A 144,179-nucleotide genomic window follows, 5' to 3' on the forward strand; every position below is an offset into this window, starting at 1 on the left:
CCTGTAAGTCCCCTTACACAAGTCTCATCTGATTTGTGCATAAGAATTGGCAAGAGAATGTTGTGCAACTGGCTTCACCTCTTTCCCCAGCCTTCTGTGCAAAATTAGCACAGAGGGACTTTCATAAGCTGTGGCAATCGAAGTGGACAGCAAGTGAAACAACATCCTGAGCTCCAAAGCAGAGAGGCTGTTAAGACAGAAGTCTGTTGCCCTTGCTTTCGCTGAGAGCAGGTTGTTTCTCTTCCCCTTTCTCGTCCCACTTTGCTCAGCCTAAAAGCAGGCTCGTGGCTTAGAGATATTAATGCATGGGGAAATCCTTTTGGGTGAACAGTGTTATCAGCCAGGCTAATCCATTTTGGCCTGTGCACCTGCATCCCTTTTAAGCTTCGTCCTTGTCTCACCCCACACTGTCAATGGCTGTTTGGATGAGGAGCATTTCTAAGTCTGCCCAGGAGACCAGTAATAGTGCATGGCTATTGCCAAATAAAGGAGAGCCAAAAAAGCTACTGTATCATCCCGATCTTCTCTTCAACAAGCCTGCAATCCCACATAGAACCTGGGAGGTTATCGAAAGGCTTGATATCCTCCCTCCCGCCTTTGCTAAAATCAAGGTAGTTGTCTGTGTTTAATTTTATACTAGAGATTTGTAGGCCTTAACACCACCTCCTCACCAGCTGTTCAGTGCATCTGTTGTTGTAATGTGATCTCTGTTCCACTCTCTGACTAAGGCTGCAATCCTATACACACATATCTGGGAGTAAGCACCACTGAAAACAATGAGACTTACTTGGGAGTAAATTTGCATGGGATCACACTATTAAATCTATGGAAGGGTGTTGAAAATATTATAATTGTGAAATGTTTCATGTCCCATGAGCAGGGTAAACATTACGGGTGGCATTCAACTCCGTTTTACTCAGAGCAGATCCACTAAATTAATGAGCATAATTACCGGTAAATTAATTTCTACAGATCTACTCTGAGCAAAACTGAGTTGAATACCACCATAACTTCATCCTTTTTCAAGGACCATGATTTCTTTCTTATAAGCAACATTTGGCATATGACACTTTTCAAGTCTCAATGAGTTTTACATAGATGAGTCCTGTAAGGCAGTGAGGTATTATTAGTGCTGTATTGCAGCTTGGGCATTGAGGCTAATGATCTGGTGTGTACATGATGGTAAACTGGAGTACTGCTTAGCATGACCACATGAATGCACCAGCTCCCAGAAAGCAACTCTTACTTGTTTGCTCCTCCCTGAGATTTTTAGGTCAGCATAGCAGAAGAACATGCTTGCACAGCAACATGGAATATTGGTTTCCCACATGCTCCTGCGGGTATATGATGAAGGTAATTTTCCTCCATTGCTTTGCTGTCTCTACAAGGGCTAGACAGAAACATGTGTTATCAGTCATGAGCAGTGCTTCCCCCCCCCCCTAGAAAAATAGGTGCCGTTACTCCCCATAAAGTTGTTACAGTAAGTGCCACACTTTTTAACAACCAAAAAGAGGAGCCAGTACTGCATACGTGGTCATTGCCTAATATCCACCTAGTGTGATCAGAACTGAGACCTCTTCCTTTCTAGGCACCTCTTAGGAGAAAAGAAGGGGACAACTTGCAGCCTGTACCATCCCTAACTCACAACCCCGTTAAGAGAGAGCAGCACACCTTGCAGGTAGCAAAGAACAAAGAAACAGAATTTTGACATTTTCAATGGGCTTTCTGTGAGCATGAAAGGGAATGATAGTCAGAGGAATGATAGTCAGATACCCATAGAGGCTAGTGGTGCGGGGCACCAGGGCGCCAGGGCGCCAAGTTCTGGAGAGCACCAGGGAAGAGGTGGAGGCGGGACGTGGCACCTCCCAGCATCAGCTCGCCACCCTTGCGCACCTCCGCCATGCCCCGCTGAAGCAGCACCACGCCCGGAGCCTCCGTCTGCCATGGCCACCACGGCACGAAGTGTCCAGCTGAGCCGGGAGGTGCCGCATCCGGAGGAGCTGCCCTCCAGCCACTGCCTGCCTCCTCCAGCCCCACTAGTAGCACCATCCTCCCTAAAAAAGGTAAAAAGGTCAACAACTCTGGGAAATGGGGGGGAGGGGCACTAGAGGGAGCTTTGCACCACGGCGCTGGATATTCTTAAGACAGCCCTGATGATAGTACCTGTGACTTAGGGAAAAGAGGTGTGTGATCCAGGGAAGAGTTTTAAGATAATTGCTGTACTAGAGGAGTTAACACTAGCCAGTCACCATTGCTGTGAAATGAACGGGAATGATGAGTCTGGGAAACTGGAAATGTAGAACATTAAAACAAAGATTAGGGATGGAATATGAGTCTTCTCTTTTGTATGTGTGGTGTAGTGGTTAAGAGCAGTGGACTCGTAATCTGGTGAACTAGGTTCGCATCCCTGCTCCTCCACATGCAGCTGCTGGGTGACCTTGGGCTAGTTACACTTCTCCACTTCTCTGAAGTCTCTCAGCCTTACTCACCTCACAGAGTGTTTGTTGTGGGGGAGGAAGGGAAAGGAGATTGTTAGCCACATTGAGACTCCTTGTTGTTGTTGTTTAGTTGTTTAGTTGTGTCCGACTCTTCGTGACCCCATGGACCAGAGCACGCCAGGCACTCCGGTCTTCCACCACTACTTCTTCTTCTTCTTCTTCTTCTTCTTCTTCTTCTTCTTCTTCTGCTTCTGCTTCTGCTTCTGCTTCTTCCTGCTTCTTCCTGCTTCTACCTTCTGCAAACACTTGGTAGCTTGTACTTTTCTAATTCTTTTTACTATAATGTTATTTCTAAGTGAATTAGTTTAAAAACTGTTAAAACTAATTACTCCTTTTAAGAACCTTGTTTCCTCAAGTCAGCATTTTACTAAATAGCAAATAGATCCTAATGTTGTAGGGCTGTACCTGACATAGTCATATTCCAAACATGGCCACTGAAATCAAGTTAGTCATGACTCTTGACTAAATTAAGTTCACTGATTTCATTGGGCTGTGTCTGAGGTTAGCCAGATGCAGTCCACACTTTTTGCTCTAGGAGAAATCAAGGGCAGGTTTCTGGCAGTCAAAAGAGAAATGCTCAATGCTTTGAAGAAACTGAACGAGACACAGAACATGTGCAGCTTGCTTTTTCCAGTGTCTGAGTGCCCAGGGTACTCCTTAGTATGGAACCACTGGAAAGCTGCCACATAATTATTATATCTCAAAGCATGGTCTCCTCATCCTGCACCAACTGTCCTCAAGCATAACTAAAGATCAGTTTGTACTCTGTGGCTTTATTATCATTGGTTATAAAGCCTGAGGTTAAAAGGCCGTATTGCACTAAGTTTCAGGGTGTTTCACAATTTTGCTCTTGGCCAACCATAAAATCCAGTTAAAAGTGCACAAGCTGCAGCATTTCCTGGAGATGTCTGTTCTGGTGATATATGCCTTAGTTACATGCTATATGTGTAGCTGTCTTTGGAAAGTCTTCAGAAACTTTAGCAGGTCCAAGATGCTGTGGCCAGATTACTAAACTAGATGAACTAGTGGCCTTACTCAGTGTAAGGCAACTTCCCATATTGCAAATTAGCAGCTTTTTTTTTTTTAAGAACATTAACTTTCTCCAATATTAAAAAAGGATTTTTTGACAACTTTCAAGATGCAGAATGTGCATATGGTGGAAGTAATACTCACATACACTACAGAATCACTCTCCACTTTCATATGTGTGTCTCTCAATCAGATCCAATAATGATAATTTCCTTTTCGGTTCCTTTTAAGTGTCACATTTTGTTGTTGCACCAGAAATATGAATGAGACTGCACTGCTGGTTGCTTTACTTATATTGGGGCTGCAGGGAGAGAGAGAAGAACTGCAAAAGGAAAAGTTGGGCAATGAATTAGTCTAGAGACAGTGGCCACGAATATGCTTCGGCTAAATGCAGTAAGGCAGCTTGCGAATTTGTAAGAATGGATTTTGTGTCCGAAGAATGACAGTCCTGAGCTGCATGCCCTGAGCTCCGTGTCCTTGACTGGGAGTCCTCCAGATCTGGAAGTGGAGAAGGGGAAATCTCTCTGCTAGTGTCCCAAGTGGACTTCACTGCAATCTCTCCTGCCAGAGAGCGAAGGGGAAAGCATTGTCTTCATTTGCTGCTGTCATGTCATCCTGCGGTGGGGGGGGGGGGGTGCTGCCCAGAGGGATTTCTCAGACAACTCTGCTAATATTCTCTCTCAGTTTACAGGTGTAAGGTTACTGTACTCAGTAGACCATGCATCTGACTCACTGCAGCAATTCTTTCTCTATGTTCCTGGGCTGATAGCCAAGGCTTGATGTCGGTGGAACAAAAAAAAAAATATTACGCAGATTTAGCATCAAGAAAGACTAGAATATATGTGCCTAGAATATATTTTGAATTTTCTAAACAGCACCATCAAATACCTTCGTTAAATGTTATTCTCATTTTTATTTTGGCATACTAGTTAGACAGTTAAGAAAAAGAAGAGGAGGAGCATCAGGACAGAACAGAAGATGGTATCAGAGTGCATGGAAGAGGCACAATGGCCTTTGCTGTACAATCCTCTTTTCACAAAATGAATGCACATTTGTGGTGTTCGGTCTACGCATCTCCCTGCAAGGTAGTACTTTTGTTTTGATAGGATCATACTTCTTCAGCAAATATTCAAAGTGCAATTTCTCTAACCTGAGAAGATGAGTATCATTATTGTGATAGTTGGCATTAATGTATATGGCATAACATCATCCCCCACTCCATATTATTTTATGCTTTTTACATAGTAATTGGGGGGAGGTGTTAATCCTTTTGGGGCAATCCACTCTCCCACTCTAAAATCTGTATCGGGATATATTTAAGTGCAATAAGCCAACCAGCCCTAAAACCCGGACCTAAGAGTCCTCAGGTATCTGAGCTATCAAGTAGTTGGCCTATAGCTGACCTCAACTGTCATCTAGTATTCATTTTTAGAGCAGGGGGGCCATTTGAGAAGCTTTCTTACAAATGGAAAGCTTCCCTTTTCCAGACGATAAGTTTTACACATACACACACTCTCTCTCTTTTAAAAAGCTCTTTGAGGAATTAATGGCCAAACAGAGAATCATACAGAGCTTTGAAAACATTAAAAAAAAAAAAAAGCGAACAGCCCATGTTAAGTACTGTATGGGGAAAGGGAAAGGCCAGCAGTGGAAAGAACTTTAAATTATCTGGTATTTTCAGCAGTCCTTCAAATTGCAGAACTGGGATTCTGCAACAATAGCTCATGCCACAGCTTCTGAATCCATTGTGAGTTCTCAGAATATGGGAACAGCTCTCCAGGGTTTCAGGCAGAAATCCTTCCCAGTCCAATCTGGAGATGTTGAGAATTGAACTTGGGATCTTCAGTCTTGGGATCTGCTCTGCTTGCAAAGCTAATACACTATCGCTGAGCTACAACCCTTCCCCCTCTTTTTATATTCCATGTGCCTTCAGACCTTCACTGTGGTAGGTATCTGAATTCTTCCCCCACTCTTAAAATAAACATCTTACTAATATTGATCTACAGTGAGTTTAAAAAAGTTTAAAACAACAATCCCCTCAAAAAACCTGAGGCGTTTTTGTTAGGAATAGTTCAGTCTGAAGTTCCTAGCTGTTAGGAAAAATATATTTATGTACGCAACCACAGCAGCTCGAATTTTGATAGCCCAAAGATGGAAAGTGAGCAAGATCTCTAGTAAGGAAGATTGGCAACTTAAGATGATAGAATTTGTGGAAGCAGCAGGTTTAATTTATGGAATAAGAGAGCAAGAAGAATCTTTAATCAAAGAGCAGTAGATTTTTTTTGCTGAATATTTAGAAAATAACTGTACGGTTGAAAATGCTGGTAGCATTTAAATGAATTCAACAGTATAGCAAATATTTGAAGGATGTAAAATGGAGAAACGATTAGATTGGTTATAGTAAAATATGCAGGAATGATAGATAAGTAAAATGAGCCATGAAAGGGGAAGGAGGGAAGTCAATTGTTACACATGGTATTATGTAAAATGTTTATTTTGAGATGTATAAACTGAAAAATTAATTAAAATTGTTATTTTTAAAAATAAAATATATATTGAACAAAGCTATTAAACTAGTTTGCCCAGTACTCTGGATACAAATGAATATGCCAGCAGAGCTTAAAATAAGCTGCTTGAAGTGGATTAGAAAAAAGAGAACAATTTCTCAGTTCTCAGGATTGGCTAGAGAGGTAGGCATCAGGGAACAGAGGCTGCATTTGGAGACTGACTGATACCACTTTCAAAGTAGCAGCGCCTGCTTGTGGTTCACCTTTTCAATATATTTATCTGTAAGCAACTGTGTATCGCAGTTTCCGGTGTTCCCAAGGAAACCAGACCTGCTCTAAAATGTCCCACTGGTTGAGGGAATGTGGAGTGCAAAAGAACATGTAAAATAGTGTCAGGTTTTTATACTTTGCTAATTTAAAAGTATTAATATAAATCTATCTATAACTTGATTTCCCCTGTTGTGCAATGCTTTTGTTTTCTGGAGTTTGTTTATAAGGTTATCAATCCAAAAAGAGTTAAAATCTGATTTTGTCACAGCACGGCTCTTGGGTTTTAAAAGGACCAATCCCCCCGAAAGCTATTTTCTTCAGCTTGCAATGCATTACGAATTCTGAACAACCAGTGGTGTTGCCAAATTTTTTTTTTGGGGGGGGGGGCATGCAAGGTGTCCTTAGTGCCCCTGCATGGTATTTCCTCCCCTGCTGTTGCTGTGCATTATCTTGCTGTGGAAATTTCTCATCCCCTGCCATAACCTTTGAGTCAGACTCCCTGTTCTGCCAAGGACACTTGTTCTTTTGGATTCAGAGGCCTCCAAACATTGCCCATAAGGCAATGCGACCCTCAGGCTGAAAAACATTCCTCACCCCTAACATAATGCTCACATTATTTTCCCAGTTCTGGTCAGTACCATTTACAAATTGGGTGGCAGATAGCTGGTTGTCCAGGCTGCTGCTGCTGCCGAGATCTCAGTAAATCTCATCTGGAGCCATGCAGCTGGTTTTTAAAGTGCATCCCCACCCCCATTTGCACGGAGAGATCTAAGCAACAGTTCTGCTAGGAGATCAACTGCAGGAGCAGTCCAGGTGGCTGCCCTCAGCTTCCTTTGGCCCCTCCCTGAGAGCATGGGTTGTGGGTTCTGTATTTGCGTTCAGAGACCCACCCTTGGGGATGTCATTCTTTATTAATGGAATCATCTGGCAGCGCACGTCTGGGCAGGAGACAGTTGCACAATAAATACAAAATGCCTTCGCCCATCCTGGGTTGATTATGAGCAAAACAGTGACATAAAGATGAACGCTATTAAAGGAAATGCATTTCCCTCCAGGAGGAGGTGGGGAAACCCACCCTCCACTCTTAAAATAAATGTCTTATTGATTTTGATGATTTGCTCTGTCTTCAGGTTTCTAGTAAGCCTGGAAAAAGGCTCTAAGGCATTGCAAAGTGCCTCCATATTTAACCACATGATAATGCAGCTGCAGCACAAAGTTTCCTGTACGTATAGTGTCAATAACATTAATAACCACAAGCTAACAATTCCAACAGAAGTATATACTGCAATTGACTTCCCCCCCTCTTAGTGGTACACTGAAGTCATCAGGATACTTTTACATGGCCAAAACTGGCTGTGCCAGAATTGACAAATTTGACATAAATATAATATGTCATACAGATTCTATAAGTATGCAGCAAACATTATATGATGAGTGTAGAAGGGTGCTGGCAAGGTGCTGAAGGTTGATATGCAGGAATTTGGACCAATTGCTTCCACTGTCTTTTATCCTGTTGCCGTTGTGATGGGGAAAACCTTTTCCAGATACGTTTTTATGCACCAACTGTTTGCCAGAGGATAGTAATTGCATATGATGCAAAGCTTCCATGGAGCAAACTGAACTATGAAAATTATTGCAAATGAGGCTGTTGCTCTGGGGCAGTTAGTTTGGCTGTTCCTTTGCTAATGATGCTGCACAGAGCAACACATTGTAATGGAACTACAGCAGCATCCTGCATGTAGTCCCACCCGCACCCCCACCCTTATGTTGCAAAGTCACTTGCAACTTGCAGTCCCATAGTTAGTATAGGCAAACGCCTTCAGGATGCTGTGCAGGTGAAATACCCCTAGATTCATATTCATCTTGCCTATATGGTATGTTGCAAATGGCATGATGTCTTAGTGCAATGACTGTATTCTCTCAGAGCATTTGGTTTTAGGGCTGCACTTACCGTCAACCTTGTAGCAGAAAGCTGAGTTATTGAATACAATATAAGAACATAAGAGCCCTGCCCTCCTGGATCAGGCCAAAGGCTGATTGGTTGACTGTCCGAGATTGTGGGGAGCGGTGGTTATTGTTGTTGTTGTTGTTGTTTTGCACATGACAGTGTGTACATGATTCCACACATTTATTCTCCTTACAGATATACTGTCTCCTTGTAGGAGAAATATCATGTATAAAATGAAGCAGTCCAGAGCCCACAATTCAGTCAGGTAAGAATTTGTAGATTAATGACTAATTCTGCAAAACTAAATGGTCAGAGTGTTCTGCTGAGCCTGTGATAAATCCTTCTTCCATTCTTGGAATTCTAAGCACGCAGAAGCTGAAAGAACACTGGCCTAGGGTAAATAATGCCTCAGCAATTTTTTAAAAAAAAATAATCAAAAAAATCCCAGGGTCAACTGTCCACCTTGTGCAAACTGACATTTAGTTAGAATATGGACAGAATGGAGTCAATCCGCTACTCCAAACAACCCTCCATTTTACGGTGTGCCCAGGTTTATTTTACCATAGGCATATTACAATTTATAGCGAACCAATATACCGTAAATGCTAGTATTTTTGTTGTGGTAAGTTACCACCAAGTCCTATGCACATCTACTCGAAAGTAGGGTCTGTTGAGTTCAGTGCAACCTACTCCTAGGTAAATGTATGTAGGATTGCATCCTAAGAGAATAAACAATTGCAACTTTTTGTAGCTAATCTCACTTGTTTCAAAAAGATGTTCACCTCTTATCCAGGAAGCGGTGTATGTGTGTGTGGATTTTTAGCTGAAGAAAAGGAAGTAGCCCTACCCTCAACTTAGTCCTCCTTTCACAATTTTAAGCTCCCGTGGCTAATTTTCCTTTAAGACAAAAACAAAAAAACAAGACCTGTTGAAATGAAAAGTCACAGAACTGCAGTGTAGTTTGGCCCCTAACCAAAATGTTAATTCACGCTTTCTTTAGAAATTGAAAAGGCTCAGTTGTCCTAATACTATTCCAGTTAAAGGCAGCAGGAGACAGTGAAGACTTGCTGATTAGATCAATTAGGTATCAGCACTACTAATCATTTCCCTTATTTGCCTATGGGCTAGCAGTGAGTGACATCTGAGCTACACACAATTAATTAACGTGGCTCTGCAGCACAGAAGGTTTTGCAGATTTATTCAGCACGCCGGCTGTCCTTAAAAGCTGGCATAGACTTCTTTGGTTGTCTCTCCTTTTCCCTTTCTAGAGGCACTCTACAGGCAGGCTGCTTGGTAAAATTGCAGAACATAAAAGACACAACCTCAAAATATGTCCACTGAGCGTAAATTCCCAACTTTTTAAAAAAACAGTCCAAAAAAACCCTCAGGAAAACTATTTATTATTATAGAGAAAGTTTCATGAGAAGCTGGCAGTAGATATGCTTGTAAGAATCAGATTATCTGGATCCATTTCAATCTGGACTCAGGCCCAGTTTTGGCACTGACAAAGTCTTGGCTACCCTGGTTTATTGATTTTCTCAGGAGTAAGATAGAGGGAGTACAATCCTGTTGATTTGCCTTGATCACCTGAGGGTTTTGATACTATCAGCCATGGTATCTTCCTGGATCAGCTCTGTGGGTTCGGTGTCAGAAGCAGGATGATATGGTGGCTCTGTGCCAATCCACAGGACCATTTCCAGATAGCAGCACTGAGGAACTTCTGCTCAGCTGCATGGCTTGAAAGGTGTGGGGTTCTGCAAAGCTGCATGTTGTTCCTCTCACTCCTTAACATCTGATGATGCTGGAAGGGGTCATACGGGGTGTTATGCCATCAATATACAGATGACATGCAGCTCTGTTTCTCCTTGTCATCAGAATAAGGTGAGAACCATTATCTGAAGGCAGTAATGGGCTGGATGCAGGTCAATAAACTGAGGTTGAATCTGGACAAGGTGGAGGTGCTTGGGCTGGTAACTTTCAGGTCCAGGAACTGAGTATATGGATGGAGTTACACTCCCCTTGAAAGAACCAGTGAATAGTCTGGGAATACACCATGATTCAGCTTTCTCCTTCAAAGCCCAAGTGATGTCAGGGGTCCAGCTCTGTCTGGTCCACAGCTATTGCCATTATTGGATAGAAACATCAGCTATGGTAACCCACACTTTGGTAACCTCATGTTACTGTAAAGTACTCTGTGTGGTGCTCTCCTTAGAGACAGTTTGGAAACTGCAGCTAGCGGAGAATGTGGCTGCCAGAGCGTTAGACCAGTTCAACTAGTTGGAATCACATAATGTTGAATCTGAACTGCTTACCTGTATGCTACTGACTTCAGTTCAAGATGTCAATGCTAATTTATAAATCTCTAGAGAGCATAGGAGCCAAGAACCTGTACTAGCTTGCCTGTGCACTGTGCAATGGGCTTTTGTTGGGTGAGGTATACTATGCTGAGACATGGAGCAGGTTGTGTTGTGTTGTGGCTCCCCAATTATGGAACATACTCCCCTTGGGGATTTGACTGACATCTATGTTTTTCACCTTTCTATACCCATGTTATATCCCATAATAAAGTTACTGAGATTTAGGTACTTGCACCTCCAGTGCGGTCAGTTCTTGGAGATTGCCTTGCTCCCAGTTACACCAAGCCAGTCATGGCTGTTATCAGCATAGGGCCCAGTGGCGGCACCAGAAAAAAAATCATGGGGGGCACAGAAGGAGCAAAATAAGTTTCTAGGTGGGAGGACTGTGTCCTATATTATAAGATCTCTGAAAGAAAAATAACAGTATATTTCACACTAGAACTGCCATCTTAGGAAACTCCCCCCCCCAAAAAAGTTATATATTAGTTAATGTAGGTAATAATTTTTTATAGAGTATGTGTTAACCAAATTCAAATTACAGTAAGGAAAAGGCAAGTTAGACTCACTTTACAAGCATATGGGAATACCTGTATTCACAGGTGTGTTAATAATCTAAAATCCAAATTGCCCCATTGAAGTTAATGGAAGTTGCATCTTCATAATAGCCAGGATACAGTGACCCTGTTCATGCATGTGCAAGGGCTTCTGCATAGTCAGGAGGGTTTCTCCTATTTCGCCTCTGTTTCCCCCACCCTCGCTGCCCTGCACACACAAAATAGGTGCTTCTTTTACTGTAAGAAAGGATGTTGGTAAAGCTGGCTCAAACTTCTGGGAGCATTGTTGAATGATGCTGGTTTGTGGGGGTGTGTGTGTTTGTGTAAGTGTGTGTGTGTAAGTGTGGCTGTCAGAAAGAGAGGCCTTAAAGGGTCTACTTACTAGGTCAGGCATGGGGAACATTTGGCCCTCTGGATGTTGTTGAACTACAACTCCCATCAACCCAGGCAAGCATGGCTGATGGTCAGGGATAATGGGAGTTGTAGTTCAACAGCATTTGGTAGGCCACATCTGTGCTAGGCTGCAAGATTCTTTGGACGTCAGTCAATTTAGATAGAATTTTTCTGTAATGATTTCAAGGGAGAGACTGTAGCTCAGTAGCAGAGCTTCTTTTTCAAGATGGGGAACCTGTGCTGTCCAGATGTTGCTGAACTCCATCTCTCACCATCTTTGCCCGTTGACCACACTGGCTGGGAATGATGGGAGTTGGAGTCCAACAGCATCAGAAGGGCATCTTCTATTGGAAGGACCAGATCGCAAGCAATATGAAAGATCCTTGCCAGGGTAGACATGGTTTCCTATGATAGCTCCCTGAATATAAGAACGTTGAAATATTTTTAACCCCTCAGTTGACAGTTAGATTCCTTTAATGATAAACTCCTTGGCCTTCTGGGAATAAGGGTGTAAGAAGATGGACGATACTGCTTTTATTATTGTGAGTTCCATAAAACTCAGTGGATATTTTACCTTCTAGACCAGCCTTTTCTTCTTTCTTTATTTCAGCTGAGTGCAATGTTTTGCCATGTACGGTTATAGAACTTCACTTTCAAGGATTCTGCTCATGTTGAGAGTTTGTCCTTGAGATTTGGGCAAAAGCGACTCTCTTGCATGTATGTTTTTTAATTGCAGTTTTAATTGCAGGCAAACTTGTGCTGTTTCCCTTAAAATAATGACACTTCCAGGCAGATCAGATAAATTGCTGCATGCTTTTTATCCTGATGGGGCTAATGTCAGTAGCTATGTTCTAAATGCAATCGTTCAGCAATGCCCCCAGAAATCTGAACCAGGCAGCTTTAACCACATCCTTTATTACAGTAAAAGAAGCAGGGTGTGGGTGCAGGACAGAGGGCTGGAGAGGAAATATAAGGAGCTCCAGACCTTTTCTAGGTTTCCCATTTTCTATGTTTCCCAGTATAACTAATCAATCAATCTTGATCGATTAGATCAGGACGTTGAGTTAATGGTACAAACCATTAGCTACTGCGCTAGCTCGATAGAAGGAAAATGAAGACTAGGCAGGTCCAGGATTGGAGAAGTAAGCAAAAGAGAAGGATTGGCTGCATCAAAAATCATGTGGCCCAGCCAAAGCACCAGAGACTGGGAGCAAGCAGAGGCTGATCCTTTAGGGCAACCTCAATTTGTTGTCCCTATGCCCTTGCCTTCTTGCTTAACAAGTTCAGGGGGTGACTGGCTGTCAGCTTTCTCATCCTTAGTCTCAACTTTGAAGTTGAGAACTCTGCAGGGAGGGGGAGGGGGGCAAAACTAGAATTAGTGGGCTTTGCCTGTCATTGTCTCTGGCTCCACCTACTGTTGGCCTCCCTGCCTTCTACCCTACCGGTATCAAAGGGCACCAGCTACAACTTTTAGAAACCTTGCAATAGGCAGGGATCTAGGAGAAGGCTCTGCCAATTAGCCTTGGATGGAGCCTGAAGTGTTAATTTGAAGGGTGGACTCATATTTTAATTATCTTTTTTTGTTTTGTTTTTATGAAGTTTTCTATTGTATTGTCTATATTTTTATACACCACCATCTGATATTGTATAAGCTGGTAGTAAATATTTTATTAAATGAATGAATCAAAATAAATGTATGGCAGAGTCCAGCTACCTTCTTTGTACACTCACAGCCCAATTCCAGAAATCTAATTATGATCATTGTAAAGTTTGGGGAAATTTGTGTTTGTGCTTAGAATGCAAGCGTTCCAGTTCTTGCATGATAATTTATGGCATTGACTAGAAATGAACATCGGTCCTTTTAAAGGAAGGTATCCTTCTTTGGCCTCTTGAGTGAGATGGGCGCACAACCCTAGAGTCTGTCAAGACTGGCCCGTACGGGCAGGGGTACCTTTACCTTTACCTTTTTATCCTTCTTTGGTAGGCTCAGAACTTTTTTAAAATGGCTTTTTCAAGGATCTAGGAAACACAGAAGATCTCCCCTCAATCCATCTCCCTTCCCCCTCCCCCCGGATATGCATGAAGAAACAGCATTGGCCAAAGTTCCCACCAGTTATAAGGGTGGTGGTTGTTTTTGTACACATGGCAGGCATACAAGATACAGGAAAGTCTCTTATCCTTTAATGTGCATAAAATCTACCCAAAATCAGGTGCTGCTTTTCAGAAGCGTGGTGCTGTGCACTGGAATTAAGAAGGCAGGCAGGTTGTCAGGGGGCAGAAGATCCAACCGCCATGGCAGATTGCCAGGAATGGATAAGACAAAGAAAAGTTCTTACCAACTGCTTTTCATTCAATAGTCACAGAGAGAGGCTTGGGAATGCAGCCTTTTGGAATAAGGATGTTGCCCCGAGTGAGTCTCCACCCCACTTCTCTCCCTTCATGCGTCATCACTACAGGTGCTGAGAAGTACCCTCTGCCTTTGAGCTCTTTGCTCTCCTACTTTCAATGCTTGCCGGGTTCTGGGAAAGGCGGGTGGTGGTGGTCTGGAATGCTTTCTAAGGACACTGTGTCTATCAGCTGTCACCCTCCTGGTGCTTCCTCTTCCTCCTCTCCCTTTATTTCCTAGCTTTCCCCCTCATCTTCCTCTGAGCTGTGACCTCCCTGTTGTAATTCTGAACTGTCTTCTTCTTCTCTGGAAGGGTCAGGCTGGGGAGGCGGTCTCCACCATTCCTCCTCTGCCCAGTCCCTGACACAGGTCTGTCTGGACATGGCATAGCAGGGCAGAAACAAAAACCATGTACTTGGGTGTGGTGTGTGTGTAAGCAACAGTCTATCCAGGTGAGGCTCACTGCCTGTTATATGCAACTGTAAGAATATCTTATTTCAAGAAATAAACTGGAGCCCAGTAATTGGGGAGGGTGGGAGGAGGAGGTTAACTCTTTCCTTGCCTACACTTGGAGTTAGCTTCAAGTTGTTTTCCCATGTAGGGTTCAAAATATGCGTTTGCGAAAGCAGCCTTTGAACAGATGGTGCTTCTTTGCCCCTAAGCAAAGTGTTGCAATCTGTACAAAGTTAGGCTTCTTTTGTCAACAGTCCTTGCTGAGAATGAGACAGAACAGTGGGTGGGGGGGGGGGGGAGTATACAAATTCATATTTCTTAGCTGTGGTGTGAGACAGTGAAAGAGATGGGATATTTTTTTATTCAGAGCAGCTGTTTTTTTTTTTTAATCTGAGGAATTTGATCCCTATAGAATTCTAACTCTCATGGCCACTTAGTTAAATTACTTCAGAGTAGCCTAATTAATACTAGTGGCATGGCTCCTGAGTAAGTTTGTTTCCCTGCAGGCCCGCCAAATTATACCATGGCTACCTGCTATTAGAGTGGAGCAAAAAGAGATCTCCAGGCTGTTTTCCTATCTCTTCATTTAGCTAGAGTCAGCTGAGGTGAGTGCTGCAGATCAAGTACAATCACATTCCAGGATTCTTATCGGAGCTCTAAACAAGTGAACACTCTGACCTTGAGGGAAGAAAATCTCTATGCACATATTTAGCTTCATTCGGGAGTTGCAGTTACTTAAACCCTGTGCTAACACATGGTGCTGAAGTCCTGTGTGTCTCTGTGTACGAGGAAGGACAAAATAGAAAAAAAATGGAAGAAGGGGCACAAGGGTTATTTATTCTCATGCCTCCTCAACCTTGAAGATTCTTTCTGTATATTGCAAAGGGACAGTTTCTGGGTGCTTCCAGGTGGGGCTTCATTTGAAAACAGGGCATAGATAGCACAAAATGTGTCATTAGGTTGTTTTTAGTGATTGGATTCCTCCCAGAAAAAGTAAATCTGGATTAAATGGGAGGGTTATGGATTGGCATTTTGATGCCAATAACACACACAGGTGGGCATGCATGATGGTGGCCAATCCTGCAATAAACAGCCATCTGTAATCACCATTACTATGGATTATTTATTGTATTTATTGTATTTATATCCCACTTTTTTCTCCAGGGAACTGAAGGTGGCGTACATGGTTCTTCCTCTCCTCATTTAATTAACCCTGTGAGGTAGGTTAGGTCAAAGGGCAGTGACTGGTCCAAGGTCACCCAGTCAGCTTTAGGGCTAAGGGGGGATTTGAACCCTGGTCTCCCAGGTCCTTGGACGATACACTAACCACTGCACCAAACTAGCTCTCAGCTCTCTAGTTTTTTAAAGGTTCCCAGTACAAGTGGCCAAAGCTGTGCTTGTGTGGTGCCTTAATGAGTACTATTGATTTATTTTCATGTGCCCAATTTCAACAGAAGTCTTGTTTTCCGTGAAGTAGTTTGTGTTGCGTATCCGTTTTCACAGCTGAAAAATACAGGCACCCTTGTGTACTTATTAACAACCCTCTGTAACTCATGCCCATTGCTGAAAGCTTTTCTCTGCCTCCTGCCTTCTGTATTAATTTAGCCTGGCCTGACTTCATAAACAGTTTGTTTATTCACTTAGGCTTTGGTTCTACACACTCTTACTTGGGAGCAAGTTCCATTGGACTCATAGGGCTTACTTCTCAGTAGAGATGCCTAGGTTTCCATTGCAACAATACTGCAATCCCCTGCACACGTACCCAGAAATGAGTCCCATACTGAACACAATGGAGTTTCCTCCCAGGTAAACATGCACAGAATTGGCCGGAATGTTGGTTCTGAATGTTTCATAGAATAAATGCTTTATTATGCCATGCAAGTGTGTAGCTTTGGTACAAAGGTGTTGCAGCTCCCATTTAACTAGTCATGGCTGCAGTTCACACTTACTTTAGAGAAGAGTAAGGGCAAAAATAGATTTGATGTTAAATGTGTGAATGCAGTTTTCGATGCCGATAATACCATGTAGATGCAAACACACACAAACACACACACATGCACCCTGGCATGCATGATGCTGATCAATCCCACAATAAACACTCATCCCAGTTTTTATTTTCTTAAATAATAGCAATTGGAGTGGGAAATCAGGGGCACTGGACTTAGGGAACATGGATTTGCCCCTTTCCTACTCCTGCAATTCTGATGAACCAACTGTTTGACCATTTCCCACATGCATCTAGTTGGCCAATGTGAGAATAGGATGCTGGATGCCATTGGCCTGATCCAGCAGGCTTTTATGTTCACCACCCCTCCCAAAGCTGCTTTCATCCCTAGGAGGCATCAATGGAAGTTTTCCTCCTGGGCTTAACAGCAGCTGTCGGCAGGAGAGGGTGATTTTCACTGGGAGTGGGAATGGACCCACTTTCTCATATATCTGATGCCCCACCTGAGCTGTTATTTAGGGGTGGGGAGACAGGACAAAAATGCACCCACACATTTAATGTCCCCTCTAGTTAGGCACATAGTTTCAAGGTGCTTCTAGATGGCAATTTATTGGTGCTGCTCATACACATGTTTGTCACGGCATCCGCATGATAGCACCAGCATCCCAATGGTAGTCTGTACTTTCTGTCTTCTTGCATTCAATCTGGGTTTCTGCTTAATGCAGAAACATAACCTGTGATGCATCCACAGTCACTACTGGTGTGGCAGCTCCTTTGTTTGGTGGGAGGCTGGTCCCATGTGGGGGGTGACATTTCTTTCCCCACACGCCTGCTTCCCTTTGCTCCTCATCTGAGCACAAGCTAGCCAATTTGTTTCTGGAGGTGCAAGCAGTACAAGTGTGTCTGTTTGCACTGAAAGCGGCATGCTGAAGGCAGATTCAAAATATAAATGACCTCATATGGAGAGGATTACCTTGGAGACTGCAATCACAGAACAGACATAATTTATCATCCTTGTGGAAATCTTGCACAAGTCATCTTGCCTAAGACTAGGGATGGGGGAGACGCTTGATTCAGGTCTCGTTTGAAGCCGAATCCATCAAATTCGAACTTTCCAAAACAATATGCAAACCAAAATACAGCTATCCTTTGAAATTTGCACCTATCCAAATTTTGCTAAAGCAAACAATGTTTTCAAAACTTCATATATTGGGGGGAAGTGTTCAGTGTTTTATCTACAGTTTTACTATGTGCACAACTTGGACAGCTCTTTAATTAGGTGGTTTATAAGTCTAAACAAACAAACAAACAAACAAGCAAACAAACGAAAGAATGAGTAAATAATATACTATTAATTCTGTTTATGTGGTTCTTGTATTGTTTTTACTTTGATTGCAAATTATGTTAGGACTTTATTTTAGTGGGAACCCTAAGCTAGCCTCTATTTAAAACAAAATTTTTAAAACCTATAACTTCCTTTTGCACAATTAATTCTAGGAGATTACATTTCCTTTTTATTGCTTATTATTGTAATAATGACAGTTCAATACAATTATTTCATGGTTTCAATTCAAACGTTATACAAATGGTACAAAAATATACAACAAAGATGTGTCTATAGAAAAGGTTTTTATAAAGCTGATCCTTAGAGGAAATAGCCATTTTATACTTGTTGCCACAAGGTGGCAGTATTGGTCCACTTCATGCAAGTTAGAAATCTATGAAGGAGGAAAAATAAAACACCAAAAAGTTTTCTTACTAATGTTATGTTGCTTATAAGGTATCTGCAGCGTTTGTCCCAAGCCCTGCCCCACCATCCCTCTCTTACTCTATCTATTGAACCTTATTAACAAATATTTATGCCATGTATCTGTCTGTTTCCCATTTGGAATTATGTCACACAAGATTATATATAACAACGAGCCTAACCTGTATCTTCAATAAAATGATATTGTTCACTGATTAAAATGGAAAAGTGAGAAAATGATGAACTGGCACCTTGAATTAGACTGTGATTTATTTATTTTTTAAGGCAAAGGGAGGAACTCTTGTTGCATGTTGGACCTCTGTCAGTTCTCTGTAGGAATGGGGGCGGGGGCGGGGCGGAGAATTTTGGTTCAGTTTGCATCTTAATGGAAACATAGTGTTATGAGTTTTGCAGAGGGTAGGCTGTATTCCAAGACCCTTCTAATTCCTGAATCCAGCAAGTTTTAAAATCTAAGCAAGGATTCAAATTCCTAGAATAGCCAGACTAGCTTCCTGGTGAGGTAATGGCCCTCTAAGTATGGGCCATTAAGGTAACAAAGGAAGTGGCTCTGTGCCATATATCAAATGGGTGCTCCTCCCCCTCAACGGGCTGGTAGTTAGAGAGACAACGCCGAGAGCTGAGAGTTGAGTTATATGAGTTAGAAGCTGGAAGCAAGACAGCAGGCTGGGATCAGTATGTGCCAGGTGGCACAACCCAGGCTCACAATGACTGCTTTGCCCTGCAATGTCAAATTGATTGCATTCTTTTGAGTGACATGTGTTATTGCTGAGAACAGTTTACGCACTTCAAGGCCACAATCCTGGACAGATTGTTGGAGGAGAGGGTTCTTAATGGCTATTGATGGCTATTAGCCATGATAGTTATTCTCTGCCTCAACAGTTGGAGGCGGCAATGCTTTTGAATACCAGTTGCTAGAAACCACCGGACGAGAGAGGGTTCCTGTGCTCATATCCTGCTTGTGGCTTTCCCACAGGGACCTATTTGGCCACTGTGAGAACAGGATGCTGGACTAGATGGGCCATTGGCCTGATCCAGTAGACTCTTCTCATGTTCGTATGTTGGCCCTGTTGCAAGTTCTGCTTTTAACTGTTGCTCTTTCTCACACCATTCCCCTGAACTGGCTGCTAGGAGATATTTGACATTCACTTAGATGTTATTCAGAACTCTTTGGTTGAGCTCAAAGCCTGGGTTTTAGAAACATCAAACGAGAACTGTAATGGGGTTTATGTTTGCTGTACGTTCTTCATCAGCACCGTACTCTAATGTATCTTTGCATCTCAGCACCCAGCAGATGAAAGAAAGCTGAAGAAACTTAGTCCTCCTCCCAGTAATGTTAACATGTCATCTATAAACAAACTCCCTCCAGCTCAAGGCTCCCTTACTGGGGCAACTTTTCATTACAGATCTCTCAATAACCCCGCCGACAAAATTATTCTGACTTTAAAGGCTGAGCAGGTTATCCCTTTTTCATGCAGGGGGGACCACAAACCATCTGACGGTTTAGCATTTGGGAAGACTTCAGCCCATAGAGATTCAATTAATTTTTCATATGCCCAGAAACAGATTCAAGATGTTCTCTCTCAACTTGGACCAAAAGATCCCGGCCCCTATCTAAGTTCTAGATCAGCAAGCAGCTGACTTCAAATGTGCCAAAGCCGTAATTGCCATCATGTGTGCTCGCTCACGCAGGCGAATTGGAATCCAGCAAAAACAAGTCCTGGCACCGATTCGGCGCGCGAACTTCACGTCCATGTCGTCCGGCCGCTGGAAAGCATCTTCGAACAAGCCCACGCCCCAATTACAACGCACCTTATAAAATAAACAAGGTTGGACCCTGTCAATTTAAGTGTACGGCAATCTTCAAACTGCAAGCATACGTAAAACTTAGGTAAGCTTTGCCCATGGCAGCTTTTTAGTTTTACAGGCATTTTTGGCCGTGACCCACAGGGCTGTGCACAAGGGGACTTTTACACCCACCAAAGGGCCGCTTCTTACCAAACTATCCCTAAAACTCAGGAGTCCTTTCATTGAGAGCAGCCTTCAAGGTAGGACTGAGAGAAGCCTTGTGTGCACAGGTAGAAAATTGCTAGGCCAAAGGCTCCCGAGGCTTTTTGAAACCTAAAGGCAAAGGGACCCCTGACCATTAGGTCCAGTCGTGACCGACTCTGGGGTTGTGGCCCTCATCTCGCTTTATTGGCTAAGGGAGCCGACGTACAGCTTCCAGGTCATGTGGCCAGCATGACTAAGCCGCTTCTGGCGAACCAGAGCAGCACACGGAAATGCTGTTTACCTTCCCGCCGGAGCGGTACCTATTTATCTACTTGCACTTTGACGTGCTTTCGAACTGCTAGGTTGGCAGGAGCAGGGACTGAGCAACGGGAGCTCACCCTGTCGTGGGGATTCGAACCGCCGACCTTCTGATCAGCAAGCCCTAGGCTCTGTGGTTTAACCCACAGCGCAACCCGCACCCAATTTTTGAAATCTAGCATCATGTTAAAATCAAATGACACCCCTTTAATTGTTACATCCCACAACAAAGTGCTGCAGTGGGGGATGCTGCTGCTCAGTATTCCATTTCCTGCTTTTCCAGGCTCCGCTCCTTTCCCAAGAGTCAGCATTTCACCATCACTGAACACACTTGGTCCTTACTGGGCTATTTTGGAAGTTCTCCCCACCCCAGAACTTTAGGGCTTTCCCTCCTGACTAGTTTTGTATGTCTGCACATCTTGTGGTTCCCCAAGCCTGATACCCCTTCTTGCATGTGGATAGCAGTTCATAGGCTGCATAAGGAATGGCACTCACCTCTGGACATTGGGACAGAGCAAACACTGGGCTACAAATGATGGTTATTATACTACATACGTGCCCCAAGCCTTCTTTTAATATTGGAGGTAGTTAAAAAAATTTTTTTTTGCAGATTAACAGTTTTCTTTGACTTGCTCTTATCCCGGGGAACAAACACACCTTCGTTTCTCAATTCCATCATGGCAGGGGTGTGTTCTAAAAATTTCTATGCAGCCACTGCTAAACCTTTTATGAAAAATGCACCCACATGGGTAGTTAACAGTATCCTACTATGCTTGTTTACGGTTGGGAGTAGTTTCTCTGTTGTGTGCACAGCTAGGGTATTTTTGTTTTATGCCAGTCTCGGATCAGTTGACTTTTTTTTTTACTCCTGAGAGATGTTAGCTTATAAAAGCAAATTACACATACATACTTGTTGAATTCTTTGTTCCCCAGATGGAAGAAATTATATCTGGATGTGCTTAAGTTTATAAAATCCTGTTCTTTTCTTTTTGCAGTTTCTTTTTATATTTAAGAGATAAGAGATATGAACCACGTTATGGTTATTAGCCTTGCCTCCTACCAAATGAGGATCTTTTTCATATATTTTGGTTTTGTCTTTCTATTAAGTTGTATGTATCAAATTCTGTAAAGTGCATAAATAAAAAGGAAAAAAGAATAAGGCAAAAAAGAAAAGGAAAGGAAAGAAAAGAAAATGTAATGAAGCCGATTTGCAAGCAAAAAAAGAGTTTTTTTCTGGAACAAAAACTTTAGGATTAATTGAAAAAACATTGAAGCTCCCTGGGTGACCTTGGGCTAGTCACTTTCTTTCACCTTAGCCCTACCCCAGTCCCTACCCTACAGGGTTGTTGTCATAGTAAAATGAGGGGAGAATCATATATGCTGCCTTGAAGTCCCTGGAAGAAAGGTGGGATGGACTTGTAATAAATACATAGCAGGTTTTTAAAAAACACACACACACACACAAAAACCCCCCAAAAAACCCCAGCTCAGCCAAAAGTGGTCCTCTTGAGATTTTTTTTTTTTTTGTCACAGATCATGATTTGGAATTGATTACTTATTTATTTATTAACAACTGCAAAGAGAGAGAGAGAGAGAACAGGATTGCTTCATACTGGAACTCATAATAATAATAATAATAATAATAATAATAATAATAATAATAATGTTTCCATTATTATTCCAGTACGTTTCCGAGCACAATTCAAAGTGTTGGTACTGATCTTTAAAGTCCTAAACGGTCTCAGTCCAGTATACCTGAAGGAGCATCTCCACCCCCATCATTCTGCCCGGACACTGAGGACCAGTGCTGAGGGCCTTCTGGCAGTTCCCTCACTGTGAGAAGCCAAGTTACAGGGAACCAGGCAGAGGGCCTTCTCGGTAGTGGCACCCGCCCTGTGGAATGGCCTCCCACCAGATGTCAAAGAGAAGAACAACTACCAGACTTTTAGAAGACATCTAAAGGCAGCCCTGTTTAGGGAAGCTTTTAATGTTTAACAGACTACTGTAGTTTAATACTTTGTTGGAAGCTGCCCAGGGTGACTGGGGAGACCCAGCCAGATGGGCGGGGTATAAATTAAATAAATAAATAAATAAATAATAAAAACCAACTTTTATTTGTATCCCTCCCTCCCCGACCGAGACCGGGCTCAGGGCAGCTAACATCAAATATAAACATTGATATAAAATCAAACAATAATTAAATCACTTCTTAAAAACAAGTCAGGATAAAATTAAAATCTGAATTAGATGGCTTTCTTCAGGATTTGGGTTGGGAACAGTAAATGCTCATCAGGCCCAAGTGTGTACGCTGATCTTACTCTCCAGTAAAGAGGAGACTGAGTGGAGATATGATGGCCATCTTCAAATATCTCAAGGGTTGTCACATGGACAATGGAGCAAGCTTGTTTTCTCCGGCTCTGGAGGGTAGAGACTGAACCAATGGCTTCAAGTTATAAGAAAGGAGTTTCTGACTAAAAACCAGCAAGAAGTTTCTGAAAGTAAGGAGCTGTTCGGTGATGGAACAGTATCCCTTGGGAGGTTGTGGACTCTCCTTCCTTGGAGGTTTTTAAGCAGAGGTTGGATGGCTGTCCGTTGTGGATGCTTTAGGTGAGATTCCTGCATTGCAGGGGGTTGGACTAGATGACCCTTGGGCCCCATCCGACTCTATGATTCTGTGAAAACATCTACCATTAATAGACAGTAATAAACAATTTAGAACATGGCATATTTAACCTAATGTATGTATGAGAGAAGAACGCAGAAAGAAGGATTGTTTTCTCTTTTGGAAACGTTATCTACAATTGTACTCTTTTGTTTTGTCTTCTTTTTAGTGGTCATAATATGAAAGTCTGTAGTTCTCTATCTAGAGGGAAAGGGGGAGGGGTCAATGTTCTCAGCCAGCCCAAGCCTGCCTGTCTTCTTACTTACAGTCAATGATGTGCGGCTCTGCCTGTCATCAGCTCCTTGCCTTCCTCCCTACCTGTTCACTGATTGCCATTAGAACTGGTCCCCCCCCCCAAAACCCCCACCTGCAATCAGGAGCAAAGTAAAGAGAGAAGGGGTATTTAACCCCCCCCCCATGGATCCCAATAAAACCTAATATTTGGGGCTTGGGGAAAAGGTACTCCCCAACTGGCTGCAGAAGGCTAGACTTCTAGAAGGAAAGTTGCTATTCCACTTCCACCTTAAAGCCTCACAAGAATACTAGAGTGCTGTGAAATTGTCTACATCTGGAAGTACCTTCAGTTAGTAGGTGCACAGGGCAGAACCTTCTCCATTAAGGCACCCTAGCGAATGGATTTTCTAGTCCATAAGATAGGATGAACCCCATCACTAATGGTATGGTGATAGCTTTTTTATAATAATAATAAAAATGGATAAATAATAAAAATAATAAAAATAGGATGAACCCCATCACTAATGGTATGGCGATAGCTTTTTTATAATAATAATAAAAATAATAATTTATTAGTTATACCCCATCCATCTGGCTGGGTTTCCCCAGCCACTCTGGGCGGCTTCCAACAGAATATTAAAATAAAATAACCTATTAAACATTAAAAGCTTCCCTAAACAGGGAAGAAAGTTTTTTTCCGCCACGCCTGAAGAGCCGCCCACAATACCACTTAGACCTCTTACATGCCTCTTACATAACAAAAAGCAGCTGCAAGAGGCCCGATCGATGACGGCATTAGCCGCCATGCTGTTCTGCTGCCAAAAACTGCCTCTCTGGAGCTGCTATTTGGTGGCCAAAGGTACTCTGTGCAGTAATTGGCCTCGGTTGTGCTGCTATATCTAGCTTTGAAATAGCAGTCTGTGTGATATGCACATTGTTTCATTACTTTGTCTTCTCAGTTGTCAGTTTTTATTCTGATAATTCTATTGGTTAATCAATTAAGAATTCTTCTTTTTTTTTTACATCTACCTTTTTAAAACTGGTTCATCTCTTCATTACATCCAAATGCATTTGCAGGATAGCAGACCTTCATACTGAAAGATGGAAAAACTTACAGGTTAAGCAATGAAAGCGAGCTTCTTACTAGATGCACAACAGGCCATCTGTAACATTCTCTTTTTCATTCACTCCTTTGGTCCCCTGCTGATTAACTTTTTTTTTTGTCTTCTGCAAATTAAACCCATGCAGTCTTGCTGCCCTACTGGAGAGTAGTTTGACCATAGACTGGATGGAAATGTGGTCTGCTACTTAACGAGCAAAAATATGAAAATAAGCAAAATCTGCCAGCTCAGAAGAGGCCGCTCTAAATTTTACTTAATGTCTCTGCACTGTAAAAGTTAATGCAAACCAGTCTCGCTGATAAAATCTGGAACTATAATATTAAAGAGAAGGAATTTGGGGGGTTCTTGTGGTGGGAATAAAGAGTGGCATTTAAATTCTGGGGATTTCCCTCTTTGCTTATGAGCTTTTTGTGTTAGCAGCTACTGCAGAAGGAGGAGGAAAAATCCACATTTCAATGGAGCAGAAAACTGGAGACAAAACAGCATATTGAATTTGGATCAGAAAGGGAAAAGGCACAGAGCAAAACCAGAAGGCAAGTGGGACCCACAGAGAGAGAGGCCAAAGCGGCAGGCTTTAGGTTAAACAAAAATCCTCCATGCTATTTGCAGTTGAATACAGAACGGGGGAGGAAGGCAAAAAGAAAAGTTCAAAGCCAGATATAGTAGCCGAGAAGGAAAATAAAATTCAAGGGAGGAAGGAGGGAAAATAGAAGCAAGCCTAATAGGTGTTTGGCTACATTAGCAGCTAAGGGTGATTAATGATTCTCTGTGTTATATCCACTTCCGGGGAACAGCTCCATTAAATTCAATGGAACTTACCGCTGAGCAGACATGTATAGGAGTGTGCCTAAACATGTCTAAGGTTGTGCTGGATTTGACCCATAAGATTTTCAAACAAGCTTTTTTAAATAATCAGTTTCCTCCTTCTACAATTGCATACCCCCCTCCCCCTGTGGATTGACTAAACGCCAACAGAGAAATACAAGCACATATCCAGTATAAAGAGGCAAGGGAGAGAAGGGTTAGAGTTCTTTTGCTCACACCAAATCAGTTTAGCTTCAGCGATGTGTGTTCATGTCTTTCTTTGTTAATTTGCCCAATGATGTTGAAGGAAACGCATCCATCTTGCCCTAAATTAAAACCATAGTAAACTCTTTCCTATCCCAACCGCCTGCTGATTCGCCGAGGGTGAGATCATTGGAGATGGTTTAATCTGAAGAGGAAAATCCTCTTAGCTATTTTCCTAAAGACTTGCTGAGTGGGCTAAGTGTAGGCATTCATGCTGGAAGGGTTGGAGGGGAAGAGCCATGAGATTTTCCCAAGCAATAATTTGCCAGAGAACCACATTAAAAAAACACAAAAAACCCCTTTTTGATATAATAGAGGAGATGCCTTTTAGGGCAGATCCCAGACATCCTAATAATTTCAATTAGTGTTACTCATATAACCATCCTGTAGCCAACAGGCCTCCATGCTACCAAATACCAATCCTAACTTTAAATTTGCTTTGACATGGCAACTTCCACATGTTGGGTGTGTGGATCAGGAATACCACACAAGACTGAATCAACTCTTGCTGTAAATGTTCTGCAGGTCCAAATAAGCAGGGGGAAGAGACACTTAGTCTGGTTTCCACTTTCATGTGAATCTAATTCCTAACTTCCTTACATAATACGTAAACCAAAGTACAGCTGTCCTTTGAAATTTGCACTTCTCCAACCAAATCAATGTGCACAAAAGTGCAGCTATTAGGAGAAAGTGTACATCTACATGGAGGTGTAATTTGCTTTGCTTTGCATTTTAATGCAAACCTACCTGATTCACACTTCCCCAAACAATACTTGAACCAAAATGCAGTAGTCCTTTGGAAAACACACTTCTTTGAAATTCTGCAATGCAGATTGCAACCAAAAACTTTACTAGAATGCACCTACCAATATTTGTTAAATCATCATACAAAAATGGATCATATTACGGGTGCTGCTTGCAAAAATATGTATTTTTTAGGTAAAGTTGCATGCAAAAATGTTTCTTTTAGGAAAACTGCGCACTAAGATTCTGGTGAATTTTCATGGCGATTTTTTTTTTTAATTGCAAATTGATGCAGAAATATGGCAAACTGAACTTAAGACTGGATAGATTAGAAACTGAGTCAAACTGAAATTGTCCAAACTCAGCTGGCAGTGGAATCCCTTCTGTGGTTAAATTAGCCGGTGCACTCTTCCCCCAATGTGAATAGGGTTTCCATCTTGGCCCTTTCTCTAGTTTTTTCTTCAGCCTTGTGAGGAAGGTTAGCCTGAACACTGGTGTTTGGCTCAAGATCACCCAAGAAGCTTCATGGCCAAATGGGTACTTGAACCAGTCTCATACTCTAACCCCTACACCACCCTGGCCCTACAACAGCCCTGTGCAGAGCCAGGTTTTCCTAGACCTGAGCCTCCCTCCCTCACCTCCTTCCCTTATGCATTTCGCAGGGTGTGCTGTGGCTCTGAGTAGAATCCTGCTCTTTCTCTCACCCAAGAATGCAAGGCACCTAATTACGCAGCCTCTGTTCCCTGTAATTCATGTTTCCCCAAGAGCCCATTTCTCATTTTGTGTTATATTCCCCCTTCTGTCTCGCACACTCTTTTATGATGATGTTGTGTAAGGTCTCATTAGATTATCTGCCTAATTTGAATTGGAAGGTTCCTGAGAGTAGCAGCCTTGTGTTTGGCCTAATGCATAATACTCCTCATGCTGTTAGAAGTGTCTCCGGGGACTGTATTAAATAGGAGTGGTATATCATTAAGAGAAAGCATCTGGTGGCTTATGACACCTGAGGTCTGCTCTGTCCTGGCATCAACAAAGTACAGTAGAGTATCATGAGCCAGTTTGGCCTCTTTAATATGTGGCCATTTCCACCCTAACTGTTCATAGCTTCATCCACTTCCAGTAGTGGCCTTAAAAAGGAGGAAATGGGTGATAGGCGCCATGTTCCACTTTGCATGCATCTGCACAAATATACTACTTATTGATCACGGCGCTTGTGCTAATCGCTCCCACTTTCCAGGGATTATGCTGATAGGCTTTAAAACAGGGCTTGGGAACCTTTGGCCCAGAGGCCACATGAGGTCCTTCAGGGCTCTCCCCAGGCCACACACCCTCCTAAACCACACCCCTCTCTTAAGCCACACCCCTCACCAGCCCTACTTTATATCCTCCTTGAGTGTTTTTGCTTGCGTTGTTTCCATGGATAATGCCTCTGACTTGCCTGGATGGAGAGGGATGAGAGTGTGTAGGAAGTAGCCTACTCTACAAAGCTACATATTGCATTCCTTGCTTTGTCCTGCCTCTCACCAGCATGTGGCCCCCGGAAGTTTGCCCAGACCAGAATATGACTGGAAAAGGTTCCCTACCACCCCTGCTTTAAGGCCAACACCAAATGAAGAAACCTATAGCTCCAGTAATGCTACCAAGACAAAGGCCACAATTTCTCTGGTGAGCATATCTTGTCCAATTAAAGCAATAGTCCTATATATATGCTTACCTGTGAATCAGTTGGATCAAACTCAGCAAGACTTACTTCTGAGTCGACGTGCAGAGGGTTGTGCTGCTACTGTCTAAAACTCTACATGTTCTGCATCCATGGTGCAAACTTTTCTGCAATGTCTGGAGTTTTATGACATGAAGTTTATGTATAAGCCAATAACCAAGCATCACTTCCAGAGGCAACGGATTAAAAATATAGTGAGTTGGTTGTCCTGCCACTCCAGCAGTAAACTCTGTTGACTATTTCAGTGAAGAGCCAGAATGGCTGGTTTTCATTTTGTTGAGACGAAGCTAACAATAGAAACACAAGTGCTTCCTGCCATCTAAAAGAAGATGAAAGTCAGGAGTTTTGTGGTGGCATAAGAGTGATTTAAATGTGCAGTGTGGAAGTTGCCAAAGGCATCTGTAGAATGGGGTAGAAAAGCCCAGCTTGAACTATTCTGAGACATATTTCAATTGTGAATGTGCTCATTTCTTTTAGTCTTTCTGTGGTGGTCAGATTCTGCTCCAAGACATACACTGCCTGACTGCTCAGCACCTCTGAAAGTAAAGATTTAAAAGGGACCCTAATACAAAGAAAAGAAGTGCTTAGAAGAGCTCAGCATCAGAAAACTCTATTAAGGCTGGCCTGGCACCTAAAAAGAGAGATACATATAATCAAGGGGGATTTGTGAAAACAAGGTGCCTTGGGAGGATTGGGGGGGGGGGATGGACCCATTATTTATTTCACATTTCTACCCCTATTCTTTCTCAAAGTATCTCAAGCAGCTTACAGATGATTTCCAGGTGGTCTCCCACCCAGGCAGCTTGTGCAGCCAGTTCTGCTTCTCTTTGGTGGTGGAACTGCTCCACACGGCGTTCCTTGCCTTCCCATCATTCTCTGGCTATGAATCTGCTTGCAACTTCTTCTGCTCACACTAGATGGCAATATATGAACACAGAAGGATCAGCACATTGCTTGTGGGGGACTAGGAAACAAAAAAAGAAAGAAAGTCAATTTGGAATATGGAACACATTTGGAGTAGAGTAAGCATACTTGGGTCTGACAGGATAAAAGGAGGATGAATAGATAGGCTGATAAAACATATGAAATTACCAAACTACACAGCAACAGCCATATGGGCAAATAAACTAAGTATGCTTTCACAGTGCTGATCACAACCATGGGGAAGAAGACTAAGGGAGCCATAAGCTTATTTCTTTTATTCCTCTAGAGTAAGAGGGCAGGCAGACTTCAGGCTTGTGGGATCTACTTTAAAAGAAAGAGCGAGTGTGTGAGAGAGAGATCCCCGGGGTCTTCCCAGCAGGTCAGTTACAAAATGGCAGGGCAGGGTGGACCCAGCTACAAAATGGTGGTTTGGAGGGTAAACTCTGTCACCGAACGCCATTGTGGGGTGGCAAAAGCCATATGTTGGGCCTGCCTCCCAGTCCAAATCTGCACACAAGCCATTATAGATCAAGGATTCCAGCATCAGCCCCGCTAAAACGTACTATGGCAGAACCAACCTCCTGCAAAGCTTATCTTAAGCTGCAGAGCCCAACCTTCTGCAGGTTTCCTCAGAGGTAAAACCCAGCACAGCTACTTTTTCAGGCATTATCGGAACACCAGATTTGCTTTGCTCCGCTTGTAAATTCTAAACTTTAACTTGTTTTGTACAAAGGCAACCACTTGCAAAGCTTATTCTAAGCTGCAAGGTGGCATAGGACTGTAGCAGGCACAGACATTTTCTTTTCAACGGCCTTTAGCTGGGTTTAATGCCCAGCAGATAACACATTATTTTCATTCGGGCTCAGCCCTGGAACCTATGAATAGGGATCTCAATGTGTGTGTGTGTGTGTGTTTTCCTACAAAGGCTTCTGTGCCATTGTTGCAACTCAGAAAGAAATTTAGCAGGTAAAGCTTTTTTCAGAATGCAGATGAAGCGAAGGAGGAAAGCCTCACCTGCTAAATTTCTGTCTGCCCTGCAGCTGCCAATGGTTCCCTTTCACTGGATGTTCCACTGATATCAGTGGGTTGTATCCCCAGAGTAGACTCGCTGAAATTAATGGACAGAACAAACTATCAGTTGCTGATCCATTAGGGTGAATAGAACACTGCTTCACCCATCTTAGTCTTGCCTTCAGCCAGTGCCCCCTCCCTCTGTTGTTGTTGTTGTTAACCAGCCCAGCGGGTGGGTCTGGCTATCAGCTTCCTCCCTCGTAATCCCTGTAGAACTCAAAAGGTCTTCTATGGCCTGGTTTGCACATCATCATAGGCTACTGAATTATGGTTTATTAAGCCATGGCTATTTTATTAATATTATTATTATTTTATGACGTTTATATCCCACCTTTTTCTCCAAGGAGCTCAAGACAGTGTACATTGTTTTCCCTCTCTTCATTTAATCCCCACAACAACCCTGTGAGGTAGGTTAGATTGAGTCAGTGACTGGCTCAAGGTCACTCAGTGAGCTTCATGGCTGAATGGAGATTGGCACCCTGGTCTTCCAGGTCTCTGACCGATACACCACACTGCCTCTCACTGGCTTAGTGTCATGTGTGAACCCTGACACTCTTCCCCAAGGCAGTCAATTATGGTCAGCAGCAGTGGCGTAGCGTGGGTTGTCAGCACCCGGGGCAAGGCAAGTAATTTGCGCCCCCTAACCCGTGGATTTGCGCCCCCTAACCCATGGATTTGCCCTAACCCCAGATGTTGCGCCTGGTGTGGCTGGCCCCCCCTGCACCCCCCACGCTACGCCACTGGTCAGCAGAGAATGACTGAGGAGAGATTTGGGTGTTTGAAATCTTGGCCATTTTTTCTGTGGTTATGTGTTCTTCTCGTGTACCCCTCTTAATGAAACAAAGATTCTATCACAGAAGAAGGACACAGAAAATTTTAAATGTTGTCAACATCCTAAGAGAGAGTATCACATGTGCACTGTGAGGGATTTGGAGCCCTTAGAATATGTGGTAGCATTGAGTTCATCCAGGTGAACCATTATCCTACCACTTTTTTGATCACACATCAGGACCAAGCATATGGCCAAATCTTCCTTACCATTTGGCAGGGTGGTACAGAAAACCAACCTAATTCATGGCAAGACAGCTCAAGCCAGGATAGTTGGGGTCATTTGTGCAGGCTCCCTCCCCACCACACCCCCTCCATCTGCTAGCAGACATTATTTCTCACAATTTATCGTGAAGAATCTTGACAAATAATTAATCCTTAATAGTGCCACAAGGCACAAGTCCTCATTTCCTTTATGTCCTGAGACTAGATTTTCAACTGGCAGACTGTTATCTTCGAAGATTTGGCCAGATGCGTAAAGAAACTTATTATGAACTTATTAACTTTGAGAGAGCTGGGTCAGTTTACATTGGCTGAAAGCTGGGTTCCCTGCTTTCTGATAGACTTGATACTCCAACGATAATATTTTAGCTGTTGTATCTATGAAACCAGATGATCCCACAGATCCCAGGCATACTTTGTATGTATAAACAATAATAGACCGAGAGTTTTTTTGCCTTGTAAAAATACATCATTTGTACATTTCAACTTAATGAGCAAAAAAAGAGTTGCCAAGGTGCAATTATACAAAATATATACTGTGCTGATTAGGGATTCTGGTTCTTTAATGTTCTGAAGAAGGCTTTGAGTTCATACTAAATCTTTCTCTCTCCCTCTCTAATGAGATATGGCTTATCTGACTCAGGGCACTGAAAAGATGCAATTAGCTTGGGGAAAACCACAGTTTCATTGGTAAGGAATGAATTTATGTTGCAAAAAGTGTTAAGATGAAGGCTCGATTCTGTTAAAGCTCTCCCAAGAGAGTTATCTTATGGGGATGATGAACCTTGCAGTGAGCAATGTTAATCACTTGAAGATTCCTCAAGCGGGACTCTGAAGTGTATGGGTATGACTTGACACTACTCCCTAGTGCTGGGTTGAGAAACCTCTGGCTCTCCTGGTATTATTGGACTGCTATTTTTTAAAAATGTAAACATGCACAAATGCACCTCCACACTTAAGATGCTATCAAGAACTGTCCTTTGTGATACCAGAATTGCTTCCCAGGTTAGATTGGTTTAGGTGAGATCAGGTGTGTCAACTTGGCCCCAGGACCATGGGTGCCCGGGGGCGTGGTTGCCATGCATGGCCTTGGCACCAAAATTTGTGGGTGCCCAGCCCCTTCATGGGGAATTTTGTGGGTCCTTGGGCCCCCAGGGCCCCTGGGAGTTGGCACCTATGGGTGAGATTGATGGTTGGTGTGGTAGAAGCTTTTTCCTGAAAAGAAGCAGAATACATGCATTATGAGATGAGACTAACAACCCACTTTCTGGAATTTCATCAGCTTGACTGTTCCAGCTGATGCGACTCTATATTTATTCTATGGAGCACATTCTGTGGTTTGATATGTAAGCTGTTGCATTCTGGCTGCCTCCTAGAGATCTTTTTGGGTTCACAGAGCTCTGCTGCTCTCTAATCAACCCAGATCCGCCTTAATGTTGTTGGTGACATGCTTGGCCTGCTTAGCAAGTGTTCGGATTGGTAGGTTCATCAGCTAACACTAATAAGCAGAAGAGTTGCTTGCTATGGTATGAAAAACTAGAGTTAATAATCAGGGAAGTAGGGCGGGGGGGGGGAATTGCAACAGAGCCATTAAACGGAAAGGAAAGTCTATGGACTGAGTCAGTTTTTACAAACTCCTAGTGTTCATGGAAAACACTGGCTGGGCAGAACTATTTATTTAAGGCCCACCGCTAATGGCTTGATAATTTGGCAAGGAGAGTTCTTTTCTGCATATGACAAAACCCCTGACCTTTTTATGGATCACAGAGTGATTATAATGAAAGATTGTCTTCGACTCTGGAAAACCTGAGATTGATCGCTTTTAATATTCCAAAGTGGAGGCATTTTTAACAGCAGCCAAATGAGTTCCTGAATATGATCAGTATGTAGAAATGGTACATTAGGCATTTGCATACACAAGAAAAGGAGAACTTGTGGTTCTCTAGATGTTGCTGGACTCCAGTTCCCATAATCTCTGACCATTGGTCATGCTGGCTGGGGCTCACGTAGTTCAATAACATTTGGAGGGCCACAGGTTCTCCACACCAGATGTGCAACAAATTGATTTCATTAGGATTTACTTCTAAGTCTTCTTTTATGTCAAGGATTGTAGCCTTTTTCAGACTGAAACTATCTCTGTGCAAGATAGGAAAATAATTTTTAAAACAAAACAAAAAATCATTTTCATTTTCATTTAAGAGTAACGTGGGTCATAATTACAGATCATCGATGTGTCACTAAGGATCATGATATTAGCACTTATTTTAATTGGTTACTTTATTGATTAATCAGTTAAAATAAGACCTTTTGCTGATTAAAAGCCTTAAATTGGTTGAATGATGGGAAATGGTTCTGAGCATTTGGGAATATGGAAAATATTGCTCAGGAGGGTTCTTCCAAAGCCAGCTGCACCAACATGATAGTCCATTAGGGAATCCTAATGATATCATATACAGTGAACTGAGGCCACAACTCCTTCCATACTTTAATATTACATAATTGTTTCGGGGGAGGGAACTGGAGAAGACTTTAAAGTTTAGGGATTGGTTATATGCCAAGGGCTTGGAACATAAATTTGGTTCCTGGGATATCATTAAAAAAAGAAACTGAGCAAATGAAACACATTATATATGATGGAGTTGAAGGCAATTATGCACATATCTTAAGAGAACAAACTTTAGTGACCTCTTTTCTCCCTTTCCCATCTTTAGCCCATATACATGTGATGGATAAACCTGACAACTTCAGTTTCTCTGTTTCTCATTTTTCCCAAACTAAAGTTCGGTTGTCTACATTTCTACATCAGTTTTCAAACTTTTTTTTTTTTTAAAAAAGAATGTCCTTGTGAAAATTAGCCAGCAGTTTCACATGCATTTCTAATTATTGTATGCACTTTTGCTTAATATACTCGTTTTTGCAACCAATTTCAATAATGCATTTTTGCATGTTAACATATGCATTTTCACACACACTTTCCTCTGGTTCATGCATTTCTATACACAGTTTCTGGAGATCTGCAATGCAAAATTCAGAGTAGTGTGACTTTTTTGTCAAAGGATAGCTGTGTTTGTAGTAAAGAGATAGTGTTGCTATAAATTTTCTGCTTTCACAGCTCTAAAGTTCCAGGTGCCTTGACAATCTTCATAAAAGTTTCTCCCTCCTCTTGATTTGCTTCTTGTACTTAATCTCCTTTACATGATAGGAACTGTAGCCCCAAAACAGCTGGAGACCCAAGTTTGGGATCTAGATGAAGCGTGTAATCCTATTTCCATTTACTTGAGAGCAAGTTTCATTGAGATTAGTAAGACTTTTTTTCCATGTAGACATCAAAGTTGGATTGAACTTATGTCACATTGAAATCAATATGAACCATTACATCAAGGGGCTAAGTTTAGCCCCATTTATTTCAATGAGAACTCAGGCTGCAATCCTAACCCCACGTACCCGGGAGCAACTCCCAATGAATTCAATAGAATTCACTTCTGAATAGGGATAGGGGAGAAAAGTGATACACGGACTGGTATATAAATGTGGAGAGCTGAATTTAAGATTGGAAAAAAGAGAAACTGTAATGAACAAATATGTCTATCCCTACTTCTGAGCAGACATGGTTAGGCTTGCACTGCCCATGCAACTAATTTAGTCCAGGCCCAACCAGTTGTTTCATCTCCTAAGTTAAAATCCTCGGTGTCTTACTCAAGATTGATTCTTCTTTGACCCTTCATTGGTGATGCATCTATTTGCAATGAACAAGGCTTTGCCTCCATCCCATTATACACACTTCTGATAGTAGAAAGCACAATGACGTTTTTCTTTTCCTACTCGGGGGCGGGGGGGGGGTTCTTGCTTTAAAGAAATGCCTCCAAAGAACATAGGAATGGATGTGAATCCGTTAAAGGAAATTGTTTTGGGGATGTAAAGGCTGGAGTGGACAGCATGATTTTTACGGTCATTAGAAACAGTAATAAATATTCCAGATTGTATCCAAGAGAAGTGCAGAGGGACAAGTTCTCAGAAGCCCAACAGGATGACAGCCAAAGCTACAGTTGGGGAGGGAAGGGGAGTTGCGGGTGAAGACCCCCCAAAACCACCCCCAAAAGAAATATACAATAGACACAGAAGTTTAGTTTAACGTTTTTGGCATTAATTTGGCCACAACTTTATTGAATTACAGCATGTGATTGGTTGCCTAGGCATTGGTTCCTGACTACCTGACCCCGCACCGTAGCAGGACAGGACTGACAACTGGAGTCCACTAGAGGTCAGTTAGGGAAAACATACTGGGGGAGCACTGAGTTGAGTGTAGGTTCCAGTTCACCCCATATGCTCCCAGGGACTCTGGTGTGGCCCTAACCCCCGAAAGGGGATCGGACAAAAGCAAGGCGAGTGCCTGGATTCCTTTAACGGGATTCCCCAGCAGCAGCAATGGAGGGGCAGGCACCGCCAACCACTTACACTCCACAAAACATTGAACCAATGCCTAACCGCCAACCTTACAAAGTTGTGACGATTTGCTACACGGTAGGCAAAAACCAAATGGCAACAGCCAATCAGCCAAATGGCAAAATTCCTACCAGGCCCCTGCTCCAAGATAGACAACCCCTAGACAGGCATAGCAAGGCCAAAGAACAGCCCTAAATAGAGGGAGGGAGGAAGGGTGATCCGATGCACGTCGCAAGAAAGAGAAAGTTCCCAGTGACGTGCAGCAGCTTAAATAGCCCTTTGGTAGCCAATAGATGACCCAACAGGCCAAATTTCTGCCTCAGCAACCAAGAGGCAACCAATGGGGTGTTGTGGCTATCCAAATGGTCCCGCCCTACAACAGGGAGGTAGTTTAGGTGATCTCACCGCAACATGTGCTCTCCATGATTGAGGACACAATTTATCTATAAAGAACTAAGTAAAAATAGATTGTCAATGGGCCAAAGTGTAAAATTTAAGGTCAGATTGTGTTAAGATATATTATAGAACAAAAATTGAGAAAGATGGAAAGGATTTGCTGAAATAGCTAATTGAACTAGAATACAAAAAAGGGAGGTGTGAGGAGGTCGATGAAACAAGTAAATGAAAGGTAAAGATACGGAAATATTGGATCTGTTTTTAAGTGTTTTTGTTTTTCTTATTGTTTTGCTGTATTGTTTTCTGGTTTTATCTTTATTTTTGATGTATTGTAACTTTTTATTGTCTTTCTTTTTTTCCCTTTTTTGTAACTATTAAACTTCTAATAAATATCATTTAAAAAAAAAAAGAGGACACAATTTATCTGTACTATTCAGATAGCTGAGGGTGGAACAATTGGGCCTTATTTGCCTGGCTTTGTATCCATCCCAGTTCCAACTCATTACTTTTACATCTCTTACAGGATGATAAAGATCTTCTCAGAATATCCTGAATCTCGATCAGAGGTAGTATTCCCCCCCTCCCCAAATAAAACCAGATAGGTATTTCTTTCTTATGGCTTTGATCCGCAGAGATACTCAGCAAACTTCGTAATCAAATGTCAGATCTGAAGCACCAGGGCTGCTATTTTCTTTCATGTTCTCTGACTATAATTTCTGTCACAATCATTATTGCCTGTTATTAAGTTTGCAGAATACACAGTGCCTTACATTGCAAGGGTGGCCCATCCTGCTTTTCCATCTGAGGCAAAATGAGAAGGTGGCACTCCCCACTCCCTGCCCCCCGCCAAAGTCTCACTTACCCAGATTGTGTGGTGGTGGCATCAGCTTTCCAACAAGATCTCATGAGATTTCATGGAACTCTCATGAGATCCTGCAGAGAAGGAAGTTACGTGCTCCTAGGGCCTCACTCTGGTCAGCAATTGTGTTGCAGCATTCTGCACTACCTGCAGCTTCCGAGGAAAGTGCAAGGGAGTGTACTGCAGTAACCTAGTCTATATAAGGGAAAGTGTGCAGGCAGCATAAAAGGTAAAGGGACCCCTGACTGTTAAGTCCAGTTGTGGATGACTCTGGGGTTGTGGCGCTCATCTTGCTTTATTGGCCAAGGGAGCTGGCATACAGCTTCCAGGTTATGTGGCCAGCATGACTAAGCCTCTTCTGGGGAACCAGAGCAGCGCACGGAAACGCCGTTTACCTTCCCGCCGGAGTGGTACCTATTTATCTACTTGCACTTTGACGTGCTTTCGAACTGCTAGGTTGGCAGGAGAGGGACCGAGCAATGGGAGCTCACCCCGTCACGGGGATTCGAACCGCCAACCTTCTGATCGGCAAGCCCTAGGCTCTGTGGTTTAGACCACAGCTCCACCCACATCGCTATGCTTTCCATTTATTCCCTGATCAATTGAAACTGTAATACTATCTGCTCATAACTAGGAGTAATTCCTACTGAGCTCAGCTGAATTTACCTCTGAGAAGACATACACAGGATTACACTGTTGATATCTTTAAACATATCTTTTTACCTATATTGATGTTCTGATTGTTCTCCAATTGTTCCCTGCCCCTTTACACAGTTTCTGACAGTGGACCCTGCTTGTACATTCTACCACACGGGTTACTATTTGTAGCTTTTACTCTGGGAACTAAATGCAGTGTGACTATGTGGTGGGGCGGCGGGGAGAAAGAGGATCTTGGTTGGATGCTTTGCTTCTCCCTTCCTTCCTCTCCATAATTCATGTGCAAACTCAAGGGCATGGAAACATTGCCAATCATCAGAGTCTTAAGGAAAAGCCATAGAGAAGGCTTAACTAGCAGGCAAACCTTTTAAGGGAACAGGGCAAGATCTGATCTATCATCAACAGGAATTAATGTAGGAATAAGCTCCAGTTCTTCAGCTCAGTAAACATTAGAACATTTAAAAAGTGGGACTAATTTCTATCATTAACTGTTAGAATTCCTTGCCATGCGAAAAGGTCCCAGCTGCTCCCTCCAATCAGCAGAAGTGGACCAAAGCAAACATCTCCCATTTGTCGGCTCTCCAGTTGTCACTTTCTGCCTTCCAGCTGGAAGGAAAAGAGGCCCTTAATGGTCATTTCATGCCTGCCAAACAATTCTTGGGATTGTAGTTAAGCTTTACTCAGAGTAGACTCATTGAAAGTAATGGACCTATGCTTATTAATTTTGATGGGTCCACTCTAAGTGGGATTAGCATTGGATACAGCCCTTGATCCAGTTTTTAGATTCTTTCTTTTTTCTTTTTACCTTCCCTCCTGCAAAGTATTTCACTTTCATATTACTTGCCCTATTTGGGGCCAAAACACACAGGAATTGCTCCATCTCCATGATCATATAAATCACATATCTAGAAATCACAAATCAGGAGCCATAGATCAAGAAATCCATGATGGACTGCTGAATTCATAGCTACCACCCACAACGTGGAAACATAGAAAATATTAGATTATTTACTATTTTCATCTGCTAAATAAGATGATGCTACCTTTTACGGACAAATCCTCCTGAGAAATTAAAATTAATGTAACAAATACCAAAATGATATGCAAAACAGCACATATTAAAATGTAATGAGCCAACAATAAAATCATTGAAAGCACTGATGGAATAATAAAGAAATTCAGGATCCTAGAACTATGGTTTTCCTTCCTTCCAAGTTATACTCAGAGAAGACCTATCAAAGTGAATGCACCTAAGTTAGTCGTGTAACTTAGAATGTACCTAAGTTAGTCATTTCAATGGCTCAACCCTGAGAAGAACTAACACTGGATGCGACCCAGTTCTCTCAAACATACTCTTTTGAACTAGCTCAAGTATCCAGATTGCTAGGCTCTGTTTACACAATCAGAATCTCAGGTTGAACTTTCAGGCTAGTGCTCTTGGAGTGCTTTCTCAAAGCCACTTCATATAAATTAGTTAACCTGTAACACACATTTATAACAACTTTATGACACTTTCTCACTCTCTCCCTCCTCTGTGCACACGCATGCGCGTACACACACACACACACACACACACACACACACACACACACAGGGATCCTCAATTCCATGATGATCTGTGACTTTGAATCCTGACGAATTAACCGTCAAAGTCATCATAATCACTATTGGCTGAAACACATCACATCATTACAATGAGAATTCGGGGACAGGGGGAATAGGTTACACAGTGTATGGTTAGAAAATGATTCAACAGACTGATTGGAAGCTTTGCTGTAGAAAATTTAGGAGTAGAAAGGATAAGAAATGGAATATTTGGAATGAGTTGAATACTTAGCAGGAGACTCTGGCATGTTGACTTGTGGTGTGCATTTTTGTTCCATAGACTTTGATAGGTTGGCTTTGTGGAAAAGAGTTCTCCATTTGTACTGTGTCTTTTGGGAAACATTTTGTTGTGTTAGCTGAAGTGGAATGTCTAGTATGTGCTTTTTCTCTAATAGCAGTGTAACATGCTTGTAGTTTTTGATGAAAAAGGCGATTTTGTTGCCACTGCTGGTCAATGGGATTTCATAACAGTGTCCCTTGCACACATGCTCAGTACAATATGAACCTGTTGTGGGAGGTGGTTAAAGCGGGTGGGGGTTGAATGGAATATTGGATGGAGCTAGAATGACTCAAGCAGAGCAGGATAGTTGGAAATTAAAAGAGTAGCTGTGTAAGGAACAGAAAATGAGTGATGGATTGATATAAAAGCACTGACAAACCAGGCCTCAGCCTTAAAGAGTTTATACTTCAAGTAGGTCAAGTGTGAAAAGATACAGGAAGAAGAGATCACTGGAGTAAAAATCATTTGAGAGGCATGGGGTGGAAGAGATGAAAATATCTGTGAGGTGGGCAGCACCTGGATTTCTGATGGGCAACTTTTGAAGGAACAGGGAAGCCTTTAAGGGAAAAACAGGAGGGAGATTTAGGGAGCAACAGTGTGACGGTAAGTGCTTTTATCTTCTGAATTCCTCTTTTCCTATTTCAACTTTGAAAGGGCTCACCAGTTGACCTGAAAACTACCAGCTGGACCCATTCTGGTTCCCTTTAAAACCATACCATGTGCAGGATTCAGCTGGGGTGATGGTAGGGCATGGGAATCAACCCAAACCTTTGCTGATGTCACCCAAGTAACCAGCTGTTCCAGGCAAAAAAGAGGCAGTGGCAGCCAGTAGAAGTTAGCAACCCTGTTAAAGACACAGGAGCCTGGTGAAGCAAAAAGCAGTTGTTGGCCTTTATTTCTAATCTTGTTTCACTTAACAACATAGGGTGCACTGGTGGGGCTGTATGGAGTAACAGCTTCATCACCTTTGGAGCTGGATGGTTGTCAGTGGCGGGGTGGTTAACTGAATGGAATCAACTGTCTGGCTCAGATGGAAGAGCAAACCAGAGTTTCCTTCTGTAAAAATAAGTTGCACTGGATTTCAGGCTTGTGCTCCCACTCCTCTCCTCCTTCTCTGCAGTTGTGAGATCAGAACTTAAAAACAACAACAATAAATAGCACCTTGTAGGCAAAGCCACTTACTGTTTTTGCTTACAAGAAATCTTAGTCTAGGGAGTCATAGTGTTTTCAGGAAGGCTGCCGAATGCAGACCAGTGGAAAACAAATTTCATTGGCAACAAAAACTCTTGTAGCCCTCAAATTAGAATTTCATCACTCATTGGATCATTTTTGCATGCAGTTTTCCCCTCTCATAAATTGATAAAAGGATGGGTGTGTGTGTAGGGAATGCAGAATAACTTTTTTGGCACAGCACAAAACTGAGAGCAAACCAGAATCTAAGACCATAGTTTGATCCTGGCTCACTCTCATTATTCCACAGTTTAAAAATATTAAAGTTTCCAAGTGCAGGTGTCACAGGAAACTGTGGTTAGTTTGCATTTTCTTCTTCCTATTTTAATCTCCCTCTTGTGGGAGGAGAAAGAGTGCTAATCCCTACAGTTTGTTCACCTGAACCAGGTGATAAGAGTGGAAGTTGTTCTAGGGATTATTTTGTCTAATTTTGTGTGTTGCCAGAATTCCTTGGTGTTCATTATGCTTTCAGCATTTGAACAGAATCTGCTAAATTACATATTAAATCATTTATGCTTGAAAATGCATTCCTAAAAGGACAGATATATGCAGCTTCAAATTTTTGAACAATCAAATTCCTTAGTCTGCAATCCTGCCTTGCACACTTACCTTGGAGCAAGCTCCATTGAACATAATTAGGCTTACTTCTGAGGAGACGTGTATAGGCTTGTGTATAGGCTGCTACAACCCTCTGCCAATAATCCACTGTAAACATTACTCACCTAGCATAGTCTAGGTTATTTATTTTGTTGTCTGCCATGCTCAAGTGCAGAATGCAGTCAATGTAAATTTTTGAATGTGTTAATAATAGTAAGGAAGAGAGAGGGAGAGAGAAACTCTGCCACATAAATTGGATGCAGGAGGACAGCTGTAGACTGAACAGGAAGCGCTGGCCCAAGGCTAAATGAAACAGCTGTTGCCATTGTTCTGAATAGAAAGTGCCTTTGCAAATTCCACACAGCCCAGGATCAGAAAGCAGATGTTAGTAATTACAACACATGAAAAGAAGGGCACAGGATCAGGCAAGTGACGAAAAAGCAGCAGGACCAATAGATTTATAACTCACTGCTGCAGACCAGCAACTACCAAGGAGAGTGTAACAAGTGTCAGCATTTAGCTCTCCTTCTTCCTGTAAAGTTCACACTAGGGGTGTCATCACTCATTGTCTCCCCATGTTCAGCTTGCAAACAAATAACCAAATGAGCTGAGCACTGTAAGGTGAAGGTGAAAGAATTCTGTGATTTATCAAAACAAAACCTCCCTAATTCGACTGTGTTTAAACAAGGCTCCTTGGAACGCAGCAAGACCAGTACAAGATACTTTATAGTCAGTTAACTTTCATTTTTTGCTTTGTATTTATGTACATAAGCCTAGATTGGTGTTTTTTCTTCATAATTTTGAATTTATTCTGTGTTTGCTAAATTGTTGATTTTTGTTGTTTTGAATTTACTGGCATGTCCCATATATTTGCAGTTCTCTTTGGTAATGTTTTGAATGTTTGCTATAAGCCACATAGCTCATTGTGTAAAAGCAGCTTCTAGGCTTCCGGTCCTGCCTGCCTTAATGGAGGCAGCCCCCGCAACAGCGGGAGATTGTCTGTGAACAAAAAACAAGCATGGCGGAGGGTAAATCATCATTGCAAATTCCCCCCAGGGATGGGGGGGGAAATGGGCTTCACTCGCCGTTCGTCTCGGTACCTGGCTCTCACGCCGGCATGGAATATGGGAGGCAGGAAGGTGTGGAGTGCAAAAGCACTTCACCTGGCGAAAACCCTCCTACACTGCCATTAAGAAACAGAAGTTCTCCGTTTAATTGGATCTTTAATTGGCTTTAAAGTACTTGTATGTGATGGGCAAGGGATGCAACAACATACTGTGCAATATACCAGCTACATAGATCAAAGGTTTGAATTGAAATAAGATTTTATTTGGCGTGAGAGTCAGCTGGGGAGAGGGAAGCCCACAGTTTGTTTATTCTAAGCTGTTTTTATATATTTATGATTCGGCAACCCTCTCCAGAATATAAGATAAAAAGATATTTACAAGTGAGGAAGGGACATTGGAGTAATATTGATATTAATTAGCAAAAATGGAAACTGTGTGATCTAAAATAAAGAAAGGAGGGGGAGAGGAAGCTCAAGTATGACTATGTTGGAAAGTCAGAGTAATTCCCCTCACCTCTGTTTAAAAACAACAGACAAGGAAAAAGAGACTGAGATTTGTGTGTGCTACTGACGGAATGTAATCTAAGATAAAGTTTAATTAAGCCATAAATCTCTACTTGGAAGGAAAAGAATTTGGAGGCTGTGATAAGAAGGCTGCAGAGATTCTGGGAATTGGAAAGGAGTATTCAATCTTCAGTGCATTTGAAAACTTCCCACCTTTTTCTAAGCAGAGGGGGAAATGGCAAAGATCTGTGGTATGTTTTACTAGTGAGACAGAATGGTTTCTAGCAGACGGTCACCTGTTCCGAGACATTGAAGCAAGGGTTGGAGAGATAAGACCTCTGAGAAACTTCAAGATTCAGTTCCTCCACAAGCCACGATGGGAGAAAACAACAGCTGGGAAGTGAAAGAGGCAACACCATAAATGGACAGAAGGAATCTCCATAGACATAACAGTTTTCACATGCAGGGCAGAATAAAGGTAATAGTTTGAGTTCCTCACTTGAAGCTTTATACGTTCATATATTGCAGCATCACGAATGGAAATCATTAATTATGTAGATTATTATTAAAACTGAAAAGTGATTGACATTAAGATTATGGAATGTAGTGATAAAAGATCGGAAATGCACCCAAACCACCATGCGGGGAGCCACTTTAACTAAAATGTATTAATTAGAAGTTGATTGACATTTTGATAATTGTACAATTTGGGAATTAATTGCTATTGTTACAATTTGGCTATTATTGGGGGTATATTGGAAAGATAGATAGATGATGATAGATAGATAGATATAGATAGATAGATGATAGATAGATAGATAGATGATAGATAGATAGATGATAGATAGATAGATAGATAGATAGATAGATAGATAGATATAGATATCTCAGCATATAAGTGAAATCAATCAATCAGAAATAACATGAACACTATTTTGGGGTTCACTTCCCTTGCATAGTGACAATCATATGAGAGGGGGCAAGCCTGTTCCACCCAACACATTGCTTTCCTCACCCTTTACAGCTTTCCATGAGTTGAAGGGGCAGTTTTCTGAAGCAGGGACCTGCTGTACTCATGAAGGCTCCCTGTGTGACTGACAACCCTTGGTGTAATAGAATGTGGGACAGCATAAATGACTTCCTAAGTAGGGATGGGTGAATTCTATTGGTTCTGGAGTCTATAATGAATTTGAAGCTACTGGTTGATTTTTGCAGGTGCCTTCTGGACAACTGGTTTCTTATTTTGAAGTCTCTGTTATTCCCTTACTGATGCATATCCAGGCCCGGTGTGCCATTGTGTGCCAATGCCACTGACGCCAGCACAAGGCCAAACATGACAATTGACTCTTCTGGATCTCCAGCATATTTAAGGAATCTCATCCTCCTCCCAGAACAACTACTCCAGTTTTTCAGCAATTAATCCCAGGATGCAGCTCCCAAGTATTTTTGGCAAATCTGATCACAGATGACAAGGTAGGTTGAAATTTGACATAGTCAATGCTGTGGACATTCTGCAGCAGTGGTTAGGAAGACGTCTGAGTGACACATCTCCCTTACCCTTCCAACTTACTTCCAGCTACCAGGTGAATGTGCTGATCAGCTGAGCTATGTGGTTATTGCCCCTTCTCTACTAGTCAGCTTAGTGGAGTCTTGCAGGGGGGTGGGGAGCAGAAAAAAATTGCCTGGGGCCTAAATCAAGCCCCTTGGACAAAACAGTGGACCAGTAAGATGTCAGCATCGCTGCTACAACACCAATGTCAAATATGGCTGCTATGGCTGAGAGATTTTTATACCTTTTTCTTTAAAAACAGGGACTGTTTCCTGCACTTTTGGTTTGGGGGTAAATCATACAAACAGCAGCGTAATAAGCTTCCATCCAGATATATGGCTTAAATTTCAGCCATAAATAGGAAAGAAGGAAGAAGATGTGATGTTGTGAGCCTGATATTGATTTTGATAAAGCGTTTTTAGGCTTAACATCCTTTGGACGTCTTCTCTATTATTTAAAACCATGCACACATTTAATCAGAAAAAAGAACACACACCCCCACAGCCCATAGCAAGGAGCACAGACTGTAAGAAAGGTTAGTCAAAAGGTAAACCATGTGTTTGCCATCTTTGCTCCTGATATGGAAACCATATGCTTAAATACACCAGCAACCATACTTAATATAACACTTTTTTTTTATTAAACCTGGTTTTATAAAAAGCTATCCACCATTCTTTCTGTTAGTGACTTCCAGATAGGTCACATATTCCTCATAGCAACTATCATTACATATTTAGAGCAAATTAGACTGCCCAATATACTGGTTCTGATTATTACTGCATAGGAGCAAGGGGGCATCTTATTTTTCTCCCCTGCCCCTGATAAATTAAAGGGACTGTAATGGGCAATTTCTGCAACCTGCAAAAAGGCAAGCCCATCTGTGACTCATTTAGCACTTAAAAAAAAAGGAAAAGATTTATTTTATTAATTCGGGCAGAATTTAGAGAGAATATAGATGCCCCCCCCCCCCGCTTCTTTTTAGTTCTCCTGCTCACGACTGAGAGAAGAAAAGGAAAAACCCAACCTTGCACAGACATTTCAGGAATGAAAAACTGCCAGCATGTTGTTATTATAAGAGCAAAGTTTGCTGCCTTGGTGGTGAGATAGTGGATGGTTGCCTGGCCAACTGGAAGAACTCTGCTCAGGAATGGCTTTAATATCCTATAGGCCCTCTGCCACCATAAAGCACTATACAGAAATGAAGCACTGCAAAGAAAAACGGGCTGGAAGAACTGGCTGCTCAGCCTACCTTGGTAAAGCATCAAAGAGACAATTTGCAAAGGCCCATTATTATTATTTTCAAATTAAGTTCTTTGGAATTATTCCCATGGTATGATTTCAAAATCAGTGACAAGTCGTGGAAAAATCTGCCTTCCTGCCATTGGTAAACTGCAGAGTATATACGCTACATCAGTCTTCCCCAACCTGGTGCCCTCCAGATGTTTTGTACTTTGGTTTCCATCAACTCCAGCCATTTTGTTCAACACATCTGGAAGACACCAGGTTGGGGGAGGGCTGCTCAAGATAATGCAGGTATGTTAACCTTTCATGCCTACATGATTTGCTCTTTTCCTGAATGAGCAAGATGGTTACACTGTGATAAGATTCCTTCTTCCACCATTTTCCCTTGCATGTTGATGGAACCTTTCTCCATGGTTTGTCCATTTTGGATTAATCAACTTGAATTTGTCTTGCAATCATTAGCACAGTGTCACCACCCCACCACTTATATCAGGCACTGGAAATCTGTGGCTCTCGACATGTCAGACTACATCTCCCAACATCCTTGGCCATTGGCCATGCGGACTGAGGATTTTTGATGTTGGAGTGCCACAGATTCTCCATCCCTGTCTTAAATACTCACTTGAAAAGTGGGAAGTGCTTGCTATTATAATGCTCTTTCGTAAATGTTCTATATATTTCTGGACCCAAGAGCCGGCAAATGCTAGTGATAGTAACTGAAGAAACAGAAGTTTCATAAGCTGGAAAAATAGGGAGTTTGTGAGCCATCATTTGAGTAACAGAGCTACACAATACCCTATTGGCCAGATCGCTTAAAGGAGGAAGCCTTATGTGCCCCTCATCCACAAGTTTTAAGTGGGGAATTTTCTGGGCTTATGATTTTTCTGAACCTGATGACCACTAGGGTAAAAGTAAAAAGTAAGTAAAGGACCCCTGGATGGTTAAGTCCCGTCAAAGGGGACTATGGGGTGCAGTACTCATCTCGCTTCAGGATGAGGGAGCTGGCGTTTGTCCACAGACAGCTTTCCAGGTCATGTAGCCAGCATGACTAAGCTGTTTCTTGTGCAACGGAACACCGTGATGAGTGCCAGAATGCATGGAAACACTGTTTACCTTCCTGCCACAGTGGTACCTATTTATCTACTTGCACTGGTATTCTTTCGAACTGCTAGGTTGGCAGAAGGTGGGACAGAGCAACGGGAGCTCACCCGTTGCGTGGATTCAAACTCCTGAACTTCTGATCAGCAAGCCCAAGAGGCTCAGTGGTTTAGACCACAGCGTATCCTGACTCCTGGGTAATATGAAGGGTACAAGCAAGGGAGATAGAAGATTAACTGAGAACATGTCTGGTTCGTTCAGACCACATAGCAAGTCTGACTTGAAGCCTTTGATGGTGAAGTGAGGTGGAGTGGTGGTCAGGCCTACCAATGTTTCAACAGGATCTTATCATAGGTCATATCTGCATCATATATTTAAAACACATGACCTCCTAAAAATACAAAAAACAACAACAACCACCCCATGGGATATATAGTTTAAAGGTGGTGGGAATTGTAGCTCTTTGAAGGGTAAACTATGGTTCCCAGTGATCTTTGTGGTTTAATTGCATTGCGTGGATATTATCCTAGATAGCAAAAATAACTAGGGTGGCACATAGCCTGAATTTCTGAAAGCCACCACCGCTGAGAACTCTGTATGGGTGCAGGAAGGCTAGAGCTCTCTTCCTGAATGTGTATGGGGAATGGTCTGTATGCCTGGCATGGCAACCCATTGAAGGCCATGCCAGCAATTCTATTAAGGCCTATACAGGTCCTTCTGGTCAACATGCCATTCCTTCCATCAGCCTCTGATCTGTGTGTGGTACACAGGCTGGATCTCTGCTTGATGGCCCCCAGGCTCAGGATAGGCCTGGATCCTGACACACTGTGTGTTTCCTTATGGAACGGTATAAGGGAAATGGAGGCAACACCCCCTCTACCCCCGCCATTGCTTAAGAAGAGCTTTCCGTGCAGCAGTGTGTGGAGTTAGCCCCAAACTCCAGTCTCTTTATCTTTCCTGACAAGCAGGAAGAATGAGGAAGATCAAAAGCAAATGAAAATCGATAGGATTAAGGTACTGAAATTCTTCTGTTTTGCCACAGGCTGTCACTCTAACTCCACGTCCTTTGCAGCTGGGCAAGATTTCTCTTTAGAGGAAACCAGATGAGAGAGGAAAGGCAGCCAGACAAAGTAGTTCAGAAGTTTGCTCCTCCTTTTTTTGTTGCCTGTTTCTGAAATATAATCTCCCTGAAGATTTGTTTGGCAGTCGAAAGTCCCCCCCCCCCACTCTCTTCAGAAGAAGAGTAAGGAACATTCATCTTGATAACACACATGCTGAGCTATAGGGAAGTAGCTTGGTTGTCGGGCTGAGTACGGCCAAAAAAAATTAGAAGCAAATCTAACGACAGCTTTAATGTTGCTGGGCTTTGCATGTGCGGGCCATTTGTGCACCTGCACAAGTTTGGGGAGAGGGAGGGGAGTCTATTTGCACATGGAGAGTTGCTGAGTCCAGCTGGGCAAAAGCCAAACTCCACAGTGGACAAAGGATGAGGGTGCCTCAATCGAATCTTTCAGATGTTTCCATTGACACCAGCCAGAGATAAAAGCCCAGTACAAACACTCCCCCAGGCTTCAAGAGTCTTTGCATAGTCTGTTGATGCCTACGCTCTTCTCCCATGCAGATAATGTCTGCTAAGTTCCTGCCTGTGCGGCAAAAGCCTTCGCGTGTTGCAAGGAGTGGAGTCTCCAACCTCTCCTGCCGTGTGGAGGTACACCGCATGTGATTCCCACGGCTGTAAATATGCGGTTCACATGGTGGTTTTCTTTCAATAAAGCAGGGAGGTGGTGCAGATTGGACACAACACTATGTTCACATTGGAGAGAGGTACACAGAGCCCTCTCCCATGTGAAAATCCTGGCTGCTACCCGAGTGAGCATTTGAAGCAGCATAACCAACATTTTTGTGCTAGCGAGAGGCTATGGCATGGGTGGGATGGTTGGTCTTCTGCCAGCCTTTGAATAGTCAATGGGGATTGTTTTCTTGCTGTCCTTCCATTTCAAAAGCAGGCCAAGGCATACAGAGGGGGAAAGGAGGTGTGAATGGGAAGGCAAGAGATGAAAAGTGCCTTGTCAAAGGTCAGTGGGACAGATTCAGTGTCCTGGAAAGTGCGCATGCAGATGTCTTGGCCACTGCTGGACAAAGCTGGATTTTCAAAGGCCCAATGTTTGTGGGTCGGACAGACTTAAACTATGATAATCATAAGTATACTTAGTACAAAGTGAAAGCTATACATACCCCCTATTCTGTTTTTAGGGTTGTCTACTGGGATGCGGGTGGTGCTGTGGGTTAAACCACAGAGCCTAGGGCTTGCTGATCAGAAGGTCGGTGGTTCGAATCCCTGCGATGGGGTGAGCTCCCATTGCTCGGTCCCTGCTCCTGCAAACCTAGCAGTTCGAAAGCACGTCAAAGTGCAAGTAGATCAATAGGTACCGCTCCGGCGGGAAGGTAAACAGCGTTTCCGTGCGCTGCTCTGGTTCACCAGAAGTGGCTTAGTCATGCTGGCCACATGACCTGGAAGTTGTATGCCAGCTCCCTCGGCCAATAAATCGAGATGAGCGCCGCAACCCCAGAGTCGGTCACGACTGGACCTAATGGTCAGGGGTCCCTTTACCTTTACCTTACTGCTCCACCTGGTAAAGCTGTGGGCCACAGTCTAAGGCAAATAATCTCTAGGTTTTGTGGAGGGGCCATCTATATAGAGGAGCTTGTGTCTTGAATATTGAATGCCCCAGGTTCAATCCCTTGCATCTCCAGGTAGGGAGGAGAAAGGTTCCTGTCTAGCACCATGGAGAGAAACTACCACTCAGTGTAGACCAGGGATGGGGAAACCTGCCACTCTCCAGATGTTGTTGGACTCCAGGCCCCAGCCAGCATGGCCAATAATGAAAAAAAACCAACTATCCTGGAATGTGGCAAACAACTGATAATCTCCTAGAAAGGCACCCTCTGCCCTGCAGAAGCCCACCACCATTTTTTACATACACATGCTATTCCTAAATTTATTTGACCCTCCTAAAAACCCCCCAAAAGACTAGCGGGCAATCCTCCTGTAGCAAGGCTGTCTTACACAATGCATGGGGAGAGGTTATTGTGAAACACCTGGATCAGACTTAGCGCTGGGAATAAAATCTGAATTAAAATAAATAAATCTGGAGAGGAGTCTTCATCCAAGCCACATGGTCAGAAACTTATTAAGCTGCCTTTAAACTCACCTTTTTCTGGGAAGCCTTTGGATCCACTCCCTAATCCCTATTGTAACCAAGCCAAAGTACATCTAATGGAAGTCATCTTCTTGTCTATTCATGACTTCATTCCTCCCTTCCTCTGCTGTTTTCCCATGTCTTGGACTGTAAGCCCCCTGGGGCAGGGAGCTGTCATACCTGTGCTTTGCAAAGTGCAATGTACACAGATTAAGCATGGTGAGCATGGATGAAATGCAGCCTTTGAAGCTCTCCTGAGGCCACAACCCTCCCTGGCCCTGCTTTCTACCCTACTTCAATGGTTTTTGTCTGGCTGGAATCATGGAATTGTAGAGTAGGAATGTGTCCTTGTCCTCTGCTAATGCCTCTTGCTTGCTTGCATGAATGGAGGAAGTGGCAAACTGTACACAGCTGAATTTTGCATTTGTTGCTCCACCCACTTTTGCTTCTGGCCCCTTCCATGCTGGCAGGTGGCCCTAGAAGGTTTCCCAGGAGGGACTGTGGCCCTCTTGCTGAAAATGCTCCCCATTTGTGACATAGATGGTGCTACATAAATAACAGCAATATGATAAAGACGATGCTGTCAAAACATCCTATCTGTATTTTAATTATTATTTAATTGGTTACTCACCATTTCCAACAAATCCAAACACTTGTGTGAAAGAAGAGTAGAAGGCAAGGCAAATTTGTCTGCTTTATAAGACACTGTAAATACAGTTTGCAAGGGACACCGATGGGAAGATTTTTAGCAAACGAAATAAACTCACTTGAGTTCTGCAGCAAAAGGCCCATTTAGGTTTTCTTTCCAGATCACCTTAGGAGGGGGGGGGGGAGTACATTCACATGGTATGGGAAATGTTTGTTGTTTCTAACCAGCTTCATCTCAACCAATCCACCTCCGCAAGCTCCAGTGTTCCCACAGATGTTTCTTGCCGGTCAAGAGGAAGCCACCCTAATTATGATCACAGCATTCTGTCTTTGTAAAAAATAATTATGAATATGAAGTGCGAAATTAATTTGTGTGAAAATGCTCCCGTGTGCCATGCAAAGGAGAATATTTCTTCAAGCAAACCAAGCGGGAGGATTAAAAAGGAAAGGAAGAAGCAATAGAAATTCTCGAATTATTAGAATTATTGTGGTGTTGTGAAAGAAAACCAGAAGACTCGGCTCGCGTCCATCCATAATGCTGGCTAGGAGCAGGCGCAATTATCATTATCTATTGTGGATGCCCGCCAGATGCTGTTGACTCCAACTCCCATCATACCTGCTCATCAGCCATGTTGGCTGAGGGTGATGGCATCTGGAGTACATCAATACCTGGAGTGCACCACTTTGGTTAATCCTGATCTACTGCAGTGAAAGAAGCTCTATGTATACGCCTAGCAGAACAGAATGCTCATTACTGAGGTATCAACTGATGCAGGACAGAACCAAATGCTGGTTCCCTGCTCTGAGTATCAGTTTGTGTGCTCAGTGTCTCCCAGATCATAAGCAGCATCTGTTCTTGTGCTGTTTCTGGACCTCAGAGGTGTATCCCAGAACCCCTGTAATGCCACAAAGTAGTCTGATGAGTGCTTTGTTCTAGTGATGACCAAAGAAGTGCACAAAAAAGAAGGTCCATGCCAGAATCATTTTGAAGAGTTAAGGGGAGTGGGTTGTGTACTCTCAGTTTGTGCAAAAGTTGGGACACTGGGCTGAATGCAACAAACTTGTTCCACTAGCAGAAACCATTGCAAGGACTCTCACTAGTGCAATGGGGGGCATGCCTCCCCCAAATCTGCCATGGAGGGTCAGAAGAACTCCCAGAACAGTAAAGGTGGGAGGGTGATAGTATAATGTTCTGTTGGGCAAGCAGACAAGCTTGCACTGAGGGAACCATCTCCTTAGTTCCACACTGAATTCCACCCTCTAGAAGGCACAGGCAAGAGTCATTCATAGTTCCACGAGAACTGAGCCCCGGTGCAGAAATTCATAATATGTTGTGGCATTGCAATATTCTTTCCTCCAGGTTTCACCCATGAGGGCCATCTCATGTTGTGAGACAACAAGGGCCACTGCCTTTATGAGAAAAGAGCTATAGCTGAGTGGCAGAGCATGTGTTTTCCGTACCTAAGTTTCAGTTTTAAATCCCTGGCATCTCTAGTAAGGGATCTTAGGTAGCACACCTGGAGATGAAATCTGCCTAAGACTTTGAAGAACTCTTACCCATTGGGGACAATAATGGGCTAGAGTTGGGTAGCCAATGCGGTGCCCTCCCGTTGTTGCCAGATTACAGCTCTGAATATCAGCCATGCTGGTTGAAGCTGATGGGAGTTGTAGTCAAACAACATCTGGACATCATGACATATGTGCTCATACGATACATCTTTGGTTCACTTCAGCTGCAATCCTAGAATGGGGAGAGGCATGCAGGTGGGTCATTCATGTCTAACAACCTGCTGGGCTCTTGCCAGCAGGGTGGAAGTGAGGGTGGAGGAGTGCTTTGTGCTCTTCCATCCTTTTTTCCTGATGGGTTGGTTTGGAAACAACGAAAGGGAAATAAATGAGATTGTCTTCTGCCAGCGCCAGGGTGTATGGGTGTTGGGAAACTGGGAAGTTATTGGATCTGTCAGATCTAAGCTTGCCCTGATCCTCCACAGTATTGGCAACACACCCCTAACATTCCACCTTCTTGACTCTACTGACTTCAGAGCTTCAACATTGGTAGGGCGAGGGCTCTGGAAGTTGCTGTGGTGGCGGTAAGAGTTTATCTTACCTGATATCTCAATCTAACCTTGGAGAGGGAGAGCTAATGCATGCCATGGCTCCTTAGATGGCTTTCCAGGAACCATAAAATAGGATAAGTTCCCAAGCAAGAAGCAGTGTTCAAGATCTACATGCATGATAGATTCCCTTTCCTTGCAATACACACCCCTTGCTGACTTCTGTCATCAAGCATCAAGGTTTTAAGGTATTTTTAATCTCTGTTGGAAGCCTCCCAGAGTGGCTGGGGAAACCCAGCCAGATGGGCAGGGCACAAATAAATTATTATTATTATTATTATTATTATTATTATTTATTTTATATTTGCTGCTGAGATGTTTAGTTTGCTGGCTGACACTGTAGCTGAATCCCTTTGGGAGACTTTGTAGATTCTTCCCTCATTCCACAAACAGATTGATATCTGAATCATGCAGTTCAAAAAATTGCCCAAACCATTTAATTTAACCTGCTGCAGATTCCAGGGCTGGTTGGCAGGTGTCATTTAGAAAACTTTTCATGCATTGTGACAATCATTGACCACCTACCTTCTCATCCTTGCTTTATTTGACTTGTACATTGTAAATTCTGTCTGTGCTTTGTCAGTATGTAAACGATAGTATTATATTTCCGGCTGATTTTATTGTAAGGAGCGGCTCATAAAACAGTTTATTTGACTTGTTTAAATGAGATATCAAAGGGCTTCCCAGTTACACATATTGTGATGGAGAAGTATAAATGATCACATGCAGATAGTAGAATTCTGATGTGCTCAAGAGGGTGAATCTCCATCCATTGTTACACTCCCTTGCCAATTTGGATGATCTTTCTTTCGTTTTAAATTTTATTTTATTGAAGTAGGAGTACATACATTGCAAGATGAAAAAAGCCAAGAACAAAATACAAAGGTGGATACAAGAGCATATAGCACACATAAATAAAGCCATAATCCCATAAAACACGAAGCAGATTACAGCTACTATCATAAGGCAAGAAAAGCTGCCTTTCCAACAGGAAAACTGAGATGAAGGAGGATGAGGAACCTTTTGCCCTGTTGGACTACAATTTCCATCATCCCTGACCATTGGCTATGCTCTCTGGGGTGATGGGAGTTGGAATCCAACAACATCTGTAGGGCCACAGATATACCAACCTCTATGGAAAAGATTAACAGAACCCACATTTCAGAGATGGAATCTTGCCCTCCATACCTCTTGCCAGTTCACTCTGATGCATTAACTTTTTAGACAATGCCAGAAACAAAATCCTTGTGGATCAATTCTCGGGTTGACTGTACAGATTAACATGGTGATCAGTGTGTGATATAATCTCAAAAACTGGTTCCCAGGATGTCTTAACAAGTCCACCATGTGCATTTCAGAGACCGTCCTTCTTAGTATCTCCTCAAGCACAAGGAAGACACTCATTGGCTAATGTGATGAAGGCAGATGGTGGTAAGGTGCCATCTATGTATGAAGTTGACTTGAGCACGTCTTTGGCCTGTGGAACTCTGAAACAGGGATCCCAATGACCTTTTCACACATAGTTTTATTTTAAATCATCTATTGGAACTAAACCTTTAGTTTTGGGAGCTGAGGCAACAAGTACATTTTCAAACACTGTCAGATATCTTTTTTAAAAGAATGCCTTTTAATGAAAATCCATAAGATGCATCGGTTGGCCCAGGAGATGATCAAGATTAGCAGAAGACTAATGCTGCAGCCCTAGACAAAACAAGCGATCAAGCGTTGCGCACAACATTGCACAGCAATAGCGAGACCAGACAGTGGGAAAACCTTTTTCTCTATTTTCATAGTATCTCTCCAGCACAGACCAATTTGGGGTTATTTTATTCTATTGCTATTTAAAGCCAAATCCCACATTTTGAAAGATTCATTCATAAACATCTGTGTGGCACGAAGCCAGCAGAGCTCCTTCATCTGCCTAGGCTCACTGAAACATCCAGCTTGGAATGGTTCTCTCCCCCCACCACCACCCCTTGCGTATTGCTAGCCAGAACAAATGTGATCATCTTTTAAACCATTCTTGTGCTTTCATGTGGTGCTTTGGCATATTGGTGCCTGAAGTGTCCTTAATTGTTGCTGTAATAACAACATGGGCATCCTTTGGCTTGGAATGGCATTCTCTAGCTTACGCGCCTACAAGTCCCATTACTAGCAGGATAACTGAAATTCTTCAGCAATCCCATATTTGCAGCAATTTATTCTAAATCATGTTACTCAAGGGAGAAGTGTGCACAAGACTTTAGAATAATTATTATCTTGCTGGAAATGTGCAAAATTTAATTCCAAAATGGTTCTTAAAATGAAATCCTCAATGAAATATATAGTGTTGACATCCTGGACCATTATAGTTATTATTTTTTCAGAACATTCTGAGTCTTTAATCTTGAGGGAATTATTTGGCACATCTCTTCTCTGATGTCCCTGTTCAAGTAGCCAAGAATCTCGCTCTGTTTGATATATAGTGAGTCTTTAAATCTTGTCTTGGATAGGGTTCCAACATTCTAGACTGGTGAATACCAGGAGACAATGGGGATCAATGTAATTGCGATTTCCATCAAAACCCTGTGGGTTTCAGTGCAAATTAGCGGTCGAAGCAGTTCTTGGCTCCTGATGTTGGGGAATGCACGTGACCTTTCCTCCCTGTGATTTTCTCATCAGTAGAAATTTTAGTAAATAGGAGAATTTGCTTTTACTACATCAACTTAGGAATCTCTTTACATTTTAAATGATGTGTGTTTGTGTGCATTTAAGTGTGAGTGAATGTGGGGACAGGACCTTTTTTGTAGTGGCCCCACAGTTGTTCAACAAATTCCCAGCCCTGAGAGATACAATCAGCCTCCTTCTTGCTGTCATTTAAGCATGCTCTAAAAACATATTTATTCATGACTGCTTTTAGTGACATTGTGTAAGGGGGTAGGGGGCTCAATTTTTGTTGAGATGTCAGACATGGATTAGAATAAATGAAATGTTGTTTGATCTTTGATATGGGTTTGGGTTGTTTTTATTTGTTTTAAGATACCATGGGAAGATGACATATTTTAAATGTTGCATGTTAAATAAAACTAAATAAGTGGGTTCAGGGCCTTTTTTTCTAGAAAAAGATGCTGGAACTTGTTGACCCTTTTTTAGGGGGAACACCCACCCCAAGTTGTTGAGTGAGTTCCAGCTGAAAAAAGCAGTGATTGGATTCTTATTCACATGCCAATCTCCCAGCAGTGAGAAGCTTCAGAGGTGCCACCACATACCTTGGATTGGCTTTCTCATAATGAAGATCACAGAAGATGGTTGTGTCTTTGAGATATGTTGACTTTATTTATACATAAAAACAGGCTGAGCATAAAATGGAAGAGCTCACAGCATCAACACTCCAACAGATCTTCCTCCCATACTAGATTTCTAGGAGAGCACCCAAAGCATAGATTTGGACACAGCACAGAGAACAGGTCAAGCTGCTGTGCCTTCTGGTTCCAAACAAGACTGGTCTAAGTCTATTGCTCTCCTACATTTACTGATGCCATCGCCTCCAGCCAAACAAAGAGGAGCCTGCCCCTTTTAGCTCCTTCTGAAAGTATCTCCATCTCGTAGTTCCGTGGAAACCAGTCACCTGTGCTCTTCATTCATGCAAAGGGATAAATTAACAGAGTTAGCTAGAGTCATCAACTTAACAGAGGGACTGGTCTGACCACTTTAGCAGCCTCATTTTCTGTAGAATCTTACAGATATAAAATCACAGGCTTGGACCAACCCCACCATCCTATGACAATATGCATGCTTTGGCCTTGCCTGTTGCTGGTATGCATACTCTCACCACTTTCCCCCAAAGGAAGCAGACAACCAGGGGGAAAATATTCCCCACCTATGTTTCAGAATGTTTCGACAATCATCTCTGAATGGTACCACGTGGTATAACCTCAGTTTTATTTACATCTTGCTCAACTCCTTAATATATATTGCCAAGGATGCAGCTTATTCGTCCACTCCTGACTCTCTTTATTTAACATATTGGTCTGGATTTGAGAATGTTCCCTTCCCATATAAATTAGCTTACATTGATTCATTAATGTGTTTTTCTGTGTATCTATCTCACATGATCATATACTATATTTTTAGCAGGATCCCAGGCTCAGGAAGCTTTCAGGATCATCCAAGCTTAACAAAAGAGGCAGCTGTTCACTATTTATTTTTATTGTCTTTGTTCGATGTATGTCCACATACCCCTTACATTACATACCATCCATCCTCTGTAGTTAATCAGGCAGGGATCTTCAGTAACTATAATTCATTCATCCTGACTGTGTTGTGCTGCTTCTTTCATCAGACACATGTGAGCGCAAAATTAGATCCTGCACTGAACTGTCACCCGAACTTTATTGTTTTTAAACTTCGGTCAGTCCTCCATTTTACCAACATAATGTTTATGTGGAATAATTATTTAGCCTAGAAGCACAGAAGACAACTAGCACTAGCACTGCATGTTGTTCAGACTCAGTTCCCGGACTGCCAAGTCTCTTCTCTTTCACAGTCTTATGCAGATTCCTTTATGAGATCACCTCCAGGCAAGAATGGGAACAGTAGAGAAAGACATGTCCCAGGGGCAGACTTTGGTCTTTCAAGGCCAAAATTTGGATACACCCCCCAAAAAAAATCTCACCTTCCCTTCTGCTGAATTCACTATGTCAGAGATTCCTGAAAAGGTTACCTGAAATTATCATTCCAAATCATATCACAGGTCAGACAAATGGCTACATCCTTGAAAGATTGTGATACGATACGATAATCTTGTCATTGTCCCATACAGAACAACGAAATTGAAAAAAATCTACACCAGACATTCAAAAACCCACAAGCCTGCTATCCCAGCTATCCCAGACTGGTTAGCCCCTAAAAACTCTGATACCCCATAATTGAATACAATATACCCACATAAGGACTACCTTACACTGTGTTTAAAACCAAAATCACATTTGGATAGAAACTGTTTCTCAGGTGGCTAGTCCTAGTCTTTATAACCCTGTACCTTCTTCCAGAAGGCAGAAGCTGAAAGAGATCATTTCTGGGGTGCGCACTATCCTGCACTATCTCTGCAGCTTTCTTATGGCACCTGGAATGAATGGAATTAAATAGAAGAGAGAGGAAAGAAATGCTTTCTCCACCCTGTCCTTTACTGTCCTTTGTTCTTTACAACTCATACAGGCTGTGTGCACACCATACATTTAAAGCACCTCGCTCCCCTGAATCCTGGGAACTGTAGTTTGCTTCTCATAGTGCTACACTCTCAGCACCCTTAACCAACTTGAGAGGAAAAATGTGGTTGAAATATATGGTGTGTACTCAGCCACAGTGGTGATACAGTGCTAGGGATGCAGATGGCGCTGTGGTCTAAACCACTGAGTCTTGGGCTTGCCGGTCAGAAGGTCAGCGGTTCGAATCCCCATGATGGGATGAGTTCCCGTTGCTCTGTCCCAGCTCCAGCCAACCTAGCAGTTCGAAAGTATGCCAATGCAAGTAGATACATAAGTACTGCCGTGGTGGGAAGGCAAACGGCATTTCCATGCGTTCTGGTTTCCATCACAGTGTTCCATTGCACCAGAAGCAGTTTAGTCATGCTGGCCACATGACCTGGAAAGCTGTCTGTGGACAAACGCTGGCTCCCTCGGCCTGAAAGCGAGATGAGCGCCACAACCCCATAGTTCCCTTTGACTGGACTTAACTGTCCAGGGGTCCTTTACCTTTACCTTTTAGTGAAATTTATTCCTCCAAAGATTTGGCCTTCAGACTATGAAAATAAGGGGAGGGGTATCATATTCTAACAGGCCTTGAATTATATCTACTTTCTAACTCGGGACTCTAATAAAGTATAAGCAATCACTGTTGCCATTTTGGAAAGAATAATAACTATAGTGAAATCCTATATTAAGCTGCTTCGTTTAAGTATATGATGTATGCATTATAGACAACATAGATGAGATGTGTATACACATTCCAGAGCCTTCAATACTTACTCATGCAATGATTTATCACTTACCATGTGCTATAATGTTGCATAAGATATAGAACATAGAGGTTTTTTTGGTGGGGAGGCAATAAAAATGTTGTCAACACATGCTAAATGTATACAATTTTCAATTTTAGTTTTTCTGGGAATTGACAAAAAGGCCAGTATAGTTATACTATTACATGCAATTTCAGAAGGAGTAGATTAGCAACACAATCCAGTTTATAGCACCATTTGACATGAAACTCTCGCTAGCTGGCCACAAGAATTTAAAGACATTCAAGACAAAGATTTTGGGGAGATTAAAGAGATTTTGGACTACCATGAACACATTAGGACAAATTCCACCCTAACCATGTTATTCTGGGCAAGAGACTACCTCTTGGCTTCTTTGTGTCATGTGTAAAATGGGGAACACTGACCAAACTCATAGAGCTATTGTGAAGAAAATGAATAAAAAATTGCCCCAACGTACTTCGGCATTAAATGTGCCAAGTTTATGTCTGCTATTAAATATCGAAAAGCCTTTGGTTGGAATTCAGTGTGGCACTATTACAAATGTTTTGGCTGCACAAGTATATCAGTTTGCCAGACAGAACAATTCCCCTTAGCCTCCCCAATGAATTTTGGGGAGCTCAAGGGGAGGAGAGTAGAGAAAGCTCCATTGTGCTAGTGCAAGCCCTTGCATAGGGCTTCCACTGATGGGGTTCATTAGGTGAATCCCATCTTTTATGACTATCATAACTGGATAGCTGAGTTTGTTAGGGCATGGTGCTGATAACACCAAGGTTGCAGGTTCGATCCCAGCTGCAGATTCCTGCATTGCAGGGGATTGGACTACATGATCCTCAAGGTCCCTTCCAACTCTATGATCCTATGTTCATTAACTCCACATGTATGACCAGTTTCTTTCTTTACATGTCAGATATCTCAACGAGTAAAAACAGCAAATGTCAGTGATAACAACAAACGTATGTGAAAATGCTATTTCATCATGCTTGCTGTAGTGAAGTCTTTCGTACTAATTCCGTAAATTGGTAGGAAGGCAGGGGATAGTCACACAAAAAATCAAACTGCTAACTAAACAAACATAAGAATGTTTGCAGTTCAGCTTCTGTTAGAGAAGGGGAAATCAAATAGGAAGATAAATATGGCCTCATCACTGCTAGTCTTTGATTTATGAAGTGGATGATGTCTGTGGATCACTGCTAGTCATTGTCATCATCATCAACAACATACTGAAGACATATTTATACAAGTCTTGGTTTGGCTAAATTGTTGCAACTGAATTTTCATATATTTCAGAATCTTGCAAGCTACCTTATGAAGGCTGTGTGCCCTGAAAAGTGGGTCTGAAGTCTTTTAAATAAATAATAAGAGATGGAGCCAATTTTACTATGAATCCACCATGCCTCCAAATGCCAGCTGCTGGAGTAAAACAGAGCTGCCCAGGAGGACCCTCCTGTGTGAGTGTCTGAGGGCCCTTCTCCTTCCTGCCTCTCACCATCTGGCCTGGGGCGGGGCCTGAAGCCTCTCCATAAGGACTGCTGCGCTCTGCTGCCCAGGAGGACCCTCCTGTGTGAGTGTCTGAGGGCCCTGCTCCTTCCTGCCTCTCACCATCTGGCCTGGGGTGGGGCCTGAAGCCTCTCCATAAGGACTGCTGCGCTCTGCTGCCCAGGAGGACTCTCCTGTGTGAGTGTCTGAGGGCCCTGCTCCTTCCTGCCTCTCACCATCTGGCCTGGGGCGGGGCCTGAAGCCTCTCCATAAGGACTGCTGCGCTCTGCTGCCCAGGAGGACCCTCCTGTGTGAGTGTCTGAGGGCCCTGCTCCTTCCTGCCTCTCACCATCTGGCCTGGGGTGGGGCCTGAAGCCTCTCCATAAGGACTGCTGCGCTCTGCTGCCCAGGAGGACCCTCCTGTGTGAGTGTCTGAGGGCCCTGCTCCTTCCTGCCTCTCACCATCTGGCCTGGGGCGGGGCCTGAAGCCTCTCCATAAGGACTGCTGCGCTCTGCTGCCCAGGAGAACTCTCCTGTGTGAGTGTCTGAGGGCCCTGCTCCTTCCTGCCACTCACCATCTGGCCTGGGGCGGGGCCTGAAGCCTCCTCATAAGGACTGCTGCGCTCTGCTGCAGAGGGCCTGACGGGCATCACTAGAACAGTTGCTGTTACTGCTGGAGGGGTGCAGAGTGCTTTTAAAATGTTTTGTTTTGGTTTTTTTTTGTTGTTGTTGTTTTTAAATTCCTTTGAATTTTTTGTAAGTGGGGGGGTGGGGGTGGGATGGATGTTTACTGGGCCTGGGAATCTGTTTGATTTTATGTTTTTGTAATTTTTACTGTTTTTTGTTTGTATTGTTTTATTAGTTGTTTTTTTTAAGGTGTTATCTTGTTCTTAAGGGGAGGGGTCAGGGCTGCCGGGGAGTGGGCCCCAGCCCACAAAATGGCTGGGGCATGTTCCACAGGGGAGGATGCACTGGGACAACCGATCTCAGTGATCACGGGTAGGAGGAGGAGTTACGCTAAGACCAGACCATGTCATTACAGAGGAGGCAGGTTTAGTCGTTGTCTGAGGACTATCCCTGCCTCCGGGTCTGGTCCTGACCGGATGGATACTAGAATCAGCAAGGGATACCCACATGACCTGAAGGTGCTGCTGTGCAATGCCAGGTCAATGATTCATAAGACCACTGCCATCCATGACTTGATCATGGATGGAGGACTTGACCTGGCATGTGTGACAGAGACTTGGTTGGATGAAGCAGATGGGCCTGTCCTTGCCGCTGCTTGTCCACCAGGTTTCTCTTACGCACAGCAACCCAGGTCATGTGGGCGGGGAGGGGGGGTTGCAGTGATTTTTAGGAAGTCATTAGTTTGCACCAGGCGTCCTATTGGGAAGACCCAGTTCTCCGAGTGCATGTTCTGGAAGTTGGGCAATAGGGGCAGTACAGGATTCCTACTGGTGTACCGACCTCCCCGCTGCACCAAGGATTCCCTGCCCGAGCTGCTTCAGGTCGTGGCGGATGTCCTCCTGGAGACACCTAGCTTGGTTGTCCTAGGGGATTTTAACATCCATGCCGACACGACCTTACAAGGGGCTGCTCGGGACTTCGTGGAAAGCATGGCCTCCATGGGGCTGTCCCTGAATAAGTCTGGCCCAACCCATAGCCGCGGACATGCCTTGGACCTGGTGTTTACCTCTATGGATGTTGGTGATCTGACACTAAGTAAAAGCGAAACGAAAGAAGTGCCATGGTCAGATCACTTCCTGGTGCAACTGGACTTCTCTGCGACCCATCCCCTCTGCAGGGAGGTGGGACCAATTCGGATGGTCCGCCCCCGCCACTTAATGGATCCAAATGGTTTCCAGAGAGTGGTAGGGGATGCTTTATCCCATGTTGATGGCCTTTCAGCCGATTCCCTGGTGGCCCGCTGGAATGTGGAGTTAACCAGGGCTATTGACTGTTTGGCTCCAAAGCGCCCTCTCCGATTGCATGGAGCCCGGAGAGCCCCGTGGTTCTCCACGGATCTGAGGGCAATGAAACAATTGTTGAGACGGCTAGAGCGCCGGTGGCGGATAACCCATTCCGAATCTGACCGGACACAGGTTAGAGCTCAACGTCGAGCCTACCAAGTGGCGATAGCGACGGCGAAGAAGACCTTCTTTGCCGCCTCTATTGCATCTGCAGAAAACAGCAGCAGGAGACTTTTTCAGGTGGTTCACAATTTAGCGGAACCACCTGCGACATCTGGGCCCAGTATGGGCCACATGATCTCCTGCAATGATTTTGCAAAGTTTTTTGCAGATAAAATCGCTCAGATTTGGGAAGAAGTAGACTCCACCGTGGGAGCAGAGCCAGGGCGGGAGAGTGCTAGAGTCCTGTCTAGTCAAGTTGTGTGGGATCAATTCCAACCTGTTACCTCCGAGGATGTGGACAGGCTGCTTGGACGAGTGAAGCCAACCACCTGCCTCCTGGATCCTTGCCCATCCTGGCTTATAAAAGCTAGCCGGGAAGGACTGGGCGATGGGCTTCGTGGGGTGGTGAATGCTTCCCTCCGTGAGGGAGCCTTCCCAGACCCGCTGAAAGAGGCGGTTATTAAACCGCTTCTTAAAAAACCATCTTTAGATGCGGCCACGATGGCCAATTATCGCCCAGTCTCAAATCTTCCATTCTTGGGCAAGGTGATTGAGCGAGTGGTTGCTGAACAACTCCAGGCACGCCTGGAAGAAGCGGACCATTTGGATCCCTTCCAGTCGGGATTCAGGCCTCATCATGGGACTGAAACTGCCTTGGTCGCACTGGTTGATGATCTCCGGCGGGCTAGGGACAAAGGTGAGAGCTGTTTCCTAGTTCTGCTGGATCTCTCAGCGGCGTTTGATACCATCGACCATAACATCCTTCTGAACCGTCTTGAGGGGCTGGGAGCTGGGGGCACTGTCATACAGTGGTTCCGCTCCTTCCTCCTGGGTCGTGTTCAGAAAGTGGTGGTGGGGGATGAGTGTTCAGACCCCTGGGCCCTCACTTGTGGGGTGCCTCAGGGCTCTGTCCTCTCCCCCATGCTTTTCAACATTTACATGCAGCCACTGGGAGAGATCATCAGGAGGTTTGGGCTGGGTGTTCATCAGTATGCGGATGATACCCAGCTCTACCTCTCTTTTAAATCAGAACCAGTGAAGGCGGTGAATGTCCTGTGTGAGTGCCTGGAGGCGGTTGGAGGATGGATGGCGGCTAACAGATTGAGGTTGAATCCCGACAAGACAGAAGTACTGTTTTTGGGGGACAGGAGGCGGGCAGGTGTGGAGGATTCCCTGGTCCTGAATGGGGTAACTGTGCCCCTGAAGGACCAGGTGCGCAGCCTGGGAGTCATTTTGGACTCACAGCTGTCCATGGAGGCACAGGTCAAATCTGTATCCAGGGCAGCTGTTTACCAGCTCCATCTGGTACGTAGGCTGAGACCCTATCTGCCTGCGGACTGTCTCGCCAGAGTGGTACATGCTCTGGTTATCTCCCGCTTGGACTACTGCAATGCGCTCTACGTGGGGCTACCTTTGAAGGTGACCCGGAAACTACAACTAATCCAGAATGCGGCAGCTAGACTGGTGACTGGGTGTGGCCGCCTAGACCATATAACACCGGTCTTGAAAGACCTACATTGGCTCCCAGTAAGTTTCCGAGCACAATTCAAAGTGTTGGTGCTGACCTTTAAAGCCCTAAACGGCCTTGGTCCAGTATATCTGAAGGAGCGTCTCCACCCCCATCGTTCTGCCCGGACACTGAGGTCCAGCTCCGAGGGCCTTCTGGCGGTTCCCTCACTACGAGAGGTCAAGTTACAGGGAACCAGGCAGAGGGCCTTCTCGGTAGTGGCGCCCGTCCTGTGGAATGCCCTCCCATCAGATGTCAAAGCGATAAACAACTACCTGACATTCAGAAGACATCTGAAGGCAGCCCTGTTCAGGGAAGTTTTTAATATGTGACATTTTAGTGTATTTTTTATCTTTGTTGGAAGCCGCCCAGAGTGGCTGGGGAAACCCAGCCAGATGGGCGGGGTACAAATAATAAATTATTATTATTATTATTATTATTGCCCTCACATCCTGCTTGTGGGCTTCCCATATGCAACTGGTTGGTTGCTGGGAGAAACAGGTTGCTAGACTAGATAGGTTTTTGGTATGATCCAGTTCTTCTTATGACCACTCATGGGTATCAGCTGGTTCAGCAAAATATACTCCTGAACTATGGACAATAATCTGTAGAACAGCTTGGTCCCTGAGAATGCTGAATTGGGCTGTCCTGGAACATTCCACTATTCTGATGTAACAGCAGATATATTCGGAACAGCAGATATATTCGGAATTAATTTTTGCTTCTTGGATGCCCAGGAGCAGCTCTGAGTTCTAGCCATGATGCTCTTAAAAGTAGTAAATTACAGACTAGAGATGAAGTGTGTTAAAGTGCACTTAGGCATTGCAGAAAGTGATTCATAAACCAACATGAAATGCTCTTAATAAGAAACGGATTACAATGTGGTCCAGATTTACAAAGTAGGGCATTAGATTGCAGCGTATAACATGGTTATGGATTACTCAAGGCACAATTCACTGAGCTTAACTTCTGCACAAACTTTCATTCACTTTGTCATTACACTGTAATAAACTATTTTAACACCTGCACTTGACATCTGTGCAACCAATATTGTTGTCGGATTTTTTACTTCATGGGCACATTAGAGTCTGGGGAGGCTCGTACACAGGATCATTTTGTGAGAAATGAAAGCATAACTGAACCCATTTGATTATGCAAGAAGAGAGACAGATCCCAGGCTGCACTGCTGTTGCATGGAACTAAGCACAATTTGAGGGGTTGCTGGTTTAGATAGCTTTTTAGATAGCTCCACCATCACCAACAATATTGCTGTGTATAATGTGATTGTGTGATTAGCACAGGCACCATTTGGATAGTGACTAAGGTTTCATTCATGACAAGATACACCATCCCCACTACAAGTCCTTGTGATTCTAAACTATCATTCACAGCTACGTCTACAGGAATCTTCCTTTGAAGAATCCGAGACCAGGGAAAAGAGTCGGTGGAAGAAGACTGGAAAAAGTTTAAAGACTATTTACAGAAATATTGTAAAATTAATGAATGTTAGAAGAATGTTGGAATGAAGTTATATGGCTTTAGTAGAAATGTTATAAGGAATTAAGTATAAATAGATTAATAGAATATTAAAGGAAAAAATAAGGTTAGAATGTTAAGATAATTATAGGATAGAAAACAGAGGAAGATGGAAAGGAATTGCTGAAACAATTAATAGAAGTGGAATACAAAAAGGGAGGTGTGAGGAGGTCGTTGAAATAAGTGAATGAAAGATAAGATATTGAAATTATTTGATGTTTTTTAAATTGCTTTTGTTTTGTTTTGTTAGTTTAATGTGTTAGTGTTTTGTGTTAGTGTTAGTGTTAGTGTTATGTAGAGTTTTTGCATTGTATTGTATTGTCCATTCTTTTTCTTTTGTTGTTTTTTGTAGTGTTTAAATTGTTGGAAAAGCAATAAATATTATTTTTTTAAAAAAAGGAATCTTCCTTTGACTGTGGTGGCATATGCCTTGATTTCTCTTATCTTCTTTTCTTCTTCTTTTTTTAAGGGTGGGAGGACTTCTCATGGCATCAATAACTTGCAGATAACCCATTACTGTTGGCCTTGATTTTCTTTTCATGGATTCCAGTCTTCAAGAGGCTGCTAATCTTTCATTATGCTACCCAGGGAATTGCATCTACAAAGCTCACCTGTTGACTGATGCAGCTATACACTTGTCTAGAGCCTGAGGGTTTTGCTGGACTGGGATGCATGTGAATTGACCAGCATTCCCCCCCCCCCCCAATACCAGTGGCACATTTTACAGTCAACCAAGTGCCAAACAGTTTTGAGAGGCAATTGGCATTTGTAGTTGTGGTCTGGCAGAATCGCAACCAGCCAATAGGGTGTGTTTTCTATTGGACTAGCTTGCCAGGAAAGAGAAAATTGAATATTTAGAAAGGGTTCCAAAACCAATTTTATACAAGGAGAATTCTGCAAGCTTAAAATAGTAACAATGATAGTGCTGGTCAGTGGATAATGTTGAACTTAAGCTTCAGTCTCAATCAGTGCCAACCAGACCTAGGCTCACTAGGTGGTCTTGGGCAGACCACTTCTTCTCAGCCTCAAGAGCACATGAATGTGTCGTCACTTGACTCTGAGTGATTCTCACTGTTGGTTCAGTTTCTATATCAAACTTGTAGCTTCTCAACAAGATTTAAGTGAGGAGAAAACAACCACCACAAGCAATCAATAACACTGGACAATTCCACACTGCAGTTTATTGTGATCTAGTGCACTGCTCATTCATGAAAGGTTTTGTTTTGTTTCGTTTTCTGCAGCATCCACATACCATCCTCATCAAAATGCCATCCTGTCCTCCACCCCCCAATTTAATCTGAATTTACCTTTTGTGGATTTTTTTTGTTTTTCACTTATGGGATTTTCTGCAAAAACTGACTCGGAATTAAATGGGGAAATATGGGGTAACAGTTTGATGAGGATGACATGGTGTGGGAAGCACACAACGCCCATATGCAAGAGCAGCACACTAGTCTGCTGTGCAGAAGCACCGATGGCTTTAAAATTTTAGAAAACCTCAACCGTCTGCTGTATAGTTTGGAAATTGTCTCTTGTGTCTTCATCCACACTGCTGGATTCAGGGGTGCAAACTTGAATAAAATATGGGGGAGCAGGTAAGTCCCACCCTGCATAATTGATCACATGATGTGGTGCGCACACACCATTTCAATGCCAATGTCCACCAAGTTTGCAGAGGGACTCCTAAGATATTTTATTGGTGGGATGAAGGGACCTTGTTGGCAACAAACCACATAAAAGGCAAAGATGGGAGTCTGAAGGCAGGCTGAGCCCTCCATAGTACAGAACCCCCATTGCAATGAAGATACACACAATTCCTTGGAACTTTTATGTCTCCTTGAGTTAGTTAGGTATAAACAGAAGGAGTACAACAGATTCGCCCTGCCTCAACCATCCATTGATTGGGAATATAGGGAACTGCCATATACTTGGTCCATCTAGCTCAACATGGTCTACTCTGACTGGCAGCCACTCTTCAGGGCTTCAGACAAGGGACTCTCCCAGCTGTATCTGGAGATGCTGGAGATGGAACTTGGGATATTCTGCATGCAAAGAAATGATCTACCACTGAGCTACAACCCTTCCATGTAGATTCCCTAGTCTGTATTTCATAGGGCCAATTACAAAAGTGGGTTGGCTAGAAATTGTAAAAACAAAAGAAGTAAATTGTAAACATAATAAATTAAGTAAAAGATCAGTTCTCAGACACAAGTTGTCATTCATGGGTAGGATGCAGTGATGATGCCAAATTTCAGAATGGGGGGAGGGTCAAAACAGCCCCATCCTAGTAATGACGTATTAAGCTTATTTATGCTCTAAATTGGGCCAATTCTGTGCTCTTTCCCCTTTCCCCAAAAGGTGCCATCCAGTAGCAGCTGGAAGGGAGGCAACAGAGAAGGCTGCTTCTCAGGCACTCTCACCCACATGCAAAAATCCTGGGTACCTGGGGATTGTGGATGAGCCAGAAGCCTTGGCCAAGAAAAACACGCAGTGGACTTTGCACAGGGAACATCCTGCTAGTGAGGCTTTAGGGCCAAGATCCAAGAAGCAGCCCTCTCCTTTGCACACAACCCTGACTGCAACTGGAAGGTAGGCTTTCAGGAAAAGGAAGGAGCAGAGGGGCTCACAACAAGGTGGGGGAGCCCCCCCCCCCAGTTTCATCAGGGAAAGAGGAGTGGTAGGGGAAATTCTTGCTGTTGGTTTCCCTCCCTTGGATTCTTCATGGCTGGGGCCTTGCTAAACTTTTAAATAATTTTCTGAAACAGCTCAGAAAGGAAGAGATTGGGCCTTGTTTTGCTCATCTCTGTGGCAGGTCCCCTTACCTTCATTTAATTGCCTCTTTTTTGTACCATGCCTATTTGACTGTGATATGTATAATGCTTACAGAGGTTAGCATGAAGGGTGAAAGATGGTGGCTTTGTAGAATAAAATTAAGAAATAAATATTTGGGCCTGGATATGAAAATCAACTCACTACGTCAGGTAGAGGAAACCCCTTTGCTTACACACCAAAATAAATAAACTCCATTGTATCAAACAAAAAGGAGGCATTAAGGGTTTCATCAACTTATCAATTATATCATTAAAATCAGTCAGTTGCAGTTTATCATTTTCTGTGCAGAGAACACTTAGGTCAGGCAACCAATCTTGGGATATTGTTGACCATGGATCATCCTTTATCTTTTTTAGTGTAGAAAATTATCTTTTACCAGTACAGTTTGTAACCATTAAACACAGGCACAATTTGAAAATTGTTTCCACATTTGGAAAAGCTGTCTGAATTTTCTCCTGGAATATTATTTGATCAGCGGCATAGCTGGCCGCTTGGGTGCCCAGGGTTGTCCTTCAGTCTGCTTAGACTGATCAGGGTAGTCTGGTTGATTTTCTTCTGTTTGAAAACAAATGTTCTGTATCTGGGGGGTTCTGTAGGGCTGCTTCTGCCTGTTGTACAAAGCCATATAACATCAAAATTAAATATTATAGTGATTCACAGTCATATAAAAAGAATCCTCACTTGTTCTCAAAATGCACACTATAATGATACACAGTGATCTGAACACTTGTATTGCTTCACAGCTGACTTTACCATTTGATTCTTACTAAATGGTAAGTACGCATTTGTATAACTGTTATACAGTCATAGAGACTCATGCACCACGTTTGATGTTAATAAGCAATTGGGCCTAGATAGTAAAAGCTGCCTTTAAAAAAAATGGCAAGAGGCCAAGGTCATCCTAGGACCTAGATGGATGCCCTGGGCTGTAGCCCACTCATCCTGTATGTATATCTGGCACTACTTGGGCCCCACATACCTGAAGGGTGTAGCTGGGTGTTCACTGGTACTGTGCTTTGTAGCACATGCTGTCATTCTGTAAGCAAAGTTTATTTGAAAAGGGGGGGAGGGTCAGGAGGTACAGGGCCTCGCACAAAAGGCCAAACCACCCCCTAAGCAGACCCGTAGTGCATGGACTGGGCAAAAGGCAGGGAGTCCAACAGTAGGTGGCACCAGAGACAATGACAGGTGGCACCTATTCATTCTAGTTTTGAACCCACCCTTCTCCCTCCTGAGTTCTACAAGGGCAACACTGAGAAGGAAGAAGCTGACAGTTCCTGGGCTGGCTGCAAATAGGAAGGCAGGCAGGTGGGAGCTGGCTGAGAGCCTACTAATGTTGGTGGAGCACTGCTGCATTCACCATCATGGACCAGTTTCCACTGCCCTGGTGTGCCCCCCTCTTACTCCTGGCAGAACTGCTGTTGTTCTCCACTCCCCCCCCCCCATTTCACTCTGTGCTACAGTTCCCAAGAGCCACTGCAAAACCACACCACCCTCATGCAGGCCAGTTTAGAACTCTTGGGGGTAGGGATTTCCCAACAATGTTCACAATTGGTTGCTAAATTATAATTCAATATGATGAGAGTTCAACCATCACTACGCAGATGCCGGCGTCGGAAATGTGTTGCACTCATAGCTTTTTATGGAGGCTTCGGTGAATGGCTTTTGTGAGTAGCAAAAACAGATTTGCATCACCTGTTTATTGCAGACATGTTCCATTTAGGCTGATTGAGAAATAATTCCTTTAAGTGGTCATGCAAAGCAGGCTTGGCTAGCTGGGGAACCCTAGCACATGTGCAGTCAATCAGAGCTCCTTGTAGCTTAATAATTGCTACTGCTATTTGCTTTGCTCTCTGTATGGTAATGAGTTTCAAAACACATTTTTTTAAAAAAGTCTGAACAAGTTTCAGCAAGCACTTAGACCATCCTTTTCTTGCAAAAGAAAAAAAAAGCATTGTAGTGGCAAACAGATGTTAGTTTGTTGATGCAATTATCCGCAGATCACTTTTCTACAGTTATTGTCCACTTTTCTACAGTTCGTTTAGAAAGAGGAGTGGGGGAGAGAGAAAGGTTGAGCATAGCAAAGGTCTTTGTGCTCTGCAAAGATTTGGTTATTTAGCCTCTGTGATTCTGAGCGACACTAAAACTTCACTAGAAATGTTACAACGTTCTCTTACAGAAGACCCTTCCATGCAGCAATTAATGTGAAACCTACATGTGGATTATGACATGCCACAATCATCTCACATGTGGGATCTCATACTGCTTTCCAGCACAAATGCATGGCCCAGCCTTCCTCAGATGTACCATTTGAAATGCTAGCGGTAGTAGGAGGATACCTACATGTTCAGAGGCTTTTCACTCACGTGTGTACCCTACAGTTTTTTTCCAGGTGGCCAGTTAGGTAGAGCTAGATAATTTTAGGCTCTGAATTTAATCACCTTTCAAGGCCTCCCTCTTTAGATGGTAATGTGTATGACTTTACTTCCTTCAAAGTGGGAACCCTGTTTTGTTAGGGGCTTTCCTGCTCATTCTGCTGAGCCGGGTTGTGGACTCAAAGTCTCCTCTTGGTGGCACCACTGCTGACGGTCCTATCTACATCTTCCCTAATAATTCCATGGTTTCAATGAAGCGGTTCCCATGAGCCAGAGATAGCAAAATACAGAATTCTACTGAGCGCTGCTGACCCCTTGCCATCATCAGCTGAGTTGCAACCTAAGAAAGTACGTCCCAGATGAACTTTGAGAAACTGGAGTAATCCTTGAGAAATGGATTCCGATGACTGACCTTTTTGTGATGTGTGTGGGAATTGTTATTTTTGTGTCTGTATGGTTTGTGTACATAATACTGTTGCCATATGATATCATATCCTCACTTATCATTGCATCTATCAAATCTCTGCATAAATCCCCCCTCTGCTTTTAAATTATCTATTGGTTAGATCATTTTGGAATGGCTAAATATGTGTGTGTTGAACATTCTCTCCCAACTTCCCTCTTTGGCTCCCCCTCCCTCTTTCACCCACCCCCAGGAATTTTCTTGGAAGTAAACCCCACTTCTTGTAATGGAGTGTGCACACCTCAGTGGTTTAGCCTTGAGGTGTTACCTATTGTGCAACAGGCTGTTTTATCATACACTGTATCTTCACAAAGATCTTCTTTCGTTTGCATATCCTATTGAACATCTAACCATCTGTGCTGGCTTTAAGATCAATGCCCCACCCCACCCTGCATTCTATAGGAAAAACCTGTCGTTAAAACTTGACCAATTAAATCTCTACAGAACATATTTTTTCTTTCAGGTCTGTTGTCCGCTGTTCTTGCCTGATGTGAAGCCAATATTTCACGTTAATGGTTGTGAGATCATTCTCATTGCTCTCCATGGAAAAGGCTGGTGATCCCCCCCCCCCCATTTTATTTTGGATGCTTTATTTTAGTCTGGCTAGGGCTGAGAAAGGGATGAAAATGAACTCCCTGCCATGGTACAAGCAATAATGACCTCTGTAAGAATTTCAGATCTGTAATCTGACTACATTTTATGTAACGATCAGGGGGCAAATACAACTCCAAAGTCTTCCGCTGTTGAGTTAACTTAAGTTACTTGAAGGAGAGTGTAACAATGTGTATTTGGGCAACGACTGCTTCTCTTACCATTCCCAGAAATCACAGCATCAGCTCACAGTGGCTCTATGTCCCAGGCATTCGTTTCAAGTTATCTTTTATTTTAAAAGTTTACACACCCCAAAAAGGGGCCCGGAAAGAAATTAGAGTCAGACTTGAATATTTTTATTATCTTTATTAAAATATTTTATTTTCAATTTACTTTTTTCCAAAATGATTTTTAAAATGTGTTTCTAAAATCCTTAACCCACTGAATAAGTCCAACGCACAGTTTAAACGCACTGCATCTTTTCTCCCAATCCTTTCCAAAAGGATAATGATGTGCATCTTTGTAGCTAGAAAGGAGTTTTTGTAATATTAGGCCAGGGATATCCGATATACACAAACTCACACAGGCTCACAATGTATATCACCCCTTCGCCCAACTGCAAAACTAACCATTTTGAACAAACTTGAAATCGCTCCACTCTCTCACACACAACCAAGAAACGCAGCCTGGAGCAGCTGACCAATGAGCCATTAATACCACAGATCGCCGCTCTAAGTTCGCCATCGCAACGTCGCCTGCTTTCCATTGAGTCTGGTCAGCGAGGCAACCTGCGAAGGGATGGCGGGAGGCGGAGGGCGGTCCACTGCACTCCTGTTTTCCTGTCTGTGGAATGCAACAAGGGAGGAATGTTTCTCCTAGCTTTCAAGGACAGGGGAGAGGATTGAGGACGAGAACTTCCAGCTTGTACCCTGTGAAGCCGAAACATAGCATTCGCCCAGATCTTTACGCACACTTATGCGCAAGCAAATCCCAGCTGGAGCGTGGGGGCAGGCTGTGTATATTTCTCTCCCGCTCCCTTCCTCGGACGTAGGGCATCCAGGTTGGCATTCAGTGAGACGGAAGCCTTTCTGTTTGGGGAGGACAGGAGCCCTTTTAAAAGGACGTTTGCTCCGGAGAGGATCCCACTGCGCTCCAAGACTTGCTTAGACAAAAAGTACTCGCCTAGAAGTCAGTTTTAAAACGGTCGGACGTTCAGTCCGAGGAACCTGGCATTTTATCCCGGCTGCGGTGCCAAATACCCTAAACCCCGTTTGTCACTTAAAGAGGTGTCGGTCGGTTGGTTTGCTTGTGTCATTACAAGCAAGGATTTCATCGGAGCCTGTTTTACGAGCGGCTTGTTTCAGGCGCCTTTGGGCAGAGGCGTCTTGCAGACAAGAAGAACCAGGCGCCCCGTCGAAAACCAGCCGCAGCGCAGCTTCAGAAACGTGGCTTCGCACAACAGAAAATCCTCCCGCAGCCCCACCGCCTGCTCGCCACCAATGCTTAAGCTAAAAATGTCTCTGATTCCGTTTCGGAATCGAGCCAACAAAACAGGTTGCCCTGTGTGACGTTAAATTAAACAACAACCCACGAACCTCCGAGTGCGTAAACTATCACGAACAAGGCAGTCTGACACACGAGACCCAGTCCGCGCCGTCTATCTTCTCTCGGGTCCTCTGGTTTGGACTTCCCTCGAGTCGTTTTCGTGCCATGTGGGGCCACACAATTTAGGATACCTTTTCAGCTGGATGAAGGAATCCCGTAACCCTTGTGTTCAAATACCAGTTCAATGTCTTCTGACCTAAGCTAGCTCCCGTAGACTCTCTGGCTTGCATAGGTATGCAAGACTTGGTGTGTCCACGGGGGAGATAGTCGTAGATAAGCTTAGGAGTTCAGACGTTAGGTGCCCGAAGGAATATGAGAAGGTAGGACTTTTATGCTCAAGAAGTTACGATGCTGCGCACACACGGAGCTTGATCCACATTCCAGCGGACAGGGTTAAGCTGATCTTAAGGTCCCACTCAGTCAATGGAACTAGAAGCGTCCAGTCCTAAGCGCACATGGACTCAAGTGCCGCGGGCAAATCCTCAAGCGCACAGCTTCTGTACCTTGACTTGAATGAAAGTTTATGTAAGACAGGCTTGTTTTAAAAGCTACAACGGGAAGAGGAGAAAAAATGGGAAGGGGTTCCCGATACAATTACTCCGGAGCAAAAGCTCTTTGGAGTCAGCAAAAGTGACTGCAAATCTTTAGCAAAGTCGTCGCAGCTTCGGCTGCGCTAGATCCTAAGTCCTCTTACTTGGAGGATTAGCTCCGGGGGATTTACTTACTCTAGAGTCTAAGTAAACGTAACTCAGGCGTGCCAGGCATTCAAAAAGGGTTACAAAAAAGGAGAATCGTAGCTACGGATCAAAACGGATTAGGCCTAAGGGAACTTTTTGTTCAGTTTCAAAATGTTCCCAACTTCCTTTTCACGCTTCCATGAAAGCTTTACTTTCCTTCTATATCTGTCAAATACTTCACCCCAAACAAACCTATTTCTGTCATTAAAAACTAACAGAATTCTGAAGCTTATTTTTGTGACCTCTCTCATAGATGTCCGCTCTTCAAAACATTACCTGGCGAATTTAGGATATGGGCATTACTGCAACATTATTAAAAATCCACAATAATAAATAGGCTTTAAGGTTTAGATGCCAGACTGGCACCCTGGTTCTGCCCCACCCTTTTAAAACTTACTAAGAATTTCACTCAAAGAACTTCTCCCTTAATGGGCTTAGGGAAGAAGTGTGAAGTTAAGGCAGAGACTGGGAACCGCCCGGCCCATTCCTTTTGGGCTGAATTTACTCCCAAAGGCACACAGCTAAGGAGCCAATTCTAAACCCCTGAGCACTCCAGAGACAGGAGCCGTTTTCTCATGCGTAACCCTATTCAGAAGAGAAGGAGCAGCTCAAGAGGCTGGGGGATTGTGGATTGCAACTTGGACCTGTTTGTACAACTGCAGTTCCCTAACCAAGAAGCCGCCCTTCATTACTGGACACCGTCTTTTAAAAAATCCCAATATTGGAGATTTCTTGGGAAAGGAGACAAGGCTCCCAGTGCACCTGCGACCTCATTCTAGCCTGTTCAGAAGATCTCTTTGCGTTGGTTTAAACGTCACATTCGTATTAGGCCCAGCCAAACTCCGCGCACAGGAGAAACGCCAAGTTCTATCTCAGCGCGTCACGTCTCGGGAGCGAGCGTGGGATTGCCGAGCGTTGCTGTTTGGGAAATTCACAGTTGGGTGAGGGAGGGAGGGAATCAGCAAAGGTTTGTGTGTATGTGTGAGTCTCAATTCCGCATACTTATGTTCCTAGTCATAAGATGCCACTGCAAGCAAATTACGCTCTTGAAGCCCTTGAAAAAAGCATGATTTAAAACGAAATAAGTATTAATTAGTATCCTAAATGACACTTTAATGTGCTAATATTGAATCTGTGCTTTAGAAGCGGGGCTGACTTATTATTTGAATGTGTTCTGTCTCCTCGGTTAAATTCCTTCTGTCTGTCTCCTCTGTAATTCACGCTCCAGACTGCTGGAAATGGGGAGAGGGGGGGGGGGAGAGAGAGAGAGAGAGAGAGAGAGAGAGAGAGAGAGAGGCTGCAACTCAAAAAATGAAAGCGGGAGGGAAAGGAGAAGGTGGGTGCAAAACCAAGCTCATCCAGGAAGGCCTAAAGCTCGTCAAAGCCCAGAAGAAGCTGCGATCCGCAAACCGCTTCAGCAGGCGCTATGAGTTGGGGGTCCAGCTTGAATTCGCTCCAGGCCTGGGTGACGCCACTGAGTCGACTCAAGGTGGCGCTTTCTGCCTCACAGGTGGGAACTGAGGAGGAGAGCAACAAAAAATGAATAAACTACCAAACCCACCTTGGTCGGCCAGTTTCTTGAATGGGGAAATAAACAAAAAGTCTTGGAAACCGACCAGCGGAAAGAAGCCCGGCCGGCCTATCTGGTTGTGGATCAGTGGTAGCAGGAAGCGGCTCTGGCGGGAGCGCGTCCGGGAGCGCAGGACTAAATGGGTGTCATTGGATTGTGGATAAACTTCTCCACAGACGCATACACGAAATGTCCCGGATGTTTCTTCACCCCAGGGGTCGAAGTATTTCTCGTGCTTTCGTATGCAGCAACGAAAGTATCCAACGAACTAGTCACAACTGACTTCAAGTAGGAGCTCTCCATTTTAGCATGAGCTTGACTTGAGGGCCCCTCGCAGGACCCCGTGGAAACCGATAGAGGCGTTTGCCACTGACTTCAAGCGGGACACATGCACTGTGTGAAATCCTTGCCCGCGATAAATGGGTGCGCTACCTCGCCACCACTGGTCTAGAGGCTTCAGAGCACTTTGCAGTCCTGTGAACTCAGGAACTATTACAATAATCATATCTCTATCTCTGTCCACACCTACATACACATCCTTAATAACCGGTTATTACGCTTCATGCATCTGGCGATGTGGCCTGTACTATAAGAACGCTGGCTAACCTTTAAGGTCCTACAAGACCCTTCGGGTTGTATCCAGCTAAATTTCGCTTGGAGCAGACCCACTGAAAATAATCCACCCAAGTTAGTCGTGCCCCTTAATTCCAATGGGTCTACTCTGAGTACGAATATAGTTGGAGTCCCACCCTTAGTTGACGTTGCGCAGAGAATTGTCGTAAGGCAGACCAAGAGGACACAGTAATATCTTTCCCCATGCAGTATTACAGGAGAGAAAACGAGGAGGACAGTGAGTGAATGAATTGGCTTGGGGTTTGCGTTTATTCTAATCATTCTGGATTTCGCCACTGCTGGTACATCCCCCCCCCCAACCACGAGGACTAGAAACTTGTAAATACGAATCTAATCTGAAGTTTCCAAATGATTAATCCACGCAATCTACGCTTTTAAAGGTTCGAGCCAGACTCTGCTAGAAACCACAAGAAAGTTCCCTAATGATTTTAATTATTATAGCGAATGCCCATTTTAAAGATGCTAAGAGACGGAGGTGGTGGAATAATCACAGCTGCGTGGTAGAGGTTATTGCAGCACCGAAGGTACTGTGCCATGATCCTTGGAAAGGTCTTGCTTGGGAATTTCTATGGACGTTATCTGCGCGCTAGGAAGGACTAGCTGGGCCAGTTAGCCTGGCGAGGCTCCTGATCCTTGTCGACGCGACTTGCTCCGCCGAAGGCAAAACGAGAAGGGGCAGCTGGAGAGAGCGGTGGGATTTGGAGAGAGCAAGCGAAGAGGTCGCTGGATCGGGCTTAAGAGTTCCGGACGTCAGGCATGCATGAGGAAGTGGGGAGGGGGCTCCAGCGACGGGTCACAAGTCCAGCAGTTTGGAAAATTTTCGTGGAAGTCCCTGTCCAAACGGAGATCAAGGGAGCTCTTCCAGGGGGAACTGGCTGGCGCACTGCCTGGGGCAACGTGTCCAGGTTGCTGTCGCGCGTAAAAGGCAGCGCAGGACTTCGTGAGCGATCTGGTCCCAGCCAGCGCGGAGCGGGGCAGCGCTTCATAGCCCTTAGTTTATTATCTAGTCTAGTGGGTCTTGGGGTGGGGGTGGGGGTGTGTGAGAGGTTTATCTCCTCAAATCCCTAGGCTAGGAATCAGGCACATCCCGAGTACAGTATAGATCAGGTGGAAAGGAAAAGTCGCTTCCTCTCCTTACCTCAGGGTTTTGCCAGATGCAAAGAATGGGAGTTTGATTCCCACATCCAAAGGAGAAAATTGGGAAGATGTTCGCCTGAAAATACAGACTTCAACGGAAGTGATTTGCAAATGAGGGGTCCAAAATCCATTTTCAAATGCACGCAAAGGTTTAAATTCCAAGAAAAGGAGCGGGATGGATTTTGTTGCTGCAGCAGCAGCAAACTGGTATTTCAATAGAGCCCGGATTAAAACATTTCTGGAATGTAAGAAAAATGTGGAGAGTGGGGGGCGAAGAGCTATATTCCTCGCGTCTGATTTTTTAAAAAATAAAATTCTGGAGAAATCTATATATTCGGCACCTATAATTCGGAAATGCTAAAGACAGCAGCACCAAATATAATTTTCGCTAACCAGCATTTTGGCAACTAGCACAGGAAAGATGCGACGTTTCACTCTGTTTTTTGAGGAGTGCGTTTGCCATCCCAATTCCAAATATACTTTGATTTTTTTTTTAGACATGAAAACGACAGAGAGTCTCGTAGCACCTCTATGGTGGCGTAAGCTTTCCTGACCCACTGTCCACTTTATCGGGTGCAAATTAGTCCCCATTCCATTGCAAATTAGTCGCAAGTGCTCTTTAGGATGGGGTACTAAAGCGCATAATAAGATACAGTAGATGAGCCAGGTGTGTGTGTCTTTAAAGACACTTCCCGTGTAAAAATAATTTTATAATTTTCTTATGCGTATGATTTTTAAAAATAGCAAAATTATTATATCACGCCTTGGATATAATAACATCTCGAAAGTGTAAAACACCATGCATTTATAGCAGTGTTAATGATGAACGGGTAAATTACAAGAAACGTGTATGTGTGTGTAGAAAAAGATCTCTTCTTCTGCGATAGAAGATCTCTGTGTTCGAGTTTTCCAGACGTCATCCACTAGGCGGCGCTACATGCACATATATTTTGTTAAGGGATGAAAGAAGTATTGGTTAGAGAATACTTTTTTCAAAAACGTCTTTGCTGAACACTAGACTCTTAAAAATAAAACATTTGGTAATGAGCACACATTGTGGAAATAGCTTAAAGCCCAAGTTAATTTGCAAAAGCATCTGAATTAGGAAAGGCATAGAAATTATTTTAAAAATTATTCTTAATGTAATAATTTGTTTTCTAACAAAATTGGCATTTTCTCTGGCCTGTTAGAACTTGTTTATATTAATATTTAGGCCACGCTCTTTCAAAATAATGCGAATAAACAATTTCCATACAAAATTAGAGAGAGATGTTTCGTGGAAAGTTGCATCTATCCTTTGAACCACATTTTGCTTCTCTCTGAGTAAATGATACTATGAAAAAGAAGAAAGAGAGGGAGAGAACTCGAATTCGGAAAATAGTTTTAAACACATAAAATGTGCTGGGCAGAGTGCCGCCAAATTATGCTCGATGGCTGGAGCTCCAATCCGATTAAGGGTTTCAAAATTGCTAATTAAATCCTTAAAAGTTTCCGGCTTGGCTCGCTCGATTTTCTATTATCATTTAATTTCTGCTTCATATCAGTAATCTGATGCGATATGTAAAATAAGGCGAATTAATCAAGACCCTCACATCTTTTCTTTTCTTTTCAACCCTTCATCCTGCACATATATGCCCGAGATCTGGTATATATTTTGATACTGTTTGACTGCTGCTGGATTAAGCAAGACCAAGAGGGTTCAGCCACGCCAGGACTGCAACCCTGTACACACGCAATTACTTCGAGGTAAATTCCACTCTAACTGGAGGCGGCCTCTTCCAACGAAATGCGCTCTGGACAGGAAACCAACAGTTCATAAACAGAATAGGCAGGAAGATTTGTATCTGACAGAATTTGGTCCACTACAGCCAAATGGGACAACGATTTCAGTCCAGTATTGGGATCCAGGAATACAACTCCAAAACATCCGGGAGTGACCGCCGTCCCACCTACATTTGTTTACTAGTCTGTTCCTCCTGTTTCTCTGCTTCTTGTTTTAATGTTCTTAATTCACAGTTGGGCTACAGGGGGATCAGCCTCTGGTGGTTCGCTCAGATGATTATATTTGGACATCACGAACCACTTTATGACTCACGGAGTTTCATGGGAACCCATCTGACGCGTAAACGCCATTACTCCGGTTTAAGCGCCCACTGCGTCATTACAGAGCCTGGGTCCTATCCTGCAGGCTGTACCAAAACTGGACCTCCGAGAGATAGTCCAAAATTAGCACAGGGCAGACCTTTCAGTCTCTCTGCTGAGCAACCCAAACACGTCCCCAGATGGTCTGCAAGTCGGAAGACTCTTCCCCAGGCTGGCAAGTTGATATCGCTTTCCCCCTGCTCTGCTCGCTGTTATTGGGAGAGTCGGTGTGTGGACTCTCTCACTTTCTAAACTGGTGTGTGTGCAATATATTCGGGGGTGGGCTGAAAAGGGATTTCCCTGTTCCAAATAGACCGTCCAGACTTTTAATTCTGACTCTGTTAGTATTAATTTTGAACATTAATTGCCCAGTTACCCAATTCTAATTCTTGACGTCGTGTGGTTCTTAGGGGATATTAAGAGATTTGTGAATGTTAACTTGGATCTGGAAGAGAGAGGAGCAACTTGAGAAGTTTGCAGAGATGGGCAACTAGTAGATCGATTATCTCTCTCGCGCACAACCCCCCCCCCCCAATCCCGCGCATCTTCCCCCAGCAAACCCAGAGAGAAGGGCAGTACCAGGAGAAATAAGCCGTTACCCCCCATCCTAAAGAGGCTCAATGAAAAATGGGGTGGGGACGCTCCATTCTGTTCAAGGATGCATGGGGATCCTTCTGGGGATCTGGACCCGAGAGGATCCCAGGCTTCTTGGATCCCTCTGTGCCTGTTGAGGTTTGGGAACAGAGGAAGGTGGGGAATTGCAATTCACTTTGGCTGGAGGTCTCGCTCTCACCTCAGACAGCTAATCCACCTGCGCGCTGCGCAAAGCAGCTTGCGAGCCTCGGGCGGGGGCCGCCTGGCCTGACCCGCTGCCCACGAGCCTGGTGTCCGGCTTCCAGCCGCTCGCCTCTTTTATCCCGCCGGCCCGGCCCGACCTCGGCTCCCGTCTGATCTGCCTGCGCCAGCCGAGGAACGGCAGAAGGGCAAGGCCCGGGCCATCGCAATAGCTCCGGCTTATAGCGCTAAAGACGCTTTTAAAAGGGGGCTCGCAGCACGCCTAAATCTATTTGCGGAGATTTAGGAGCTGCCTTGTGCATTTAAGCCACGTAATTATCCCTCCAGTTCCCAGCCAACCAGAACCACCACCACCACCCCACCTCAGCCGCCACCCCGGCCCTGCTCAGCATTTTATTGTGGGCGCAATCCTGATCCATTCCAGTCAAGGGCGCCTGGGCCAGGGCAGCGTCTGAGCGACCTCGACGGCTCTGGGTTATTTCGTCAGGCTGGTCGAATTATTATTATTATTATTATTATTATTATTATTATTATTATTATTATTATTAGACTAAAAAGAAGTGGACAACTGTGCGATGAGAAGAAAGATCACTGGGGTTGTGGGGTGAAGGTGGAAAGACTCAGATCTGGAGCTAAAAGGGATCTCATCTTGGAGGGGGTCCCAGAAGTCTCAGAAAAGACGGGGAGGTAGCCAGAAACGCCAACACTAGGGCAAAGGTTGGGCTTTGGGAAATAATTTCTAACCCCACATGCAGCAGGGTCAAGTGAGCGCCCTATTTCCCCCTCGCCTTTTCTGGCTCAACTTCCCCCGCTCCTCGTTGTTGTCACAAATATGCCAACCCTCTCGCAAAAGATCCTCTTTCCTTTCTGGAATCCAGAGTTCAGATTCTGCATGGTAATTTTTTGCCGGTGCCTCCAGCAAAGGGCGCGCCAGGCACCGGCCTAGGAGAGAGATGTCGGGCTGCGATTATTAACTTCCACAGAGAAATGTCCTGGCAAGAGTTTCCTAAGGCGGCGAGCGACGCGTTTTCTAAAACCTAGCTCTGCCCGAGAAAAACTCGCGGGATGATGAGGGCACCGTCCGGCCGCCGCGTTGTCGGGAAACAGCGAGGGGAGATGGTGGGCTTCCCTCCCCACGTCCGAGTTCGGTCTCCGTTTTCCACTCGCCGTTGGTTTAAAAACGGGGTGGGGGGTGGGGTGAGCTGGATCGAGGCTTCCTGCTCCGGATCTTGTTAGAGGACGCGATACCCCTTTTACATAGAATCCCGCGGCAAAGCCAGCTCAAAGAGGGTATCTATAAAGAGCCACGATTCCGGGACTTTTCAGCCGCGCGCCAGGCGACCTAGGAGGCTTTGGAAAGACCAAAGGCTTCCACTCAGACCGGCCATTCATCCACAACGGGGATCTCTCTATACCTGCGCAGAGAAGCAACTTTTAAGGAACTCGTTTGAAGGCATCCCTCGCGTTCAAAACAGGCAGGCTGAAATCTCCTGGCTGGAGCTATTTAAATAGTCAGATTTCTTTCTATGGGATATGCTTGTTTTGGGAGGGTTTTTTTCTTCTGTTTTTAAGCTGGTTGCCTTTCTTCCTTTAGCCCCGGGCTAGATTTTCCTCGCCACTACTATACGATCCCTTTTGAACATTTCAGGCAATAGCAGGACTAAGGTTCTAACTTGGCACCTGGGTCATCCGAAGTATAATTATCTGGCATTCTTGGCCCCGCCATCCCGTTGATGGCATTAAAACACACACACACACACACACACACACACACACACACGGATAAATCGTGGTGAGATCTGGGGCCTGCCAATCTCTTTGCATTTGTAAATTCCCCTTATTTCAGCGAAACACCCTTTCATACTAGCGCACTGAGGATCGCAGACGGGCGCCCTTACCCAAAGGATTTAAGAAACACACGATTCCCCACCCCCTTCCCAATAACCTACACCGAAATTAATGAGCTCATTCCCACTTTCGTGATGTCAGAGTGTAAATATGGTGAAATACTTGCTGCGGATCCCACCGAAGTCACTTGAGTTTCAGTCCAGACACACACGCAGGATGACCTGAGTTCTGGATTGGACTATATGACATTTTAACGTTGTCCAATTTTCTCTTGAGATTGCCTGTAACCCCAACACCCATCTCAACCCCCCCCCGCCCCCCGCTTTGCTGGACTTTTTAAATTTACTTTCCATAACATTTGGGCGTGAAGGAAGGAGTCGAAATTGGTCGCTTTACGACGAGAGCTAATCCTTTAAAAGACAAGCGGGATTTTTTTTTAATTGAAAAAAAAAACTTCAAATGGGTCGGTGGGTGAAGGCAAGGCAAGGCGGCTTTGAAAAGAGTTGTCCATTGTCTTTACGCTGCCCGATTAGATTTTTAAAAAACCAATTAAAGGCACAATAAATAAATGACCACTTTATAGTTTAGCAGCCAGAATGTTATATTGTTTTGCAGGATGATGATGATAACCCCAAAACATCAAACGCAGGGAATAAAGGCAGATTAAAGAAAACACACACACACACACTCCTGTCTTCTTGGATGCATACAGCTGCCAGCGTTCCTAATCTGTCCACACACTTCCACCCACATGGGCTGCAGAGAGAAATAGGTGGGATTTTTGCATAATTAATAGGGCCTAATAATAATTTTAGCCATATGCAAGCTCCATCTACGAGTTTATATTTATACCCAATTTATTTCTAGCTTGTGTGGCATCTGGTCGTAAGCATAAAAGCAACGCACTTTATACTGTCTCAAGTGTGTGTGTGTGTGAGAGAGAGAGAGAGAGAGAGAGAGAGAGAGAGAGAGAGAATTAGAGAGAGAAATAGAGAGAGAAATAGTACACAAAATACGGGGAATGTATATGAATTCACCCCCTTAGTAACTCCAACTGAAGGAGAGAGTCCTCATCTAATTGCTCTAGTGACACAAAGTCTGGGTTTTTTGTTCTTGGTTTTTGTTGCTACCCGGACAAAGTGATTAAAATATAATTTTGTGTGTGTGTGTGTATGTGTGTGTTCCCGACAAGTTACAACGGAGAAGGCAGGATATATTTCGACTTATATTTAAATGAATGTGATAATCAGGGTTTTTAAAAATAAAAAATAAAAAATAAAAGTGTTCCATCAAATAGCTTTTATTAATAATATTAAAGGGATGCTGGAGAAACCATGAAAGGGAAAACTTAAAAGCTTTTGGAAACAAGCCTTCCCTTCCCGATTTCCATGTAGACTCCACTGTGCATCCTCTGTACCTTTCGAAATAAATCACACCGCAGCGTAATAGATTTAAAATACGCCAGATTTTTTTTTAATCATTAATTGAGAACGTGAAAAATACCTGCTGGTACTTCACTTTAGAAGAGTGTAATTGGTAAAAATAGGAGGTTGATGAATAGATAATAGATCCTTAACTACCAATAAACAGTAAGCAGCAGCCAGCAGTACTAGGATGTGATCATAATTATTCGACCGCAGCAGCCAATGGGAGCGGGAGGACTCGGCCCTAAAAATCGTCCCCAAACGCCGCGGTAATCTCGAAAATGCGGACAAGGCCGGATTCGCCGCCCGTCCCTCTGCCGGAGTCCCAGCTTTGTCTACAACACCTACCCTCCTCCCTCGTCATCATGCTGCCCTGGAGATCAGCAGAAGGCGGCGAGCCACACCCCCGCTCCCCCCCACCCCCGCCAAAAAGGTGTTTGGGGTTTCGCTTTTCTCTGGGCGCAGAAAACTCCTGGAGGTTTCCTGGGCGAAAACAGCTCCAGTAAGTCGACGGCTTCCTGCTCTGTAGGGCGGTTCTGAGGAAAGGGGGAAGCGAGCCACCCCATGGCTGAAGATCAGCTCGGGGCACCTAAACAGAACCGACAGAGAGGGCGGACTCGAAAGGCGCTGGGAGAAGGAGAGGACAGCAGGCGGTAGACATTTGCCACCACTTCCAGCACCGAGAGAAAATCCTCGCCACAATTCTTCAGTTGGGCTGTTTGGGGAAAGCCAGATTTCCTCGCCAGCTCAGGCGAGCGAGCTCGGTGTTGAACCCCAAGGAAGAGTCGTCGTCTTCCTCCTCCTCCTCCTCCTCCCCCCCGCTCCCTCCCCCCCGTCAAAGTTGTGAAACCTCCCACGCTCCTACCTGCATCCTGGAGGGATTTCGACTCCGCTCACACGGGTGGGACCTCTGGCAGGCTTCGTCTGCTACGTCTGCTGCGTCTCTCTCTCTCTCTCTCTCACTTTCCCCCCCTCTCTCTTCTCTCTTGTGACTTTCACCCCCCCCCCCTTTCCTTCCCGTTCTCGCCCGGCACAGAGCGGTGGAGTCCATTCCAGTCCGGGCCCGGATCCATCCCTCCAGGATCGCGCCGGCCACAAGTTCGCCTCTCCCCTCTGACGCACTTTAAAGAGTCTCCCCCTTCCACCTCCGGGCGAGTAATAGCGACCAATCATCAAGCCATTTACCAGGCTTCAGAGGAAGCTGTTTATGTGATCCTCGGCACTAATTAGGCTCATGAACTAACAAATCGTTTGCACCACTCTGGGCAAAGGGACCCGATCGCAAGCTCGCTCGCTCGCTCGCGCTCTCGCCTCGTTCTCGCTGGATTGCCGCTGGACCTCGCCGGGGCCGCCTTGGGCGCTGCACAAAAAAGGACAAGACGGAGGTGCGGGAGGGAAGGGAGGAGGAGGCGGAGGAGGAGAAGAAGGGGGCCAAAAGAAGAAAGGCAGAACTTCGCCCAGCAACTTTTTCTCTTCCCCACTTCGCTTTCCCGTCGGGCGGATGAAGTGAGCGCAGAGCTTTGCAGGGCGCTCGCCTCTCCATGTGGCCGCACGGCTCTCTTGCTGCTGCCGCTGCCACCGCGGGCGGCTGCCCGGCTGCCAGACTCTGGATCTAGGCGGGCCCGGCGCCCCGATCGTCTCTGCCGGACCTCGACGCCTCCGAGGAGGAGCCGCGGGCGCAGCGGAGGGCGCGCCCGCCGCCCGGAGGCCCCGGTGCCGGGCGCTTGGCCGCCAGGATGTTTCAACCGGCGCCGAAGCGCTGCTTCACCATCGAGTCTCTGGTGGCCAAAGACAGCCCTGCGTTGCCCGCCTCCCGCGCCGAGGATCCCATCCGGCCGGCGGCGCTGAGCTATGCCAACGCAAGCCCCATGAACCCTTTCCTCAACGGCTTCCACTCGGGCGGCCGCGGCGTCTACTCCAACCCGGACTTGGTCTTCGCAGAGGCCGTCTCGCACCCGCCCAATCCGGCCGCCGTCCCGGTGCACCCGGTGCCTCCGCCTCACGCCCTGGCCGCGCACCCGCTGCCGGCCTCGCACTCCCCGCACCCGCTCTTTGCGTCGCAGCAAAGGGACCCCTCTACTTTCTACCCCTGGCTAATACACCGATACAGATATCTGGGTCATCGGTTCCAAGGTAAGGGCCGGACGGAGGGGGTTGCCCCACCCCCTCAGCTGCTGGATTTCCTATTGCACATATTGGAGGGAGGGAAAAGGGTCGGGAAGACCCGGAAAAGTGCAGAAATCTCTCCGACCAAGGCAGAGAAAATGGGAAAGGAAATGTCTCTTTTTCCAAAGGCCGTTTGTCTAGGCGACGCAACGAAAAGAGAGTTGAGGATGGGCGTGGAGGGGTGTCTGTGTGGGGCTGGGGGAGGGGGCAGAAATTCTGAACCTCTTAGTTCCGTTGCAAAGGCGACTATTTGCAGAGGAAGCGAATTCGAGTTTGTGCTCTTTTTTAGAATGTTATTAACTTGAGCGATTGTCGGAAGGGTTGGGATCAAGGGGCAGGCAGTGTAACCCTCCCTCAGTTTGGTCTAATGGATTCCCTCCGCAGTCTCCCTGATCCCCTTCAGGAGGATCGTTATGGAACGAGGGGCTTCAGGAGTGAGTCGGTCTCTGCAGCCCGTTCCTTGAAACTTTTTTTAAAAATCAATCTTCCCTAAAGAGTGAGTTCAAGAGGACAACCCCCCTCCAGTGAATTAGCAACCGAAGGTCTTGTGAGAAAAATAAGAACCGAAAGGCAGGTAGAGAGACAACAGGGGGAAAGGGGGGTTGACAATACTAAAAGCAGGAGTTGGCGGGGCAGAAACGATTCTCTTTATGACTTTAAAATGATTTAAAGAAAAACCTCGCAGGTAAATTTCTCCTTTTAACCTCCCAACCAAAGTCGACTTCAGCGGAGAAATGTGGAGTCAAGTCAAAGAGCGAAGCTTTCTTTGAGAGGCTCCCAAGACAGCCCAAAACAAGGCTAAATTGCAGAGTTAATGGTGGTTTAATTTTTTTAAAAGAAAAATGGGCTCCCCTTTTATTTCTTGGGAACAAAACCGATCGCCGTTCCAAGGCACTTCCGAAGCTGCCATCTCATTCACGCTCCAGTGAAACTTTACTGGGAAAGAACGCTCAGTTTGAAGTCAATGACTCCTAAATTCTCAGTGGTTTTTGTTTTAAAAGGGATCGCACTGGAATATTTCCCCAATTTTTTATTTTATTTTTTGCCTCTCCCATAAGCCCACCCCGACCATCTTCCAGAAAAAAAGAATAACGAAAACAAGGCAAGAATTGGAAAAAGATTTTGTACAGAAATAACTTTCTTCCTTTCACTTTTCCATGGTTTACACGGACAAACTAACAGGAGAGAGAGCACAAACGGGCAGGGCTAGAATATTGCTTTCGTGTGTCCCCCCCCCCCCCATGCAGGAGAGAGAAAGAGAGGAGAGAGAGAGAGCGCAAGCCGTTTGTCTTCGGGAAGCCAAACGTTATAAAAACGAGTTTGAAGGGTGATAAGGAAGTGTGGCCCGCACTCAGTCAAAGGAGACCCTCCTACCTGCCTCTTACCCCACAGTTGTCCTGCTAAGACCTGGAGCTTCTGGGGACCCAGAAACCGAGTTTGTTTGTATCCCACTAGTCTTACTAACTTCCTTGCTAAGTCCCCCCCCAATCAATTAAATTTACAAAGTGCAATAAGGAGTAACCAAAGGGGTTGGGAATCCATGCAAGCACCTCTTTTGAAATGGAATGGTTTCCAAGAATAGGGGACGGAGAGGGGGGAGGGAAGGGAGGGAGAGAGTCGATTAGGGTTATTAGTATTATCGTTATAACCTCTCGGTGGGAAATGAGGGGTTTCGTTCACCCAGTCATTTCCCCCGCTGTCGTGAGCAGCTTTCTGAAGGAGGCTCCATCGCAAAGGAGGGATTTGCCTGCCTTGTTATTGTGGCCCCGCGTCGGATGAAACGACCGAGGCGCAAAAATAGGTAGAGCGATTGTGGGGATGGCGGGTGTCTCTGCAAAAAGCCTGGCGAGGAAACTCTTCCAGCAATTGACAGATGACAAACGCGGCGGCTCTGTGGGCATTGGAAAGAGAGCCCCCGCCCTCTTCTTCTCCCATTTTCAGCCCCCATTCCCATTTAAAAGGATGAGTCTGGATCTTTTTGCTTTGTCAGATGTTCGCCAAAGCAGCTCTTTCTGCTGGAACTTTTCAAGGCAGTTGAAGGTGGCGACTTTATACCTGGTGCAGGTCTTCGAAAAGATGGTTCTTGTGCGGATTTTTATTTTATTTTTAAGTAACTACCTGCATGTAAAAGGCGGTGTCAGAATAGGATGATAGGAAACTCCTTGGATGAAGAGGGGGGTGCCATTTTTCGAAATTGGGGTTTCCTAGAAGATGGTTGCGAATTCTCCTCCTTAGCTCGCTGAATGTTGGCGAGATTAATTTCTTGTGAAATAATTAGTTGCTTTCTTGTATTGAGGGGGCTCTTTCCCCCTTAATCGGAAGTCAGCTGTCCCCCCTCCCCCTTGCACACCTACCCCCCTCACGCGTTCATTCAAATACCCAGAGTTTTTGTTTTTTAAAAAAGATATATGAAGCCGACCAATTGGCATTTCCTCTCCGTCGCTTTCTTCCCTGGGAGACATTCTCTGAGTGAATGTTAGTTTCGTTCTGATCTTGCAGGGTCTGCACCTTTTGTCTCTCTCTCGCTCTCTTTCCCTCCCCCCCCCAAAAAAAGTCAGTCTGCTGGGTGAGAATTTAAGCACATGTTAAGTAGGGAAATCACTTCCAAGCAGAGGTGCCAAAGACAGAAAGGTTTAAAATAATGGGAAGACATTCCGCTTCAAGTTCCCCCCTCCCCTCCCCCCCTCCACCTTCGATTAGAGATGCACAATGCTAATAAGTAGGCTTGCTTGGCTCATGAATGTCTTTTTTTTTGTGTCTCGGAATCCAGGCAATGAAACCAGCCCGGAGAGTTTCCTCTTGCACAATGCACTAGCCAGGAAGCCCAAACGGATCCGCACCGCCTTTTCCCCTTCCCAGTTACTGAGACTGGAGCACGCTTTTGAGAAAAATCACTACGTCGTAGGGGCCGAGAGGAAGCAACTGGCGCACAGCCTCAGTCTCACAGAAACTCAGGTGAGGTGCAGGAGGAGCGAGCGAGCGTCTCTACCCGGCAGGCCGCTCCGGCGCGCGCTCAAAGACAAGGCCCGGGCCTCTGAACAAACCCCCACCGCCCTGGGTTGAGTCTGCAAGGGCTGCGGGGGGCGGGAGAAGCCAGGTTCACGTGTAAGAAGATAGAGGTGTAGGCTAACGTGGGAATTCTAAACTCTGTCCCTGTGTGTTGGCTGCCGCGATTCTTTCTTTCCTCCGCATCACAAAAGCATTCTGGATCTTTTCCCAAAGATTTGTCTTGTTTTGTTTCAGAAAGCTCGTGGAGTCTTATTGGTATTGTTACTGTATTAGAAAAATGTATGTTATGTCCATTATTATTATTATTGTAGATCTAGAGGCTACCTGTTTAAGCCAAAGTAACAGGATATTTCGCCCCAGCGGCATGAACAAGATTTTTATCAATCTTCTATCAAGGTAGTTTGGTTTAAATAGCTTCCGGATCGTACCGTTGGGATTATCCAGGGTCAAATTTAAAGGCGGAGAAATAAATTGCATTTCTAAATTGAACTCCATTTAATTAAAGAAAATGAGGAGTTTTGAAATATTTAATGTGTGTTTATCGCTGAGAACTATCCAATCGATTTTTGGTTTGGTTTGGTTTTATAGTTTGTGAAACTGCGCAGTGCAAAGGGAGCGTTTGCTTTGTTATTCGAGGAGCAGACTTGGTTTGGGAAATGGGTGCTGTTCGTTGTGTTTTTTTTCCTGAATGTAGGATTTAAACGATTTCAAACTATAGACAGAGAGACCTCAAGCGGAAAGTTGGGAGTTCTCCCCCCCCCCGCCTTGTTTACTTCTGAAATTGAAAGTAGGTTCCTCCATACAGTTAACTCCATATAGTTTAATCCATTCCCCCATTTACACCAAATTAACAATAATTAAACCCTTTCACAGTCCCAACCTGAATACATTCCGTTCCATTTCGGTAGAAGTAGACTCTGAGCGAAAGTGTTTCGAATACTTTCTAGTGACGTTCTATTGACCCAGCCCGACGTTAAATACTACGCATTTTAAATGTGTGATAAATATTTATCTACACACACTCACGTGTTCAGTTTGATGAAGCGGGCTTGAGTCCAGGAAAGCTTATGCCCCAACAACCGTGTTAGCCGCAAAGTTCTTTGCGTGTTAACTGGGCGCCCCCAAAAACCCCTGCATTTTTGCATCAGAGCAACAAAACCGCTTTAAAACCCCCGTCTTTAACTGTGCTGCGGACCGGGCGGTTTATTTCCCGGGGGCTGGCAATATTGGTCGTTGTCTCCCCCCTTTTCTTTTTTGAAGCCCTTCCCTGCCAACGGCGTATGTCCCGCTGAGCCTCCAGCAAATTGTGCCAGTGAAATAGAATGATAAGGTTTGGGGAGGGAGGGGGGAGGCCACATCAAAAAGCTGGTGCGGAGGGCGATCCGGCGATGGGAAGAATGGCGTTGTTTGACAGTCGCCCAGATGAGACTTGCGCTCGTTTCTTGGAGAGTGTGCCAGGCAGAAAGATCAATTGTGTGAACCTTGCAGTGTGTGCGCGCGCGAGATCAGATCAAATTAATCTGTTCGACTGCCCAGCTGCCTTGCTGTATATATGTGCGTACGTTTCAAACCAGATGGTTGGTTTGGCTGCTCGGGTTTTTTGTTTAGGATGCATGCCGTCGTTCTTCTTTTCTGTTTGTTTGTTTGCTTGAGGGGCTCCGTCTCTGGCCTCCCCCCCCCCCACTTTTCAAATATCTCGATTTTCAGAGGCTTTTGTTACTGCTCTCCTCCCTTAACAGAAGTTCGATGGCCTTTTCCAAACGCTTTTCTCTCTTTCCAAGACGCCGGGGCTATTTCGAAAGGAATGTTCTCTCCGGGGCTCTGCATTTCAAGGAAGCGAAGAGGGGGGAGCAAGGCAGAGAAGAAGGAAAAATAGGCGCAGCTTAGTTCAAAGTTCCCAGTAAACAGTAACGTTCTTTGGTCGGATTAAGTTGTAACACTTTCGGCCCCCCCTTCATTCTCTCTCTCTCTCCCCCCCCTGTCCCCTTTTCCTGCCTTTCTTTGGGGGCGCCTTAAAGAGGGCCGGGCCTTTTGTTTTAAAGATGTCTCCCCTAACAAAACCCCCAGTAAATGGGTCGCCCCTTTGATGAGGTTCGCCGAACAAGGGCCTGGTCACAGCCTGATTTCCACTGGCAAAGGCCGTATTTAAGGTGGTCTTTGTCCCGCTTGATTCCGAAGCTGGTCGGGGTCTATTGTGGCCGTGTCAGGCCTCCAGCCCCCGACAAAACGAGCGCCCCTTTGGAGACCAGGCGTGGAGAAATGAACCGTCGTCCCCTTCAATTAGCAAACTGAAAAGCGAATTAAACTCGCCCTTGTATATCCCCCCGCTCAGCTATTTTAAATGGGAGGCTTTTTTTTTTTTTAAGAATATGAAAATGCGGCCGAGATGTGGGGAGAGGGAAGGGTGGGGGGCGTCTGGCAGCGAAGGGCTTCTGAAGGGGCAGCGAAGCGGGTTAAAGGAGCTTATTAAAATGGTCCCGTTTTCGGATTTACGTCCTCCCCTCCCTTTACCGGCAGCGTCTTTATCAGGCATTTTCAGGCCGAATCAGAGCAGAAAGTGCTTAAAAAAAAAAAAAAAAAAAAAAAGCCGAACAGTGTTTACCTTTGGCCGCAACGAGGATCGTGTGTGTGTGTGTGTGTGTGTGTGTGTCCCTCTCTCTTTGGAGATAATTTCGGGATCAATAAGATCTGCAATTAAATGACTGACAGGGTCAGCTGGTTATGTTTAATTCAGATTTAGGCGAGCCAAAGCAAATTCGTAGGGGGCTTCCCTTCTCCCTTCTTCCCACCCCCTTCCCCGAGATACTTGAAGGACTTCCCCATATGGCTTGCAACCCGGGCCGCTGTCACCGAAGCATCACCGGGAAATATGTCCTTCTTGCCCCTTTGATGACGAGGTAGGCAGGCTCGGGGTACAAAAGACACGTCGATTTAGAGCAGGCAAATTCGAACCTCCTACTTAATTAACGCAGCTCTTCAGCTTCCCCCTTTTATTATATTTAATTAAGGTTGAATAGTCCCCCCCCCTCCACCTTTAAAACCTGAAACCGGGTTCAGCTCCTTAGGAAAATATATCCTTATTGTAGGTTTTAAAGACCAGTTTTACAGCCAGGAGTTTATAAATACGGACGTTAAATTTATATAAAACCGGTTATGAGATAAGTGGTGGTGAAGATTAAAAAAATGCAACCATCTCGGTTTGGTTAATTGCTTGATTTCGAATGGCTGCCGATGCGATTAATATTTGAGGGCGGTGAAGGGGGAAATGCCCTTAGAACTCTCAATGTCCTTCTCAATCCCACCGTTTGTAATGCAAAGTGCAGTTGACACGAGTATCAAGAGAGAGCTGCCTGGAGAGGAAATATGTGAGCTTGAGAGGAGAGACCGGGACACGGCATTCACACACGCACCATTCATAGGTGCACGGAATACACGTGTGAGAGCAAAGCGAGTCGGGGTACGTGCGGTGTTTCTAAAACGCATCTGTAGCAGATAGTATGGGCGAATGGGTTCACATCTGCAGAAAAAGTGTACATTGCAATGCATATATGTATAGGAGCATCGTGCAGACCTGACTGCCACAGAGTGGCAGATCACCCACATACAGATGCGGAGAGGGGGGGGGCGGGACGCCACAAAATATTGTCCTTTCTGCTAGTAGATCACATGCACAACGTCTTTCTAAAGCCAGACAGACGGTCTAAATTTGAAGGCTGTATATAGAGACCTGCGTGCATATGGGAATGGGCACGGATTGCCCAGTGGGGCGATCTCAATTTCTGCTCACAATGGAAGTCAGTCTGGCTGAGTCCACGGGGCTCGTTTCCAAGCAAACTTATTTAGGATCGGAATGTAAGGCTATACAGTAAACAAGCGAACTTATCTGGCAGTAAAATCGCTTTTTAAGGCTAGGGGACTTGTTTCCGAGTGCAGCCTTTGGGCCTACGGGTTGACTGGGGTTATAAGGAAGATCAGACGTGCGCTGCCTATAAGTTGCAGATCCCCCAGGCATTAGGATGGGCTCTAATGACTACTCTGGAGTAAGTAAGTGGAGGAGCATAGACTCGGTGTTCTCCTGAGCTGAGCGGAAATACATCCACGGCGGAGACGCCGGCAGGATCTTCTGGGGTTCCAGATCGCGTGTAAACCTCTGCACACGAGGGCTGCCTGCACCTGGGGAGGGAAAAGGGAGAGGCTCCTTGTCTGGGCCGCGCCCCGCCTTCGCGTCTCCATAGTTACACTTCCGGCTCTCAGCGCGACGGGGCCACCGCGTGCAAAAAGAGAGGATCGCCATAGCTGTAGCCTCTGCTTCGGAGTAAAGCCAGATCTCCACTGTAGTCATTTGTTTACACTGAAATTCAAAATCCAGTTCCCCCCATTGCGATCCACAGCGGAGCTGAAGCGAGATGCTTGGATTTCCAATGCATCGGCACGATGATCCTAAACGATTTGTTGTCGTTTTTATCCTGGGACGTGAACCCTTATTGATTTCATATGGAATGTAATGCCACAAATGAGTTCAGAATCGGGGTGAAAAGCTGCAGTCCTAAGTTGAAATCAGTGGGGGCGCATTTCCAAGGGCTGCGCTCAAAGTGGGGGATTAGTCTTAAAACCCCAATTACTGCGGCTTAACTGAGTCCTAGGCGAGGCAGGAGGTGAGCTCCCGTGAAGTCAACGAGATTGCCTTTGATCCGGGCATTGTCTGTCTAAGCAACAGGAAGTCCCATTAATTTATATGGCGTTTACTTCCCAGTAAGCATGCAAAGCAGGCGAGAAACGCCACATCTCCTCCAGTCCCGCTATAGCCAGAGGATTCTCCGAATCTGAACAGAGCTGTGCTTAGTCCACGCGATTGCTTAACAGCAGACTGAACACAGCCCGGCCCCTTCCAAGCCAACAGCCATAGGATCGCACTGCGTGGCCACATGGCACTTCCAAGGAGAAGGTATCGAAGTCAGGGAGGGGAAATTAGGAAGCTTGGAGTGCCTGACCTAAATACTTTTTTTTTAAAAAAAAAATCTATTTCAAACCCGACCTTATGCCTAATTACTCAGAAGCAATTAGTTTGTTTTAGCGCTTTGCGTTTTATAATGAAGATTTTTAACTGTTGTAAGCCGCCTTGAATTCCTGCTTGGGGAGAAAAGAGACAAATACATTAAATAATCATCACAATAACCCCTACTGAGTTCACGCGCAGAGGGTCGTTGTTGCCGGGTTAGTGGGTGCTGCTAGGGCGAGAACGTCCCACTGCTGCTATGCTGTGTTCATTTTACCCGAGACAGACATGTCTACCTGGTGTAAACCATCAGGAGACCTGTTTCCGAAGCGAGGCTTATTCTCTTTCTGCAGTGGACCCGGTAAAGGTGCAGAAACCGCCCCTTGTGTTGTGTGTGTATGTGTGTGTGTGTGTGTGTGTCAGAGAGAGAGAGAGAGAGAGAGAGAGAGAGAGAGAGAGAGAGAGAGAGAGAGAGAGACCCTTAGGCCACGCACATCCGCCGCCCGGGAGCTGACAGCCCTGCCTGTGTTGTTTCCCTTTCTGCAGGTAAAAGTTTGGTTTCAGAACCGAAGGACAAAGTTCAAGCGGCAGAAGTTAGAAGAGGAAGGCTCGGACTCCCAACAAAAGAAAAAGGGGACTCATCATATTAACCGGTGGAGGATCGCCACCAAACAAGCCAGCCCGGAGGAGATCGACGTCACGTCGGACGATTAAATCATCTCCCACTTTAAAAAACACACACAAATAATAGTAATAATAAAAAGACGACGACGACGAAGCGGCGGCGGCGGCAAAACTCCCGGCTGGCACTTAACAGACTTTCCCACGAACAACTCAAGTGTTAAAGGCTCGCGACAACCGCAGGAAAGTGAGTGGCGCGGCCAGGGCGAGGGACAGCAAACCGGCTGGATCCCACCAGGCGATTCTCGTTTTTCTGTTTTCCTGTTTTTGTTTGTTTTTGTTTCTGTTTTAGAGAGGGGCAGTTTGAGAGGGGGCGAGAGCCGGCCGGCCAGTTTAAGCCAGCCCAGAAGTCAGTCCATCAAGGGTGGGGACCTTGGCTGGTCCTGCTCTGGTACAATTTTGTTTTAAGCGCAAAAAAGAGAAGGGGGGGGAGGGGAATCTGTCAATCAAAGCCAAACCACCAAGACGAGGTGATTGACCAATATTCCGTTTCTCGCCATTCGAACTCAGATCGCTCCAAATTTTTAAAGGGATCGCATTCACACGCAACCGTACCGGGACACTTTGCAGTTGACGAGGGATTTTGTTCTTATTAATGATGATTCTGAGTGTCTCCCAGGCTTTTAGGAGAGAGGATCCCATACCCAGCCAAAATCGACACACCTGTTTCAGAGAAACTTGAACTGCATGCTTTCTTTTTAAAATTTTTAAAAACCTCGAGGGAGGGGGAAGAAGAAGGAGGGGGGTAGGGCCTTTTTTTTTTAATGGTCCCTAAAGTCAGACATGAACTGCGCTTTCCCCCTCCCCTCCTCAGAGACAGGTTCTGTGTGCTTTTTAAATTTATTTTACGAGAAACTGTGCAGTCTGTAAACCTTTTTATGATAACTTCTGGCGTCAACGTGGTTGTGAAAACTCAATGAAGTAGCGGTAACAAATTCTAATTTTTTATTTTATTTTTTTAATTTTGTTTTTGCTTCCCCCTCCCCCCAATGGATATAACCTTTGAAGAAGAAAAAAGGGGATGGGTTGTTGAGGGTGGAGGGGTGGGGAAGGGAACTTTTGCTGCAAAAACAGACAATAATAAAAAGAGAGATTTAAAGAAACTAGTCCCCACATTCTAAAACTTCGATTCCTCCTTTTAATTCCCCTCCTCCTTGGATGGGGGTTTGTACTCAAACTCCCGCAGGACTTCAGAAGGAGCAAGGGATCTTGCAGATCCCTCTGTAGAAATCATTTCGACCCCGGCCCGTTTTCATTGGGGACAAATTTCAAGCACTGATGTTGATGATCCAAGATTATAGAGCTACTAAAAATGACAAATGTTTCCTTAATGTCTTCTTTACCAGAATGTAAATATTTTTGTGTTTTTTGTGTTTAATTTGTTAGAATTCTAACACACTATATACTTCCAAGAAGTATCTCAATGTCAATATTTTGTCAATAAAGATTTATCAATATGGCCTAACAACTTTAAGCACAGTTTTTCCCTTCGGAAAGGTTAAGTCCCTGCCACTTATCTCTTCTCTGCTGGCCCATAGACCCGATGACCTTGATTTGATGCTAGCAACAGGCAGCTACCCCTCCGGAGACGTTTAAATAACAGGGAAGCCCAATAGAGATCTCCTCACCCTGACCATCAAACGCATTCCTCCCCCAAACCGTTCCCAGAGCAAACGGAGGACTTTTTCTACAGTATGTCAGAACCGGCCCAACTAAATTTCTAAGTGTGCATCTAAAAATGAATTATGGATTTCACGAAAACGTGTGGGTGTGAATTCGTGTGCCATGCACGTGCAGGCACCAGAAAGTCAGAATTAGCTGCCTGCCCTGACTGTGCAGCGCCTACGCGGTGGCAAACTCGGGTTTGCTTGAGTGTGTGTGTGTGAAAGGGCCCCGTGATTGTATTCCTATCAAATCACAGTAATCGGAAGTAATCTTTCCTGGAAATAAATGGGCTCACCTTCGTGGGCGCGTTTGCATAGCTGCTGTTTTAGTTCCGGTAGAAATCCAAATACTCTCTGACACTGGCTTGTTGATCGCTCTGCTGGCGAGTCCAGGTACCTATTAGTCAAGGACAGCTTCGTTAAATCGGAGGCTCCACTTGAATCAACGCGAATTTACTTCCGCATTAAGCGGGGGGGGGGGTTATAGAGCTCATTTGGTCATTTTTCTTTCTTTAAAACCTGGCGTCGCGGTTCCGTTCCTTCTTTTTAACCTCGCCTCCAACACACGCGACTGAACTCTTTTCCGTTCCACCCGAACTTCCTGCAGCTTTACACTCACTTAACTTGAGAATGCGTCCCGGGTCTGACTCAGTGGGGCTTACTGTTGAGTAGACGCGGATAGGATTGCGCTGCTTCTGGCATGTTTTTAGGATAAGCGTAGCCCGACGCTTTAGAAGCAAGTCTAAAACGAGGCGTTCCGCAGCTGTAGCAGGCTTGCAAGTATTCCTTGGAAGCAGGAGAAGCTGGTAGGATTTTTATTTGTTTCCTTGTCGTATTAATGTTTATACTTTCCGAGAGAGAGCGAGGTGGGGACATAGGAAGGGGAAGGGAGGGTTGCCAACTTGAAAAAGAAAAGGGTAAAAAGTTTCCCCTAATCCTTGAGGAAGCTAGCTGGCTTTCTGGGGTGCCCCAGGTTGTTGGTTTTTTCCCCTCCCCCCCCAACAAAAAAATTAATTCATGCTTCATTTGCTCCTTAGCCTGATAGGCTGCATTAATCAGTTTTCTTTCCATTGACAGCGCAAACCTCGTCTGCAGTGTTCCAGCTACAAAGACTTTTTTGTCGAAGTGCAAATCAGTTTAGGCAATTATCATACCAGGAATATGAAGGGGAAAGAGGAGCCATTGCCCAGTGGTCTCCTTTAATCTCTTAATCCGTGGATCCAGGGGGGCTAGTTGGACATAATTTAGGACAATCTGACTACCCTTTACACTGTGATAAGGCGAAGTTACAATGCGTCGCGAAAATACCAGCTTTGTTCAGCATCCTGCCTTGAAAGTTCAGATTAGGCATTCCGCGCACGTGCTTGTCCAGTATATGGCGCTATGGAAATTCGGTTTAAAAGGTCCGGGTCGGGTTCTTTTCTTTTTCAGGCCTTTAAAAAACAATGATGATGCTTAATCATAATAATTATAATGACCGTTCTTTGTTTCTCCTTTCGATCCTAATGGGTGACTTTCCACCCAGAGAGCAGTGAGAAAGAGAAGGTGCCCTGGGAGAAATTCCCTCTTCTGTCCCTTCAACCCCGCCGCTTCCCACTCCACATCTAGGAGCCAAACTCCTAAGGTAAACTTCTCTTCGCCTTTCTCTTTCTCTTTCTCCTCCTCCTCCTTCATCTCTCATTCTTTCCCCTCCCCCAGCCTTTCTCCTCCTCCTCCTTCTCTGTCTCTCCCTTTTAAAACTCCTCTTCCAATAAAATCGGGCCACGGGAGTTTGATTTCTTTAGCACCTTAAAAATAAATTCCCTGCTATAAAATAAACAATTGTTTCATTTCATTTCCTTTTTTTAAAAAACCTCTCCACACATTACCCATCTTCCTAGGCTTTAGTCCTCGAAATGGTTTCCTATCTTGATTTTTTAATATATTTTTTGGGGGGAACAGCTTATTTTTCCCCCTCTGCGAGATGCAGGAGCTTCTCGCTTCGGATAAATAAATAAATAAATAAATAAATTTCCCCTCTTTCTTCCCTTAAACCGCAAAAAAAGGGGGGAGAGAGAGGAGATTGAAGGAAAGGGGAGAAGAAGAAAAAATATATATTAAGCGTCCTATGTAGCGTAACAGCAATAAAATCTTCAGAGAATGCTATTAGCTTTGGGGGGGGGGGAGGGAAACCCCTAAAAGCTTTATTACAAACCAAGCTTTGAAAATAGGGGGGATTAGGAGTCTGAAAGAGTCCCACAATGGCTAGAAGAAAAGGTTTCATGCTAATGAGGTTAATGCCCTTTGTATCTGAGGACTCCACAACTTCATTACTCGCTATCTCAGGCTCCACCGAGCGGCTCAGAACACTGCAGCCCACTCCAGCTTCCCCCTTCCCTGCCTAAAGAAGGATTTGATAGCAGCTCTGTTCAAACTAGATAATTATATCTTTTCAAGTCGGAATTAAGATAAAGAAAGTGAAGCAAAAGGCGGCTCGCCTTGATCCACTGCAAACAATTTGGGCGCACTTTTCTCTCTCTCCCTCCCTCCCTCTCCCTCTCTCTCTCCACCCCCCCTCCGCCCCCGTTTCCATAAGAAGCAGGACGCTCGGAATTATTAAGTCCTCATTTGCTTTATTAATTCATCTCTTTTAAAGTGCGCCCGGATTACGCAGGCCGCGCTGCGGCTGCTGCGCCCGGCGCTGGCGTCCGAAGGCGGGGAGGGGACCAACTTTGCGCCCCCCTGCGCAAAAAAAGATGCGACCCGATGGGACGGACCCCGGGGGGGGGGGCGCAAAGCGCAAAGGCGGGGAGGGGACCAACTTTGCGCCCCCCTCCGCAAAAAAAGATGCGACCCGATGGGACGGACCCGGGGGGGGGGGCGCAAAGCTAGGTCGCGGACGTGACAGTGGCGGAGGTGGAAAGCGGGAAGCGGAGGCTAGGGGAGGCGGTGCGGGGAGGAGGAGGAGGAGGACCGCGACGGGGCTGACCGGGCGCTTTCCCAAAGTAGGTGCTGGAACGACTTCGGTCGCCTTCACTCCTGGTGTCTAGAAAATGCTTTTCTCCCTGGCTCTGCCGTCTCTCGCCCTCTCTCTTTTAGCCCGCTCCAATACTTGGTTGACTAATAAATCCTTCCAATAAGACTTACTCCCAAGGAAGCGCACCTGGCTTGTGTTCCTCTCCGTGACGCACGGAGGGCGATCCAATGCCGTGCAAATAGGTTCCATGGATGTAACTGGGGGCTAAGCCCTCGTTGCTTTTACACACACCCAAACAGCCCAATTCAGTTCCAGACAGTTTATACACCCCTTGAGCCAAATGGGGCTTCATTTCCACTAAGCTCACCTCATAGGAGCCAACTCCTAGGGGCCGTGGGGGATTCAGCCCCCACAAGGAAATATTTGTGGCCACAAAGTAGATGGGCATTCCCACTCAAATAGTGTTTGTGCACTGCGTCATGTGATCGATGTGGCTTACCTGCCCCCCCCCCATATTTTATTCCAGTTGGCACTTCTGCCTCACCTTGCTTTTTCGCCTCTCTCCCATTCCATCCCTCCTCTATTTCCTTAGGTCTCCTCTCTCGTCCCACTGATTTTCCTTTAAAAAAAAAAATGGTTGAAATGAGTGCGCATGCGTAGTTCTCTTCTGAATGGGGTGGTGGTGCGTGCTTGTGATACTGTGAGGCTCATTCTCGTCTTACTTCGGATCACCAAGCCACGGTCCCGAACGTGTGTTCTTAAAAACCTGTGTCTTGCGCCGTCCCCGGGTCCGCGCGCCCCCTTTTCAGTCTGCAGGGCAGGTTCAGAGCAGGGCGCCCCGGTCGCAGCTGGAGGCCTTGGTTGCATTTGGGGGCGCGCCTTTGATCTGGTTCGGTTTCGTTCTGGGGCGCAAACGTGCACCAGTCAACTTCCGACCCAGAAGATGTTGCTCCTGAGACGTCAGGCCTAGACTCGGAGGTGGGGCCAGGTTCACCCAGAATTCCACCCCGCCACCTCCACACGCGCTTGCTAGGAAGTCTGGAGTGCTTTAAACAGGCTTCGGGACGGGTCAGCCAGGAATCAAACCTCAGTCTCCGAAGACATGTCTAACTGGGGTGAAAAGGAGCCTGAACAAGGTTGTCACTCCAGTTAGACTTGTCTTTTGAAACTGAAGTTCTCCCCAAGTTCTGTCCTAGAATCCCAGAGGAGGTAAACCGGTGTACCTTGCGACTAAATGCTCTTCCAGATAAAGCTAACGCTCCCTGCACGTAGACAAGTAGCATGTCAAGGAGAAAGCTAGATCAGGACCTTCTTTTCCCTGCTTGCTTCCCCTAGTCTTCGGGTTAATTCCAGTGGACTGACTTCTAGCAGGGCAAGCGAATACTGTACAAATTTCTGCAGAAGTCACTCCCAATGTGCAGGGCTTTTTATTATGCATGTTTAGGATTGCGGCTGTTATTAAGTATGTTTAGGATTGCAGCCTAATGGACGGGCGCATGGAGGGAATTGTGGAGCGTTTCCCACTTCGATTATTTTCCAACTCGGGTTAGATGTTAACTATATCTGCAGAAACAGAACAATGTATACAATGTATGCGAGGCCCCAGTGGCGGGTTTTTTCCAGGGGTCAGTGCGCATGCGCAGATATTCACCAACTCCTGCGCTGACCATCTCGGATATTGCCTTGATATTTTTCGGTCGTCTGGGTACACAGGCCTGGGTGTGATCTCACGGAGGCCACTCCCATCAGTAGCTTTTGCCGTTCTCGCTCTGATCCTAAACCCAGTGGCGCAAACCTTTGCTTACCTGGGAGTAAGTCGCGTGGATCTGAGGAAGTATAGAATTTTAGAGTTAGAAACGGGAATCTTTTCGCCCAAGGTGGGACTCGAACTCACAAACCCTGAGATTAAAAGTTTCCTGCTCTGACCGCGTCCCCTTGCTTGAGCTTGGAGACGGTCCTGCGATATTGAGGCTGGAGATGGCAACTCTACAACCAAGGCAGAGCCCTGTTTTGTGGCAAAGAATGTGAATGCTTGTGATTATAATAAAAGTAAAATCCAGAAATGAGCGGCAGAGGTTAGGGTCGCGATCCCAGACTGATTCCCTTTCATTTGGGTATGCCTTGCTATGAGGTGAGCACGCCAGAGTGGGATCCGACCGGAAAACCGTATGTGCTTGGAAGTTCAGCTGCCTGCAGACCGACGCCTACGCGGGTCTCTGGGAGGAAGCCTCACCCAATTCAAAGAGACTTATTCCCTAGTACACATGCCTAGGCTCAGACGACTGGGGTAGCTCTGTCGGTAGAGCAGGAGACTCTCTCAGGATCGTGAGTTGGAGCCCTAAAATGTTATGGATGCTTTAGCTGAGATTCCTGTATTGCAGGAGGGTGGACTAGACGAGCCTTGGATCCCTTCCAAAACCACAATTCTATGATGCTGTGATGACCCCGAGTCCCTTCCAACGATTCTATGCCGGCATTTAATGCGTACACTCTCATGAACACGTGTTAAGGTGCCGCCGGTGTGGAAACACCCTTGTTCCTTAGTCTTTTGTGGTTTGGACTCTGGAGAGCCCCTGATGATTTAGGCTTTACTCCGTCGGCCCCAGATTCGTTTGTGGGGGGGGGGAGGGGGGACTCCGGATTCTAAAGTGGGGCTTCCTTTCATTTCAGTTCCCCTTCCGCCTGCTTTCTCGGAAGTAAACGAGATGTTCCATAGCGTGTGCAGAGAGCCTGGACCGACATCTCCCGAGCGCTCAGTTTCTCTGAGCGCGCTGGCCGGTCACCTCTGGGTAATGAATGATCTTCGCCCCCAGCCCCAAAGGCGAACCGCTTAGGCGTGAGGTTAGGAAATGAGACGGGAAGCTCGGCTCGCCTCTTCCCGCGCCCATCCCATTGATCCAGCCCCGCCGCTCTCCCCTCTTTCCCCTCCAGTGTTTCATAACTACTTAGAGCTCATCATATATCAATTGATTTACTTCTCCAAATAGCCCCCGCTGCGCTGTGGAAGTCGGAGTTTAGAGGACCTGGTGACCCCGAGCAATAACCTCGCTCCTTGCCGGAGCTTGTCCTGCTAGGACGCTCTCAGCCATTAAAGCGCAGCGCGGAGGGAAGAGAAGCAGCACTTGAAAGCGAAAGGTCTGATTAATCGGAGGCAATGGGCTTTTAATTGGCCTTTTGTGATTAGCGCTTGAGCCAGGGAAGCGAGATGTCAAACAGCACAGAGCGGATCCCAGGACCCCCTCCAGCTTTGGCCAATATACTAATTCTCTCTTTTAGATTGGCTGGGACTCCAGAGCTTCTTAAACTCGCTGTTAAGTTTCTCCCCGCCACTGAGGAATGAAACCAAGGTTCTTGAACATCCCTGGCGTTTACCTTCAGGTAAACGTGTAAAGGATCTGGGATGTCAGTCATTTGCTTATGCCCAATATCTTTGGCGTAAGTGGCTTGAGGAGTGAAGTTTGACACCCTTCAGTCTGAAACAGGAAATTGAACAATGTGCAGTCCTCGTCTATGTACCTTTTACTCAGAGGTAAGTCTCCCTATGCTGGGCTTTCCAAGTGGACCATCTCTCCAAGCTGACTTTCCACGGAATGAAGTTCCACGGACACCAGTGGGGGCCTGCTTCCAAGTAAAAGCTGCTCAAGGAAGGGATAAATGTTCCTAGAAGCTCGATCTGCAAATCACTTAAGCCGATTTCATAAACTGATTGTCACAGCGTGCGCTAATCAAAGGCGCTTGCTTCCTCCGGAGACTTAAACCGGATTCGTACCGTGTTCGCTGGTACGAATGTGGGCTTACAAGGACATAAGTGGGTTAGAAGGATCGGGCAAGCCCCCTTGAAATTAATGGGAGGGAAAGCTGTCGGACTTACTTTGATTTCTGTTGAATAAATCTACCTAGGATCGGAGCATACTTGACAACAAGTTTCCCTGAAAACGACGGGGGGGGGGGGAGGTTGGTTCCCACGTGCTTCGAATCCAAGAATGCACGGAAGTCTTCTGGGAAAGGAATAGGAGCGAAATCAAGGAGCGATGCGTGTAAATAGGTGGGTTTAGGGTCGCCATAGGCCTAGGACGCAACTCTTGGCTTACCTGGGTGCTGCCTGGTACCTTGGAAAATTCTAACCTGAAGTGCAGAGGGGAGAGTGTCAAAGAGGCGGCTGTCATTTGACGCCTCGCCTGAATTTAATACGCCGGCAGGTGCCTGGCTGACCCGTGAGCTCACAAAAGCCTTTTCTTTTCCAAATCAACACGGCTCGGACGAGTCTCTGGTCTGGGAGCGGCTTTCGCCACATCAGCACCTGACGCGCATTTGAGCATTGTTTGGGGAGAAATCCACGGACTTCTGCCGCCTTCTTTGGGCATCGTCTGTTTGCGGAATAGTAGCCTTAGCAGTGCTGGGACTTGGGCTGTTCTTTAAAGTGCTTTAAAGGCATATTTTTAAAGGAAGGGTTAAAACAGTGTGGGGAAACAGGGCAGGTCCTCATCTTGATATTCTAACTGCAGGATTTTCTCCATTAAAAAGTTTAGGAATCTCCACTCATCCAGCTGTTTCTCAGTCACAGCAGCCAATCTTTCCATATACGTATAGATAGATAATTTCTTCATTGACACCTTCCCCTTCTTTGGCTGTATGGTTACAATTCACATAATTTTCATTCATTCACTGACTCTGGCCAGTCACTTTCCCTCTGTTCTCATCCCACTCATGCACGCTCCAGCTCGATCAGAGACAGGATTTCCCAGGCGTCGATTCCTCCTCCATCTTTGCCCCCCCCCCCATCCCTAGCGATTGAAGGAGAATCCGCCTCCTAACCAACTCCCCCATCACTTGGGCTGCTCCCTTTCGCCTCTTCCCCTCCGCAACTTTTCTCTCGCGCCGGTGTTGATCAACATTCCGAGTGCAGAGGGGTCTTATCCTTGATGTCCACTGCAACGTATTTGTTGGAGCAGTTTCAGTCGCTGTCAGGATCCCCCGAAGGTTTTTTTTTTTTGAGGGGGTGACCCGCCCCAGCCCCAGGCCTTCCAGCCTTCCCTTCCCTGTCTGGGGAAAACCGGCTAATATTTATAGCTCAGCTCTCCATTGCACTTGGCTGGACCTGACGTCAGGAAAAAGGAAACTCTCTCTCTCTCTCTCTCTCTCTCTCTCTCTCTCTCTCTCTCTCTCTCACACACACACACACACACACACACACACACACACACTTGATCCGGCCTGCTTCTGAAACTGATCTTGAAATGAGAGAACAGACTCTACACAATTCCCATGGCCTTGACATAAGGTACAGCGATAAATATACACCACTAATGAGCAATTACCATATAATCACCTTCCAATTAGTTCGCATAATGATGAATTAAACATTCTAGCCGGCTGGATTAGGTTTCTTACTTTGTATATTATTTACGAAGGCTAGCTTCTGCCTAGCACCAAATATCAAATGAGATAGGGAATTTTCTGTTGGGGTTATTAGACATTCATATCATGTCCTCCTTTGGGGCTTTAAAGAGGGGAAAAAAAGTTATTCCCTGGTTTGTTACCAGTAGCCTAGCAGGAAATTCTACCGGAAAGGTACCGGCCACCCCGTCGCTCTGCTTCTCCCATCTCTAATTTAGGAGAGAAAGTGAGAGTCTTCAAGACAGTCAGGCTTAACCGTCCAGGAGCTTCTCATTTATGTTACTTGGCTCTGAGAAAGAGAATTTTGCACGTGGTCGGTGCGCTTTAAGGCTCAAACATCTTCCAGGTTTCTCAGTCCGGTCCGCCCGTCCCACCCTGAACTGTTATTTATTTCCTTGCAAAAAGCCTTAATCAACATCAAAGGCTGGAGGTACCAGGCGCCCCCTCCCCGTCGGAATGTTGTGCGTATGTTTCTTTTCTTCTCCTTTCCACCAGGACAATGAAAGATCAGCGAAGCTTCTTTGAAATGGGGAGGAGGACTAAAAGGAGCCTCTCAACGTCCGCCGGCCGCTGAGGGGCGCCTTAAGGGCCATCCTACGGCCCCAAAGAGCGAGGGGGGCGGGAGCCTGGGGGTGTGGGACTTTGAGCAACTGCATATCCACTAGCTTGCAAAGTTTGGGGGGAAAGTGGGGATTCCAGACTGGTTCTTTTCTCTCTTTGGGTCGTTTGTGAATGCCTTTCTTTTTCCGAGGTCTGCTTTCATCGTCGTTGATGCAGCGGAGCGAAGGAGAAAGGTTTTGGAAATTCAACTTGAAGTCGTGGCGGGAGAGAAGGGAAAGTGGCTGCGTCTTGGCTGTTTTTAGTTCTCCGGTGCAAAACTTGCCTACCCCACATTTTTAAGCCAGCAACATTCAATTCAGATCAATCGTTCATTAACACGGGGAGCTGGGAACGCAAAAGAGCCGTTCTAGTATTTTGGGGGGACTGACCCACAGCAAATGCTTTGAGAGGCTGACCCAAGCTGCCACTTATGGGGCGTGTGAGCAGGCTGCCTCTGCTCATTCTCGGTGGACCCAATGGGCTCGATCCAGCCACAATGAAACAGGTCGGGATCCATTCGATTATACCCGGAGAGAATAGTGGCGCAATCCTATAATGCTTCCTGAGAAGTTAAGCCGCTCTGAGTTCAGTGGGGTTTATTCCCAGGTAAGTGAGCGGAGGATTGCAGCCTAAACTTGCCTTTCATTCCCCACCCCCCACCCCATGGCATTTCACTTAGGCTGCATCGTATCCCATGAAATTTTCTATCCGCAAAATATTTTGTTGTAGGGTTCCTGGGCCAGGACCCATGTAAATAAGGCAGGAGAAGAGAAATGTTTCGCTCCTAACTCTTGAATTTCTTGCCGTTTGTTGGTTTTCATTGATGACCTTTAATGTGCTTTAAATTAGTCATTGGCCTGTAAAGGAAGCCCGTGTCACTCGCCCCACCCCTGAACCAAAGGTTTTCAATTCCTGGTTATCAAATGAGCGCAGGCACAGACCTGGCGCTCGAAAACCTCATTCAGTCGCGATTCTCACATCCTTTCGACGCGTTTCTCCACGTAGATCTCAAACTTCCTAGCAAATCGGTGTATGCCTTAGCTCCTCAAACCACATGGTGGGGGAGGGGAGGGGTTTTTCTAACATACCAGAACCTTGAATGCATTTACTCTGGAGTAGTTGCCCTTAGGGTCAAGCCTGGTTTACTATAGGGAAAATGTGCAAAGGATGACAACAAGTTTAAAAGAAGGCTGATTTGAAGGCGACAAGGTTGCATTGAAGAAACTTATTCTTGAAAAGATTTCCATGCCGAGAGATCCTAATCTGCTCTGATCTTAATTATGGAAGAAATATTCAGGAGCAATTCGCACCAAAAGACAGGAAGAAGTTGCGTTGGAAAGTTCTGCCAAGCATACGGGGTGGGAAACAAGAGACCAGAATAAGGTCCCATATAACGGAGATAATTGCATAGGAGCAAGGAAAGACGTTGAAAGGAAAACGGGGGGAAATCTTAACATTTTTTTCTCCAACACGGTCTCCTCCCCTCTCACTTTTGTACTTTTGCTCTAGATAGTATACCTCCCCCTAGTTCACGTGAATGCTGGGGAATGTAGAGATGAAAGACTTTTTTTTTTAATTTGGGGCCTTTTAAAAAGAAGATGGTAGAGGAGAGGAAAGACCCCCTCCCCCAAGCATCAGTAAAGTAATACCTTTATTAGGATAAACGAAAGCCTTGCAAAATAGCAAGCAAGCTTTCCGGTTCTTCACTGTTGTTCAGTATGGATAATAAGAAATAAAAAGGGGGGGGGATGGCGGAGGGGACAAAAGAGAAAATCCTAGATATGACTACAGTTGAGGGGGAGCTGCAGGAGATCAGTCATAGTAACTGGTCCAAGTCCGGCAGCCTCCTCAAATACTGCAGCGGCATGTTCGGTGGGTTTTAATGGGGCTTACACCCAAGTAAGCAGGCCTGATACTATAGAAGTGCTGCCCACCTCCCTTAGATTCCTGTGTGTGGCCGTGGGAACGACTTTTCCGCGCGCGTAAATGTGCTCTGGAGACGAAGCCCTAAGCGCACTTCATCGGAAGAAAACCCGGTGGAAATGAACTAAAGACGCAGAGCCGGATCCTATGCACGCTTCCACGGAAGTAGGTTCCACTTCACTCAACAGGACTTCCTCACGAGTGAGTCCTGGTGGCGGGTAGTCGGGTTTTCAGACTCGCTTTCAGGTAAAGATCCGGTTGCGCACCTGGCTTGAGCGCAGGAGGAGGTGGGTTTGGAGAGGTGAAGCCGTGTCCCGGAAGGGGAGAGCTGTCCGTGGGCCCGTGGCCTGCGCTTGCTTGGCTCACCAAAAGAAAGCGGCAGGGCATTTCCAGACGGTCTTGGGAATCTGGATCTCATTCATCTAGCTCGCTCATTATTTGAGCAAACTTTTCAGGGGTGGGGGCTCTGTTTAGAAAGCAAAACCGCAGGGCTTGACTTTCTTCCTCGAGAATGAGGGGAAAGAGGGAAAGGAGAGCGTTCTGCCTATTATTCTAGCATTTGATCGCAGTAGGTACTAGAGCCAGAGAAGACACAGCAGTCTCGAGGACTCCAAAGAGAGAGAGATTCCCAGATAAAACTCCCCGGCGAGTTCCATTCATAATCTCGCTAATCGCTGTTATTTTACTTGGCAGGTTGGTGTTCCTTACTCTTGCGGGCGAAATTCAACCCAAACCGTAAACCTCTCTCAGAAAGGTTGTTTTGGTCGTATCCAGTGGGAGGGAAAACAAAACTCCGTTGGATTTTTTTATTTAAAAAAACCGTGTAAGCTTTGGGATCCTGCTTTCTCCGCCCGCTCTTGCAGCCCAATTTTATGCACGTTTACGTGGAAGTAAGTCCCACTGCGTTTAGTGTGTTGTGCTTTTCCCTAAATCAAGTGCGCGCAGAAGAATGGTGTGTGGTGGTGGGGCGGAGGGAGAAGAAGTTAGATTTGTGCCTCTATTATTTTTTAAAAAATCTGAACTCTCCACCCCTTCCTCGCCCGCCAAGAGCCACAATATTTACCCTTGCTGATGAACGTCAAGAGGCCCCAAACCAGCTGCTGGTTCCAAGCGTCTGGGAGTAACACTCTGTTATGGTATGGGAAAAAACAGAATCCGAAGATGTACTGCAGAGAATAAAGTGCTGGAGGTCTTAAGGTCGGTGGGATTAGAGTGAAGTGGGAGTCCACAACCAAATGTATAGTTCCATCCAACTGTATGTTTACTGACTGCGAAAGTTCACTGTGTTCAGTGTAGTATGAGGTTGCAGCCTCAGCCACAGTTTCTTGGAAATAAGCCCCATTGAACACAATAGAGGTTATTTCCATGTAAACACGCAGCGGATTGAGATTTTTCCAATCCTAAATTATATTCCTACTGAACCTGCATCCCAACAGGCTTGTAAATTAAAAAATAAATAAAAATATTATTGTTTTTACTCGGTGGATTTTAGTGAGAGTTAATTCTATGGAAGCCCAAGCAGACTTACTTGTGAGTAAGCCACATAAGTTTACTGAATTTAGTGGGATTTGTTAATAAAGATTGTGCTTTAAGGGTGTTCAGAATGACACATTGAACGCAGCAGTTGAACTCTGTGAGACTCACACTCTGGGGTTTCCGAGCACAATTCAAAGTGTTGGTGCTGACCTTTAAAGCCCTAAACAGCCTCGGCCCAGTATACCTAAAGGAGCGTCTCCACCCCCATTGTTCTGCCTGGACACTGAGGTCCAGCTCCGAGGGCCTTCTGGCGGTTCCCTCACTGCGAGAAGCAAAGCTACAGGGAACCAGGCAGAGGGCCTTCTCGGTAGTGGCGCCCGCCCTGTGGAATGCCCTCCCATCAGATGTCAAAGAGATAAACAACTACCTGACATTCATGGAAGTTTTTAATGTGTGACATTTTAACGTATTTTTAATCTTTGTTGGAAACTTCCCAGAGTGGCTGGGGAAGCCCAGCCAGATGGGTGGGGTACAAATAATAAATTATTATTATTATTATTATTTATTATAGAATTGCCTTCTTGGTGTGTTAAGCACTTGATGTGTTAAGCACATTTACAAGCTTCTCCTGGGATTGCACTCTGACTCCAGCCAACCCCTCCATTGGAATTTGCATAAATTGAATGACAGTATTCCTTCTTTCATGCCTCTGGGGGCAAAGTAACTTTAGGCTGCAATCCTATATACACTTCCCTGGGAATAAGTTCCTTTGAGTTTTGCTTTGGAGTAGAAATGCATAGGATTGTACTGTTAAAGTCTCTGGCACATATCATTGGGAGTCTCAATATTATGCTATTCTGTTGATTGTGGGATGCAAATGGTCCACCTCCTTCGATTTTAGGAAAGTGGGCTGGACTTAACAACTTCAGATTAGATAGCCTGTTGTTGCCCACAAAGCCACTGCAGTTTAAATGTGGATGGAGCTGACCTGTTCCTGAAGCGCCTGGGAGCAACATCAGGCAGGTGAGTGTGTGCAGTACCTAGCAAGAGGCATGCTCCTATCCAGTTCCATACATGGAGGTTGTCTTGGGACATATCCAGAAGACCTTTGTATTATGAGGACTTAGGAGTGGTGCTAGACAACTTCCCCATTGGATGCAGTCAGTGGGGCCCAGGCCCAAGCCTGGAATTGGCACTTGCCTGTAGTTAGACCATTGCAGTTTCATAGATCAGAGCTCTGTAACAATTAACCACAGTTTGCTGGAATCAGCACTTACTATAGAAAGCCGGCTGACTGATGGAGTGGGAGATATGAGGCCATGCATCTCCACCTGAGATCTACGTCACTGACTCAGCACCATGTAAAGTAGCATGGGGATATCTAGGACATCACAACTCTTTGGAGTCGGCTTCTTGCCACATGTAAACATTGACAGGTCATGGGGATGTGACCCCAAACACAGATGATCAAGTGTCACCAGCATTTCCGGAGAGTATATAAGGTTGAAGCCTACCTGGGCCACTGGGAGTCTCAATGCAGACCTTGCTGTCAACACTGGGTGCTGCACCAATGGCCTGTGAGGCATAAATAAAACCTGTTAAAGAGAAACATTGGTGGTCTTCATTGACTATCTGAGTCCTAAAGAGCCACTGCCTTTGACAAACAGGTAGCAGGCATGTGAGGCGAGGGAGGAGGAGACTGAGACGCCCCACCACTTCTTGGTGATTGGTCCCTGCTTCTTTGATTTGGAAATGTTTTTGGGTGGGTGGGGGCTCCCCCAGTCCTTCCTCACCCTCCAAATTCCTCTCCTACATGGATCCTAATGACCTTGGGGGCATTTTGAGTACAGTGGTACCTCGGGTTAAGTGCTTAATTCGTTCCGGAGGTCCGTTCTTAACCTGAAACTGTTCTTAACCTGAAGCACCACTTTAGCTAATGGGGCCTCCTCCTGCTGCCGCGCCACCAGAGCATGATTTCTGTTCTCATCCTGAAGCAAAGTTCTTAACCTGAGGTACTATTTCTGGGTTAGCGGAGTCTGTAACCTGAAATGTATGTAACCTGAAGAGTATGTAACCCAAGGTACCACTGTATAGCTTGGCTATTTTAGGAAGCATCTCCTTTAAGTCAAGGGAGCAACAACATTCAATACTGCTGACCTTCTGATTGGGAAAATATATGGTCCAGTCCTTGATTTATTAGAAGACGTCAGCATTTTTTGACACTCTGGTGATGGTAGAGAGGATTGTGTCCTCCTCAGGACTATCACAGAGGCTTAGAAAGAAGCCCCATAGAAACAAAACCCAACCTTTAAGCCTCCCAGTCTCATTGACCTTTTGCTGGAAGTAAGTTCTGCCCATTCATTCTTAAATGCATAAAGATGCTTGGGAATTTCCCATAAAACTGAAGAACGGGGGGGGGGGGGATCCTGTCTTCAGTTTTATGGGAAAATCCAAAAGTTGTTTTGTCATCCAAAAGTTGTTCAGAGTTAGGATATGGAAAAGACAAAGGCTGCCCACACATCATACATTTAAATCACATACCACACCCAAGAATCATGGGAACTGTAGTTTACCCATCCCAGCACCCAGTTTCCACAGTTCTTTGGGGTAGGGATGTGCATTAAATGTATGATGTGAAGTGCTATTGGAGGTGGATGAGGAATAACCTGAAGAAAAATAGGGGAGGATTTGGGCCTCTCACCTGTATGATCAGTTAGTCCACAACTATTTCCACTTGCTGAGTCCCAGCTCCCACTCCAAGAGGCAGCTAGGACTGCTGAAGTCTTCAATCCAATCCACACATTCAAAAAATGCTGTTACTGAAAATCCACTGAAATCCACCATGAATCACTCATAATCTGGAGCACATGGTTTGTGGGAGAAGGTGGTTAAAAAGCAACAGCTGTGTAGGTGCTGGTGAGCGATACTCACTTGTATTCAGCTGACCTAGATTGTAAACGTGCCCAATGCAGATAGTATTACCTGTGTTCTGTACAAAGCTGGCATTCTATACACTGTAATTACCATTTCTAGAAAACTGCCGCTACTACTACTAAGTTAACACTGGAGTAATTTCTGCTGGGTTAGGATTAAGATCCAGGTGGAAAGGAATGACTCCAATGAAGATGCAGCAGAAATTATCTTCTTGCAGGGCTTTGTGTGTGCTTGGGCTTTGCAAAGCAGAGGCAAACTTGGGAGACTTCTGGGACGATGGCTACCCATTTGGTCAATGGCTTAGCTATATGGATCATAAGTGACAAACTCAGTGGTGATCAAAGCTTGTTTGGAAGGTCTCTCTCTCTCTTTCTGCTTAGGAGCTTCAGGGTCACCTTGCTCAAAGGTATCAACAAACTCCCAACCACAGAACCTGACCTGGGAAGTTCCAAATCATCACTGACCTTCTTTCACTTAGCTAACTTCACCTAACTGATTCAGACACCCTTTTTACCTGGGAGCAAGTCCCACTGAGTTCAATAGGACTTGGTTAGAATGACTCTGTTAGTCTTTAAGGTTATATGTTATATGTTGGTCTTATTGAGAAAAATGTGACTGGTGGAAGCTGGAACAAGCAATTTTATTTATTTATTTTTTAAAAATATTATATTTTCCGTTTTTCCATTTTACAGCATTCAACAATGGATATAAATATACTCAAATCAAATATTTTCTGCCAACTTCCCTCCCTACCTTTCCATGGTTTCTTATTTTTCTATCATTTTCTTACTGCATATCCAAATTTATCCTTTTTACAAATTTATCAAGTATGATTCCTTTAAATGTCTTACTGTTCGTGTTTATATCAATCCTGCTAACGTTTTTAATTGTTTACAATTTGTTTTCATATGTTCAATAAATTTTCCCCATTCTGTTACAAAAAGTCTATCATCTTGTTCTCTTGATCTTCTGGTAAGTCTCCCCATCTCTGTGTATTCCATCAGTTTTAATTGCCTATTGTCTCTATTTGGGGCCAGTTCCAGGCATATATCATTGAGGCAGTTGTGGTTGCATACATAGTTTTTTCTGGTCTTTCAGCACCTCTTCTCTGAGTATACCTAGAAGAAAAGCTTCTGGTTTTTTTTTTAAAAACGAAGGTTATTTTCAACATTTTTTTCAATTCATTATGGATCATTTCCCAGGAAGCTTTTGCAATCTTACAGGACCACCACATATGAAAAAAGGTATCTTCTTTCTCTTTACATTTCCAACAAATATTGCATTCAGACTTATACATTTTAGCCAGCTTACTTGGCGTTAAGTACCATCTATATCTCATCTTCATATAATTGTCTTTTAATGCATAGCACGCTGTAGATTTTAAATCTCCATTCCAGAGTCTTTCCCACACTGTCATATCAATATTATGACCTATATCCATTGTGCAATGTATCATTGATGATTTGACTATTTAATCCTTTGTTTGCCATTCTAATGATAATTTATACATTTTAGACATTACCTTTTGATTATTCTTTAGCAGGTCTTTTTCTAATTGAGAGGTTTGAGTTGTAAAACCATTTTTCTTATCAATCTTGAATATCTCATTTAGTTGGTGATATTGTAGCCAACTTGTTAATATTCCACTTATTTCTTCAAACTTCTTTAGTTTAACCTCCCCTTCCACCCCTATTAACAACTTCCTGTATGTTACCCAGTCCTCTTCCATGTTCTTTCCCCCCTATTGCTATTGCTTCTACTGGTGAGAGTCATGGAACAAGCCATTTTAAACCAACTCAATCAAGCCACCAGCTGAGTTTACAGTGATATCCTATGCATGCCGGCTCAGAAGTAAGTCCCACTGAATTCAAGCGGTATGCTTTCAATGTACTTTTTTAGGCCTGTGGCCTTAACTTTCCTTTCTGTTGCTGAGTTAGCTTCCCTTTAAATCAGGGTCACACACGGTCTCCTTTCCCCTCTAGCCACTGTCTCTTAAGGATGTGTATTCAGGAGTAAATCATTTTTTTGAGTGTAATGACTTGTAGGTGTGTTGAGGATTGCAGCTGTAGGTTCTTCCGAATTAGGGATGTGTAACTATGTCAGTTTTGGTTTCTCTCAGTTTCTAATTTTTCCACTTTCTACATTTCTACATCAAAATTGCAATTAAACAAAATCTTATGAAAGCTCATCATCATTTGAGTGCAAATTTATCCTAATATGAACATTTTGGCATGCAGGTTTGCACCCATAGACACATTTGTTTTGCAAAGCTTTCCTATCTAATATAATGTATTTTTTTTGGTATACTTCACATATATATGTGTTAAGTTCACATTTTATTTTAGTTATATGCAATTATGTACACATTACTTGGTTGGAGAGCTGCATTGCAAAATTCACAGATGTGTGAATTTCAAAGGGCAGCTGTGGTTGGGTTTGCATCTTGTTTTGGAAAGGGTGTATTAGGGTACCATAAATTTGCCTTTAAGCACGAAGTGAATCAAATTTCTCCCCATCCCTACCTTGAATTGGCAATCCCATCCCTAATCTGGCTAATCAGAATTTCAAACCAATGGAATGATGTTGGAAAGCGAGGGGGTCCATTGTGGTGGTGGTGCGCTGCAGGACCAAGACAGCATATACAACTTATTTTCTGCAAAAGGACACTTACATATCTCCCACCCACCCAATGATGTTCTGTTGATCACTATTAGAGGCAATGGAATTATTGGAGGGTGGGAAATAGCTTTTCATGGAAAATGCTGCACCTTCCACATAGCAAAATCAAGGCAAATCTAAGAGGCGGCCACATTTATTCCACAGGAGCCCAAGAAATGCCAGAGCAAAGAAAGGCAGCATTATAGAAGAGTTGGGTGGCTATTTGGACAGAGCGCCAGAAAATTATGCTGTGCATATGTGCTTGTACATGTCTGTGTCAATGCCTGTGTGTCTGTCTACTGAAGCTTCTTTTCCTTCCTTCCCCCTTACAGCCATTCCTGCTCCAGTTTGGTAAATGACTGTAATTATATGTTTCTATGGAGGGGGAAAAAACCCCCAACAACACAAAAAGCGGCGTCAAATAATTTAAAGCAGTTCAAGTGGAAGGTCTGTCAATTCTTTAAGTAAATGATCCTGTGTTTATTCAGATGTTTCTCCCCATAATTGTTGTCTGGAGGGAAAAGCTCACAGGCTAAACCCCAGTCAGTCTCCGAGGCTTAGGAGGAGACGTTGATTTGGGACTGATTTATTGAAACAGGGTGAAGATGAGGGAGGGGAGGTGTCTTTCATTTCAGCTGGGCTTCGGCAATACATGGGGCCTTTGCCAAAATAAGAGGTGGGGCGGGGAGAAAGGAGGAGAGCAGCTCTGCAGCTCCATAGAACCAGCTCCAAATGGACTGCCACTGATTCATTGTTTGAACAGGTTGAAAGTCTGATAATGAGGTTTTGATGAATCCTGAACAAATAGTCTTCCTTCAAACCTGATTATACTATGCAGAGAAAGGGGATGGTGCGGGGAAGGAATGGAGAAGGGAAAAGACATGGGACTCAGTTGGAAGAGGCTGCTGCAGAGCTGTTGAGCCCTTGCACCCAAACAACAGCAACATATGGCTGTAAGCATAACATGCATGTAGCTCCCATGCACCTGTTCATCAATCAGGCATTTTATTGGATTGTTATCACCTGGCATGTGAAGGAGGAAAAATGCAGGTTGGATGATGATGTAATCTCTTTGCCCTCTGTCGCTAACAACTGGAACTTGGAACCCAGCGGAATTGATCAGAAGTAGGTTCCAGAGCATACAAGGGAGGGAGGCGGTATTTTTTGCACAACACATAAACCCCTTCTGCCATTTTATGCCACAGGATGTAGAGACAGTCACTAACTTATGTGACTTGAAAAGGGCATTGGAACATTTGAGGGATGCTACTTGCTATGTTGGATCAATGGAACCTCTTGGTGGACCTCCCACCTGACAGGGCAGGGCTTTTAGTGGACTGCGTTGCACCAGGCAATGACAACGTAAAGGTAAAGGTAAAGGGACCCCTGACCATTAGGTCCAGTCATGGATGACTCTGGTGTTGTGGCGCTCATCTCGCTTTGTTGGCCGAGGGAGCCAGCGTACAGCTTCTGAGTCATGTGGCCAGCATGACTAAGACACTTCTGGCGAACCAGAGCAGAGCATGGAAATGCTGTTTACCTTCCCGCCAGAGTGGTACCTATTTATCTACTTGCACTTTGACGTGCTTTCGAAGTGCTAGGTGGGCAGGAGCAGGGACCGAACAACAGGAGCTCACCCTGTCGCAGGGATTCAAACCACAAGAACTGACTCTTTGTTAGTCTGAGTTGCCAGTATGCAATAGCCAGCTTGTTAACTTGAACAGAAATTCGGTTTTTGCGTTGGGAACTGTCACCCCTCCTGATCAGTCAACTCCATTTATCAAGCTTTAAACTTGGAGCTGTACATGAGGCAACCTCTGCACTTTTCTGCTGTGTCACTCTCTAGAAGTGTGCAGTTTGTGCCCCCTCCGCTGTTTCTGGATCACTGCCTTATCTTACATGACCCACAACATACCCTACCACTGCTTAGCTGAACAGCAAAAAGGCAGGGAAGGGCTCCAGATAATGATATTATTATTATTATTATTATTATTATTATTATTATTATTATTATTATTATCATCATCATCCCATAATATCTCCGAAGGCACCTTTTCCCTGCAGTGCAGCCCCACTCAGTCATGATCAGCTGTTCCCGTCAGCTGAGCAACACAAGATGGATTGCAGGGAGAGGAAAAACTCCTGCTGGACCTTAACAACAACATTGGGTCAGTCAGTAGGGGGGAAAGGGCTATGAGCGAAAGAGTGTGAAGAGACGAGACAAGATGAGAGTTCCTTTGGAGTAAAGGTGGGGTGTAAATTTAATAAATAATAACATACATGCCCAGTGATAGAAAAAGAAGACCATCTTACTCTTTCATTTGCTATATGGGTAGCCTGCTTTGAGAAATGCTCATGGTCATTGCTTTTATATTTTCCCTCCAAGGGTCTTTCTCTTTCTTTCTTTCTTTCTTTCTTTCTTTCTTTCTTTCTTTCTTTCTCTCTTTCTCTCTTTCTCTCTTTCTCTCTTTCTCTCTGCTTCTCAGCAGGCTTCTTTGAATTAAAGGCCAAATTCATGAACAAATTGCACATATGGGTTTCATTGTTTCCATACTTGCTGCATGCAGTTGTGTAACTGTATTGTGCTCATTAGGATAGAAAGGGAGGAGTCAGAACAATTCTGAGAAGAACAGCTAGGGATTTCCTCCCAGGAATATGAATGAGAAATCATAGCAGCAATTGCTAGAAATCACCACCTTCAATAATGCAAACAGAAAAGGCCGGAGATGTACAGAAATCAGAGCCTTGCAATAGCAATTATCAGGCATCTTTAGAAGAAGCCTTGAAAGTGAGGGTGATCAAGGCAGCAGCATGATGCACTAACACTAAAGTATGAGTAATGGGTCTACCACTGTGGTGAACTATATCACTTGTTTTCCCTTCTTGACCTCTCACTTTTTCATTTTTGCAGTCTTGAGAAACAGGTGTGTCTCTCCAAAGAAGGTACCTGTGCCTGTTAAAAGTGACATTCAAACCTTTATTTTCTGAAGTTGTATGAAGCTGCCACCTTGGTGAAGCTAAGGAGGTCTGGGACTGGACAGTGCTTGGTTGGGATACCTCCTGGGAACCTTGGATTCCACAATGGAAGAAAGGAGAGATATAAATGCAAAAGAATAAAATTTGATGAAAATCAACTTGATTTCATTTTTTTGGTGCTTGATTAGCTTAGGGAGTGCAGTCTTGCAACATTTCATCGTACTTCATTCTGGTCCTGCTATGTATGGTGCGAATTGCATGTGGCACCAAAGTCCTGTGCCATAGCAATCTTGTTCCATCTCAGACCCCTTTTGCATCCAGAGCCTTCACTGGGCATTGGCCACATTTCCATACCCCATGTTAGCCTTCAGGACTGGACAGAAACTTGTTTCCCTAGAAACGAAAGCAAAGATTCTCAAAAGAAATTGTCCTTCCTTTCCCTTCCTTCCCCACTTTCTGCCATTCTACAGCATATGGATAGGGAACTTGTGACCCTCCAGATGTTGTACTACAAACTCATCTTCCCTGCCCATTGACCATGCTGTCTAGGACTGATGGCAGATGGAGTCTAACAACATCTGCAGGGCCAAAGGTTTCCCATCCCTGCCACGGAGTGACAATGGAATTATAAACTACACAGAGATCTTGTTGAAGAAGCAGAGGTGCAGATTAAAGAATGTGGGGTAGGTAACAAAATGGATATCTAATGAGCTGCATTTAGAAGTTCTGTCCTCCTGACTCATTGGTTTCTGAGCCTTGAGCAGTTATTTCCTGAAGGCATTCAGTCTTTTCTCAGCAGCCTGGAAGGCTAGAAACTTGCAATGAAATAATTAAAAGGTACAGGAAGGTTCTTAGGCTCCCGAGTGATTTACACTGCACTGCTGTGTTCTGTACCATGTGGCTCAGTAGGCTTCTAAATGTACACCACTGCATAAATTTCAAATGCTGACAAATCCATCCTTCCATCTACTTTATGTAGGTTTGAACCTAAAGGACAGGGCTCTACCCAGTTGAAGTCAATGGTATGAGATCTTATAAGGATATATTTGTTGTAGAGCCCTGATACACAGTTGGCAAGAGAGTTCTAGTTCTATTATAACTTTGGACCTGGATTCTTAATAGGAGACGGTGGGAAACACATGTACTTGGTCTCTCTCCTTTTTGTTCACCTATAAGCATCAGCCTGGTTAGTCCCCATCCCTTCTCCCTGTTTAAATTCTTGTGTCTGATTATGATTCTGAGTCCAGAATTTGGACATCAGTTATCACCTGCTTCCCTTGCTTATTGGTGCTCACACCTGGCATGATCCTGCTTGGATTTAGGGACAATTCACATAAATGTGGCATGATGGTGGTCAGATGAATGAGCTACAATTAGCTTGGCGTTTTTGGTGTGAAGCTCATGCTTATTAGAAGGCACAATTTACAAGCCTTCGTGAATGAAAGCTCAGGTGAAAGTTTTCCTTAGTTGTTTCCCCCCCTCATATTTAAGTTTCTATTTGACTCTTGTTCTCCAACAGAGGTGCTCAAAGTAGCTTGCAGAATCCAGCACTAAAAAAAAATAAAAAATCCTTATCATTAAAATAAGAGAATACTAAACTGAAAGCTGCCTAAAAAGAACACCCAAACCATGGTCATGTCATTAGTGCATGTGTGTTAATTGGGGACACCTTGGCAACATGGTGTGCTTAATGCATTGCTCCTTTTCTGCCAGGTGTATCCTGAGGCCACATGTCTCTTGTTTACAAACTGATGGCATTACAAACTGGAACTGCAGGCAGAGACAGTGGCTGTGAGGGAAGAGGCACCAGAAGCAGTGTCAAATACACCTGCTCCATCATAACCACTGTCTTGGACAGATTAACATATCTGGTTCCTCTGTCAAAATTGGGTGTTTCTGGTTTGGATCCAAACTTTTAAATGAATTGATTTCGGAAAGAGTAACAAAGGGGTTAAAGTAAAACCATTCAAAGCAGGTGCCAATGGCAGACAGTGCCATTTCTTTGAGTGACCAAACAGTTAAGTATGTACACAACATCTGAGCATGTTCCTTGATGGCGGATAATGCCACCTGATGACAGCTGCTTGGTCATGTCAGCTGTGCAGACACAAAGAAAGAGTCCTTTATTGGTAATGAATCTTGTTTTTAATTATGAACATATTACCATTTTGAGACCTATTGGAATCGGAGCTTGGTTTACATACGAGAATTTAGAAAGAGGCTTGATTTGTATTGCAGAACAGGTAATTACATGTCTTGGTAGCATCACCACAATTTCCCAATGTGTCGCTGATGCTTGTCTAGAGGAGCTGGCTCAGTCCCTCTTAGAAAACTTTTGACGTGGGTTGAGCCCAACAGGTACTCAGCAACATTCTTGACACCTGTCAGAAGCAGGTAGAGTGATTCCTTTTGCTTTGTCATCACCATGTCAATGAGATTGTGTGAATTGTCCCTTCTGGATGGCCCCGGACCTCATGAACTTTCAATGTCTCTAGAATCTATTACAGTCGTACCTCGGGTTACATACGCTTCAGGTTACAGACTCCGCTAACTCAGAAATATTACCTCGGGTTAAGAACTTTGCTTTAGGATGAGAACAGAAATTTGCAGCAGCAGCAGGATACCCCATTAGCTAAAGTGGCGCTTCAGGTTAAGAACAGTTTCAGGTTAAGAACAGACCTCCAGAAGAATTAAGTACTTAACCCGAGGTACCACTGTAATAGCCCACCACCATAAGCATTGCCATAATCATTTGGTAAGTCACCTCAGAACAGCAAAGCAGTGTATTGAGCAAATAGAAATGTTTGATACAGTCGTACCTTGGAAGTTGAACGGAATCTGTTCCGGAAGTCCGTTCAACTTCCAAAATGTTTGAAAACCAAATCACAGCTTCTGATTGGCCACAGGAAGCTCCTGCAGCCAATCAGACGCTGTGGAAGCCCCGTCAGACATTCGGGTTCCAAAAGAACGTTCGCAAACCAGAACACTCACTTCTGGTTTTGCGGTGTTCAGGAGCCAAAACATCCGAGTTTGGGATCCAAGGTACAACTGTATATAGATTTGTGGGAAGAATGGTTCAGTTTGCCAGGGTACTCAGTTTAATTAACATACAATTTTTTTTGTGTGGGGAAGGGCAATTTTTTACCACACTGCTTTCATCCTTAAAGCCACGTGTTGTGAGAAAGTTGTGCAATTCCTTTCAACTATTCATTTGGAAATATGTTGGTTGACATCCACCACCTCTAGGTTATCACCGTTATGATGCTTGAGTCTTGCAAGCAGCCTTCAGAAACACTACAAAGAAACTGATATGAAGATGAATTCAAACAGTGGATAATCAAGAATAGTACCCTCCCCATGTGATAATTCTTGAGTGGGTTGTGCAAGCAAAGATTCTAGGACAGCCAGTAAGGTGCAGCGAATTACAACCTCTAATGCAGATCAGCATTGCAAATGTGCAGATGTTTGGGGGTCGAGTTACACAACATGGTAGTGCAGATGAACAACACAACACACACTGTGCGAGCCCCGCGATTGTTGCCAGATAGAATGCTTGGCATTGATCACAATGCTGGCTCCTTTGTGCATCTAAATTACACCGACACAAACTCCCCAAGAGTTAATGTGTAACTCACACTGCTTTACATATCACCTATGCATCTGACCTTTTTGTCGGTTATGTATCTGAATTAAAAGCTCTCTACCAGCTGAGCATTCAGGAGAGAATGAGATTCTGAAAAAGGAGAGCCTGGAACTGTTTTTGCTCCTAATGGAAAGGTTATAGGGCCCGGGGCAACAATAGGGGTTTGTAAGGGATTGTGTTCCTCTTGAGTCTGTGAGCAAGAATGGACTGCAGTCTGCCTTCAGGCAAGTCTATCAACAATTCAATGTGCTGTGTGTAGTACTGGATCACAATACTCTTTAAACCATATTTCTAGCATTCCTGAATTCCTCTGGGTTTCTCAGAAACTCCTCAGGGATTCTCACTGTTTTTACTGAACTAGCATTACAGGAACATGTATAAGACCCCTTTAGCAGTAGAAAGGCATGCTATAAATGGTTCCAGCCATTGTGGTGCAGTGATTAGGCTGTCAGGACCTGGAAGACCAGGGTTCAAATCCTCACTCAAGCATGAGGCTCACTGGGTGACCTGGGCCAGTCACAGACTCTCAGCCTAATCTACCTCAAAAGGTTGTTGTGAGGGGAGAGAGGGAGAATCATGTACATCACCTTGAGCTCCTTGGAGGAAACAACAATGACATCATCATTGACATTAGAATCCAGCGCTGCATGAGGAAACTTCTGCTCATGCAATGGGACTTCATAATCTTTCCTACTGCAGTCCTCCATGTGCCCTCAAAGTGTGGAGGGTTGGAGAAACCCTATGGAGCACACTTTGGGGGTTCCTGGGGGCTGCAGGAGTGACAAGAGGTAGATGAAGTCCTGTTGCACAAACAGAAGACCTCTAGTGCAACACTGATGCTCACTAGGACCATGCAACTATTCTAGCTGAATTCCAGATCCCAAACTGAGTCAGGCTGATATCGGGGTGACTAAAAATGCATCCAGGGTGGGTTAAGGCAGCCCCAGATGACCCCAGGAAGGATTGGTTCCCCCTGGAATGGTTGGATGGCGAGGAGGGTGGTGATGAAGGAGACATAGGTGGCTTGCCTGAACTGTCTTCCCTCCTACCAAGCATGTGTTTAATTAGGGTTTAAAATAAGGTTACCAGATTTTTTTCAAATAATCCAGGGACACACTTGTTTTTTGAAAAGAGAAAAAAAAGTTATTAAAAAAGTTTTGTTTTTTAAATTAAGAAGTATTATCTTCTCTTCTGTGGTCTCCTCTGTCACACGGCCTTCCTCTGGGCCCCAGCCTGCTCTCTTGGAGTGCTAGCTACCATGGAGTAGGCTCAGGTTGGGCCTGGACTCGACCATGTGTCCTTGCCCTCCCGGTGCTCTCCTACCTTTCTTCCTCAGCAGCGGCAGTGGTGCGGCAAGGTCAGGGCACCCCTCTTTTTTCTCCTTCCTCTTTTTTTCTCTTCTTTCTCCTCCCTGCATCGGCTCCGGGGTTTTCCTGGCCAGAGCACCACCGGGCAGTCAGGTGGGTGACTGGGCGCTCTCGCTCCCAGCTTGATTTGGGTTGTGAGGGTGTGTGTCAGCGGTTCCACCAGTTGACGTGCTGGGCGTCCCCTGTTCCCCCTTGGCAGTGGCGGTGGCAGCGGCAGTCTCAGCAGCCTGGAGCCAGCCTGGTAGCGCAGTTGGCTCTGGCTGGCTTCAGGAGCTGCTCGCTACCATGGCGCCTGTCATTTTGCCTCACTGGTAGTCTCCATATGATGCATCTTGTGCCGTTGAACCAATCATGCAGCATTCATTCCCTACTAATAAATCTACAACACTTAAAATATAAATCCGGGGACATTAAATGAAATCCGGGGACATTCCAGGAACGGATTTTGTCCGGGGACAGATTTGTAAATCCGGGGACTGTCCCCGGGAAACGGGGACATCTGGTAACCATAGTAAAACTGTAATTAAATGTGCATGGGGGGGGGGGAGAGGAGGAGATTCAGGCAGACTGCCTACGTCTTTTCTACCCCCCTCCCCTTGACAGCATGTTTAATCACAGTTTTAAACCCCAATTAAACACTGTGTGAGGTTCTGTGATTTGATTTGGGGTCCAGGTGTGGGGCAGGTGGGCCCCGGATCATTCCAGGCTTGTTTGGGGACACTCCAAAGTACTGACTGAGCCCTGAGTCAGATGGGGGTGGCGGCACACACATTCCCAGTAGCTAGCCTTATTTTACTGAGATCACTTATTCCCTACCCTGCTATGGCCACAGTAATCTTTTCTGCGCCTTTCTCACGCTAGTATTGTATTATCATTCATTCTAGATTTTCAAAATATAGTTATGAAGCAGACATAGAGCTGTGGAGGGAGAAAGTAACAGAAGGATAAGGGAGAAAGACAGATGCATAATTTCATGTTTTCATTGTGCCTCGGTTGTCTATTTTTTCTCTGGTTTCATTATCCTAAGAACATTGTTCTTGTTTGTTTGAAGTCACACCCAAATTGTAGGGATCGGCTCAAAGTATTTTATTTTGCTCTGCTATGAAATGCATAAACATTATATTAATAGGGCCCAGAAGGCAAAGAATGGCAGACTTGTGTCTGAGAAGAACACGTTTATTCCAATATGAAGCCCAGATTAAAATTTCTTCATATGCTCATGTGAAAAATATTTTTAAAAAACCTTGTCAAAACATTGAGTCATCATCTTTATGATGTTGTTGTTTATGGCTGTGTGGAATATAGAGCCAGCTTTTCCTACTGTGGAATCTAGCCAGATTTAAGAGTAAATGCCTCCAAGATTTTCTGCTAGGAAAACTCTACCCCCAAGTGCCTTTGACTGACATACAAATTTACAAAACAAAAGCCTTGCCTTTCCAACTGGGATGCAAATCAGATTTTCTAAATTAAACACCTTGGGCTTTGAGATATGGACTTTTGTATACAGTGGTACCTCGGGTTATAGATGCTTCAGGTTACAGACGCTTCAGGTTACAGACTCTAACCTGGTTATAGACTCTAACTGACTCTAACTCAGAAATAGTACCTCGGGTTAAGAACTTTGCTTCAGGATGAGAACAGAAATCGTGCGGCGGCAGCAGGAGGCCCCATTAGCTAAAGTGGTACCTCAGGTTAAGAACAGTTTCAGGTTAAGAACGGACCTCCAGAATGAAATAAGTTCTTAACCCAAGGTACCACTGTACTGATTGTTGAAATATAGCAGCTATTAACTTCCCTCTGAGAGCTGACTGGGACTGCAATCCTATACTAACTTTCCTAGGAATAAGTCCTAATGAACTTGACGGGGCTTACTTCTGAGTAGTCATGAACAGAACTGCATGGTAAGGCTACAATCCTATACACACTTACCATTTAATTTGGTGGGGCTTACCTTTGAGTAGACATATGTAGGGTTGCACTATAAAAATAAACTAAAATCCCATCCCAGCACTCATTCAATCTAAAGTAAACTTTTATCACATATATGAGGAAAACACCTGCAAACTGAGAAGCTAAGACTGCTTCATTCAAAGTAATTGTTAACTGCTGAGATTCATATCAGTGTTTTCCCTCAAATACGTTTGAGGGGAAAAAACACATTAAAGAACTCTGGGAACATCGCCCTCCAAATATACATAGAACTTGAAAGTAACTGAGAGTCAAATGGCATAGATTTTGCCCCACAGAGAGAAGGTCCCCTTTTGCTGGGGAACATTGGGAATTGTAGTTTTGCAAGCGAGTGTGGAGAAGCTTGAGATCTCTAATAGAAACTGCTTCCCAAACTTCAATACCCAATATCCTTTGGAGGAAGCCATGACTGTTATTACGAGTATGGAAATGCTATAAATCAGAAATGTAGATTGGCCATAACACACCAACCTTTCCAAGGAGAGGATATCCTATAGTCAAGATTCTCTATTACATTCGTCTACTTTTTTCAGAATTCTTATTATTTTTTAAAGTTATATCGCATCCTCACTCCAAAAAGGGCCCAAGCAACAAATTACAAAGCATTATAAAAACCAAGGCTTGTTGGAAGAGGAAGGTATTCGGTAGGTGCCAAAACAAAACAAAACAAAACAAAACAAAACAAAACAAAACAAAACAAAACAGCAGAGACAGTGCTTGTCTAATGTTTAAAGAGAAGATAACGTGTTGGTGAGAGGAGAGACGTTGGACCATCCCTGGTGGAGGACCTTGGACCCATCCACTGCTGATTTGCAAAGAACCCAGAGGAGACAAGAACAAAGTGCTACATTGTTTCAACATATCTTCCCCAAAGCACTGTGATTGGAGACCCCTACTAAAATCATTCTTCCTGATTAGAAGCTAGACTTGTCAGTCACAAAAGAGCCCCACCTCCAATTCTCATGTTATCTTTTATATGGCAAACTTTGAGAGCAGGGTTTCACTTTTGACAATTGCACCCCCTGCATTTTTCTAAAAATCTGAATTTCTGAAGCACCTCAAATCGCTTGGGAGGCTCTTGCTTTTGTTCAGGTGTATCAGACAGATCTTGATTCAGACCACCCTAAATCTTTCTGAAGTAGCCTCCTATGGTTCACAATTCACCTGAAATAAATGCATGTCCCTACTTTATGACCCAGTCAGAGAGCGACAAATATTTGACAGTCATGTGGGCACTATCCTTGTGATGAACTACTTTTCACTTTCATCATAACTGAAAGCAGAACGTGGGAAACTCTACAGCTTTATGCATTTTTATTGTGATACAAATTTGGAGCTGAACCAAACAACCAGCCCAGCCCCCATTTATAATTTGACACAATTCAAAGCCAAGACAGCGCATTTTTAGTTTGGTCCTGCAAGTGTGCAATTGAATTCTCAGTGTCTAAATTATAGAGGAAACAGGTAAAATGATCTTCCTAGCATAGACATCTCCACCCCTTCACCCTCCAGTGGCAGGAAACCTCATCCACAGCTTACTGCACTACTAGCAAAATAAACAGAAATGCTTGTGCTAATGCTTTTCACACTGTGCACCCTGGTATTGCTTTAGAGTTTTCTTTCCTTTTAGCCCACCCAATGTCAAAGGCTCCAGATGGGCAACAGTGCACAGAAAATATGACTAGGTTCCAAATAGCTGCTTAGGCTGATATAAGAGACTTGAACTGTGGAAGGTTTTTTTTTACTCCCCCCTCCCTTTAAATAATAGACCACCATGCTGTGTCACAAATTCTCTTCCCTCAGTTTGAAATGCGGTTTGTCATGTGGCATGAAAGCTATGATTTTCATGAACAAATCTAAAGCCCCCTGCAGCTCATAGAACAAGTCTCACAGGGTTCAGGATGAGGGCCACACAGTGCTCGATGCCCTCAGACTCCTCTGAGTCAGTGGAGAATCACAGTTCTGACCTGTGTAGAAAAGGTTCCTGAGCTACCTCAGTTGGTTGAGCATCTGCCTTGTATGCAGAATTTCCCAGGTTCAAACCCTGGCATCTGCAGGTAAGGCTGGGAAAGAACCCTAAAATCATGAAGGCCACTGCTAGGGGACTGTACTGAGCTAGGTGGACCCATGGTCTCACTCAGGCAACTTCCTATGTTCCTATGACTCTTGATTGCCTGCTATCCAGGTTGTTCACATATGGCAATTTGCTTTGAAAAAAACGTGTGGAAATGAGACACGTGCCCTTTTGGGGGCAATGGAGAAGTGTGCTTGGCAGCAAATTCCCAGCAAATATTTATATGGTAAAAGAGGTATCAAAACTCAAGTTTTACAGGCAAAACAGAAGCTATTGTACTACAGTGGTGTTTTGAGATCAAAATACAGCAAGCCTGAAATTTATCTGCATTCAGCTTGTGCACATTCTGCTTTATGCATGTGGCAAAATAGAAAAAAAAGGGGGGGGGAAAGGAGTGGGGTTCTGGGAAAAATGCGTTTGGCAATCCCACCCACCATGTGTTTTGACTATATGCATGTTTGGTTTTAGGTGTGATCCCCAAAACATACCCCACATGTAAGTTGTGGACTTACTGTAACCCTTTGACAAGAGTTAGGTTTAGATATCATTATTTGCTCAGGGCTCCAATGAGAACTGGGCAAGAAAGGCTTGAACTTGCTTTGTTATTGAAACCAGAAATTCTATCTACTTTGGCACAGTAGCCTGTGTACACATGCATAGGCATTTTTCCCATGTAAAACTGTATTTATTTATCATATTTGTATGCAACCTTTCTTTTAAATTGTTCAGGAAGGCATAGATGGAGCTTACTTATACCATGTCAAACTATTTATCTGTCTAGTCTAGTATTGCTTACTTTGACTGGCAGTGGCTCCCTGGTGTGTCTGACAGTCTTTCATACTACTGTACTTGCTTCCTCACAATTAACACCAAGGACCTTAAGCATGCATAGCAGGTGTTCTACTACTAAGGTATAGTGCTTCCCGCAATGGTTGGACTCAAGAAAGCTGCCTTATACCTGTTCTCACTATTTGTCTATGTAACACTATCATCTGCTCAGAGTAGCAGCTTTTCATGTTTCAGGTAGACGTCTTGCACATCACCTGGTGTCTGATCATTTTCATTGGAGAGGTCAGGGAACTGAACCTGGGACATTCTGCATACAAAGCCTGTTTTCCATCACTGATCTGTGAGGCAGTGGCACACCCAAGGTTTCCTAGACTTCCCTGAGCATGGTTGAAAGGCTACTACTACACCACATCTTTCTCTTTGTACATAGGTAAAAATGCCCCGTGTAAGAACACTGTACACCTGGCATAAAGTTGCTCTGCAGCAGAACTACAACTGGCCAACTCAACATTTATTTCCATTAAAAAAACAGTAATTTAACAGTAAACTCCAGTTCTGCTAGCTAATGAGCGTTATATTAAATGTCAGACCCAGAATCTTATCCTCTCATGGTTAGGATGTAAGTTTAAAACTCCTGTGCTTATTATGTCATTTCAAAGGTGGTTAATTTAAATAAACTTTTCATTATCTGTTGATTTATGGCAGCTAAATGAATGCAATAAAGCTTCTCAGATCCTTTTCATGTGTGTTATTGACAAAAACACTCACCAAAAGAAATGTGAAAATCTGTCTTTGTAAACTTTAATCCTTGGCTTTGGCATGTGTTTTGAATTTAGCAACTCAACTGAAATGAACGTAACTACAGAAACTCAAAAAGTCAAATGTGTATATTTCATTACACAAAAATATTCATTTCATCACTCAGTGGTAATCATCCATGATTTATATGACCTGATTTCTGGGGTCTGACTTTATGTTCTTTCAGAGTTCAAGAAGATGTGGACGAGGGTGTCTGTATGAGAAAGCAAGCCAGAAATGGCAACATTTCTGATTTAGGTCATTCTTTCTGCAAAGAAATCCTTTGAAAGCAACCAGATGCAGTGTAAATTAGAGATGCTGTGAAAAATATTTGATTTTTTCCATTAAATAATGCTTTCCGGCATGCCAAGATATCCACCAGATGAGCACAAATCAAATATTTTCTCTAACATCTGACATACACACAAAAAGAGTGTGGATTTTTTAAAAAAATAGATATAGGAAAATTTCCATTTGCTATTTCTACATTCAGAACTTTGTCTGTCTCAAACTTACTCACAGTTTATCACAAACATTTTAAGCAGTGCTTGAAACCCTCCCCCCGTTCAATTGTTTTTTAAATGTTTGTGAATTGATTGAAATTGCCCCCCTCTCTCACTTGCCCCCAGTGACTTCATCACAAAGCCAAATCTGATTGGCTATGCAGACAAATCTAAAAGTAGCATTATCCCATTTACTACATTATCCCTGAATGTGTGGAATCATCAATAATCCAGAAATAAGGGGGGGACGGATGATGACACGACACAGTGATTAGATAGAAACAACTGAGCTAAACAGAGGTGGAAAAATGTGAGCATCTACAAAATCTAAGTATTTGAGGTGGCTGGGGAATAAAAGGTACTTTTGCTATTTTTATTCCAAAAAAACAACCTATTCAATTAATGTTTTATATTGCATAAATATAAAATGATTTAGGTGTGAAACTATCATTTCCCAATCCAGGAAAACAGTGTGTTATATAAATAACAGTTTTCACCTTGATTCTTAAGAAATAATTTGGATGCAGCTCACTCTGATATTCTGTGAGATTTGTTTATACACAAACACTCTGATTCATAAAACCTTGGGTATCAGATGTATGTATTCAGCGCCTGATCAGATATTTTTTTTAACCTTGCGCTCAGTTTTAAAAAATGTTTGGTGATTCATATGAAACAATAAGTACCAACTGCAGCAAGAACAGAAGAAAATATTTATCTGCACATTTACTTTATCTTTCTCATGCATTACGTTCTGGCAACCCGAAACCCTAATCTACAGTAGGAAAGGTTTGTGCACATCTGCACGATTACCTCCATGCTTGACAGCAATGCTTCACCATTTAACTGCTAAACCATTTAGCCATTTTTGAACACAACTTTTTCTTTTTCTTTCCAGAGGAATCAGTTTGTATTTAAAGAGCTGGAGGAAGAGCTTTGAATGCAAACCACTTTCTCCGCAGAGGGGAAAATGCACCGCTTTGGGGATCATTTTTCTCTCTGCTGGGACTTCAGGGGTGTTCCTGTAATTGTCAATCAGTTTAATCAATGGTTATAGGGAGCTTCTTTGAAGGTGCAGTCCCAATGCCAATCAGCTGATTGGTGCTGAAAGCAAGTCTCTAAAGGAGGTTGGTTTAACCATTGATCAGCTGGCTAGGAGTTACAGAAACCTCATTTGAACATTGACAGATGTCAATGACCTGATGCCAGCTGCTTGACAGGTGGGCAGTCCCACTTACATGTCAAAGTTGACCCATGTGGGAGAGTGTCCCCCTCTTGATTTAGCTAATCTTTCTTCCTATTTTAACATGTATCCCTGCCCCCAAAATTTATTTACAACTATAACAGAAAAAAGGAAGAGAAACAAAAATGAACAATAGTAGTAATGGGCAAATCCATTGCCAGCTGACATTGACAATAGTAAAATTCAGTAGGCAGTCCAAGTGTCCAAACAGGTGTCTAAATGAAATGGATGATTATAAGCCATATGTTCACACTCATCACCAGTAGATGAGAGATGGTGGATTGTTGTCTTTCTAGTCTTGCAGTATAAATTTCTTACACACCACAAGGATTCAGAATCTGGGTTTGTCGTCCATGTGTTAGTCTCAGGAGCACGGAATATAATTTAAGAGCGTGTGAATGTCTGCAAGTATCATTGATTTCTCCAAGACCACGTTGATATAAGCAATGATTTCTGACCGAAAAGAAAACAACACGGGATTTGCCCACATCATATGCCCCTAAGAGGCATTTTATTTTAATTTGTTCAGTTTAATAGTTCCGTGTTTTGTATAAACCTGTGTTCTTAGTGATGTGCAGGCTGTTTCTCCTCTGCAGAAATCCTATCTTCCATTCTGTGCTTGTGGAGTGTGTGGAACAAACTGCATATCATGTCTTGGCAGGGGTGTGTGTATCCCACTTCGCTGCTAGAAGCAAGATGGAAAGTGCTGTTTTGCCCTGCTGCAGCCAGCACTCCCACCACCACCTTCCTGCCCCTGCTGCCATTGCCTGCTCTGCTGCCGCTGCTGCATCAGCTGCCAGTGGAAAAGCAGCACCGTCATCAGCGCCAATTTGGGGTAAGTTCATGCTGAATTGGGGTCAGATCTTGCTCCAAAAGAACACAATCTTGCTAAAAATCGGTGCTGATGGTGGTGGCACTTCTTTGCCACTGGCAGAGGCAGTGGGGCAGGCAGAGCACCCATGGGCATGCTTCCTGTGGGGTTTCTGCTGCCTGAAGCAGTGGAATCACCCTGCCTAATGACTGGGCCGGCTCAGTCAGGTCTAGTTCTGTGATGATTACAGTGGTACCTCAGGTTACAGACGCTTCAGGTTAGAGATTCCACTAACCCAGAAATAGTACCTTGGATCAAGAACTTTGCTTCAGGATGAGAACAGAAATCATGCTCCGGCAGCCTGGCGGCAGTGGGAGACCTCATTAGCTAAAGTGGTGCTTCAGGTTAAGAACAGCTTCAGGTTAAGAACGGACCTCCAGAACAAATTAAGTTCTTAACCAGAGCTACCACTGTATTTCTAAACATATAAAACGGCAGGGATCCATGAGCAAAGGACTTAGAATCATAGAATCATAGAATCATAGAGCTGGAATAGACCACAAGGGCCATCGAGTCCAACCCCCTGCCAAGCAGGAACCACCATCAGAGCACTCCTGACATATGGTTGTCAAGCCTCTGCTTAAAGACCTCCAAAGACGGAGACTCCACCACACTCCTTGGCAGCAAATTCCACTGTCGAACAGCTCTTACTGTCAGGAAGTTCTTCCTAATGTTTAGGTGGAATCTTCTTTCTTGTAGTTTGGATCCATTGCTCCGTGTCCGCTTCTCTGGAGCAGCAGAAAACAACCTTTCTCCCTCCTCTATATGACATCCTTTTATATATTTGAACATGGCTATATATTTGAACATGGCTACTTGGATGAGGATGGGTGGGCATGGGAAGGGGCTGTGTATCCCTTCCCTTGCCAACTGTTTGCTCAAAACTGCACCCCAGCGTCTTGGCTTTCCTATCCAGAGGGAATAGGATGCAGATCATTCAGTATTTTTTTCTCTGCAGGTGAAAGCAATTATAACGGGGAAATATTCAGTGGGTGACTGGTCGGTGAGGAGAGAGTTAAGCAGCCCCTTTCTGCCCTTGGTGCCTTCACTCAGCCAAAAGCCACCTGAAACTTATTTGCAATAAAACACACAGAGAGACAAAAGATTCACTATGGAACAATGTAACATGCAGTTGGGATCCGAGAGCTTAATGCTTGCTCCCATGCTCTGTTTCCATATACACACTACGGCTGTGTGTAAACGAGCCCTCAGAAACATGAACCTGATTTAACCTAACTTTCCAATCTTAGTCAAAGTGTTACTTTACACAGTTTTCAAGTCAAATCCAAACAAAAGCTTTGCATGTGGATTTAGGCTTATAAATCACAGGAACGGTACGAGTGTGAAATATATATTACATGCAGGAAAACTATGTGAAAAGAACATTATTAAAGGTTGTTTCTCAAAAGTTAATTTATGGTTTAATTTATGGCTCTTGGGGAGCTCTAATTCTGATTCGTCGTGACTCCATCTAGGGCAGCAAATGAGGCAGACCACTTATATGAAAAAGAACATACATTTTATTTGTTATAAATAAATAAATATACATGAACAAAGGGCTGCCGTAAGGCTGCACCAAAGTTTATAAACCTGTAAATTTCCAGGTGATCCCTGACTTTAAAACCTAAGGCAGCAATCCTACAAACATCTGCCTGGGAAGTTAGCCACGCTGAATTTCGTAGGGCTTCCTTCTGAGTAGACATGCACAGCATTGTATCCATAGCAGATGGATAGTAATATTAACAACAACTGGAACAGCAGCAACTACGGTGCATGAATGCATGTGTTGTTCAAGGTTTTGATCTGAAGAGAAAATAAGAAAAGCAAATTCTGATTTATGTAATTAGCACAATCACTAAGTTTTGAAAAATCATTTGAGGGGCTTCAGGTCTGACTAAATACAGTTTGGCTATGCTTGATGATGGACTGGGCTGCTCATGAACTTGTACCATTTCAGACTGCAGGGAGGGGGGGTGTCATATAACTGAATATCCCCTCCTATTAAGATAAACACACAAAACCTCCTAGCATAGAAAACTGGATGGTGCAGAGAAGTGGCACTAAGCTGAACGCCCCCCCCCCCGCTACCTTTTTTTTTTTTGTAGGGACATGCATTTCCTCTGCCTTCAATCTGAAGCAGAACTTGATGTTTGTCGGTGCGGAGCCAACTCACAAATGAGAAGCAATATAAGTTCATTTTCCAAAGCAGAGCCCAGGCTTGCTTGCTTGCTTGCTTGCTTGCTTGCTTATTTATTTATTTATTTATTTATTTATTTATTTATTTGATCCAAGCTATAAGAAATAACATATTCCCTCATATGAACCCATTCGGGTTTTGAGATCGAAAGGCCAGGCTTTTCTCTTGGTCTTGCCACTCTTACAGGCACGCTTAGGGTGGACACTGGAAACGGCCTTCTTGGTGGCTGCTCCCAGACTTTGGAATTCCCTCCCTGGATGAGCCAGACTGGCTCCCTCCTTGTTGTCCTTCCACCGGCAGGGAACTGGCTGCTTTTAATGAAAGGGCTGGTGCCGTGCTGTTTTTATTGTAAAGCGTGTTCTCACTAAAGGAGAGCACGTGTTGCGGATGGGGCCAGGCAAAGCATCCCATAGTTGCCAGGCAGGATAGATTGAAGGGGCCTGGCTTGGATTGGTGGTTGGTGTTGCTGGGGTAAATTTGATGTTGCCAATTTGGGGGTGGGAACAGAGGTTATTTAAACAAGGTTCACAGCAAGCTGCTTTCTCTTTCGCTGTGGGCACCGGATCACCCGCCCGCCCGCCCTTGTTTGGGCTTGTGCTTTGACCTTGCTATGCCTGTCATGGGGTCATCCGCCTTGGTGCGGGGGCCTGGTAGGAATTTTTCCATTTGGCTGATTAGTGTGTGCCATTTGGTTTTTACCTATTGCGTAGCAAATCATCACAACTTGTAAGGTTGGCGGTTAGGCATTGGTTTAAATTGGTTGGTGGAGGGGTATGGATTGGCTGTGGCTGCCCCTCCAATGCTGCTGCTGCACGGGAATTCCGTTAAAGGAATTCAGGGGCTTACCATCCTTTCGTCCAAACCCCTGGAATCGGCCCCTGGGAGCATGCGGGGAGAAGCTGAGGGTCTGTGCCGCAGCTCCAGTTATCCCTGATCTTGTTCCTCCACACTGGCTTTCGCTGGAATCCGGGAGTCAGTGCTGTCCCCCAAGGTGGGGGGGACAGATAAGCAACCACTCACAATTTGTATGTTTAATAAAGTTGTGGCCAAAATTATGACAAAAACCTTAAACAAAAATTTATGAGTGATGTGTGAGTTATTGGGGTAGGGGTGTTTTGTGGGACCTCAGCCACGCAATTACTTCTGTGTTTTAAACAGATTTTATATAGTTTTAACTCTATAAATGCTTATTTGTTTTTAATGATAGTCCCCCCCCCCCCATGTTCTCAGTGATTCTTGTTTTTATCTGTAAGCTGCCTTGAGTCCCATTGGGGGAAAAAGGTCGGGTATAGCTTAACAACAACAACAACAACAACAACAGGATTCATAGCCCACCCTTCACCCTAAGATCGCAGGGTGCTTTTTTCTAAAAAAATGTTTAGAGGTACTCTCATTTTCCTACTCATATTGAAATACTGCCCCTCAATGAAGCCAAACTTAGATTCACAAGATGTTTAGGGGTATGCGTACCTCTGCGTCCCCCCAGGAAAAAGCACTGGTTAAAGACAAAGGTCGACACAGTCAAAGGCTTTTGCATAGTCAATGAAGCAGAAGTAGATGTCTTTCTGGAACTCTCTAGCTTTCTCCATAATCCAGCGCATGTTTGCAATTTGGTCTCTGGTTCCTCTGCCTCTTCTAAATCCAGCTTGCACTTCTGGGAGTTCTCGATCCACATACTGCTTAAGCCTTCCTTGTAGAATTTTAAGCATAACCTTGCTAGCGTGTGAAATGAGTGCAATTGTGCGGTAGTTGGAGCATTCTTTGGCACTACCCTTCTTTGGGACTGGGATGTAGACTGATCTTCTCCAATCTTCTGGCCACTGCTGAGTTTTCCAAATTTGCTGGCATATTGAGTGTAGCACCTTAACAGCATCATCTTTTAAAATTTTAAATAGTTCAGCTGGAATACCATCACTTCCACTGGCCTTGTTATTTGCAGTGCTTTCTAAGGCCCATTTGACTTCACTCTCCAGGATGTCTGGCTCAAGGTCAGCAACCACACTACCTGGGGTGTACGAGACATCCATATCTTTCTGGTATAATTCTTCTGTGTATTCTTGCCACCTCTTCTTGATGTCTTCTGCTTCTGTTAGGACTGTGTCGACCACAGCAAACTATGGCAAGTTCTTAAAGAAATGGGAGTGCCTGATCACCTCATCTGTCTCCTGAGAAATCTCTATGTGGGACAAGAAGCTACAGTTAGAACTGGATATGGAACAACTGATTGGTTCAAAATTGGGAAAGGAGTACGACAAGGCTGTATTTTGTCTCCCTGCTTATTTAATTTATATGCAGAATACATCATGCGAAAGGCTGGGCTGGATGAATCCCAAGCTGGAATTAAGATTGCCGGAAGAAATATCAACAACCTCAGATATGCAGATGACACAACCTTGATGGCAGAAAGTGAGGAGGAATTAAAGTACCTTTTAATGAGGGTGAAAGAGGAGAGTGCAAAATATGGTCTGAAGCTCAACATCAAAAAAACGAAGATCATGGCCACTGGTCCCATCACCTCCTGGCAAATAGAAGGGGAAGAAACGGAGGCAGTGAGAGATTTTACTTTCTTGGGCTCCATGATCACTGCAGATGGTGACAGCAGCCACGAAATTAAAAGACGCCTCCTTCTTGGGAGAAGGGCAATGACAGGCCTAGACAGCATCTTGAGAAGTAGAGACGTCACCTTGCCAACAAAGGTCCGTATAGTTAAAGCCATGGTTTTCCCAGTAGTGATGTATGGAAGTGAGAGCTGGACCATCAAGAAGGCTGATCGCCGAAGAATTGATGCTTTTGAATTATGGTGCTGGAGAAGACTCTTGAGAGTCCCATGGACTGCAAGAAGATCAAACGCATCCATTCTTAAGGAAATCAGCCCTGAGTGCTCACTGGAAGGACAGATCGTGAAGCTGAGGCTCCAGTACTTTGGCCACCTCATGAGAAGAGAAGACTCCCTGGAGAAGACACTGATGCTGGGAAAGATGGAGGGCACAAGGAGAAGGGGGCGACAGAGGACGAGATGGTTGGATAGTGTTTTCGAGGTTACCAGCATGAGTCTGACCAAACTGCGGGAAGTAGTGGAGGACAGAGGTGCCTGGCGTGCTCTGGTCCATGGGGTCACGAAGAGTCGGACACGACTAAACGACTAAACAACAACAACAAAAGACAAAGGTGAGCAGAAGAATGGATATGACTTTTACCTTTAAACAGCAGGCTGTATTCCAGCTGCACAAAAGCCACAGGCTTCTAAACACACACACACACACACACACACACACACACACACACACACACACTCCCCCCTTCTCCATCCAGATAAGTAAGAAGCACAGACCCTCCAAGTGTCCCTATTTCCCCGGAACATCCCTGATTTAGAGAAGGCATCCCAGTTTCTGATTTGATCCTGAAATGCCCCTCTTTTCCTTAGGATGTCCCTATTTTTATTGGACATATGTTGAAGGGTATGGAGCTATCTGACCCCCAAGCCATCTGAAGGCAATCCTGTATTTTTTTAATGTTTAATGTTCTATTATGTTTTATATATGGTATGTTGGAAGCTACCCAGAGTGGCTGGGGCAACCCAATAAGATGTGTGGGGTATAAAAAGTGAAATTATCATCATGGAATGGGACGTCCAGTGCCAGATTTACATATAAGCTAATCAAGCTATAGCTTAGGACCCCACTCTTTTGGGGGTCCCCAATTTTTTTTAAAAAAAACCATTGGATGTACATTTCCAAAATATAAGATAAAAAACAAATAAAATTACTTTGATAAAATACATATTTTGTTATGTGCAAACGGCTTTAGATACCTATTGGGTCCATAAATTACCATATAGCATATATTCAACACAAAAAACAGTGGCAATCTGTTGTTGACAAAGGACAGCTGGACATATAAAGGGCCCCATTCCCCTCAGTAGCTTAGGGCCTCATCAAACCTAAATCCGGCACTGGGGACGTCCCTATTTTCATCGGAGAAATGTTGGAAGGTATGGAAGCATCTCCACAGACACATTCTAGACAGGAAAAGGCTCTCAAGGAGGGCATGGAGCTGGGCCTGTGGGGCGTGTGGCCAGGGAGAGGAGGTGTGGCCTAGGGAGGGCCTTGAAGGCTAGATAGAGAGGTATCGGGGCCAATTTTGGCCCTCACATTTAAGCTTCATCACCCCTGCTTTTGAATGTGAGCGAGTATCCTCCTGGAACCTGAACAAGAACTTGGAAGCAACAAACCCAAGCTGTGGCTATCTGTGCCAATTCCATCTCTCCTCTACCAAATTTCAATCAAAGTGTGTTAGAAAATCCTGCTCCTCTGCTTATTTATAAGAGGAAAACTGCTTTCAAAAGTTATGAGAGGGAAGAGAGATGCCACACACACATTAATCTCTCTTAGGGATTTACATGTAGCTGTGAAGCATCGGGTATGTTTCTTACAAATTTCTTTTACTGTTCTGTGTCCTCTGGAAAGACCCAGGATAATTTCAAATCTGCTTCTTAAAGGGATATTTGGAGAAACTCATTTCATTCTTAAGTACCATTGACTTTGTACTGAGAGAGCAAATGGACTCCATCAATGTGAGGTTCTCATTGGCAGGTAGCATGACTTTTGCTCTGACTTGACTCCCATAAAGAGTTGTGCACTTGCATCCATGCCTGGAGGGTCCTTTCCGTGCATGGAATGAGACCCTAGAATACCATCCTTGACTTAAAAGACACAGGTGCAGAACTGGCCCTCCATATTACACCTTATATTTGATATTTTCCACACTGTTTTCATTTTATGAACACTTCGGCTACTGGCAACTGGGAAGGGGAAGAAATCTCATTCAGTTTGCATCTGTCAAATTTGCCCTTTCAAATTGCGAATTGAAACACAGCTGTCTTTTGAAATTGACGCTTATCAGAATTTCACGATGCAGTTCTCAAACGAATCAATGTTTTACAACAACGCACTAGGGGAAATTGCTTGCAAAAGTGTGGACATGAGTAAAAGAAAAAGTATTAAAATGTGCCTGTTAGGAGAAATTCACACTAATATGCTGGAGAATTTTCATGAAGATATTTTTAAAAAGAAATTGCGAATTGCACAGAAATTTGGAGAATGTTTGGAAAAATGTGAGTGGATCGAAATGGACCAATCCTGCCATCCTTAATGGCATCCCCGCTAAAAAATCAGCCCGTGGCTTTTGGAGTGAGCTAGTTTGATGCTTTCTTTCACTTCTGGCATGTGCCCAGCAGTTGTATCCAATCAGCCATGTTCTGACAAAGACATGTTTTCCTTTTACCAGAACCACTTGATGTAAAACAGCAAAGCCCCGGGTTTTCCCCTTTGCAATGCTAGTACAAGACCTGTAGTACTTACGTAATCATTAGTTTAACAAAGGCCATATTTCAACCGCAAGGTGTTTCAGGGCAACAACTTTCCCTAGTTGGAATGACACAGGTATTTATTGCAGGAAATCCCTTGCAAGAAATATCTGCCTATTACAGACAGCAATAAAGTCAACTTTTTGCCTTCAGCGTAATTCTTCCTAGGGCTGATCTGCAAATGTCTAAAGAACAGAAACATTAAAATACCTGCTGAATGGCAAGAGTTTTCCACAATAGCAGTGATGCTGACAATAACATATAGTTAAGCAGATTTGGACAAGAGATTTATAGACGATAGTTCAGGATATACAATATAAAAATATGGCTCCTAGGTCATTAATGGACTTCTGTGCCAATGGGAAAATAATTCTGTGACACATCTTATGTGATTTATTTCCCTTTGGCTGTTTCTTTTTTGCAACAAGGCCTCGTATAACATAAATTTAGGTTTCTTTGTTTTGACTCAAGCAGAGTGAACTTATACACCTACTTTTATGTATATATCCCGTTCTTTGGGTATATAGTGAGGATGGCACAGGAATCTGCAGAGAATATTTTCTCCTTGAAGAAAATCCGAAACCTTTACCTGGACAGAGATCTGTGTTCGGGAGATTACTGGAATCCTCATTTCACGTTTCTTACAGTCATCATTCAGAATAATAAAAACCATGCATTTTTGGAACTGTCAACTGCACATTCTCTGCACGCAGGAAGTTCCAAGTAGCAATGGGGAAAATGACTTCATCATAGTTTGGAGTTTGCCCACTGAGTTAGGAATCCAACTGTCTCAGCTTGGAGAAAAGGTCTCTGTCACTATAAGATTTTGAAGTCTCTTCGAATGTTGGGAAAATGACATGTGTAATGCAGTACTCCTTTCAGCTCTGTGCGTCACGACATCTTGCATAATATACAGGTATGACTGTTAGTTAGGTCATTTCCCCTGGTGTTCAGTCAGCTTATATGAACCAACCTAGACTCTGCAATCATCTCCTGAGAAGCTTCTTTGTGTGCCCCCTCCCAGGGAGGTTCAGAGGGTGGCAACATGAGAACGGGCCTTTTCGGTGGTGACTCCCTGCTTGCGGCATGCCCTAGTTTTAGGCACCAGGCAAATACTTTTCCTTTCCCACAGACCTTTTGGCCTTTTATTTGAAGGATTTTGTGGCCTCTTTTTGTTTAACTGTGTTTTAGCCTTTATCTGAACTGTGTTTTTAGGTTTTTATTGTTTTTAACCACTTTGAGTTACCTTTGTGAGAAAAGTGATTAAGAAATACAATGAATAATAATAATAATCATAATATGATCACAGAACAGCCTGCAGCAACATCCCCGTCAGTTACAAAACAGCCACCAAGACTGACTTGGCTGATCTATCACACAACAGCTGACTATGGTGGTGCAAGCCTTTCTTCCATTGTTATAAAAAGTTATCTAAGTGGAGCATCACACACCTTGCTCAGCCGTTTGCCATTCTACTAATTCATGATAGACAAACACCCTTGGAGGTCACTGTCTGCAGCACTAGTTGTCTGAAACCCACTGGCATAACCTTTCCGAAACAGGAAAATATTTTCAGACAAGCTCATATTAAGGTAGCTTATGTAGACATACAGGGGTTGAAATTCTGTATTTTTTCAGAAGACTGCAGCATTCATCTTAAGCTAAAAGGCCATTAGAAGCAGAGCAGTTTTGAAAATAGAGGTAGTTTCTAAAAGGTAATCATAATTTTCTCTCCCCCCCCCCAGTATCTCTATTTTACCACCTCATTTTCAGGTTGATCTTCAATAAGCTGTAGTCAAAAGACTCTCCTCTCAGGCAAAGGCTAGGAAAATAAAAGCACAAGAACTAATGCGAGCAAAGGGATTATGGCGACCAATTAGAATATGAGGATTTGCCCATTCATAGCAATAGCTATTGAGAAATAACCGCAGTCATTATTCATATCCTTTGACTCTGATTGGTTAAATAATGGTTGATTGCCAGACTAAAGGGATGTTCTTGTATCGTGCAGTCATTAAACACACACACACACATTAAAAAACCCCACTTCAAAGCGCTTATGGAAATGAAGCAACTGCCACAAGAGTGCAGGGAAATTGCTAAACAAGGTAGAGAGGGGAGGCTGTGTATATGTGCCAGTAACTGTGTAGTAGGAAGTTTATTCTCTGTCCAGTACGGTATTTTCCCCACTTTCCCACAATACAGCATGAGCACCAGTTCATTTTCTTACATTCTTTGCCAACCATCTAAAACAATGGCAACAAGCAATCTACACCATATTGTGCTCCTGGTAGGTTTGCTTTTGAAACACTGGGGAACGCTCGTGATTATTTGGGGACGAGGAAGTGAACCTAGACACTCACACAGAAATATTGTCTTTACTGCTTTATGATACAGCACTTCATTAAACCGGTTTCATTATTGCTATTTATTCACTGATATGGTTCAAGATGGGAGTACAGCAACATAGGTCGCAGCCCTGAGGTGCTTACAGTTGAAATGAATTATGCAGACCTTTCTTGTCTCCCGCCTCCCTTCTGTGAATGTGTGCATGCATTTCAATATGTGAAGTAACTAACATTAATTTCAAAGGAGGGTCCTTTCTTCTCCTGTATTTCAACCTTGGAAATCTTTGATGTTTCAAAGAATCTCCTTCCCGAACACAATCTCATTCCCACAGATGCCTAACTCATCAGCACCTTTATAATTATCTCAGGAGAATGGCAGAAAGTCATTACTCAGAACAGAGAAAAATGCAATAATTACACCGAACACTCAGTGACATATTTGTGCGCTACCGTTCAATAATATCTTTAGATGGCAGGCAAATAAACAGATGGATGCAAAGCAGAAGATCAGGAGCCATCTATTAGCATGATTGCCTGCATTAAAAACAAGCTGACGGCTCCGGGTTGCATGCACACACATATGAATTTTGCCTAAGGCTGCAACCCTGGGTCTACTCAAAACCACATTTAATTCAACAGGGCTTACTCTCAGGTAACTGAGGTTAGGATTGCAGCCCAGAACCATCAGTGAGCACTCAGAATTGGGGGGGAGAAATCTGATTCAGTTCTCATTTAGAGATGAACCTACTTAATTTGCACATTCTGAATTTTTTTTTTTTTGCTATTGTTGGAACCATCTATCAGAAACAATACACAAACCAAAAAACAGCCAGCCTTCAAAACTCACACTTTTCTGAATTTTGCAATGCAGTTCTCCAACCAAGTAATGTGTACTGAAATGCCTATATTAGGGTAAAGTGTGCATGTAAACAGGGGTGGACCCTGGTAATATGGCGCCTTATGTGAGGCCAAAATTTGGCGCCCCCAGCTCTCGTGGTGTCTTCCCAAAGCTTCCCATAGATATTTCAGTCACCATGTACATTTCCTGATTATGTCCACAATGCACCTTTCATCCTACTGGGATCACCAAAGAATGGCAGGTAGCTGAACACTGCCCCCATGCTTGGAGGACTAGACTGTGAATATCACCAGCTTATAGCATTCTCCTGGCAAGTACTATGAAGGAGAAGCATTTGGTGCAAGGATTTGTAGCAGTGCTGGTTGGGAATATCCCAATGAGAACCGAAATGGTGATAACAATCTACAGATGGTTCAATTGCTCTGTGGCATCATAGCATCAAGAGCACCCAAGAAAGTACTGTTATTTTCTGTTTTTCCTATCAAATCCTTTATTCTGAGATTTTGATTTCTTGGAGGTTTCATGTATAGATTACAGTTCGCCAGTGCCATTAGCATACCTGCTAGGAGCTTATTTCTCTCATCTCCTTGCCCATTTGTAGATCTTGGCTCAGAACTGTTTTCTGCAGAGTCCAGGGAAGGGAACTGGTCATTTTGTGTGAGGGTTTTTTTTATTATAAAATAATAATAATAATGAGACAGAAGTTTGGCATTTGGCCGTATTCAGAGGAATTTCCACCTGAACAAACTGCCCTCTGATACACTAGAATACTGACATATTCAAGGCAAATAGCCAGATTTTTACTCCCTCCCACCTCTCTCTCTCCTTTTATTTTGGCAAGCTGAACAAGAAATTGGATTCTTTCTTTGGTAGTCACACAGACTGTAGCTTGTGCCTACTGACCCACAAAGTTGCATATGGAACAGCTACAGATGTGGCAGCGATTCCTGCAAGCTTGCTAAGAGTAAAAATATCTACAGTTAGCTGTGCTGAAAGAGAAAGGTCACAGAACCTGGATAATTGCATGAAAAGGAAGTCTCCTTTGAAACCAATGAACTTAAAAAGAGAACAGCTGGTTTGCACCAACAGCCCACCTAGTCCAACATCTCGTTTCCCACAAGAGCTAACCAGATGACTCTGAGAAGCCTACAAGGGGAATATCAAGGCAATAGTCCACTGTTGTTCTCCAGAAACTTGTATCTCTGAACCTTTCATATAGCCAGCACGGCTAGTTTTATAATCTAATATCATGGAATCGGCTGGCTACCAAATGGTGGGCATGTTTGCCCCATTTCACAGCCCTGTGTGGAATCTTATATGTACATGATGCTCTTGCACAAGCCAGCTGCCCTATTCATTTCAACAAAGGGAAGAGATCAGTTGTTGTTGTTGTTGTTGTTGTTGTTGTTGTTCTTCTTCTTCTTCTTCTTCTTCTTCTTCTTCTTCTTCTTCTTCTTTTCATTTCTATACAGTTTTATAAAGAAAAAAACACATCTCAAAGCAGTTTACAACATCAAATAAAACAATCCAGAGTAAAACATGACTGAAGAATGTCATGTATGTGTTTATATCAATAATTTTTATTTAAAAAGAAAGTCAATACAAGAGTATACATTCAAATCAATGTAATTATAAATGTTGATTCATGGGCGAGAGCTTTTCTCTCCACTGGGGGAAATAATATTAATAATAATAATAATAATAATAATAATAATAATAATAATAATAAATATTTTGTATATATTTTTTATGTTTTCTGTTTTATAGTCTACAATACTCATTTTGCATCCTTAAGGTATCAGTGACTCCCCTTCTTCTCTTTCCATGGTTCATTTTACATATCATAAATCCCTGCATATTTTACAAAAACTATACCATTCTGTATTCCATTATTGCATCCATCAAAACGTATTTACACTGTTGAAAGTATCTTAATGCTGCCAGCATTTTCAGCTGTACACAATTATTTCCCATATATTCAATAAACGTTTTCCAATCTTCTTTAAATGTATCTTCTTCTTGTTCTCTTATTCTGTATGTTAAGTTTGCAAGTTGTGCATATTCTGTCAACTTAAGTTGCCATTCTTCTTTAGTTGGGACCTTGTTTTCCATTTTTGGGCTAACAAACACGGGCCGCAGTAGTAGCATACATAAATAACCTTTTTTGACACCTGGGAATTTCAGTCTGAGTTATCCCCAACAGAAAGGACTCTGGTTTTTTTGGGGAAAATTACTTTTAAACATTTTTCCATTATCTATGGATCATTTCCCAATACGCTTTTACCCTTTTGCAAGTCCAACACATATGAAAGAACATTGTCTCCACCTCTTTGAATCTCCAGCACATATCTGATTCAATAATAATAAACTTTTGGAGAAGGGTAATGCTCCATGTGCCCTCTAGGGTTCCAGCATTTCTTAAAAAAAAGAAAAAAGAAATACAATTATATCATCACTGGATTAGGGTGTTGGTGTAGCAGCTACACCTAATACTGCAGCATCAGAAGAGTTCCTGGAAATCAGGTTCTCCTCCCAGAGAGCACGTGTTGCAGTGAGGTCACCACAACTGACTCTCTGTTGCTGGGATGGGTAAGTTTGGATTGCCACAGCTACCTGATTGGTCCCTCGGAAGCATGGGACCTGTTCTGGCCAATGGGGCTGCAGAAATTACTTCTGAGGGATAGATATATACCGCTGCATGTTGCGTTGAGATTCTTCTGTTTCCCTTCGTCCACTGGATCACCCGCCCACCCTTCCTATATTTAGGGTCTGTGTTGACTGACCTTGCTATACCATCGTGGCTCGTCTGCTTTTGGGGCAGGGGCCTGGTAGGAATTTTCCCCACTTGGCTGATTGGCTGGTGCCTTTTGGGTTTTGCCTACCATGCAGCAAATCGTCACAACTTTGTAAGGTTTGTGGTCAGGCATTGGTTAATGTATTTGGAGGGGACAAGGCGTGGCTGTGACCTGTCCCTCCAATGGTTGCTGCGTAGGTATTCCGTTAAAGGAATCCAGGGGCTTGCCATGCATTTGCCCGACCCCTGAAAGGGGGATAGGGCCACGCAAGAGCCCCTGGAAGCATTCTGTGTGTGATCTTAGGGATCTGCACCCATCCCAATCGATCTCCTGTGGTGCTTACCTTGACTGACCTCTGCAACTGGCAGTTGTCAGTTCTGTTCCTGTCCTGGATAGTCTGGGACAGGTTCAGATAGTCTGAACCAATGCCTTAGCAAACCAATCACAGCCTGTAATCAATAAAGTTGAGGCCAAAATTATGCCAAACCTCAAACTAAAATTTGAGTCATGTGTGAATTTATTTCTAGGCAGTTTTGGTGATCTTGACACGCAATGCTATCAGTTTATATGGTGAAACCTGCATTACAGAGAGGGAGTTGTAGTATAG

The 144,179-nt window shown here is 44.2% G+C and overlaps 1 protein-coding gene and 1 long non-coding RNA gene across 3 annotated transcripts; one reads left to right on the forward strand and one right to left on the reverse strand.

Annotated features, from left to right (window-relative positions):
* Positions 1-21,933: 21,933 nt before the first annotated feature.
* On the reverse strand, positions 21,934-84,285 carry LOC114597447 (uncharacterized). 2 transcript variants are annotated; one of them, XR_013393211.1, is made up of 4 exons: positions 84,182-84,284; positions 28,734-28,928; positions 24,341-24,405; positions 21,934-23,087 (listed from the first exon to the last, which is right to left on the reverse strand). It is a non-coding gene; the product is annotated as an uncharacterized LOC114597447 (long non-coding RNA). The 2 variants fall into 2 exon arrangements; XR_003706824.2 differs by lacking the exons at positions 21,934-23,087; positions 24,341-24,405 and adding an exon at positions 29,903-29,996 and having other exon boundaries at positions 28,656-28,928; positions 84,182-84,285.
* A 69-nt stretch (positions 84,286-84,354) lies between these two features.
* EMX2 (empty spiracles homeobox 2) lies at positions 84,355-95,628 on the forward strand. The gene is made up of 3 exons (XM_028730119.2): positions 84,355-85,449; positions 88,253-88,437; positions 94,034-95,628. Exons 1-3 carry the CDS (start codon positions 85,053-85,055, stop codon positions 94,199-94,201), a joined length of 750 nt encoding a protein of 249 aa, XP_028585952.1. The 5' UTR covers positions 84,355-85,052; the 3' UTR covers positions 94,202-95,628.
* The last annotated feature ends 48,551 nt before the right edge of the window (positions 95,629-144,179 follow it).

The sequence above is a fragment of the Podarcis muralis genome, chromosome 6 (assembly GCF_964188315.1).
Source record: "Podarcis muralis chromosome 6, rPodMur119.hap1.1, whole genome shotgun sequence".
NCBI classification, from domain to species: domain Eukaryota; kingdom Metazoa; phylum Chordata; class Lepidosauria; order Squamata; family Lacertidae; genus Podarcis; species Podarcis muralis.

Excerpts from the sequence above, each read along its gene's own strand:
- EMX2 (XM_028730119.2), top strand. The coding sequence starts at position 85,053 with ATGTTTCAACCGGCGCCGAAGCGCTGCTTCACCATCGAGTCTCTGGTG. Across the intron at positions 85,450-88,252 it reads TCTGGGTCATCGGTTCCAAG|GCAATGAAACCAGCCCGGAG; the intron begins GTAAGGGCCGGA and ends CTCGGAATCCAG. Across the intron at positions 88,438-94,033 it reads TCAGTCTCACAGAAACTCAG|GTAAAAGTTTGGTTTCAGAA; the intron begins GTGAGGTGCAGG and ends CCCTTTCTGCAG.